The sequence below is a fragment of the Prunus persica genome, chromosome G4 (genome assembly GCF_000346465.2).
Source record: "Prunus persica cultivar Lovell chromosome G4, Prunus_persica_NCBIv2, whole genome shotgun sequence".
NCBI lineage: Eukaryota > Viridiplantae > Streptophyta > Magnoliopsida > Rosales > Rosaceae > Prunus > Prunus persica.
Genome location: NC_034012.1, coordinates 22,737,202 through 22,881,380, shown reverse-complemented (window position 1 = coordinate 22,881,380; position 144,179 = coordinate 22,737,202). Strand labels below are relative to the sequence as shown.

The 144,179-nt window shown below is 37.8% G+C and overlaps 13 protein-coding genes, 1 long non-coding RNA gene and 2 pseudogenes across 15 annotated transcripts; 6 read left to right on the top strand and 10 right to left on the bottom strand.

Annotated features, from left to right (window-relative positions):
• The window catches only part of LOC109948735, a 1,291-nt pseudogene extending 744 nt beyond the window's left edge, over window positions 1–547 (bottom strand).
• Window positions 4,178–4,991, bottom strand: LOC18779988 (zinc finger protein 5). Its single transcript, XM_020562915.1, has one exon. It carries the CDS (start codon window positions 4,933–4,935, stop codon window positions 4,504–4,506), a length of 432 nt encoding a protein of 143 aa, XP_020418504.1. The 5' UTR covers window positions 4,936–4,991; the 3' UTR covers window positions 4,178–4,503.
• LOC109948902 lies at window positions 38,360–39,459 on the top strand. The gene is made up of 3 exons (XR_002271350.1): window positions 38,360–38,671; window positions 39,183–39,250; window positions 39,419–39,459. It is a non-coding gene; the product is annotated as an uncharacterized LOC109948902 (long non-coding RNA).
• On the top strand, window positions 39,905–40,429 carry LOC109948734 (uncharacterized mitochondrial protein AtMg00810-like). Its single transcript, XM_020562439.1, has one exon. It carries the CDS (start codon window positions 39,905–39,907, stop codon window positions 40,427–40,429), a length of 525 nt encoding a protein of 174 aa, XP_020418028.1.
• LOC18780315 (vacuolar protein sorting-associated protein 20 homolog 2) lies at window positions 46,472–51,218 on the bottom strand. Its single transcript, XM_007211972.2, has 6 exons — window positions 50,876–51,218; window positions 50,311–50,463; window positions 49,901–50,053; window positions 48,631–48,714; window positions 46,860–46,998; window positions 46,472–46,776 (listed from the first exon to the last, which is right to left on the bottom strand). The coding sequence occupies exons 1-6, from the start codon at window positions 50,975–50,977 to the stop codon at window positions 46,751–46,753; spliced, it is 657 nt and encodes a 218-aa protein (XP_007212034.1). The 5' UTR covers window positions 50,978–51,218; the 3' UTR covers window positions 46,472–46,750.
• On the bottom strand, window positions 59,611–60,141 carry LOC18779523. Its single transcript, XM_007213505.1, has one exon. The coding sequence runs from the start codon at window positions 60,139–60,141 to the stop codon at window positions 59,611–59,613; it is 531 nt and encodes a 176-aa protein (XP_007213567.1).
• LOC109948733 lies at window positions 60,341–65,663 on the top strand (annotated as a pseudogene).
• LOC18781274 (protein trichome birefringence-like 14) lies at window positions 65,775–73,628 on the bottom strand. 2 transcript variants are annotated; one of them, XM_020562527.1, is made up of 5 exons: window positions 73,242–73,628; window positions 72,353–72,613; window positions 70,535–70,738; window positions 67,374–67,569; window positions 65,775–66,922 (listed from the first exon to the last, which is right to left on the bottom strand). In XM_020562527.1, the coding sequence occupies exons 2-5, from the start codon at window positions 72,507–72,509 to the stop codon at window positions 66,088–66,090; spliced, it is 1,392 nt and encodes a 463-aa protein (XP_020418116.1). In that variant the 5' UTR covers window positions 72,510–72,613; window positions 73,242–73,628; the 3' UTR covers window positions 65,775–66,087. The 2 variants fall into 2 exon arrangements, with proteins under 2 accessions (XP_020418116.1, XP_007211590.1); XM_007211528.2 differs by having other exon boundaries at window positions 73,277–73,628.
• On the top strand, window positions 76,735–77,303 carry LOC109948921. Its single transcript, XM_020562815.1, has 2 exons — window positions 76,735–77,120; window positions 77,204–77,303. Exons 1-2 carry the CDS (start codon window positions 76,810–76,812, stop codon window positions 77,295–77,297), a joined length of 405 nt encoding a protein of 134 aa, XP_020418404.1. The 5' UTR covers window positions 76,735–76,809; the 3' UTR covers window positions 77,298–77,303.
• LOC109948732 lies at window positions 82,913–83,635 on the bottom strand. Its single transcript, XM_020562438.1, has one exon. It carries the CDS (start codon window positions 83,633–83,635, stop codon window positions 82,913–82,915), a length of 723 nt encoding a protein of 240 aa, XP_020418027.1.
• On the bottom strand, window positions 85,712–86,232 carry LOC109949001. Its single transcript, XM_020563166.1, has 2 exons — window positions 86,002–86,232; window positions 85,712–85,906 (listed from the first exon to the last, which is right to left on the bottom strand). Exons 1-2 carry the CDS (start codon window positions 86,223–86,225, stop codon window positions 85,762–85,764), a joined length of 369 nt encoding a protein of 122 aa, XP_020418755.1. The 5' UTR covers window positions 86,226–86,232; the 3' UTR covers window positions 85,712–85,761.
• Window positions 86,488–87,178, bottom strand: LOC109948731. Its single transcript, XM_020562437.1, has 3 exons — window positions 86,850–87,178; window positions 86,680–86,764; window positions 86,488–86,607 (listed from the first exon to the last, which is right to left on the bottom strand). Exons 1-3 carry the CDS (start codon window positions 87,176–87,178, stop codon window positions 86,488–86,490), a joined length of 534 nt encoding a protein of 177 aa, XP_020418026.1.
• Window positions 88,263–89,146, bottom strand: LOC109948730. The gene is made up of 2 exons (XM_020562436.1): window positions 88,381–89,146; window positions 88,263–88,276 (listed from the first exon to the last, which is right to left on the bottom strand). The coding sequence occupies exons 1-2, from the start codon at window positions 89,144–89,146 to the stop codon at window positions 88,263–88,265; spliced, it is 780 nt and encodes a 259-aa protein (XP_020418025.1).
• LOC18781119 (probable methyltransferase PMT26) lies at window positions 100,682–105,903 on the top strand. The gene is made up of 9 exons (XM_007214482.2): window positions 100,682–100,966; window positions 101,332–102,423; window positions 102,508–102,657; window positions 103,113–103,383; window positions 103,845–103,955; window positions 104,048–104,222; window positions 104,582–104,854; window positions 105,119–105,313; window positions 105,416–105,903. Exons 2-9 carry the CDS (start codon window positions 101,368–101,370, stop codon window positions 105,642–105,644), a joined length of 2,460 nt encoding a protein of 819 aa, XP_007214544.1. The 5' UTR covers window positions 100,682–100,966; window positions 101,332–101,367; the 3' UTR covers window positions 105,645–105,903.
• On the top strand, window positions 106,346–107,320 carry LOC18779972 (nuclear transcription factor Y subunit B-7). Its single transcript, XM_007214327.2, has one exon. The coding sequence runs from the start codon at window positions 106,628–106,630 to the stop codon at window positions 107,318–107,320; it is 693 nt and encodes a 230-aa protein (XP_007214389.1). The 5' UTR covers window positions 106,346–106,627.
• On the bottom strand, window positions 140,217–140,927 carry LOC18780761. The gene has a single exon (XM_020562435.1). The coding sequence runs from the start codon at window positions 140,925–140,927 to the stop codon at window positions 140,217–140,219; it is 711 nt and encodes a 236-aa protein (XP_020418024.1).

The following is a 144,179-nucleotide window of genomic DNA, read 5'->3' as shown; positions in this document are numbered from 1 at the left end:
TTTGAAGGAATGTAAAGAATATAAATGCAGGACACCAAAGGACCCAATAGGATGAGTTGAAGGAGTGAAAAAAAATTCTAAAACAGTGATGTGAAATTGAAAACAAATAAAGAGTTAAAGAGCAAAAAATTGAGAAACCACAAAATACGGGTTTGATGAAGAAGTCGAAGATCGACGGCTTGACGAAGAACTTCTCGATCTTCTCCATGCCTATGGCGGTGGTTTTGAAGGTGTTGTTGGATTTGGCCACGTCAACCAACCCCGTGGCATAGCTGGCGGCTGTGGTGGCGTTCATTCTGACGCCACTGTTACGGCGGTAGCGGAGGAGTAGAGGTTGAGGGGATGGGTTGCACGTGGGTTCTAGGTTATGCTGGTTGGGAGATGGGGGGTGGGTTGCAGGTTGGGTTGGGATCTGGGTTTTAAGGGGGTGGGCTAAGGAGGAAGGGGAATGGGCTGCGTGAGAGAGGGGGAAACAGAGAGGGAGAGTTAAGGGAGACAGGGATTTGGATTTGGATTTTTTATTTTTAAGTTTATTTATTTATTTATTTATTTTTTTCAGTTTCTTCAGTTTATCTTTTCAATTTTTAAAATTTAAAATATTTTAATAAAATGGACAGTTTTAGCCCTTAAAGTAATGGCCAAATTGACAGAAGGACTCAAGAGAGAGTTGGATGACCTAATTGCCTCAAAAAATAGTTCGGGGACCCAATTGCAACTCGGGGTAAAGTTTAGGGACCTCTACAGTTAAAAACCCTTATATCTTATATAGGGATTTTAAGAGCAATAGTTCATGAACTTCTTCCGATTTGCATTTGGTCATTGGATTCGGAAAATGGGTGTTGTAGTCCCCCAACTCTATTTTCGTTAGCACCATTATTCATGTTGTCATATCTGTTACATTTTTTAAGAATTTAAGGGCAAAATGGTCATTTTAAATGCATCCCATAGAGGTTTTAGGAGCAAGTCCTGAACATATTTGGTCATCCAACTCGAATATTGGCTCTTGTAGTCCTCCTAGCTAACGTGTACACCTCTTGTCATGAGGATGGGATTTATCCACCGATGGGTCTGGGGAGGATGGCACTACTAACAAAGACGGTCTGGTGAAAACTTTGGTTCAGTCGTCATAATTTGTTACATTTTCTCTTAAAACAAAGCGCAAAATGGTAATTTTATGCAATTTGTATTTCCACCAGCTTTTATCCCAAAATCGTTGCAATCCTCAACAAATTGAACCCTAATGCATCTTCCCATGTCCAATTGTGATTGTGGTTTTAATAATAAGCAGTAAATCACTCTCTTTTCCTTTATTTATATTTCAAAGTAAATCAAGTTTTCCTTCTCATGATTTATCGTTCCAAGTAAAAAATAATTACTCAATAAATTAAGTCTTTATTATGAAAAGAACTAAAAGTTCAAGTTTAGCATATAATTAATTTTTTTTTTCAAATGTATCTTTTTAAAATAAAAATAAATATAAGCGATAGTCTAAACTACAATGGAGAGGAGGGATTTTTCACACATATACTACTAGGGTGTCGTGAGAGTTCAAACCTGAGACAATTACTCTGCTAGTCAATGCTCTTTTTCATTGGGCTAGATCCCTTCGGCATTTCAATAGTATCTTTATATCTTAAAAAAAAAATTTCTCGCTTCTTAGTTTTGTTAATAGTTGTATTTCCTATCATAATTAATTTTTTAATTCATTATTTTCTCCTAAAAGAGTAGAGTTTAGTACATCGATATAATTATAAAGGAGACTTTGGAAAAGCCCAAAGGAGAGAGAAAATTTTTAAAAGAAGCAAAAATGGACAAAATTGCCCTTATTTATTTTTTGATTTCCTAAGAAATCCTTTACATTTGCATGTCTTTGGTTTAAAAGTTGAGAGGTTATTCTGTCTTTTTTTAAAAAGCTTTGGCTTTTTCCAAAAGTGAAAGTTTTTTTATGGGTAAAACCTAAATTTACTTATAATTAATTGTAACTATAACTAAGCCAACATTGCTCACACAATGTTTATTGTTATTCAATACGGTTTTAGGGTTAGAGCTAATTATTTTAGGAGTATCGTCATTTCTTTTGAGCTAAACTGTAAGTGATTAGACGGATCCTAAAAATAAGCTATCTTTGGTTTCTATCACGCAATATTTATAATATTTTTGAAAGGTTTAAGGGTTGATCGTCAATGGGATCTAGTCTAGTGGAAAAAGGGTCTTGACTTCCAGACGAGTGGTCTCGGGTTCAAACCCCATGGAACCTTGGTAGTATGTGTGTGGAGAGAGAAAGCCCCATGTCCTTTTAGTTAGACTATAGCTTGTATTTAAAAAAAAAAAAAAAAAAAAGGTTTATCACATTAGGGCCTATAATCCTTATTTTAGATGTTAAGTTTTAAGTTTTAACTCGTAATAACATATCTCTTTTATTGACTATTTAGATGTGTCTATATTTCTTTAGTAGAATTTAAGGGTTGCTTACTTTTGTGTGTGTAACCTCTAGAGCTTAGGGTTTAGGGTTTAACTCTCATCCTTTGGAGCTGGCCCTTAACCTAATCCTAAACCATAAGAAATTAGCTGAATCCTAAAAACATATAGGTTAGCTTTCGCAACTGTTAAACAATATGTAGAATGAAGTGAGTAATTGCAAGAGGACAATATGCTCCAATTAATATAGTAGTAAGTAGAGTATCATTCTGACAGGGATTTAGTTAATCTATTAAGTACTAGAGTAATTTATTCCTAATTATATTTGAATTAAATAATAAAATGATTATGATGATAGAAATCTAAATAAACAAGCAAATTAAGAATAAGGGGGGTGTATTTAATGGACCCGGATTTTCTCTGCCATGATCTGCTTTACTTTTGTTCTCCGTATGCCACCTCATTAAAATTTAATCTAAGGGATAAAAATTGAACACATCGATTGTAAAATAAAAACCCAATTTACTCCTAATTAAAAATGATTAAAAAATCCTAACTTGACTAACACCTTAACTTAACGTCTCAGGAATTTTTTTTTTCCCTTCTTCCTCCTCCGCACGTCTGCCCCCACCCCCAAAATCTTTAATTTCTCCAATCTTAGAACACAAAAACATTCTTACCAAGAAGAGTATGAACATAACAAGAATCCTATAACACATCGAATAAGAAACTAGCTCCAAGGGCATAGGAAATTAAATCATTAAGTTTACCCAAATAATAGAAAACTTGGAGTGAGAAAGAGCATAAATCATGTAAAGAAAATATAGAAGTAGCAAACTCTACGTTTTCAAATTAAAAGAAGGGAATTTTTGCCCACAAATGATGAAGAGAGACAATTCCACTTTTCGCATTTTGTTCCTCATTCAAATGCCATGTTTGGATGTTGAGAAATTCCATAAGAGAAACTAAAGTTTGGAATTTGAATCTCATCTGGTTTGGGGGTTGTGATTTCTCAGCAAGGAAATGGAGCATGTGCTGCCGATAATTGTACATTTGAGAGAAGTTAATTACATTGGATACAGTCATCATATCCCACATCACCTAATTTGCTGAATTATTTAGCATTTACCAGTGCTGTAATTTGGAATGAATTGATGTGAGTTATGCAAGTTAAAGCTAAAAAGGTATTGGTTTGCTCATGTTGTTTATGAGTTGCAAGATAGCCCAAGCTTTTTTTTTTTCCTTTCAATAATATGTATATGTGTTTAACTTCCACCGATTTTACTTTTTGTAGAAGAAGAACAGAGATGAGCGATAAGATTTTGGGGGTGAGGTGCAGAGGAGGAAGAAGGGGGAAAAAAACTTCCACAGACTTTAAGTTTTAGGTGTTAGTCAAGTTATGATTTTTTAATAATTTTTAATTATGAGTAAATTGGGTTTTTATTTTACAGTCAATGTGTCCAATTTATATTCCTTAGATTAAATTTTAATGAGATGGAATACGGAGAACAAAAGTAAAGCAGATTATGGTAGAAAAAATCAAAACAGAGGATCCAGATCCGTATTTAATTGAGATTTTTTAAAAAATACTTTGGGATAAAAAAAAGTCTAGTGGTATTCTACTAAGACTTTTAAATAATCTAAATAAGTCTTATGGTATTCCATTAAGATTATTAGGATTTTTAAAAGAGGGTGTCAAAATCACATGGTATTCAATCAAGACTTTAAACAAGTAACAAAAAGTCTTATGGTATTTAAAAACTTTCTAATTTCGAAGGTTGTGTGGGACTTTTTAGTGAAAGGTATAAATACCAAACCCTATCTTAAATCCCACCCCAACCCATGAGATTTTTCTCGTGAGATTTTTTTTTCTTTCTAGAATTGTTTTTCCTCTACGGCGATCCCCAGGTATGCTTAGCCCTCTACATAACCATGGCTTATGCTGGCCTTAACTTTACAATTTTTATACTTTACCCTGTGGGCAAGCTCTTAGAGGAATACTGGAGACCAATTCAGTGGGCTGTGCTTTGTTCAATTCCTCTCAGAGGTATACAACAAACCCTTGTGGGATTTTGATATGAACCCTTAAGACTTGTGGTCTGAACTCTTCTTCTTCATCCTCTCCTTCTTGTGCGCATTCTGACAACCTCCCAATGCCTTTGAGTTTGCAAATTCCTTGAAGCCATATTGGCACTCAAACTTCTTGTCATCTGCTTCACTAGTTGAGCTCTTCTTATTGCTGGCAGGTTTATTCATATGAACCTCCCTTCCATACAAAACGGAGTTCGATGAATTTACACTGTCATCTCCTTCTACAGAGCCTTTGATGGAGCTGTCCTCACTCTTGCTTGGGCTCAGCTCAAACCCAAAAAGCCTAAGCTTCTTCTCAACGCAAGATCCAGTAGATAGATGTGGGTTAAACAGTGTCAGACCATCTGTTCGATGAAATGCCTCAAAGAGGCTTTGCTGCAGCAGTTGGGAAATGATAGGGGTTACTAGCAGAATTGCAGTTAGCATTAACAGTTTCAAAAAAAAATAGAACCAAAACTAATTTAGTTGATGTGGTATATTCTAAGCCATTGGATTTTTTTAAACTCATAATCCGTTAAATCCATGTGGTCCTTTCAAATCTTATAAATATTTATATAAATCTTTTAAAATACATAACTAAAAAATCTTGATTATAAAAAATCAATAAAGAAAATCTTATAAGTCATTACATTCTACTTAATCCCACTAGACTTTTTTTTTTTTTAATCACTAAATAGTCTTTTAAAATCCCAATTGAATACATCCCCCTAAGTAAACAATATAACAGATGAAACCAAGGATGATAAAGCACTAGGACACCGATTTCACCAAGCTAATCCCACCTAAATCCTTCTAGCTTGTTAATCCAAATTTATCTAATATGTTGATAGTCGTTTTCCTGTACCTCACCAATACTCTTTTTGATAAGACTTACCTCGAATACCCCCCTTGAAATCTATGACGAACCTTGTTACCCATCCGACTTCTGACTGATGTCGGACCCACTTTACTAAAAAGTACTTTAGCCTTAATTTAAACTGATAAAGGCTTCGACTTCTGCCAAAATTTTGGTAGAGTCTACCTTATAATTGGAACATTTCCCACAAATTTTCAACCTTCGACCAATTTAGTAAAAGTTCTAACCTTTCGGCAGATAACATTGCCTCTAACTCCATTCATACGTTGAATTTCCTGGAACATGGATCAACAATTATACTGAAACATAAGTCTCAAGATTCCCTGTGCTACACTTACACACGACCAGTTCCACCTGAAGAAATGGTCAACACCGAGGTAATAGCCATACTAGTCCTCAATATAGCATAAGTTTCACTTTTTAGTAAAGTAGGTCTGACATCGGTTAGATGCTGAACAGGAAGCAGGGTTTTTCACAGATTCCAAGGGGGAATTTGGGGCGGGTCCTGTCACTTTTCCAATTTATATTAGTTGTGTTCATTACCGTCAACTCACTCTATTCCTAGTTATAGATTTAGATGGCTAAGAACCATTAAGATTTATGGAAAATATTAAAGACTAGACAAACCACAAAATAATTTTCCAAGTCAGTTACGATTACTTGTTACAAGAAGCTATTTATTAGGCCTCCTCTTCCAGTCTCAACCCAATTCTTCCAATCATGCAATTAGTGACCAATTAATTGAAAGCATTAAGAACGGTAACAATCACTCAACATGCATAGATAAATAGAATTAATAATATCAAATAATTTAAGTATTCATAGCTAGGCTACGTCATAACCCTATTAAAAAGAAATTAGTTCATGGGCTATGAGTAAGAGTGTAGGAATTGGATGGTGTTAGATTTTCCTTTTACAATAGTGGCTGAATCCCCCTATATATAGTACTCTTATAAATACTACCTCTCTAAGGTATAATTACAATTATTATAATAGAAAATTCGGTATAAGTCCAATTCTTATGATAAAATTTGGGTGCAATCCACACATTTGTTGTTAGTAATTCAAGTCTTCTGACTTTTGTGCCATGTTGGATTACTTACCTTCTTTTAATTTCTAAGGTTTATATTTTATTTTCTTAATTTTTTAATTTATGTTGTGCTTCCAATTTTGCCCCTAAGATAGAAATCGGATAACCTAAAAGCCAGCAAAATATCAAAAATCGTGTTAAACAATCTTCAGACGCCAAGAATAGAAAGAATCGCAGAAATCGTATCTTCCACAATCAATTATGGCCCTGTCAAGCCGATTTCTACAGATTTCATGCTTCTTAATTGTTGAGGGTTTTGGGTTTCATTTTAGAGTTGAATTTGCCTGTCGTCTTCTTCAATTGTAGCCGGTGGAGTTTGCCGTCGTTTGGGGATTCTCACCTTGCTTCTCCACCAATTGCAGTGCATGTGTTCAAGGTATGTTGTATATTTACCTCTTTTGTAGGTGGAAACCTTTGACGTTAACAAAACCTGCTTCTTGAATGAATTTGTATATGTAACTACTGCTTCCTGAACCAATTTCTTTTTGTTTTTGTTTTCTAATTGAGGACCCCAACTATGTCTTTGACGATAACTAAACCTGCTTCCTGAATGAATTTCTATAGAGTTTAGTCCTCTACCTATACCATAGGAAGAAGATGAAGAAACCAGTTCATCTTGTACTCTGTTCCTTGAGTAGAAATATATGTTTAGGTAAAACTGATACTTTCTATTCATCTCCATAATGAGCTATTTATATGTTTACATAGGGTTTTACAGGTTTAACAAGGAAATAAAATAAACTAGGAAACAAAGTCCTAATTGTATAAGAATTAGTCAACTACACTAATTAGGAAATCATTTTCCTGAACTCACGCACACGCCAACACTCCCCCTCAAGTTGGAGCATAAATGTCACCAAGGTCCAACTTGCTCAGCGTGTCCTGAAATACTTGGCTTGAAACTGCTTTCGTTAAGATATCTGCCAACTGATCTTCTGACTTTACAAACGGGAACTGAAGCGTCTTGTCTTCTAATCTTTCTTTGATGAAATGCCTATCCACTTCAACATGTTTAGTTCGATCATGTTACTGGATTATGAGCAATATTAATGGCCGCAATATTATCGCAATATAATTTCATGGGTTTTTTAGGCTTTAAACCTAACTCCGTTAGAACATGCTTAATCCATAACAACTCACAAACACCATGTGCCATACCTCTATATTCTGCCTCCGCACTTGATCTTGCAACAACATTTTGTTTCTTACTACGCCAAGTAACAAGGTTACCTCCTACAAAAGTAAAGTAACCTGAAGTGGATCATCTGTCTATTTGGGACCCAGCCCAATCCGCATCTATATACCCAATTACATCCAGATGTCCTTGCTTTGAATAGATTAACCCTTTACCAGGAGTTGATTTCAAATATCTCAAGATGCGATTCACTGCATCTCTATGAACTTCACTTGGAGAGTGCATAAACTGGCTTACAACACTCACAGCATATGCAATGTCCGGTCTCGTATGTGACAAATAAATTAACCTCCCAACTAGGCGCTGGTATTGCTCCTTGTTAGTTGGTTTATGATCAATACACTCACCAAGCTTGTGATTTTCCTCCATAGGCGTATTAACTGGTTTACACCCCAGCATCCTTGTTTCAGTTAATAAATTCATAACATATTTTCGTTGAGACAAGAAGATACCTTGCTGTGATCTAGATACTTCTATCCCGAGAAAATACTTAAGTGTACCAAGATCTTTCATCTCAAACTCCTTAGATAAATACTCTTGCAATGCTTTTCTTTCATCAGGATCATCACCTGTTACGATCATATCATCAACATATACTATCAAAGCTGTAATTTTATTTTCCTTATGCTTCAAGAACAAAGTATGATCAAAATTACTTTGTTTATATCCAAATGCCCTCATAGACTTTGTCAACCGCCCAAACCTTGCTCGAGGTGACTGTTTCAAACCATACAAAGACTTCTTTAATTTGCACACATAGTGTTTCGATTCGGAACTCAAGTTACATCCAGGCGGAGAATCCATATAAACTTCTTCTTCTAAATCACCATGTAAAAAAGCATTTTTGACATCGAATTGGTGTAATGGCCAATCCAAGTTTACAGCAAGTGATATCAGGATTCGTACAGTATTGATTTTTGCTACTGGAAACGTCTCCTGATAATCCACTCCATATCTCTGAGTACACCCTTTTGCCACCAATCGAGCTTTGTACCGTTCGATTGATCCATCTACCTTCAACTTAATGGTATAAATCCATCTACAACCTACAGTTCGTTTGCCACTTGGGAGAGGAACAAGTTTCCAAGTGGAATTCTTTTGAGGAGCTTGCATCTCATCATTCATCGCTTGTTTCCAGTTTGGATCCATCAAAGCCTCTTCTACACTGCTTGGTGTAGACAAATAATCTAGTTGTTTGATCAACATGGCATGTGGTGCGGACAATCTATGAGCGGAAACATGGATGCTAATCGGGACTTCACTTTAACTTTGGGATCCGCTTCATATTGAATCTTTGGGATACCATGATTCTTACGAACAGGTAATTGGTATGGTTGTAGATGTATCTCATTAGATGGATCGTCTGAAAACAAATCAGTTAAATATAAATCTTCAACATCAATGTTTTGGGATATTACCTGGGTTGTAGGTTCAGAAGACACCTCAGAAGATAATTGGTTAAATGGTACAGAAACTTCAGAAACGGGCATTAATACATCATTCTTCTCCCCCTGACCGGGTGACTGAGTTGTGGGTGAGGAGACCAACTATCGTGTGTAGTTTCTGGAGTGGTATCTGACGAGTTGGTTAGTGCATCCTGAACTGTCGGATGACATAACGACTCTAAAGTAACGAATCCTTCCAGGTCGAATTGATCACCAACAGTATCTGGACTCGCCTGTGCCTGAACTCCCCCAGAAAAATACATTTCTTCTTCTCGAAAAACCACATCCATAGTGATGTAGAGCTTCTGAGTAGGGGGATGATAGCAGCGATACCCTTTTTGATGTTGGGCATAGCCAATAAACACACACTTGAGTGCTCGAGGCTCCAACTTGTTGCGCTGATGTGTATAAAGATGAACGAAAGTTACACATCCAAAAACTCGTGGCTCCAAATTGGGAGTGGAATGAAGGGCACAAAACTGACGAAGGGCTTGTAATGGTGTTTGGAAGTTCAAGACACTGTAGGGAACCCGATTAATAAGATACGCAGCAGAACACACTGCTTCTCCCCAAAAAGAACGAGGCATTTGAGCATCAAACAATGAAGCTCGAACCACTCCTAACAAATGACGATTTTTGAGCTCTGCTACCCCATTTTGCTGAGGAGTTTATGGACATGTTCGTTGATGTTCAATTCCATGAGCTTCTAAAAACTGACAAAGATCATGATTCACAAATTCACCCCCATTATCAGAACGAAGGATCTTAATTTTTGCATGAAACTGAGTGTCTACCATCTTGTAAAACTGTTGAAATGTGGCACACACCTCCCTCTTGGTTTTTAAGAGAGAAATCCAAGTCATACGTGTGCAATCATCAATAAAGGTAACAAACCAACGAGCACCAGAAGAAGTAGAAATTGGAGCAGGACCCCAAACATCAGAATGAACAATTGCAAAAGGCACCGTACTTTTATTCATACTCAAAGGGAAGGAAACTCGATGGCTCTTTGCCAGTTCACAAACATCACACTTAAAATTAAAATTTGAAAGTTTACTAAACCATGAAGGAAACAACTTTTTAAGATATCCAAAGGAGGCATGACCCAACCGTCTATGCCACAACCAAATAAAATTCTGATTTTTCTCAGTCGAATCTCCACTAGTCTTGAAGGCTTGAGAAATCCGAGTCTCACCACTTGTTGCCAAATCCAGAAAATACAGCGTGCCCTTTCTAGTACCATAACCAATTATCTTCCTTGTGAGGATGTCCTGGAAAATACAACAATTTGGCCAAAACGTTACAATACAAAAAAGAGCATGAGTAATTTGCGCAACAGATAGCAAATTAAAATCCAATGACGGCACAACAAGTACTGAATCCAGGTGTAACGAATTTGTAAGGGATAAAGAACCCTCTCCAACAACAGGAAAGGAACTACCATTTGCATTGGATACTACCGACTGTGAAGATGGAGACAAAGATGTGATTTTATTCGAATCACATGTCATATGATCAGAGGCGCTTGAATCAATAATCCAGACATTACTGGTGGGTGAGGTGGAAGAAACATTCAATGCATAACCAGTTGTACCTGATTTAGCCATGGACGCAGATGCAGAAGTATGTTCATTTGATTTGTTGCCACTTACAGGGGGGTCTCTGGAGTAGCAGAGGCTTGGAGTGCCTTATGACCATTTCTTTTATTCTTAGAATGATCCCACCAAGATGGAAAGCCAACTAATTCATAACAATGTTCAAGAGTGTGCTTTGAACCACCACAATGAGTGCACTTGAAAACTTGTTTGTCCTTCACCCCCTGGGTCGAGGAACTCCCATGAGATGAATGTGGTCATTTGGAATGCTGAGCCACCATGACAGTAGCATCAAGAGAGGCGGCAGCACCAGTAAAATTGGCGCGTTGTTGTGCATCAAGGCGAACATAAGCAAAACTTTGGTCGAGATCCAATTTAGGTTCCTTGCGGAGGATTTCACTACGGACTTGATCAAATTCGGGATCCAATGATCCAGTTCTTGAAAAAGACTCTGAAGCATGCTATAATATTTGGAAACAGGTTGGCCATTCTGTTTGAGGGTGAATGCCTTCCTGTTCAATTCGTAAACTTGTGATTCGTCAGATCCATCATAGAAAACTTTCTTGACAGCAGCCCAAATCTCCTTGGCAGTGCGAAGACGAATAAATCAGCCCATCAACTCAGGGGACATAGAATCAATTAACCAACCTTTCACTCGTAGATTTTCAATGGTCCATGCATCAAAAGTAAGAGCAGATTCGGCTGGCACAGAAATAGAGCCAGTAAGATAGCCCAACTTTCCACGGGTAGCAATTCGAATTTCCATGAGTTGAGACCAAAGAGCATAATTGGTCTCATTGAGAATAACTCCTGTAGGCAACGCAGAATTATCATTCTAGATGGTGACAATCTGTGGAACCGACGAAGTTGGAGGTTGTGCAGCGGAGGTCGAAGAACTATTCGGGAGAACAAGGGAAGCCTTGTTGTCATCGCAGCGGAAATTGATGGTGTGGAAGTATGAACTCAGTATATGTGGAGGATGAATGAAAAAATTATGAAATCAATATAGGTTTGAATTCAATTAGAGGGTTTGGGATAAACAAGAAACCACCAGATCGGTGGCTCTGATACCAAGTAGAAATATATGTTTAGGTAAAACTGATACTTTCTATTCATCTCCATAATGAGCTATTTATATGTTTACATAGGGTTTTACAGGTTTAACAAGGAAATAAAATAAACTAGGAAACAAAGTCCTAATTGTACAAGAATTAGTCAACTACACTAATTAGGAAATCACTTTCCTGAACTCACCCACACGCCAACACCTTGTATTCCACACAACAAATTTCGTTTTCATTCACACCAAATACTAAGATGGGCACGCTGTTGTTGAAGAAATAGTGGTAGTTATCAAGTATAAGATTAGCAATATTGATAAAGTTAGAAGTACAAGCTTATAACAAGCTTCTAAGCCCATGGGTTATTATTTCTGTCCTTTTCCTGTTATTGCTTGTCCTGTTTGATCTGTATTACAGTTCAGTAAGTCAATCTACTTTGATTTATTATTTTGATGCTTTAGCAATTTGATTTATTTATCTGATATACTCTTGGCTCTTTTGTTACATAATTTATTCTATTTCTTTTATTCCACACAACGAATTCGTTTTCTTTTCCTTATTTTTCATTTTCTTGTCCTTTTTTGATTGAGATTGGGAGTTTACTTCATAGTTAATATATGACATAAATTCATTAACAGAATGATTCTAACAAAATTTCGTCCCTGTTTTGATGCTGTAAATAGGAATTTGTTTTGCTATTTTTTGTTCTGAAATTTGTTTTGCTAGCTTAATTGGATGTTCTTTGCCTTTTTAATTGTATATGATCATTTGTAGGTTCTTTATGGCTAGGAAGGAGTATCGCTCCCTCGAATACAGGTCGGACTTGTTGAAGTTTCATCGCGTAATGGAACGAATTAGAGAGAATGTGAGGGAGCCACATATTTTACTAATGCAGAGAACACCTTTTTGGGGGTTGTTTAGATGTTATTGGGATGGTTTTATTATTGAACATGCATGCAGGAAGTCAGATAATGATATTGTTTCTATTTTGCAATGTTTTGACAAAGAGAAAAAGGCTTTTGTTTTTGGGGAAAGAATTGAACGGATAACAAGAAATGATATGTCTTTACTGTTTGCGTTGCCCTGTGTAGGGGAAGAAATCAATTTTCAGCACTATAAGAGAATAGTAGGTAGTGGTTTCACAGAAAGATGGCTTGCTGATTACAAGGATTTGAGCAAAAGGGTTTTGGAGGAACAAATATTTAAGGGTGGTTAAGCTGCATGGTAGTGTGGAGGAGAGTGATTTCGTGCATTTGGTTTGTCTATATTTCTGTGTGACACTATTCTTTTGTAATAGTGGAAACAACTTGATGAAAAAAATGATTGCGTATGTAGACAATTTGAAAATGATGCACACATATGCATGGGCAACTACAGCAACACAATACCTAGAGAACTCTCTTTTGAATATGAACTTTGTGGAAAGTGCGTGTGGTTGCTTAGTTGGCTTGCTGGTAAGACAATCTTCCTTCCTTTAATGGCATGTCATCTCTTATTATAAGATAACAAATTGGTTCTTATTAATGTGTTTGGAATGCTCTCATTTGTGTGTTTTCTTTATTTTTTACAGTTTTGGGTCTATGAACGTACGAAGTTAATTCAGCCCATAGAAGGAAGATAACACATTTCCCCTAAATTCATGAAATGGAATTTGTTGGAGCTATATGCAAGATTGAAATGTGTTCCAATTCATACATTGCAGGTACAAGTATTTATTCACTTTTTTTTTTTGGGTGATACTTCTGTTTTTGTTTCATTGACTCATTACGTTTTATTTTGAATTACGTAGGAGAGGCAAAAGATGAAACCAGTGCCCCAGCAGAAGGTACCCAAATTGTGGAATTATTTTCAAATAGTGGTGGGCAGACAAGCGAGAAACCTATAAAGTTTATCGATGACTTTGATCCTATTAAGGCATTTCAGTTACTACCTACTCAATTGATGGAATGTGGTCAGGAAGAACCTTCAAACAGTAAGGTTGACATTTATGATATGCAAAGAAAACTGCAAGAGGTCACTGCAATGTTGGATGTGGAATGTTCGAAGAACAAGGATCTTTTAATAGAAAATGGAAGGTTGAAGAAGGAAATTGCAAAGCTTCAGAAAGGAAAGGGAAAAGATGAGTCACCAGAACCACGCAGTATGATTGTGAGGATGAGGGCCAGAACAAGACAACCTACGGTTCGGCTGGAGTATGCATATGCAGACAAATTAGGGAAAACAAATTGCAAAAAAATGAAAGTTGATCAAGGGTATACCTGCGAAGCCAAGCCAATAGGTGTGAGAAGATTGAGAGTTGGCAAGTGTCTGTCGCTTCATGAAGCTGACATATTTAAGAAACATGTGCTACTGGTACCACTTTCAATAGGTAACAATTGCTGTAATTAATAGGTAACAATTACTGTCCTACAATCAAACTGTATTCTTGAAATTGGACCCATATCTAAGAGCCCCTTATTATAATAATAAGATTCCTACTAACCTAGGGTCTTCTTGATTTCTTCTTGTTTGACTTGATAAGACTTAAACCATCTTGAATTAGGAAATTTGACAGCATTCCTTGTGACAAAATGAATTATTTGATTCTTACTCTTCTACTTTTCGATAATTTCTCATATTTTCACAAATCCTTCAAAATTCTCACAAACAATTTAAACTAAAGATAACAAGAAGTAAATAGGTAAAAGATGTATAAAATATACGCTTATCAAATACCCCCAAACCTACTTTTGCTAGTCATCGAGAAAAACTAAAAATAAAAAATAATTAAAAACAAACAAACTAAACTAAACCACTTTCACAAGTAATCTCGATGACCATTAGCATGTGCCACAAGCCTTTAAACCTTTAGGTGTCCTTAGTAGGACGAGTTTTATCTCCTGAGGGTTTACCAGTACACAATATGTTAGTATGAAATTTGTATTGTCATTTCCTAAACTGTAGCATAGGTTGGGAATCAGTGTGTGAAGATGTTTTACTGGAAGCTTTGGCGCAACACATTCATTCTGGATCTTTGAAGTATGATGTGATCGATATGAGAAATGAGTTCATGCAAATCATGACATAATCATGCATTCATTATAGGATTCCTAGTTGGAGTTATTTTCAATCAAGTATTTTCATGTTAATCCTATTTTTAATAGGATTAGATTTTGTATCTTGAGATTACTTTCCTAGTTAAACTCTATTTTGATTTAAGTTAAAAGATTATGTTTTCATCATTTTGGTCTTGGAAAGTTTGTTTCAATTAATATTCAATTTGGCTTCGTTGTTTACATGCTAATATATATTGTTTCATTGGATAACAATTGATGGTTGGAAAACCATCTTTTATACTATAGAACATGGCGAAACCATATAGGATTCCAAGACTATCAAATTGAATGCATGGCAAGACTTTGAGTTGGGGCTGTGGGCCTTCACGTGATTGTGAAGATTAGGTTTTGTATAAATCATTGTGTGCATCTCTTTTATGAGAGATAGCTTTCCCATATTTTGTTCGTGTATCAAAAATTCTTAAGAAAGCTACTGTGCATATATTTGAGATAAATCATCAAAGTGTTCTATGTTTACTTGGTGATTTATCGAACACTTTAATCATTCATATTGCATTCATATGCATGTTGGTGACTCATACGGTTGAGGGCACCAAGACCGTGGTGGCGGTTTTCCTCCGGCGAGCTTGAAGTAATCGTGGCCAATATTGCGTTCAACATAAGGAGTGTCGAAGATCATCCCGTGACAGAAGTTGAGTTACGAACAAGTCGGTAAACATTATCTAGAATGAGTCTAGGATAAGTGTGTGAGTAATTCTTGTAATCATCGTTCTATAGTGGATTTGAGTTGGACTGAGAAGTCCCGTGGATTTTCCCCAGAGGTGGGGTTTTACCACGTAAAATAATTCTCTGCGTGTTCTTTTATTTTATGCTCAGCACGTTTCAGGATTGATAAGCCATATCAATCCTGCTACCGAAGTTTATTTTTACTTATTTGATTATAATCTTAAATTGGCCTATTCACCCTCCTCTAGGCATTTTTAGTTATCCTACAGGTATTATCACAATACCTACAAACGCTCCTTGCAAAAAAAATCTGTTAACGCAGTACTTCCAACAAACTAATAATAAGCAATAAATGCTAATCACAATTCTAAAACTAAAGTTATGCCACTACAAATAAAATGCAACATAGTGTAAAGTGTAAGGCCAATACTCCAAGCATTCTAACTTAAAGATGACCACTCTCGGTGTGTGTGTAAATTCACCTCGACTCTAGGCCTCACTAGATAACACTCAGTTTTCATTCAAAACCTACACTCTTACCCCATATGTGAATGAAGTTAGGTAAAGAAATCAACACATATGACACATATGCATCCAAAATGAATACAAGACAATTTCTGGAAATAGATCTTATGGAAAGGAAATCAAATACTAAGAACCATAGATAAAGTATATACCCCCATTTCCAAGCAAGATGTCCCCAAAGATCCGTTAGGTCATGGAAGAAAGGATAGGAAATACTAGAACTTGAGATATACCAAGGCTTTTATCTTGTTACACGGCTTGGCTTTTCAAATTTATCTTGTTAAACAGGATTGTTGATATGCTTCACTTTCTTGACTTAAACTTTGAATGCATCTTTCTCTTCTTTTCCTTTTTTATTTATTTAATTTTATTTAATTTTTAATTTTAATTAAAAAAATATGAACTTGAAGCACATATTTCTTTAGTACATAGAGAAAGAAAAGGCTAAGTGATAGAGCTCAACATTCTTCCTTGTTTTCACTTACCATGGCATCACCCAAGTTATAGGGCATGGCAAAAAATGGTAAGGAATAATGTGGGTAATGAAAGAAAAGGCTAAGTGTTTGGCTTCAAAGGGTTGATGGTACACACAAAAGGTAGGACATAAGGTTTATTTAATGTTTAGAACATACATAGCCTAACATCATCTCGCTAGGTCCATCCAACTCAAATGTGAAAGCAAAGATGATGCCTACAAAAAAAAGATTAATTCTTAATATTTAATTCAAAAGCCTAATTGAAATCAATTTAAATAAGAAAGAAGGAAAAATAGTGAATAAGAATAATCACAAATACTCTCTCAAAGAATGGCAATTTGGCTCAAGCCTCTCATAAGGGTAGTCTCCACTATTTCTCCACAATCATCCAAGTATAGCTACCTTGTCCACCAAAATACTTGAAGCATGAAAATGTGAAGTGTTAAAATTATGATGCATAAACCTTCATGGCAACACTTTAGTAAAAGAATAATGATCAAGCATTACATATACACATCACCATTAGTAAGAGAAAGTAAAAGTTTTGTTAAGTTTTGACAGAGTTCAGTTAGTGGTTCATAACTTGAAAATTACATAACGGATTTTGACAGGATCCTCCCCAGAATTTCCCTAAAACCGGGGCGAATCCCGTCTTTGTTCCGACATCTTCCCGATGCCGGGCCCACTTACTAAAAACCGAGACTCTTTGCCAAAATTTTGGCAGAGTCTCCCCGTGTGAATTGAACAAACCCAACAAAATTCAACCTGCATAAACATAAAATAATCCCAACCAGCAGCATGCTTTAAAGCGAATAAACAGTTTACAACAAAATGACCTCCGGCCTCACAAATCAAACCCTAACAGGGGCGATAACAGAGCATGTCTAAGAACTTCAATTTCAACGAAACAGAGTTCAAAGTGAATAACATGAAGAAAGAGTCCTACGAAGGCTCAAGGCTCAAGGCTCGGAAGTGCACGATCCGGCTCTGCTGCGGAGCTCAGTCAACTACTAGCTAGGGGGCGCAAAATAGAAAATTGTGAGTGGACAAAAATAAATTCAGTTCAGTGTAAACCAACGTAATATAACCCCACCGTTTAGAAAACCATGCAAGAAATTCCATGCATCTCAAAACCATCATACTCAAGTATATATATATAAAATATATATATAAAAACAAATCAATACCAGATGCCAAGTCCGAAATCCATAAAGAACGCTTTACAAAACCCACCATCCAAAACTTATAAATCCCACAACTAAACTCTCGAAAGCGTACCCATTGGCACGACCGGCAAGGAAGTATCCTCACCGAGAAACAAGAATGAATGAATTATATATATAAATATATAATATAAGAGATATATATATATAATATAAATATGACCATCACCTAGTTGTACCGGGGAAACAATCCAACTGGGGGATTGTTTGACTAGTCACCATGGCAGAGTCCTCATGAAGAGTCCTCAATCTACCATGTGACTAGGGAACGAGCCATCCAACTGGGGACCAACTCTCAACCAGCACGTACCGTCGATAGCCTCAAAACCCGTACGTCTGTGACTAGTCCTACGCGCGCAGACTACCCAATCAAGGGTCTACAGCAACATCCCGTCAAGGATGCCCCGGGTTCCGACAATTCCAAGTATCTCAAGTTTCCGTATGCAAGTTCCAAATCCGGGGAGGTACATAGGGTAGTGCTTATAGCACTCCAAACTGACATTCTATACTCACCACTTTCCACAATCTCATCTCAACAACCCAAGTACCCCACACATAGCCAAACATATATAGAAATCCTCAAAATCCATATATTCATACTCAAGAAACTCAAATATGTCAAAACCCAAAATATATTTCCAAAGCCTCATAAAAATATCACTTTCAACAATTGCATAAATAATATATTCAAAATACCATTTAAAACATCATGCATAATATTTCCCAAAATCCATATAAAATATACTTTCAATACCCAACTATGCCAAAGCGCTATACAAACATCAAATTCAACCTATGAATATAATATATTCAATAAATCATTAAAAACATTATGCATAAATCTTTCATCAATAAAACCATGCATAAGATTTGAAAACAAAGTCCACTCACAAGTAGTCCCACGCTGCTTGACCCTGAGAGGGTCCCGCCTACTGCGTATACGTGGTCGGAGTACCTAATTCAGAATACGTATACAAGATTAATACGAAGCGTTTCGAACGAGTACTTTGAATTAAACATCCTAATTTCCCAGGTTTCTAGTAAGTGTACTAGGAATGAAACGTTCTAAGGTCCAACTACCCAATTTGGACGATGGAACAACTTCGGGAGACACTCGGTCAACCGGCGGTCAAACTTCCCAATTCGGGTCAACCGGGCCCACGGGACCCACGACCTCTATTTTACAATCCGAAAGTTCCTAAAGGTTTCACAAGGTCTAAGATACTCGTCTCGCAAGTTTGGTCCGAAACGGACGGTTAGATCGCTTACGATCGGACGGTTATTATAAACCGCAAACTTTAAGTTATTGAATCGGAACATCCGGGGCTCCGATTCACGATCCGTGAAAGTCCTACACGATCCTAGGAATACCTAGAACAACATATTTTAATTGGGAAACGATCTAACGGTCAGAACCTATCGAACCCGGATAACGCACAATATGCAAAAATCCGTTCGATAGTCAAACGATGTCCGAATTGAAATTCGCAAAATCCTACGCACTCGTGACAATCAGGAGATCGCATTAGGACAATAATGCATCACTGCTACAGTGTCCACGCGCCGGCAACGCGTGGGTGTCCAAAGCAATAAAGCTTCACCGGAAAATCTCCAAATTACAAGCCACCCTCCTAGCTACAAGTTCTACTCGACGAGTGGAACACATTATTCAACTGCACCCGTGTCCAATTCGGACGGCAAGTGGCCGAAATCGGGGTCGGAAACTCACGGTTTAACCCGGAACTTCACGGCTTCGATCCGGCGACCACCGTCGCCATTGTCGTCACATAACCTAGGAAATAGCAAAAAGGGGAGGAGAGTTATCTGTTCCAAGCGACGACATAGCTCGCGATGGCCGGAAACGTCTCCGGTGACGTCGGCAGTTTTGGCTGGTTTTTCACATCGTTGCCACCACCGTTTGCCAGGTTTTCGATCGGAGAAAAGGGGTGGGCTGGGTAGAGGAGGAAGAAAGGAAGCTTTTGCAAGAAACGGCACCTGAAATGGAGGTCGGACGACGAAGTTCTTGCCGTCTGAAATTCCGGCAAAAAATAAAATCGGGGAGGGGGGTTTCCGCGGCGGAGAGAGATAGAGAGAGAGAGAGAGAGAAGTCAGATATTTTAAACCCAAATTTCAAAATATTTACGATTTTGCCATTGTCGATGTTTTGATCGTAACTTCCTCGTTACAACTCCGAATTAAGCCTACCGCGTGTCTACGAATTCGTCTCAGTACAATCTTCCTAAAAATACGAGTCACTGGCCCAAACACTTTCCGGGTAAGAAAATAACTAATTTACCCCTACCCCAAGGGTAAATTCGTGAATTCACTTAAATAATTTAAAATATGAATTAAATTTGGAGTCGGGGTGTTACAGATTTTAACAAGCCTGATATGCTTAAAAACTAGACAGAAACACCCAGAACTTTCATTCATAGTAGAATTCGAAAATCAGCTCAGAAAAATTTGAAAATGTTCCAGTATTATGGACCTTGTGCAGAACCCGTAGGCTTGTGACCTATGTGCATTAAAACAGCTCTATCTTTCAAACGCAAAAGCACATTTGAATGGTATTTATTTGGTTGGATTCAAAATGAAAAATTGAAGAAGGCACATAGAAAAATAAAAATAACACTCATTGAAAGGCATCAAGTGAAGGAGAGCGTGGGCTCATGGAAGGAAGGAATAAAATGACGGGCTGACATACAAGTCAAATGTACCTAGGAAGCAACTCTAGGCACCTGTAGGAATCACCCTCTAGAAAGGATAAAGAGCATGCGGTAAATGGGAAAATAAAGGGATGGGGAAGTGAAACCCATCATCAAGTGTGAAAGGCCAGACAGTCGTGCACAAAGAGAGAGAGAGAGAGAGAGAGACAGATTTAAAAGTAAAGGTAACGGAGGGAAAAAAAACCATGTGAGAGTCTCACGGTGAGACAGACAAAAGAAAAGGAGCGTGAGCAAGACAGGCTCTTGAGACAAGTGCAGAGATAAATTACATTTTTTTAAAATAAAATGAATATTATAAAATGAGAGAAAAACCCAGCACGTGGAAAGCATGGAAATATAGAGCTCGAGAGAGAGAGAGAGTTAAGCACAGGGATATCGGTGGTGTATAGAGTAAAAGAAGAAGATTACAAAGATAAAAGTGAAAAAGGTTGAAGAAGGAACAGAGAGAAAAGAGAACTACTTGACATGGAGAGAGAGAGTATCACAAATAAATAGACAAAGATAGCTCAAAACAAAGAAAGTGGAGAGAGATTTTCGTCTCTAATCACAAGACGCCACGTGGATAAGAAGAATGTTCCTTAGGTAAATTAACTGACCCATTTATTTAGCCAATTAATTGATATTAAAAATAGGGATAATGACAAGACACACCCCAAATTCCTCCGAATCCGTGACGGATCTTGTGGTATTTTTGACATCTAACCGATGCTAGCCCACTTGCTAACAATTTAGCCTCTTTTCCAAATCAAGGAAAAGAGGGACGAGACTTTCTGCATAAATTTCGGCAGAATCTCCCTTGAAAAACAGACATTTACCAAATTTGTTTCACCTGTAAGTATTTGCCAGTACACACAATGCAATAACACACAGTTTGTAGAATAGGCTTCTATCCTTCAAATAATTCAAAGCAGAACCACCAACAATCTCTTAAGTCAAATAATACATTAACAATGCAATTAATGGACCCAATTTTTCACCGTGTGATGTTTACCATCCAAACACAATTGCAAGTAGCTTAAAGACTCGGGCCCAAATCGTACATCAATCCAAGACAGGTATCATACCTATCTTAACCACAAACACCTTTCAACAACACCCATTTAGTCAAACGGGAATTTGAATAATCATTTCAATCACGCCTCGGCTTCAATCAAGCTTCAGGAGCACCGACAAAATCAAAACCCAACTCATGAAAAACAAAAGAAGAAAAACTAGATCCAAATGACCAAATTAAAGTTTCAGAAATAAACTCTAGTTCGCGGCTTAGGTAAGACCCCAGGCTACCTACGTACCCCTTTGTGAGGGATCAAGCCACACGTTGTTCTTATTACAAAAATCACGATTCAAATAACATACAATCATTTTCAGTAATACTAATAAGTTAATTCTAGACTTATCTTTTCCCTTTAATTTAAATCACATCATACCAAACATAATCCTTTTTAAACATTAATCTTTTCCCGACATAGTATAATAATCCCTTTTTCCTCTCCTTATTACTTTACTACACGTCGGAGAGTCCAACGTCACGCTTAGTAAAGTAACAGTAACCCAAGTGTACGGATCCTTTACCACACACCGGAAAATCCATCGCCACGTGTGATAAAGTAACCAGTGTCCCAAGGAGCACACAAGCCGAAAAATCCAACGCCATGGGTGCCCCAACCAAACCATGTTCTATGCGCGTAGACTACTTTATCACACGACGGATAATCCAACGCCATGTGTGGGTACCATAACCAAGGGAGGGTACTTAATATGGTGTAATCCCATATTCACATAACTAAACAATAAAGTACCCCATCTTATATTAATCTCTTGCCCAGTTATTTAATCATAGAGTGAATAACAATTCCTCAACACATATAATCCATATTCAAAATAATTATAAGCCTCATTAATTGAAATACACATTACCAAACCTAAGTAAACCATTTCGATTTCATTAGTATTCAAAACACTACTCAAATACTTAGGAATAAACAATCTCTGAAATCCCCTAAGATAAGATAATAAAATCCAAAACACCATATCTTACACAAAGTCACATAATCTTTTATAAATAATATTAATGGCACTAATAATAATAGTAATAATAATAATAATAATAATGATAATAATATTAATAATAACAAAATATAAACGGGAAGTCTCGTGCCACTTGATACAGGTCCAGACTGAACCAATAGCCCGTTTTTGCCCTCGAAATCTGTACCGAACCCTGTTACCTATCCGACATCCAGACGATGCCGGGTCCACTTACTACTTGTACTCTCATCCCCGCACAAAATAAGAAAAGGGGTCAAGACTTCTACCGAAATTTCGACAAAGCCTCCCCTAAAAACTGAACATTTTCCAAATTTACACCTGTATAAAAACACATTTGATTCCCAAATTCAGCACGCACAAGAAATATCACACATAACTATGACATAGGCCTCCGACCTTTAAATGTCACCCTTTAATATACGTACATGCATACATCCATAACAAATTCACCAACTTCCTACATGTAAGATCTACACTCCAACCACCATCAAAAGAAAATCTAAAATGGCTCAGGCTTCATTATACATATATAATTCAAACCTCAAACGGGCTTCGGGCCCACCAAAACAAAAAGAATTCTAAACCTTATTCATAAACCACTTCGAGTTTAAGACTCAGTAACCATTAACAAATTCAATGATAAATTTTGATGCAATTCAAGCACAACTCACACAGTCTACTCCGTGGCTGCACCTAGGTTAACCTAGGTTGTCTACGTACCCTTACTGAGGGATCAAGCCACACGTAGTTCTTTCAATCATGATATTATTCGCATACAATCTAATAACTCAGTTGAAACCAAGTTTCAAATCAAACCTTATTTAAAGATGCTAATGCCTGTTTAGAGTAGTCTCATTGCACATACTCAAGAAAATCCCACCGTAAATAATAATATAAAATTCATACAGACTTTCTCCCACTGTTGTTCCCATTATACCTTTTATCTTTACATATACACATTTCCAGACACACACGACGAAACCCTCGACGCCGTGCGGCTGAAACTAAATCCCCAGACACGCATGATGGAATTCTCAACGCCTGTGCAACTGGAACTAAATCCCCAAACACGCATGACGGAATCCTCAACGCCAGTGCAGCTGGAATTCAAAACCACTACTCAAATCCTAAAACACAAGGTCATATAATTATAATAAAAACTCAACCCACAACCAAATTTCCAATAAACCAATAAACGTTATTCATTTACTTAATAAATATAATAAACTCCGATGAACACGTAAGACATTTATAATAATATCCGATATCTAAATAATCCAATACCAAAATCCAAACATCCTTGGTTCAAATTCCATAAACAAACCCAATATCACCCAAATCCCAAAATCACCAAAGTCCGAGACCTAAATCTATATACTTTAATACTAATAATAATAATAGTAAAATTATTATTATAATGATAATCCCTTGAAAATTACATATTATGTTGTAAAAGCCAAAACTAGCCCGACAATAAAATCTCATAACCTTATTAACCCAAAATAAACCAATTTCCAATCCAATCCTCAGTACTCATGTGGCTAGGGAATAAGCAATCCAGCTAGGGGACTATTGCTCCCCAGACATGCACGGTAGAATCCTCAATATACGTGCGGCTGAATATCACTCATAGGCTCGCAGACTGTTGGTCAAGGCCTTCGGTACACCTAGTCAAGGGTGCCCTGTATCCCAACACACCTCCAAAGAGTTACTGTGTGTCTAATATATTAAGTATCAATAACAGGGGAGGTACATATCATAGTGCATAACATTTACCGGGGAAAATAATCCAACATGGGGATTGTTTTACTAGACCATATGGCAGAATCCTCAATACTCATGTGACTAGGGAATGAGCAGTCCAATCGATGGACTATTGCTCCCCAGACACGCATGGTAGAATCCTCAATATAAGTGCTGCTGAAATAAGTCTTATGCGCACGGAATGCTAGGTAAAGCCTATGGCACACCCCACCAAGGGTGTCCAAGTCATTAACATCTCACACGTCAGAAAATACCTCAACGCACGTGTGGTTATCATCCATATCGAACCAGGGAAAGTACATACGACGGGGCAATTCACAAAACCATATTCCTATATATATATATAGCCTCACTTCCCACTCGACATGCAAGCCTTTATACATAATAATGAAAATGACAATAATAGTAATAATAACAACAACAATAATAATCATAATAATAATACCGAAAATAATAATGACTATATATTCTCTGAAATCCTCATGTCACACTAATCCCATAATTCGATTAGACCATACTTTCCATAATCTAGTAAATAAAAAATAGACTACGTTCTCATTCAAATTCATTTATGCACAACATACTATTCAGAAAATTAGTATTCATAATTCATTGATTTCAAGCCATCGAGCATATAGACATATAATCAGGCATTTAATAAAATAAAATATAACATTCCCAATTCTACACAATTAAACATAATATAACATGCTTGGAAAGTAAAAGCGATTGCATAATAAACATTTAATAAAACTCTCAAAGCATAATACCATTTTAAAAACAGACCTTCAAGTACAATTACAACTACTAAATGGCCTCAACTGAGCCGACATAGCCCAGTATGTAAGTCAACTGGGCTTGTAGGGCCCACAACCTCAATTTGTTATAAGACAATTCCTATCGGTCAAAAACCATAAGCTAAACTCATCCTAGAAGTCTCATCACGATCCAATGGTTGGTTTGACCCCAATCGCAAAATTTGACCAATTGGGCCCGCAGGGCCCACAACCTCCAATTTCCTGTTCGAATGTTCCTATAAGTCCAACAAGGTCTACGTAACACGTCTCAAGAGTTTGGTCTCAATCGAGGGGTCAGATCACTCACGATCGCACAATCAGATGTTGACTTTGTTCTATCCCTAAAATCATATATTCGAAGTATCTGAGACTCCGATTCAGGATCAACGTATTTAAAGTTGGGACTGATCGAACGACCTGAACCTATCGAAACTGAATATTGGGTGCAATATCCGTTCGACTGTCAAACGGTAACCAATTCCAAATCTGAGTATATCGTCGTGCTCAGACTGACAAGGAGGACATTTATGAACGTAATGGGCCGCAATATAGGGGCCCACTCACTGCCAGTAGCGGGTGGACATTTCCGAACGTAATGAGCCTCCACAAGTGGCCCACGCGCCCCACCTGCTGCTAGCAGCGTGTGGGTATCTTGAGAAATTTCCATCACCCTATAGTATCTATACCAACACATTCAGACTAACAAGGGGGCATTTTTGGTTCTTGGACCACGGTCAAAAAGTGGCCCGAGCTAGCCGAATCGAACCTGACCCGTGAGCCCTAAGTGGGTGCTTTGAATGAACTCTAAAACCACAAAATTGATCCTATAGACTTATACCAACAGCTAGAGCACAAGGAGAGGATGAAGATTTGTACCTTGGTCGACGGAAATTGTCCCCAGAATAGCCGAAAACGGCAACTAGAGGTCGGCCCAAAAACCAGTTGATGCTATCGCCTATGGCTGGATTTTTGATCGGAGAAATAGGGTGGGCTGGGTAGAGGGGAGAGAGAGAGAGAGCTACAAAATTGCCATTTGAAACGGCCGATGTTGTGAATAGGAGAGAGAGAAATTGTCGGGTGGAGAGAGAGAGAGCGCACTGGGGAAGAGAGAGAGAGATCTAGGTATTTAGGGTTCTTGAAAGATTTCAAAATTCCCCTTACGTCCTTTCAGTTTTCTGACCTTTACAAGCTCTCGGAATTGAGTGTGCCTCTGTCTACGAACTCGTATCAGCGAGCTCGACGCAATGGTGCCACTCAATTTCCTAAAATTCTTCGAATTAAATAGTGACTAAAATGACCCTACCCCTAAGGGCAAAAGTGTAATTTCACAAATAGAAATAAATTGAATAAAATAATTAAATTGGGTCGGGGTGTTACAAAGTAGACCTCTGTCTTAGGCTCGACCAGTTGACCCAAAGAATGGACGACCAAAACGAGTTGGTGAGACAGCTCCTCAACCAAATAGACAGTCCAAAATCTTGGCCTTGGACAACAGGGCGGAGAGAGAAGGATGGACGAACGAATTGACAGGCAATTCTAGAGGTTCCAATTAGGTTGAGTAGGAGTGCGCAGACAAGGAGAAGGACAAGAATGTGATCAACATGATGGCATGACACAAGCTCTCGCGACCCGACTTTTGCACCCGCCTAGGCCCATAAGGAAATATCCCTAAGAGGCTTGGCCCTCAGGGAGGTCAACCTGACGACCCTCACAATGAGCTTCGTGAGGAAAGGATCTCCGCTATCCATTCTTGAAGATCTAATTCCAGTCTACAAGTCACAGGGAATCCCATGCAAGCGCAGTCCACCAATACACCACCTAGGAAGGACAACCGAAGGGAGTCAGCCCTTGCGAGCCAACGAGGAAGTCAACCAGCGCCACCCAAATCATGAAGGTCACCAATTTGACCGACATGCCATGCGCACAGAAGATGTCGAGAAGTTTGTGAATAACCGGCTTTGAGCTAGTACCCCTTGATCTTGAAAAGCTAGAGAGAAAAGTGTGGATTAGCTCGCGCCTAAGCCAGAAGAGAAGGCAGACCTTGTAGCCTTCCTCTAAAACAACAAAGACGTATTCGCATAGTCGTCATCTGACATGCCAGGCATCGATCCCCAGATCATCTACCATCGCCTTCACGTCAACCTAACCATCAAGCCAGTAGGGCAGAAGAGAAGTTGAGATCGATAAGCTCCTAGCTGCTAGTTTCATTGAAGTGGTCTTCTACACAGAATGGCTGGCGAATGTTGTTCTAGTGGCAAAGAAGAATAAAGGCTTATGGAGAGTTTGCGTCGACTACACTGACTTCAATAAGGCATGCCCTAAAGACAACTTTCCACTGCCAAGAATTGATTAGCTAGTAGATTTAACTTCCGGTAATCAACTGCTACACCTACCTCACTTCACCTCCCTTACTCTCAAAACCTATACCAAGCGAAGATTTGTTTATCTACCTGGAGGTGTCCAACTTAGCTCTTATTCGAGAAGAGTTGGGGGCACAACATCTGATATTCTACACTTCAATAGCCATCCTCGATGTAGAGACTCGTAAATTCAGATTTGCCCAAAGACTTGTACCAATTGCGCTTAGATGGAGCCTCAAATCATAAGGGAGTTGGGGAAAGCGTCGTCATAATCACTCCAAATGGAACTTTGTTGGGACAAGCCATCACACTTGGCTTTTCAACTTCAAATAACGAAGTAGAATATTAGGCATCACTCACCGGATTGCACTTGGAAAGAGAATTGTCAATCAAAAGATTGGCTATCTATGAAGACTCCCAGCTGATAAGAATCAAGCTTCAAGCGAATACATGGAAAAACATTCGAGAATGATCTAGTACCATGACAGAGTCCAAGGACTTTTGAAAGAATTCCCCATTTTCACCATACAACAAGTTCCTCGGGCAGAGAACACTTATGCATATGATTGGCAAGCCTAGGATCAGCGTTGGATACCTAGTTGAAACACTCTATCCCTGTCAAATACCTTGATTGACCAAGCTGGTAAGACCCCATCATCAACTACTTGACGAATAGAAATCTGCCAAAGGATAATTTCGAAACTAAGAAGGTCCAGCAGAAAGTCGCGAGATACTATATATGCAAGACAACAAGCTCATTTGCAGATCATACTTTGGCCTTCATCTCACCTGCATAAAATACCCTCAAACATTTGAGGTCGTCTGCAAAATTCACAATGACGAGTGCGGCAACCATGCACCATGACTCACGGAGTATGTCAAAATATGTGATCGATGCCAACGGTACAAACCAGTTCTTAACCTGCCTACTAAAGTCTATCATCTGCAGAACAGTCCATGGCCATTCATGTAATGGGCCATTGATCTACTGGGTCCTCTATCGCCGACACCTGCCAAGAAAGATATGATGATCGTCGCAACCAATTACTTTACTAAATGGATTGAGGTCGAAGCTCTATCCTCTATTAAAGAAACCGACGTGGAACGATTTGTTTGGTGAAACATTATCTACTGGTTTGGATGCCCACAGTCGCTGGTTACTGACAATGGGTCACAATTCATTGGCAAGTAGATCACCGACTTCTTTGCAAAATATGGCATCAAGCAGCACCTATCTACTCCGAGGTATCCACAGGGCAATGGCCAGGCCGAGGCATCCAAAAAAATTATATTGGACTGCTTAAAGAAGAGACTAGAAGGCGCTGAAGGAAAATGGGTAGATGAGCTCCCCGGAGTACTATAGGCTTATCGAACTACTAAAAAAAGATCAACTGGCGAAACCCCATTTTTCCTCGCCTATGGGACAGAAGCAATCATCCCTCCTCACATCACTGTCCCTTTCATTTGCATTGAGGTGGGCAGTGTTGATCGTAACTTCGAACAAATGAAGCTCAACCTCAACCTACTTGAAGGAGAACGTGAGATAGCCATTGTCCGAGTCGCCTCCTACTAGCAATAGTTGAAGTCTTACCACGATAAGGTCAGACAATTCCAACCTGGAAACCTTATGTAAGACTTTCATTACTGCGCAAAGTCAAGGATCAAAGAAGATGAAACCTAATTGGGAATACCTTACATGATTAGCTAGTCAGAGGGTAGAGGAAGCTATACACTTGATGTAACATCCCACATCGACTAATGGAGATGGGGTGATGTGCCTTATATGTACATGCCCGCCTCCATCAAGCACGAGGCCTTTTGGGAGCTCATTGGCTTCGGAGTCATGGAAACTCCGAAGTTAAGCGAGTTGAGGCTAGATCAATCCCAGGATGGGTGACCTACTGGGAAGTTGTTCGTGAGTTCCCAAAAACAAAACCGTGATGACAGAGAGAGGGGCCCAAAGCGGACAATATCACGGTAGAGCTGATCCCGGGATGTGACACTTGACACCATCGAAGGGAATGAGATTCCAAGATAGTGGAATGCCTACCACCTCTAAAAATATTATCCACGAAGAAGAGAAGCAACTGCTGGAACTTCTAGGTTCTTTATTCAGTTATTTTCATTTCGAATAAAGCAATGTAATCTTATGAACATCAATGCAAGTTCAGTTTCTCATTCCAGAATGTGTCAAAAAAGAAGAAGACAGTTTCTCATAAGAAGCGTCCTAAGGGAGACGCAGGGCGACAACCAAAAGCATCATTCAGGAGACGCAACCCACAAGATCCTTCGAGAGACGTAGGGTGCGTTGAAAATTTTCTAAGGTAGATCCAAGTTCCTATCCATTTCCTAAGGGAGGCAGAATGATCATATAGTTGCCCATAAGCAACGTCCTAAAGGAGACGCAAGGCGACAACCAAAAGGGTCCTTCGGAAGATGCAGCCCACAAGAAGTGTCCTTCAGGAGACGCAGGGTGCACCGAGAATTTCCTAAGGGATATCCAATTTCCTATCTGTTTCCTAAGGGAGGCAGGATTGTCATATAAAAGTGTATTTCGAAGACATGATCCATAAAAAGCTTCCTTCGGGAGACACAGGACGTGTCCAGAGTCCCTCAAAAGGGACCTAAGTTCCTGTCAGTTTCCTAAGGGAGGCATGACAGCCGAAGTATCCTGAAGAAGGAGCAAAAGAGCACCCGTTCAAGCAAGCGGTGAGTAAACATTCAAATATCCTAAGAGAGATGCACAACCAAGACACTAGTCGAGTACTCAAGTAGTAAATAAGGCACAAGGCAAATTGAAGTTAAAGAAATAACTAAAGTTTCCATTAGTAAAGTGACCAATCGACCAAGTTCAACAAAAATAAGATGGTCAAACAAGACCAATTACTTCAAACAAGAAAGCATATTACAACCTTCCAGGGACAGATTGAACCATGAAATTAAGATGGTGAGGGACCCAGGGATCCCCATGAATTTTAACTAACTTTCCATCCCCAATGCGCTAGCGGAGCCCACGAGAGAGTAGCTCCCAACCCCATAAAATCGATTGCCAAGTGAAGGATGGTGCCACATAGCCTGAGCATGTAGAAAATCAGTGTCAGATAAATAGCGAGCCTTCAGACTTATGCCTACTCATAGTCTTCCAATTCTTCCAGTGAATGCCTTTCTCGCTTCCTTTTGACCTCTAATAACGAGCAAAAATGATTTCAATATTAGAACATAGACCAATAGGGAGGTGAAAAACACTCATTGAATAAGTAGGCAGGGCCAGACATACAACCTTGACAAGAACCTCCTTCCATGCTTTGGAAAGATGTTTGCCTTCCCAACCAGAGATTTTCTTCCAAACACGATCCTTGAGAGTACGAAACATGTATTTTTTATTTTTGCCAGCAATAGTAGGGAGACCCAAGTATCACTCACGGAAAGGAACAATAGGTGCTCCAAGCAAGGCTTGAATTTGAGCTTGAACTGGCTCAGGGTGGATAGACTGAAACAAAGAGCAGATTTGTCAAAATTTATTTGTTGTCACGATGCAGCTTCATAAAGACCAAAAATGCATTTCAGCTTCATAATTTGAGAAGACTCTGCATCATAAAATAGGAGATTGTCATCTGCAAAAAATAGGTGATTGATAGACGGGGTAGAAAGGGCAATAGAAATCCCACAAACTCGAGAATCACAATCAACTTTTTGAAGCAGAGTAGAAAAACCTTCAACCACAATTAGAAAAAGATATGAGGAAAGAGGATCGCCTTGACGAAGACCCTAAGAAGGAACAATATGGCCAATCAGTGGCTCCTATAGTAATAAAGAATAAAAAACAGAAGATATGCATCCCATAATCAACTGAATAAAACGGTAGGAAAATCTATTGTACGCATTATGTGTTCTAGAAAAGCCCACTCCACTCTATCATAAGCTTTAGCCACATCAAGTTTTAGAATAATTCTCCGATGCCCCATCTTTCCTCTACGCTTCAAACAATGGATAGCTTCAAAGGCTGCAAGAACGTTGTCCAATATCATACGATTGGGAATAAAAACACTTTGATATTCCGAGATAACATATGGCATAGCTTTTTCAACCTCTTGGCAAGAACTTTGGAGATTATTTTATAAAGAACAATACAAAGACTAATGGGTCGAAATTCTATTACCTGAGAAGGAGAGTTAACTTTCAGAATAAGGGTAATCAAATGATTGAAAACAGCCACTCCACCACTTCCATTCAGAACAGCAAGGCAGAGTTGATAGATATCAAAGCCAATAATATGCCAGTAACATTGGTAAAATAATGCAGACATGCCATCTGGACTAGGTGCTTTGGTCAACCCCATGGCTTTAATGGTATTTTCGACCTCCTCCCGAGTAAAGGCCAGAGACAAAAAATGATGGGTCATTTAGGGAACCCATGTAGTGACTACCTCAAAAATCTCGCTACTCATAGTGACATCAACAGAAGAAAATAACCCATTATAATAATCCAAGAACACTTTACCAATCGGCACACGATCCTTCTGTAGGACATTGTTAGCATCTAAAATCCCTGTCAAAGAATTAGTTTTTGCTCTATGATGTGCAATCTTGTGAAAATAAGAGATATTACAGTCACGAGATTTTAACCAATTGACTTGAGATTGTTGTTGCCAATATAGTTCATCCAGTTCCAGTAACCTATCCAGCTCGTTTTCAACCAGTTTCTTACTTCGTAGAATATTCTTTGTGGGAGCTATGGCTTGAAACTAATTCAAAGAATTGCATAGGGATTGGATTTTGGACTTCATATGGCTGAATTTCTGTTGTTTCCAAGATGATAGACATTGAGCATAACAGGAGAGATTAGCCACATGAGATTCCTAAGATACCACCCCGCCTGAATAATATGTTCACATTCTTCATCTGTGACCCATTGCTCCTCAAAATGAAAACAAGGTGGACCCCTCCTACGCAGAGTAGCATCACCGGGTTGCGTGTCAGGAAGTAACAAAATTGGTTGATGATTTGAGGAGTAGGCCACTAAATGATAAATGGTAAAATTTCCCGACTGTTAACACAAAGATGAATTACCGAAACCCTGGCCTAAATGTGCTAGAACATTGGCAGCGTATTTTCGGTTATTCATCCAAGTAAAAGGATAGTCCCCATGAAATCAAGTGGCAGCAAGTGACAGTCAACAATAGCACATCAGAACTCATAAATTTGGCCAGCCAACTGAATACGAGGTCCACTCTTTTCATCCACATAAAGGATTTCATTGAAATCACCATAGCACATCCAAGGACCAGAGTCCACCTGATCAATTTAAGTAACAATTCCCAAGAATGAGGCCGTTGACTAGGATTCGGATGGCCATAAAACCCAATAAATCTCATAACATATGATTTAGAAAAGTAATCCTAACATCGAGATAACAAAGGGAAGATGAAAGCAATACAACCTGAACTCTAAGTTTCCCAAGAATACAAGGGTCACCGGAAAAACCCTAACGAGGAACATAGACAACTCCACCCATGCCAAGTCTCCTAACCAAACCACCCATTTGAATCACAATCATACAAGTCTCGGCTAGAAAAACAATGTTGGGCTTTTTTTCCTGAAGCAGATTCTTAAGATTGCGGAATGTACAACGGTTGCCAATTCCCTGTATGTTCCAATTTAAAAGAAACGTGGCAGCACACGCTAGATTTTGCCAATGTGATCACAGCCAACAAGGGAACATAATCGCCACAACTTAGAGTAAGAGAATTAACAACATAGCACAGAGACACCTGATTAAAAACTCAAACAACAACAATCCACCAGAGACGCCAGTACCGACTGGAATCCAAAAACTGTGACAACCGAGGGAAGCTGAGAAGACTAGAGAAGAGCCGAACCTGTTAAATTGATGCTAGGGTAAAATCCCAATCGCCAGCTCCCAATTGACCCCCACAAACCAACTCGATAACAAGAACAAGAGAGCGGTATTTTGGTTCTAGGAGAAGCGATTAAGGGCTAAGAGCGGTATTTTGGTTCTAGGAGAAGCGATTAAGGGCTAAGAGAGCCCGAAAGAAAGCAATGGCAAGTGAAGCCACTAGCACCAGCCCCACACATAGTTGAGAGAGCGCGACATTGGAAAGGAAAGGGAGAAAACTAAGACCGAGAAAGAGCGTAGGGGAGAATTAGCGATGGATTGATGACGATGACGCTAGCAATAGGTGGGAAGAAGATGAGAATGATCGATGGCGAGATGTGGAAGGAAACCCTAAAAGGACGCAAGGCTCTCCTCGTTGGTGAGAAAGCGACCAATATCCTAACTTATGAACAATGTTAAAAGAGAGAACACCTGTCCGAAAATCCAAACATATGTGTACTTATGTATGTGTATATATGCACTAGTGAATCCACAGAGGCGCAAGGAGGTGCAGCTGCACCTCCCCTCGCCGGAAACTTCCTTGGGATGTCGGAATTTGCCCCTTTGCTAGTGCCCACAAATTGTTCGACTAAAAGCCTCAAAGATGTTATTTTGTTTGCTGCTGTGTGAGACCCTGAATATTTACCTTAGATTGTTGGTCTCGATCTCACGAGCGTGTAGGAGAAAACGGTTCATCAATCGGAGCTTCACAACCAAAGTTATGAATTTTTGAAATTTTTCTAGAACTAAAGTTGAGTTGCAGAGGCTCTTCGAGGAAGAAGACTGACTCTGCACGCTTCTCACTTTTGATTCTTTTTTAAATGGTCCAATAGCAAGCTGACACATGTCCATTTCTAATTAGTCTAACTTAAAAAATTCATTAAAAACTCATATGTGTGCCAAAAAATTCACTGAAAATTACCCCAAACTTTTAATCATGTGACCTCCAAATCACATGTGCTTTTGGTTAGATTAATTGGTATTGATTTTTGTTAGATTAATTATATAATTGACATGGATTTTGTTCATATTTGATATGAATTTTGGTAAACTAATTGTGTCACTGGCATGGATTTTGTTCATATTAATTGATATTCCATACAGACTATAATCAATTAGTAATATACGTAGAACTCTTATTTGTTTGAATTATGAATGACATTAGTGTTGTTTAAATTCTAAGGGCATTTGGTTGTCTAAATGAATTTTTGAATTTTTAGCCTTTTTTTTAACACACTACAAGGATATTAGACTTGAACCTTGGACCTTGCTTGAGTTCTTTGTGAATTTTTAGTCTTTTAAAAATTGCACCTCCTCTGAAAATTTCCTGGATCCGCCACTATATACATGTATACACAAATTGAGTGTTTTGGGTCATTTGCTTTTCTAGGCGATCTAATTCCCCATGTAGCTTTTAGTTCTTGTTGGCTTTTATGCTTTTGCTTTGGCTTCTCTGCCTTGTAGCTTGTTTTTTTATCGTAATTTTTAATCAGTTATATTTTCAAACACAAAAAAAGTATAGTTCTATATATGTTCAGACTTTTATATAGAAATTTTAAAAAAACACTTCTATGCAAATTAACACAATACAATCTTCAAGTGTTCCGATTTTATACAAATTTTATGATATTTGCACTAAACACTCTTAGATGTTTCCCTTTTTTAACTGATTAGTGCTTGAGCCATTGAATAAAACGAGAAACCTATAATTATTTTCTAAAATTTTGTAAAGGACCCTCTCTAATGTGAAATCATGGTTCTGCCACTGGGGATAACCCTATTTTGCTATCCTTGACCAATAATGTTATGCCACGTGAAAGTGTTATCACGGGTGTCATAGCATTATTGACCAGAAGTAGCAAAATAGTGCTATCTCTATTTCATGAAAGTCTTTCTCCTAACCAACATATGCATAAATAGACCTAGGACTATTAGACGTGGGATATTGTTTTTCTCGTTTTCCTGTTCAGTTGTTTCAATAAGCCTATTTAAACTAGGTCTTTGATTTCATTCAATAACAAGTCAATTTTCACAAGTTGTTTACACTATTGTATTCAAAGCTTAGATATTCAACATCTAGTATCAAACCTCCATCAAGGGGCTTGATTATCAAGGAAGCTACAGGCTTCTCACTTGCAGCAACGAGATCACATGGCGTCAGAGCACAAAAGTTTTTTCCACTAGAAATCCCTGCTTTGATGGTCACTATGACCAATGGAGCATGCTGATGGAGAACTTTCTAGGATCTAAAGAGTACTGGGATCTTATTGAGAATGGGATTGCTAAACCAGTAGAAGGTGTAGTTCTAATTGATGCACAAATGAAGGTGGTAGACGACCAAAAGCTGAAAGATTTGAAGGACAAGACTTATTCTAGGCAATAGATCGTACCATCTTGGAAACCATCCTCAAGAAGGACACAACCAAAGAGATATAGGACTCCATGAAAAAGAAATATCAAGGCATGACAAGGGTCAAACGTGCACAATTTCAAGCTATTCGCAAAGATTTTGAGACTCTTCACCTAAAGGGAGAGGAGTCAGTCAATGATTATTTTACAAGAACACTGTCAATTGCAAACAAGATGCGTATTCATGGCGAGAAAATGGGAGATGTTGCAATCACAGAGAAACTTCTTCGATCAATGACTTCCAAATTTGATTATGTGGTGTGTTGAGTTGCAAAGCTCATTACTGGTACATGAGAAGAGAATGACTAGTCATGCTGTAGAGGAACAAGCCTCGAAAGTTAACATTCATAGAGAAACATCCACTGGGAGAGGCAGATGACGTGGTGGCTTTTAGAGGAAGAGGTAGAGGAGCATTTTTTGACAAGGCAAGTGTGGAATGCTGTCATTGTCATAAGCTTGGCCATTTGCAATATCAATGTCCTGACAAAGAGAAGGAAACAAAGATGAACTTTGCTGAAACTGAAGAAGAGATCCTTTTGATTACATCGACAAAAAGGAGACTAACTCAGGTGATACATGGTACTTAGACTCCGGCTGCAGCAATCACATGAGTGGTAACAAACTCTTCTTCTCTGATTTAGATGAGACTTTTAGGGAGAATGTGAAGCTTGGAAACAATACTAGTATTTGTGTCATGGGGGAGAGTAATATTAAAATTATGATGAATAACAACATGCATACTATTACTAGCATGTTATATGTTCCAGCACTCGGTAACTTGATAAGTCTTGGTCAATTACAAGAGAAGGGTTGTGCTATCATCATTTAAAAGGATTGCTGTCAAATTCATCATCCACATAAAGACCTTATTGCACAGGTTAAGATGATAGGAAATCGGATGTTTCCTTACACACTCAGACTCAACATGCTGATTAGATATGTCACAAATCAACACTACAAGATCCTTCATGGTTATGGCACTATTGATATGGGCATTTGAACTTTAATGGGCTAAAAACCTTGCAACAAAAGAAAATGGTGAAGGGACTTCCACATATTCAATTTCCCTCAAAGGTTTGTGAGGATTGTATCATTGGCAAGCAGCATCGTTACTCATTTCCTAAAGAGAGCACTTGGAGAGCCACGTAACCACTGCAGCTAGTCCATTCAGACATTTATAGGCCAATTAATCCCACACCGAATAGCAACAAAAGGTACTTCATTACATTTACTGATGACTACAATAGAAAAACATGGGTTTATTTTTTGGGGAAAAAGTTTGAGGCTATTGTTGTATTTAAAAGATTTAAAGCTCAAGTTGAAAAAGAAACTGGCCAATCCATAAAGGTTTTTCGTACTGATCATGGAGGTGAATTCACCTCACATGAATTCACTAACTTGTGTGAGATGAATGGCATTCGTAGACAGCTTACTGCAACATACACACCACAGAGCGACAGTGTGGCAGAAAGGAAAAATCGCACAATCCTGAATATGGTGTGAAGCATGATTGCAAGAAAGAACATTCCTAAGACTGTTTGGCCTAAAGCTGTAAACTGGAGCATTCATGTGTTGAATAGAAGTCCTACACTTGCTGTAAAGAACATGACACCACAGGAAGTATGGACTGGTCATAAACCATCAGTTGATCATTTTAGGATATTTGGATGCTTGGCCTATGCACATGTACCTAAAGCAAAGAGAAGCAAACTTGATGACAAAGGAGTGAAATATGTGTTACTTGGTGTCAGTGAAGAATCCAAAGCATACATACTATTTAATCCACTCACTCATAAAGTAATCAACAGTCGTGACATTATGTTTGATGAGGACAACAACTCAAATTGGAGTAGCATAAGAAACGAATCAGTACTTGATTTAGATGCTAATGATGAAAGCGGGACTGAAGAGGAAGAGCAATCCCTTGGGGGTAGGTTGTCAGATGTTCCATCAAATGAGCCAGCTGAAATTGAATCTTCAATTTCAAATGATCAACGTCCAAGAAAAAGACCCTATTGGATGACAGATTATGTAAGTGGGGATGAATTATATGATGATGACAGTCCCGATCTCTTGGACCACAGGAGTCCAAGAAATTTGTGGTCACTCACCGTTGGATGTAAATTCAACGGTTCACTCAATCTTGAATTCTTTTTAAGAAACTTTTTTGAACCATTAGATTAATATCCAACGGTGGGTGACCACAATCTCTTGGACTCCTGTGGTCCAAGAGATCATGACTGATGATGATGAAACTATTGCTTATCTTGTTTTATTTGCCAATAGTGATCCTATAGTATTTAATGATGCTGTTAAGAATTTAAAATGGAGGAAAGCTATGGATGCAAAGATACAAGCAATTAAAAAGAATTAATTGATCTTCCTGAAGGAAAAAAAACCATTGGGGTTAAATGCATCCACAAAACAAAGCTAAATGAGAAAGGAGAAGTTGACAAATTCAAGGCTCGGCTGGTGGCTAAGGGGTATACACAAGAGCAGGGCCGGCCCTTGGTTAGGGCAACTAGGGGCATCGCCCGGGGCCCACAATTGATTGGGGCACACAAAAAATTTTTAGTCCATATATATATGCATATGCAAAAAAATAAAATAAAAACTAAAAGTTGAAGGGCATATGTGATATTAGTTAAGAGTTTTACTTGGTATTGTAAAACAATAATACAAAAAGGATGCCAACAGATCTAGAAGAAAACAAAGTCAACGTCCTTATTGTTTTCCCAAGAAGCAAAGCCTCTCTGTCTGCAGTTTGGCTTGAAATCGATTTTTATTTCTAATTCTCTCTGGAACTAAGTGTGGAAGGAAGGAACAAAGCTATACTTTGAGTTGGAAGCTGATTATTCTCTCCGAAATTGAGAGCACCAACACCAGAGCACAGCATACAGGACCCAAAATACAGGTTTTATTGTTCTTTCTTTGTCTTCATTTAATTAGTTTTACTTTTATTGTTCTTGATTGCTTGTGTGTTTATGATAAATTTTTTAAAATGTTTTCTAAAAAGCAACTTTCTGGAAATCTCAAAAGACAAAAAAAGAAAAAGGAAGAAGAAATTGCTCAAAACCTAAGAGGATCTTTAAATAAATATTTCCTTAAAAATAGTGAGGCACCAAATTTAGCTGAAGAACATAATGAAAATGACATAAATGAAAAGGAGAACGAAAATGAAAATGAAATTGAAACTAATTTGAACCGTGAAGTACCAAATTTAGCTGAAGAACATAATGAAAATGAGAACACAAATGAAAATGAAAATGAAACTAATTTGAACATTTATGATCCAAGAGTCTGGGATAATCTTGATCTAAAAATGAGGGATTTACTTTTAGAAAATGGTCCTATAAGAGAAAATAATCACAAATTCCCTATTGATGAACAATGCAGACATTTTTCTTCACATTTTTATTTTGTAGGTGCATATGAAGGTGAAGCATAGGGACATGCAAGTTAATTTGTTGTTGATTGTAATGTTTTCAATCGGGTACTCTTTTTCCTTCGTTTGAGGTTTTATTCCCATTGCGATTTCCTCAAACAAGGTTTTAATGAGGCCCAAAGTTTTCTATATTATTGGTTGTAAACTCTTATAATTTTAATAAAATTTATTATTTGATAAAAAATTGTAATTATATTTATTTATTTGTTTATAAAGGGCACATTCTTGAACTTTGGCCCTAGGCCTTAAATCACCCAAGGCCGGCCCTGCACAAGAGTATGGCATTGGTTATGCTGAAGTTTTTGCACCAGTTGCAAGACATGACACCATTCATTTAGTGGTTTCATTGGCAGCACAGAACTCTTAGCCCATTTATCAGCTTCATGTAAAATCTGCATTCCTTAATAGTGAGTTGAATGAAGAAGTCTTCATTGACCAACCTCCAGGTTATGTGCATAAAGGGGGTGAGCATAAAGTTTATAGACTGAAAAAAGCTGTATTTGGACTGCAATAAGTCGAGCTTGGTACAATCGTATAGATGCTTACTTCTCAAAGGAAGGCTTCCAAAAATGTCCCTATGAGCATACATTGTATGTCAAATCTAGAGAGGGAGGTAATTTTATGCTTGTTTTTCTATATGTAGATGATTTGATATTCACGGGGAATGATGAAATAATGTTTGTTGAGTTCAAAAAATCTATGATGGATGAGTTTGATATGCCTAATCTAGGAAAGATGCATTACTTTTTTAGTATTGAAGTGGTGCAATCATCAGTTGAAATTTTCATTGGCCAAAGGAAGTATGCTCAAGAAGTTTTAGAAAAGTTTCAAATGAATGATTGCAATTTTGTTCAAAATCCAATTGTTCCATGTTGTAAGCTCACAAAAGATGAAGAAAGAGTAAGAGTTGACAGCACTCTTTACAAACAAATTGTTGGCAGCTTAATGTCTTTATCAGCCACTCGGCCAAACATGATGTTTGTGGTTAGTCTCATCAGCAGATTCATGGAAGCTCCAACTAAACTTCATCTTCAAACTGCAAAAAGAATGCTTCGATTCTTGAAAGGTACTGTTGATTATGGTGTGTTCTACAAGAAAGGAAAAGGAAATCAATTAATTGGTTTTAGTGATAGTGATTATGCAAGAGATTTGGAAGATGGAAAGAGTACATCTGGTCAAGTCTTTATGCTAAGTTTAGGAGCTGTTCCATGGTCCTCGAAGAAGTAGTAGGTTGTTACTTTATCTACAACTAAAGCTGAATTCATAGCAGCAGCTTCTTGTGCTTGCCAAGCTGTTCTGTTAAGAAGAATTCTTAAAGAGATACATTGCAACTAGGTTGGGCGAACATTGATCTATTGTGATAATAGTTCAGCTATTAAACTCTCAAAGAATCCTGTGTTACATGGGAGAAGTAAACATATAGATGTCAGGTTTCATTTTCTTCGCGACCTTACAAAAGAAGAAGTGGTTGAGCTGGTGTATTGTCAGAGTCAAGGGCAAATTGCAAATATATTAACCAAACTGTTGAAGCTGGAAACGTTTGTGAAGCTACGAGGACTGCTTGGAGTCTATTCTATTTCCTCTGTAAACTGATTGTTTGAGTAGCATTCAGTTTAAGGGAGGGTTTGTTAGATATTTAGCTGTTGTTTTGTTGTGTTAATAATCCCTAGGACTATTAGATGCAGGATATTATTTTCTTTGTTTTCCTATTCAGTTGTTTCAATAAGCCTATTTAAACTAGGTCTCTGATTTCATTAAAAAACAAGTCAATTTTCACAAGTTGCTTACACTACTGTATTCAAAGCTTAGATATTCAACATGTTCTTTGGCACAAGTTGTGGTGCAGACTCCAATTGCTGGTCTTGCATTGCATTGCATAATCCCATATGCCCTGTGTCGCTTGTCCACAAGTTTCATGGCAGGTTTCACATTGGATCATCGCTTTGGAGATTGGTAGGTTTGTTTGATTCTAGAGCATCCATCCAAACATAAAGGATGCTCTCAGGCACTAGGTCAAAAGTGAATGGAATAAATGAGGTCCAAAAAGTAATTTTCATACCATTTTATTTCTACTTAAAGTCGCATCGCCAACAAACAGAATCTGGTTGATTCTTGACGTTAACATTTTGAAATTTTACAAACATAATTTTATTAACAAATTGATGGGTATTTATAGAGTTTATGATATGTTGTGGGGTTGCATCTAGCTTAGAATAATATATTTACTTATTTTTACCTTTAGATTTAAATTTCAGCAGTTTGATTTTTTTTCCTGTTGATCTAGCGAAATTTTAATATCAACTAGGGGTGGGCACGGTTCGGTTTGGACCCGTTTTTGCCTCAAATTAGAACCGATCCGGTACTATTCATCCGGTTTGGTTCGGTTTGGTTTTAATAAAAAAAATTTCAAAAACTGTCCGGTTCGGTTTGAACCGGTTTTGGTTCGGTTCCGATTCCGGTTCGGTTTTGAACCGGATTATAAAAATTATTATTTTAAATTATTTTTTAATACAATTCTCAACTGAAATATTATTTTTTTACTTGAAAATTAACAAATTATTCAATTTCATATAAAAAATAAATATTAAAGTGAGAAAAGAGAGATATTTTGACATTGAACTTGGATAAATATTAAGTTTTTTTTAGTGAAATTAAAAATATAGCATTAAATATAAATATATATTGAAATTATATATTTTTTTAGTTTCACCGGTTCGGTTCGGCCCGGTTCGGTTTTTGAAGACATGGAACCGGATCCGGAACCGGTCCAAACCGGTCCGGTTCGGTTTTTGACCGGTTTTTGACTTTTTGGTCAACTCGGTTTTTTTCCGATTTGGTTCGGTGCGGTTCGGCTTGGATTTCCGGTTCGCCGGTTTGAGTGCCCACCCCTAATATCAACCATTGATTTCTAGCCTTTAGGTTTGAAAAAAGATATATTGAAAACAGCTCATTTGAAATGCAGCCATTGAAGTGCAATTTTGAAGTTGCCTAAGCTTTGACATGCGACAGGAACTTGGAGTAGTGGGCAACAGCCCATCATTTGCTTTGAATGAGGCCCCACGTGGCTCTTGTTTACTGCAAATTAGGGCCCACAAAAATTCCGTTGGACTGAAATCTAAGGCCAAATGCCCCATTTTTCAGTCAACCCAAATTTTCACTCCCCCTCCAAAATACATTGGTTGGAGAAGGTTTTGGGCTAAAAATCCTAAATTTTGGGTTTTGCCTCCCATGGTTGGAGATGGCCTAAGGCCCCGTTTGGGATTGCTTTTTTTTGCCAAAAACTTGCTTTACTTTAAAGTTAAGCAGTTTAAGGTGTTTGGTAAAAATAAAATATCCTGATTATTTTAAAAGCAGTGGCATTTTGACACCAGCTTTTAAAAGTAGGCTCTCGGTTGCTTTTCAAAGCTACTTTCAAAAGAAGCAAAGATGTGTTGAAGTTGTTGGAATCTCTAGCTGTTACTGATAAGGTTTACTGCTAGGATTCCTAGTTTTTAGGTTTGTTAATCACGTAGGAGTCCAATAATCCCTATACTTGAGGGACAAGCTTGTATTTCTGTTTTGATGTAGTCTTTACCACGATTATAGGACCTGTAAAATCGTGGGCTGTTGCATTTTCTTTCAGTTCAAGTGTAAGGCTATTTAATAGCCATGTTAGATGTTTTTCATTTAATAACAAGAATTCTCCTTAGCTTATGTAAGTTCTGAATTACAGAAGCTCTTTGCAACTTCCTGATTCTAACATTTGGTATCAGAGCTCTGCTACGGGGCCTGATCAAAAGCTTGCAACCTAGGTGCTAGAGTGAGGAAACAAAAGCATGGCGTCTGAGAATAGTTTTGTGCAACCAGCCATTCCAAGGTTTGATGGACACTACGACCATTGGAGTATGCTAATGGAGAACTTTCTTCGTTCCAAAGAGTATTGGAACCTGGTGGAGATTGGGATCACTGCTGCAGCCACCTCCACCTCCAACTCCACCTCCACCACTACCACAACCACCACCTCCTCCAAAACCTCCACATCCACCACCACCTCCACAACCAACACCACCACCACCACCACCATTGTAACGACCCGGTCCTAAACTAATAATTAAATACAAAATTATTAAAGAAAAATACAATGTTACCCCGGAATATTTTAATAGGTTTACATGTTGACTAGTTGACCGGGGAGACTTTGGTGAAATTGTTACATCCCGGCCCGAAAAACTGTTAAAATATTTAAAGTAAGAGAGAATAAATTTAAAAGAAGAAATAAATTGAAATAAACATTAAAATAAAATGATTTGAATTAATTAAGGTTTTTGAGAAATTAAAATATTATTTAATATTATAAGGGCAAAAAAGTCATTTTAAGTTTGAGAAGGAATTTGGAAATTCTGATTCTACCATTGTGTAGAGCACATCGAAACGAGTCCGCAGGCACATAGTGGGCTCAAATTGGAGTTGTAACGAAAAAGTTACAATTAAAAGAAGTTTAGTGGTATAACCGTAAATATTTCAAAGTTCAGTTTTAAAACCCAGATTTTTTCCTTCCCCTCAGAAGCTTCACGACCAGCCAACTTCTCTCCTCTACCACCGCCACCAAACACCTTCGTTCTTGGCGGCACCAGTCCCATTAGAACCGCCTCACTTCCCTCTTCAATTCCCGACCGGTCCCAGCCTTGATCCGCCGACGTGGTCGCTGGAATCAGCCACGGAACAGGCGGTGTTGGACAGTTTTTTAGTAAACTTTCGGGAGCTCGTTCGGACGCCTCTAGCCACCAAATCTTTCGAATCTGGTATGATTTTCTATCCTTTCAACGTGTTCTAGCTGCTGGTTATGTTATTTTTGAGAAATTTCTGCGTTTAATTGGTTGATTAAGCGATTTAAATTTTGGCCAGTTTTGGCCTTCGATTCCGGCCACTTTTTGGGGTAGGTCCAAGAACAAAAGTGGTTCCAAATAGGGTATTTTACCGAGGATAGGAAGCTGGGTTTCCAGTTTTGAAGATTTCTGGCTGCCGGAATTTGATCAAGCCACCCACACCGGCGTGTGTGACAGCGCGTGGGTAGCATAGTGAAGTCACTTTCGGAACCTAAAATGATCTCTTGGTCCTCAGGAGCGCGTAGGAATTCGTGGATATTAATTTGGACAACATTTGGACCCCGAACGGATCTCGCATATTGTGCGATTTCCGGGTTCAATACGTTTGAACCGTTGGATTGTAGTCAATTTTATTTATGTTGATCTAGACAATTCCAGGATCGTATAGGACTCGATGGATCGAAAAACGGAGACCCGGATACTCCGAAAATGCTAACCCTAGGGTTAGGTTGATAGTAACCGTCCGATCGCGCGATCGTGATCAATCCAACTGTCCAGTTGAGACCAAACTCTCAGGACATGTGTCCTAGGCATATTATGACCTCTAGGAACTCTTGGATCGGAATTTTGAGGTCGTGGACCCCACGAGGTCCCGGGTTGACTTTTTGGGACTTATCGCTTTTTGAGTCCCGAGGCACTCTTAGACCATTCTAATCATTGGAAAGGTTTACATAGGCTTGAGAATGACTTCAAATACAATGCACGCACTTCTAGGAGCCCAGGGCCAGGACTTTGGATTAAATAATGAGGATGAGCTCCATGTGATATGTTTGAGCCTTTAGAAAGCTCATGTGCATGCGAGTGTTCACTTGGTTTAGTTGTAGTTCTAATCTCATGATTTTATGTGATTTCGATATGAGTATTTAATTATCTGTTTATATATGTTCATATGATTAATTGTGTGGTAAGAGTATAAATATAATATTGGAATGGTATGCTAAGCAGTGATCGAGATAGTTAACAAACTAACCAAGTTTTTGGTATATATATATATATATATATATATTCAGTAGTTGAAAAGAATGAATCTTAGCTTTTGGCTTTTATCAGATTGTGGTATATATATATATATATATATATATATTAAGTTTAGTTGAGAACCAATTTATTGAAAGTTTATATAAATGACGAGTTATGGTTTTCAAACCCACTGCGAGGGTAATCCCCAGTTGCCTTGAGACAGTTTGTTATTTTGATGATGCCCCACGAGTTTCGAGGACGCCTGAACCGTGTGGTGCGAGGATTGCGGCTCATATTGAAATGTTATCTCTTAGACCTGCGAGGATTGCGGCTCTGATTGAAGTGTTATCTCTGAGACCTGCGAGGAATGCGGCTCGGTTAACTTTATGGTTCCGAGACCTGCGAGGATGGAATTGACGGACTAACATTGGAATTGACGGATTTTTATTGGAATTGACGGATATATGGAATTGATGGCATATATGGAATTGACGGTATTAAAGGAATTGATGGATCAGAAATGGGGGTATGCCTAGGTGGAGAGAATTTAATTTCTGAGATGCTTTTAAACTAAATTGAGGATTTTATACAGTTACCATTATTTTCTTAAGCGTCACATTTGTTTTACAAGCGATAGATGGATATATATATATATATATATTTATTTATTTATTTATGAACTTTACTTGAGTTCGATACAAGGGTGTTTTTAGCTTATAAATCTTTAACTTATTTTATTTCATTTTATTTTATTTTAGTATGTTTATTTATCTTTATCTTTTATTATTTTATATAGTATTAAATATCTTGAGATTTTCTAGCATATTTAGCCCCACGAGTATTAGAGTTATCCGGATTGTGGGAGCGAGGATTGCGGACCAAGTTGACCAAATGTCTCCTGAGTCCAACAAGGATTACAGGTTAGGACATGTCACCATTGGTGTCACGAGGAATTGATGGTTATGGCTTTCCAAGCATGCTTACTTGATATAAATGTTTTTATTTCTTTGTTTGATTATATATTGCCATGTGAGAAATGCCAGGAAGCTTGGAACAGGAAGTTGAGATGAAAAACGAGAACTACGTGTGGCTTGATCCCTCAATAAGGGTATGTAGGCAGCCTATGGTTACAAGGTGCAGCCACGAGAGCAAGTAATTAAAGGTAGTCCAGCTAAGTTATTATGAAATCTAGCATTGTTCTGATGATGGTTTAAGAAGTTGAATTGAATGTGGTTAGTAGAATGATTTAAAATATTGTTTACCAAACATGGAGCTGCTTTACTTTACAGCTAATTATTTTTAAAGCACAACAAAAGCAACTTTTTAAAAAGTGACAGTAATCCCAAACTGGGCCTAAGAGTAACTTCTAAAAGTTAAAACTTCGGAATAGGAACTAATATATTTGAAATCCCAGCACAACGTAACAATTTCGCAAATGATCTGATTTTCAGATTGGACAAGTTTCATCTCCGAGCACACCTGTTTCTTTTCTTTGTTCATCATGTGAAGAAATATATGATGTGAGAGTTTATTTTCTTTGGCCTGAGTTGAGCAATACATATCTGTACAATCCAATTTGGGGCGAAAGAAACAAGCACACAATCAACGTTCTCCACACACAAATAATTTTTACTTGTACATGCTTGGATGCAGAATGGATGGACAGTTTAAGTTTGTAAACAGCTTTGACAATATGTAAACCTAATTCAACTGCTCAATCCAATCAAGCCACCAATGGTTCTTCCATAACTGCATATTCAAAAATATTGTCAAGCATTTGCAATTGAGAGAGAGAGAGAGAGAGAGAGAGAGAGAGAGAGAGAGAGAGAGACCTTTTTTCTTAGAGGAAACTTCGGTATCATATGTGACTGCATCTGGTGCTTTGGTTGGTACATCGGGAAGGTCTAACTCCTCATCCCTTTGAAGAGACACCACAGAAGCAGGAACTTTAGGCAGATCTTGAACAGTAATCTGAAAAAGGGAGGGGAGTTTCACTTTTAGATTAGACACAATTATTTGCTATGCGGTGGGTGGCAATGGGCCCAACATAGAGAAACCAACAAAACAAAAGACAACCTAAAAAAAGAAAGTACATGCCATAATTTGATATATAAATAGTTCATAAATGATTTAATTGGTAACAGAAAATCTGCAAGATCCACTTTGAACACACATGAAGATCCATTCAGAGACCTCAAACATAGGGCTCAATAACAGTCATTGTAAAACAACAAAATGCCCACACAAGGAGTTCATATTCATCCTGTGTTTCGTTTGAAAGGTAAGAGAGCCACGTGGGTAAGAAATCATAACATATTCTTAATGTCAAAACCCCACCCAAGCATGGATTTGAATTAGACTTTCTTTAGATTTTGGACTAAAAACTAACCTCTTGGGGGATTTCTATAAGAATTTTGCGTCAAGTATACAATAAGTAGTGAAAATCCATGGTTTGGATCATAGGACCACATTGTAGAATGGGTCTCACAAGAAAAGAACGGCATTTTTTTTTAGTTATTGGGACATTACATTGTTGCACAATATATAAGGTGTGTATTTTTATTATTTTATTGAAAAAAACATCATAGACCATGTCCTGTCCATCCTTAGTTCACCCTCCACTCATTCCGACACTTTGCCTCCATACCAGAAGCAACATATGAAGACAAGATTTTAAAAGCCAAAATGCGCAAAGGAAAAACTCCCAATTTTTAAATTTTCATTCTCCAACCTCGCCCCTTTGCCCTTTGCATCTCAGTGTCCCCAAAATAACTATAAACACAACCCAGAAACTTGAAGGGAAAACTAACAAGAACAAGAAGAAGACAAAAGAAAAAATATCAAGGAAAATTTTTAAATTTACGTATCTAATTTGAAAATGATATTTTTAATAGACCCTTTCATACTATTGATTTATGTATCTAAGTTAATGGACCCAGAAACTAAACCCTCATACCACAAGTTTGGTTTCTCAAGAATTTCAACAAGGAGAGAGAAGGAGGAGAACAAAGGAGGGTTTCAAGAGAGTGAAGAGTTAAGTGAAGGAGAAGGAAACTAACTTTACCAATTTTTCGCTGAGAAAACTAACTTCACTGTTAATTAAGGTAATAGAGGGATAAAACACGCCTTGTACATTGCGCAACAATTTAATGTTCCCTATAATTGGAACCGTAATTAGGGCTCTACCCATTTATTCACTCGACCAAATTTTTTTATTTTTTATTTTTATAAATTTTGTTACACGCCAAGAATTCAAACAATTAAAATAACGTTTTGTACGTATTCGGTAAGAATGAAATATTCTCAGAATTATCCATTGATACGACATGCTGCTTTTTCCATTCATTCCTTTCAGGATAAACCTTCAGATGTTTTACATCTAACGGGTTAGGGTTAGAATATATGTTAGACTTGTAAAGGCTTAACATCAGTTACCGAACATCCCAGTTGCAAGTGACAAGCAAGTGGGATATGGCACTGCGCATCTACCTATTCTCTATCTTAGAAGTCCTGCAGTAACACTGCTGGAAAAGGGATGATGAGACACCAAATTGCAATGTTCTTAGGATTGGTGAGAATGTTATTAGAACAGAAATACCATACCTGAGCTTCCAAATTCTCAAATTCTGCCAAAATATCCTCTTCATCTTCTGCTGATAATTTCTCCCCCAAGATTGCATTAATTTCCTATCAAAATTATCATAGAAATGGCAGAAATTATTAAAAAGAACAAATTAAGACAGAGAAGATGCTACACAAAGATGAAGCTAAAGTTTAGATGTCATCATTGATTTATAATAAGCCCATTACAGCAATATGCACAAATGATGTGAAAACCACAGGAGCAGTGATTTTTTTTATGAGATCACAGGAGCAACAAATAAAGTAGGTATCTCTCATCAAACAAAGAGGGGATGGAAGGTACGGCCATTACAAGGTGGCTGACCATAGCTTATAGATATGATCCTTTACATATGGCTTATTTTCAGTTCACCATTCCATGGTTACTTAAACCATAGCATATGTATATGATCCCTTACATGTAATACATTTTTAAGAAAATCAATTCACAATGATCCATATGCAATTTTATTTGGAGACTGAAAACAAGAGCAGTATATAAGGGGTTAAACATAAGTCCTCCACTGCTTGTGGGGACAAGAAGTTCATGAAAACAAAACCAACATAAAGGTAAATATGCACTCACATCTTTCTGTATTTTTTATAAACTAGAATTTGATGACTTTTTTTTGGGGGGTGGGGGGTGGAGGAGGGGGGCGCACTAGGAGATTGGGTGAGCTGAAGGTCATGTCACATTTGAACATATGGCTTATTTTCAATTCACAGCATGCCTATATATCCAGAGCAGAGATATGATCCTTTACATGTTCAACACCCTTTTTAAGAAATTCATGGTGCATTTTTTTTCGGAAACTCAAAACAAGGGCATGATATCCTCCACTTCCTGTCAGGAAAAGAGGAGGGAAACAAACTCAACCTAGAAATAATTCCACAACTCTTCATTTATAATAAAAAACAACAGCATTCCAAGCATTTCGTCTCCCATATCAAAGAAAGAGAAAAAGAAGGAAAACCTCAGATACTAAAGTACCCTTATAAGTGTCTAATACGAGAGAGAGAGAGAGAGAGAGAGAGAGAGAGAGAGAGAGAGAGAGAGAATATGAATTGGCACATAACCAACACCAAATCTTTGTAGAAATTAAAAAAAGCTTCACAAATGGCCAAAAAATGTTTCACAGAGAAGCTCATTCTAAGAATGCAATCCAAGCAAGCTCAGTTGAAATACTAAATTTTGAAGTGCGCAATAAATAAATAAAAACCAACAAAATAAAAGAGAAGAAGTCAAGCTCACATCTTGGTAAGCTTTAGCTTCATCAGTATCATCCATTAGCTTTTGAACATCCTCAAGGTTGATCTCACTTTGTATGGCTTTAATCGCATTATTACCAGCCTTCAAACTCTCAAATACAGCTTGCTGCTTGCTTGTCAGTTCAATATCTAGCAACTGAACCAAAATGTATAGTGGAATGTCAACATGTTTTTTTCTTGAAAAAATATCAACTTCTAAGTAGAGCAGAAACAAACAGAACTAAGTCATTACTTGCTCACATGCAGTAACAAAATCATAGCAATCTAGGCACAAATGTAAAAGTATTCAAAGGGATGAAGTGTTCATAGGCTTAACTCTTACCAATGACCACGAAAGAGCAAACAAAATTGAAACAAACGAAAGAAGTTGCATGGTTGCGTTATATTACTCACCTGTTGCTCAACATTGATAACCCAGGTATCCACTTGCTTCAATAAGTCTTCTTGTGCTTTTTTCTTCTTTAGTGCTAACAAAGCTCTTTCCTTTTTCTTTTCACGAATCAAATCCCTTGCAGCTTGCTTTTCGGCTTCAATTACAGCTTCAAGCTGGAAAAGAGGGATAACAGAAATGGAACCAACATAAGAAATTATAACAAATGCTATCAAAAATCATCTAGATATGTGAACCCAATTATTATCCTTCATCGAAAATTCAAAAGCGTATTCAAATCACATCCTTAATAAAACTAATTTTCTCCACCTATCAAAAACAAACAAAATAAACTTTTAAAACGCAAACTGTGTTGACCATTTTCAACTGTTAATTTCCCGTTGCCCGTTTGAGATCAGAGCCACAGTTTTCCTTCTCTCAATATTACCACTGACCAACGAGAACATAAACCAAAATTTTACACAGAAACCAACAACAGAAATTTTAAAAAAGAAAAATCGCAATTCACAAAACGTGAGAGTATTACGAGATAATTGAACAGAAGAAAAAATATAGTACTAACTGTACCTGTTGTTGGTACTGAGCAAGCTTGCGTCTCTGAGTCTTGAGAGAGAGAATAGCTCGATCGACCTCGGTGATCTTGGGCTTCTTCACGAATAAATTCCCCATCTATTCGTATATCATATCGGGTTTGCCTTAAATATGAAGAATTATTATCGAATTATAACTATATATCTTAGTATCATAAAACACTTTCTTCCAATAAACCAAACCCAAGATTGGGTTTGCTTCGAAACTAGACTTGAAGACGATGAAGAGGCTAATTTAGTCTGAGAGTCCTCCACACAGCAAAGCCAGTTGTGATGTTCGACTTTTGACCATAAAGGCAGAAATTTCTTTTTTTTTTTTTTTTTTTTTTGGGGAAATTCACCTAAACATAGGGAAGCCAGTTGGGAAATTTGCAAAAACACTGCCTAAACTTTTAGGCATGTGTACTATTACACCTGAATTTTTAATTGTTATTTTTAACAACATGAACTTTGTATTGTAATTCATCTCCTATATCTAACTCTTTGACATTTCTGTTAAGTTTAAGGGTATTTTCATCATTTCTTTATAACTAAAAATAAATGTTAAAAACAGAATTTTTTATAGGGTTAATTACAGTTTAGTATCCTATAATTACACTCTTTAAGGCATGTTAATTCCTATTTTTTCAATTTTAAAAATCACATAATCCGGTCTTCTAAATTTGTTACAATGTGGTTCCGCCCTTAGGGTTTCTATCAGATCTCTCTGTTAGTTGCCTACATGACACTGTGGATCCCGTATTTTTCACATGTTTTAATTTTAAATTAATTAAAATATGAATAAAATATTAAAACCAAAAAAATTAAAAATTAAAAAAAATCTCTCTCTCTCTCTCTCTCTTTGTGTGTGCATTCTCCCGATCAAGCCTCTCTCTTCCCTAGCAAACCTCCATCACAACTACAAACACCAATCCCCCACACCCCAATCCATAGCCACCACCTCCATCACAACCTCCGTCACCCTCATCCCCAGCAAACCTCTCTCTCGTCTCTGCCATATATTTGGATGGGCCTTCGATTTGACTCTCTCTCTCTCTCTCTCTCTCTCTCTTCCCCCTCCTCCATGACCTCCACCCGTAAGCTCCAACCTCCAAACTCATCCCACAACCATCCTCCTCCCCAGCCCGCAACCACTCAGACCCCCTCCCCCTCCTTCCTTCCAATTTCTTCCCCCTCCTCATTCCTCCCAATTTCTTCCCCCCTTCAGATACCAACAAAGATCTGATCAAACAACCAGTGTTGAAATCATAGTAGCCGATTTCTTCCCAATTAAAGTGATTTTTTCCTCTGTTTTGATTGTGGCTTGGATGTTGATTTTTTGATGGGGAGAAGAAATTGGAGGGTAGGGGGAGAAGAATCTAGGTGGGGGAAGAAATTCGGGGGGAGGAAGAAATCTGGGTGAGGGAAAGAAATCAGGGTATGGGAAGAATTCGCGAGCCCCAAACCCCAAACTCGACGTTGTGAAAAACTATGAATTCTCTGATTCCCTGTCTCTGAGATCCGCCATGGGTTTCGCAACAGAGCGTGAAAACTTCATCTACCTTGCCAAGCTCTCTAAGCAGGCAGAGCGATACGATCGACGGGTATGAGGGTCCATAAGGCCCATTGAGGATTCAAAAGGTGGAGGTTTAAGCACCAAAATCCAAGCCCACTTTCTTGAGCCCAACACATGGGTAAGTAAGAGAGAAATTCTAGTACCCTTTCCCTTGAGATCAGACTAGCCTTGCCATAATCAAACCGAAACCCTTAAAATCTAGTTTATATAAATATCTAGGCTGATTAAAGAGATAAGCCTCAACCTTTCTGTTTGACCATAACCTTTACCCATCTTTACCTATATGAGCTCACGCAAGAAAAGAGAAAGAAAAGCCAAGCTGGAACGTTCCTGGAAAGGAAGCATCTACAAGGTCCAACTGCAGGAAGGCTTTGGGGCACCAAAATGTTTTGTCTCAATAGCCATGGATTCAACTAATTTTAGGGAGATTTCACTTATTAGGCCATATTGGAGAAAGTGAAGGGAAAGAAAGAAGACTTGGTCAAATGAGAAGAAACCATCTAGGCTTTCTAGGGTAAAGAGGGGTTCCGGCGTCTATAAAAGGAGGCAAGTGGCTACCCAGCAGGGGGGACTCAACTCAACCAGAGCGTTGGAGCGAGCTTATCCTCTAACTGCTAGAAACATCAAGCCCAAGCACCTTTCCTTCCATCTCCTTCTTCTCAATCCTAAAGAACCAACTCAGGCAAAGCGAGCAAGCCTCTCCTCCAATTGCCGGAAACATCAAGCCTAAGCACCATTCCATCTTGTTCTTCTCTCTCTCTCTCTCTCTCTCTCTCTCTCTCTCTCTCTCTCCTCTCTCTCAAAAAGCCTTATTCCAGATCTGAAACATTCATCTTCTCAAGCCAAGCTGAAATTATGGTTATCACCCTCTTGGTAAGAAACCCAAAGCATGAGCAACCCCATTCTCATCACCCAAAATCTCAACCCTTAATGCTTTCCTTCCACCATTTTTCTCTTAGAACACCATGCCAAGCCCTAAACATCACCCCAAGCATTTCTACAAATCACCATCCTAAGATTCAAGCATTAGAATTAACTTTCTTTGTTTCAAGAAATCCGTTCAGGTTGGTGGAAGCAATTCTAGAGCTGCTGGAAGATATAGTCTATACGATTCCAAGCTTTTCCCTTTCCAACTCTCTCTCTCTCTCTCTCTCTCTCTCTCTCTCTCTTGCTAAACTTATTGGCTCTTAGCTGTCATGCCACAAGCCTCTCATGCCAAGCCTAGTTGTATCTTGATTCATCAAAGCAAGCTCTCTCATGCCAAGCCTGTACAACATCAATGCACCATTTCCAACTCTTTTTAGAGCCGCCTAAAGCCTATCCAAAGAAGCAGCAGCTGCCGGAACACCTGTTCCATTGTGTTTTAAACAAAGCCCTTTCAGTGCCTGCTCAACTCTATCATCGAGTAATGTCAGCTATTGTATCCTTCTCATCAAAAATTGCAATGTACTGAAGAGCCATTGAAGAAAACCAAAGTACTCCCTAAGGGTTCAACTTTTTCAGGGTGTTTTGGGGTCTGGTGCTGCAAACTCAGACAGGGGTTAAAGAGAGCTCAGTCTACAAGCTCATTGCATCTCTCGACAAAAAAACCCCTACATAAATGGCGACTTCACTGGGGACTAAGCCGTGATTCGATGGTTCTCTCATATTGATAAGTTCTACGATGCAGTACTTTTGTTGGTGCAGTAAACCATCACAAAACTAAAAGATAAGAAGCTCTTTGTTTCAATGTTGTGTTGGCTATTTATTATTGAGTCAGTAATGGTTTCTAACATCTTTTATGTTGTTTTGCCTTCTTATGGAATATTTGCAATCAATTTGGTTTTGATCTACTGCTGGAAGATCCCGTTGGAGGAGATGAGGCCAATCAAGCTTTGACCAGAGTCAGACGCCAGAAGAAATCTCAACAGCACATAACCATTGCTTATTTAAATTATAAGGGGGCTCCTCTTCAAAAGTTGTCTTTTACTTGGTGCAAGCAAGAAAAGTCTTATTTTTTTGTTGGCGATGAATATTTTTCCTAGTTTTATTTATACATACAGCTCCAACATTTGGAGCACAAGCAAAATCATTTCACAATAGGCTATGGTGAAGCTTATATGCACATTTTGAATAACAAGTTGCCGCAAGAAACAAGCAAAGCATGTTGAGCCAAGCTAAAGCTCTCATCGATGCAAGCTGCAAATTAATCTCGTTATGATCATCAGTGCAAGCAAATAAATGGTTGTACATTTACCATATGCTTCTTAGGCCTACTTGAGTCCTTCAACGAAACCAAAAACGAAAGAAAAAAAATAAAAAATTTGGATCCTTCATTATCTCTAAGGCTGAATTTTTCATGTTCTTTTCATCCTACATGACCTTTCTAGTGGCTATCCCTCCATGTCCATGCACAATCCAACATCTATTATGACATGTTGTCTACAAGTGCATTTTCCTCTTTAGAGCTCAAGCTCATACCTTCTACCTGAAGAAACTGATTTTCCATTATATTATTCATATGATCATTATACAATATATATATATATATAAAGTCTGTAGAGAATAATCTATAGTTACAAGTCATTATCACAAACATAAATATGGAGTTGTGACCTAATAACAACGTAACTGACAACTGATCATTTCCTATCATTAGTAGGATTAACTATTGTAACTGAAATACTATTATAACTCCATAACACTCCCCCGCAAATCGAGCGCGCACAGCATAGCAAGATTTGAATGAAGAAACCACGTGGTGATGGGGATGGTAGTAGCAGTCGTCTGTAGTAGTCTAGTAAGGGAAACCAAAAAAGAAGAACTCCAATCTCCAGAGTTGCAATAGCGACATGAGAGAAACTAAAGTAAACATATCGCCCATTGAAAGTCAGCAGGTGAAGGAGCGCATGGGCTCATGGAAGAAAGGAAAGAGTCTCTCAAATAACCATAGAAAAGATTATCACAAGAGGATAGAGGCCCATATAGATTAAAATAAAGAGGGATGATTGACCCAAAAAAACAATAATAAGAAATAAAGGAGGAAACCAAGTGGGACAAAGAAAGGAAAAAAGAGTGTGGGCAAAACACAAAGAGTTAAAATCCTGTCAAAATAAAGATGGAAAAAGGAGAGAAAGAAAGAGACACCTATCAAAAGTAGTCAAGAGATGGAGAGAGAACAAGATGCAATAGACAACCCATGAAAAGGAAAGGAAACTCAAGAGGCCAGAGACAACCCATGACAGGGAGAGAGACAACACAATGGAAAAGAAGATAAGAGAATAACCCAGTAACATAACAGAATTATAAAGAAAAGAAAACAATACCCTTGTAACAGAGAAGAAGAAAGGATGCGCAAGAGAGCATTGAAGAAGACAGAGACCAACAGTAAAATCAAAGAAAGAGATTGGGCTTAAGAAGGGAGGAGAACACAGGTTGAGCAGAGATAGAGGGCTTGAGTGGCCAATACCAAGTCGACAACACAGAGGAAGAAACAGGGGCTGGACAAAGGGAACACTGGCAGTGTAGCACGGCAGAGAAGGCTCGGCGAGCGTTGACAAGGCTCACGGAGGAAAGAGAGACAGCTCAGCGAGAGAGACGGCGTGAGGAAGTGGATAGAGATTTCAAGAGAAAGAGAGAAACCAACAATAGAGAGATGTGGTCTTTGAGGGAAAACAGAGATATGGCCATCATGCCAAGAGACGAACATGGATAAGGAGTGGGACTAGGTATCTGAGGAGTGGAAGAGGCACTAGGCTATGGAGGAGAAGGAAAAAAAATAACATATTCATCTTTGAGAAGAGGATAGGAAAAAAAAAAGTACTATAGAAACAAATAAAATAAGGGATGAGAATCAACACAAACAATTACTAAAAGAAATAAAATGGGGAATAGAGACAGTGGTGGGAGCAAGCTCCAGAGACAAGTGTTAGATAGGCTCCAAACAAGTACACTCGGATCATGTGGGAAAACAGAGGGGGAGGGGGGAGGGGGTGAGGGGGGACCGAAAAGTGAAAGGAAATTTTTATGGGCTTTTAATAAAAACGAATAAAAAACAAAATAAAGGAAGGAAAGCATTAAGGTGAGGAGCACGAGTGTTTGGGCAGGAGAGAGAGATGAAGCTTAAGGGAATGAAGGGGAAGCATGCGTGTAGAGAAGAGATAGATATTGGAAAAATAGGGGGCTCATGACACCAAAGAGAAAGAGAGAGAGTCTTGATAAAAAAAAAAATTACTGATTATAGAAGGGAGTAGAAGATGGAGAACTATACAGAAACGAACACCCTTTCGGGCAAGGAGAGTCAACGACTCTCAATGTTGGCAAATGAAGGATCGCTAATTGGCGTTAGCCATTAGCTCTGATACCATGTAGAAACTGATTTTCCCTTATATTATTCATATGATCATTATACAATATATATAAAGTCTGTAGAGAATAATCTACAGTTACAAGTCATTATCACAAACATAAATATGGAGTTATGACCTAATAACAACATAACTGACAACTGATCATTTCCTATCATTAGTAGGATTAACTATTGTAACTGAAATCCTATTATAACTCCATAACACTACCCATGCTAACTTTCAAGTGTTGTTGGATTATCTATCCATATCATGCAGCCAGTACACTTGGGGGCCTTCATGCGTACCCATCAAATCCATGCCAAGCAAATGAATTTTCTCTTTTATTTACATTGGCCCAAGCAAACCCTCAAATAATGATCTGCATACCTAGCCATTTTCAAAAAAGTCAATTTTCCGAGTCATTATACCAGTTCCCAAAGCCATAAACCTTATCAAAGTCAATGAAAAACCCACGCTCTACATTTTGAATTACAACCCCAAGCCACGTTTATGCTAGCAAGACCAAATGATCCCTTTGAAAAAAGGGATGAGAGAAGTGAGTATTCAAACTCACTGTCAATTCTATGGTGGTTATCATTCAAACTCGTGCAACTACATGCTATAAGTAATCAAGGAATCTATGCAAAACTATTCAAAGGAAGCGCAATCTCATCAAACTAGCAGCTGCCGAAAAAGGGAAAATTGAGGAAGAAGAAGGTACTACATGCAGTTCGTGCAAACTTACATGATCGACATCTCCCTTGCTCATTGCAGTCGTGCCATGCATGCTAAAATTCTTATTTTAAAAAAAAGAGAAGAAGAGAGCACATCTTATGCAGTCGTGTAGCTGCAAGAATAAAGTAATCCAACAGTAGCCAAGAGGCAACTAGACTGCTGCACTTAAAAGAGGGGTCACTTCAGGCAAATTAAATAAATAAATGGTTAATTATCAATATGCTCCCTGTGCTTTATTGAAAATCCCCACTTTATCCATTGCAATTTAAATTGGGTCATTATGTCCCCTGGACTCACCTTCTGTGTCCCACATTACCCTAATCCGTTAATTTCATAACGAGAGGCGTTGAGTTTGCTTAGGTGGCAGCCACATGGTGTCGCAACTTGGATATATTTGTCATTTGATATTCGTTTACAACTCAAGTGTATATAGGCCACGAAAATTAGAATGATGGTTTAGGTTTCCACCAAATTACCCCCAAATTGATTCCCATATTATAATAGGCAGTGCCCTAGAATCATTTAGGAAAAACATTGAAGTCACATAATCCTAAAATTTTGGTGTTCGTAGCTCAAATTGAAGTCAACATCAAGTGAAGTTGTTGGGTGAATCGAATAAAATGGGCTTTATACAAGAAAACATATTATGATGGATTGCAAGCAATTAAAATGAGTTTTAAGGGGATAAGTCAAATTTTATATTAAAAGAACGCTACGCAAACTGGAAAAAATTCCACCACTACCAACGAATATCCAAAACACATGTCATTATTATTTTTTTTTTTAAAGGCAAAAGCAGACCCAAATTTGATATTTCTAAAAATTTAAAAAAAAAAAGGAAAAAGCTTGCCCAACAAATCCCTAAATCTATGCAAAATTGGAACGCCATTAATGTGCATTGAATTGCAAAATAAATTGTTGGAAAAAAAAAAAAAAAAACCAACACAGTAAATTGAGGCAATAAAAAAGTACTCAAACCAAAAAAACACGATAAAAAGAAATTAAGGTTATTTTAGGCATTTGAAAATATAACATTTAATATGATAAGCTTGATTAGGTAATTTGTTTTGTTGGATTCCTAGTAAGTAAAATACGGAACGGAAAAAGTACAAATAAAATACGTACATGTTTTATTCGGCAAAATTTTAGCAAGATACAACTGAAAAGTTCAGCCACAATATAATAATTTAATATATTTTATTTAAAATTTTTAATATATATTATTTTTATTCAATAATATGTGAAAAATACGTGAATTTTGTATGTATTATTCAAAATTTTGTAAAAAATACGTGTATTAAATGTGAAAAACATGTACATACGTGTATAATATGTGTACTTTACGTTGTTTGTTTTTTTTTTAAACATGTATTTTATCGAGTCTTTAAAACGTGGATGAAAAACGGAAATATTATTAAAAAATACATTCGTACGTATATAATATGAGTACTAAACGGAAAAAATGTTAACTAGGTTGGAGTCATCGGGTTTTGGTCAAGAAAAAATGGGCTTTAGTCAAGAAAAAATAATATGATGGGTTGTAGGTAAGAAAAAACTAGTTTGCTTTTATTCTTGAATATTCTTTCTTTTTCTGAATCAGCATGAAACTTGCTAGTTGCTTTTTCTTTACATGTTGTATGTTGGCTGGGTTTTGGTTAGGTTTTCTGTTTCCTTTTTCTTTTCTTTGTTTTTTCAATCAATAAATGATAAAAGGAATCAAATATTCAAAATATTAATGTGGTTGTCCGTCTCAGCTGCCACATAAAGTGGTATGAGAATGCACTATGAAAATGTGATAAGAGTAACATTATTGAACAAATATTTTTGACAAAGCTGAACATTGAGACCAAAAAAAAAACGCAAACGGCTGAAACTTGAGAATGAATATGAGAAAAGATGTCATTCTTGGGGATGGAAAAATCCCATCTCAGACCCGAAAGAGAAATCTACAACATTTTTTACCCTTGTTTGATAAAGTTCTTCTCTATGGTTGATTAAGTGACCATTGTTTTTGCCCTAGTTAAGGACATCAATGTTGCTCAAAGATGAAGCTCTTGAAGCTCTTGTGCATTGCTTATAATAATTAATTAGATATCAAGATGCCATTGATGTGGCCAGAGGCATTTCACTCTCATGAGAATGATTAGAATGATTAGATACATTAATGCTTGACGAAGTGCGGCTTAACGATGAAACCCTTCGCTTTCCATCCTTGAAACTTCCTAATTCTATCTCTCCAGCTACCATCGCACCGGTTTCACCCCCGGAAGACTTATCAGCGGGTGTAGCCGCATCCGTGCCGGCCCGTACACTCGCACCTGCAGCTGCAGCTGTATTAATATTTTTTGCACCACCAGCTCCTCCGGCATTGCCAACGCCAAACCTAGATCCAGAGCGCCGAGAAATGAGTCTGTATACGAATGTGAGGAACCAGAACACCCATGGAAGGCAAACCAGCGCAACCCCAATAATGGGAAGCCAATAACGACCTCTGGTTTGTGGTTCAGGCAGGATCATGTACATTAGAAGGCACCCGCCTCCGGCCACGATGGATACGAATAAAAAGCAAGAGATGAAACATATGAACGAACCTCCTGGGGCACCTGCATTATTGTATACAGCCATATTGGAAACCAACTCCCAAAAGCATCAAATATATGAAACCTTGATCAATAACATTAACATACGATTCATTTGATCACCACCCTTCAGTTTTTTCATTATATATCTGGATCAAGAGTAATATCGTTTTGTATATGAGAGAGGATGGTGATTTTTTGTTAGCAATGCAAAGAAACAAGGTTATCGTCCTTGCAGGAGAGAGATGGCCTTCTTGCAAATGTTGTTGGCAATGGGGCCAGAGATGGATGCATGCATGCATGGGGTTTTCAGATGGTCTGTGGACATATTCAACAGTTGTTTACGTAAAACGTGGTTTTTGCCAAAACCAACCCGACCGTACACCTACAAAGGATGAGAGGTAAATAGAGAGGGAGAGAGAGAAGCGGGTTCAGTTTCTAGTTTGTACCTTGTTAGGATACATATAAAGGAGGCTTGATGGTTGAATGGTTAATTTGTTTCCTCCTAAACTAGCTCAATCATCAAATCTCACATTGTTTGGGCCTCGAATTTTCAAATAACGAAACTTGGCCTTGTCGTGAGATATTGTCAGCGATGGTAACAAGGTAGTAAATTTCGATGGTCCAAAAATATCGATGGATATTTACAAGTTATCAATGTTGGTTAAAATTGGATAGAAATATAGGAAGTTATTAATGAAACTTTAGAAGATTTTCATTTAGTCAACCATATCTGTTATTTTGACAAGAAAAAACTGAATGAAATTCATTGCATAATGAGTTTGAGTAATTTAAGGCGACTATATTACAAGCTCACAAGCACTATGACTTAAAAAATACATAGTAGTTAATACAAGAATAATAAACACACCATAATCTTTTAATTATAATTATTTAGTACAATAGTTCACAATTTACACATTGCATGGTAAGTTAATTACTTAAGTTACTTGAGTATAAAGTAATTAATTCATAACAAAGAACGTTAATAAACAAAGGATTAAGGATGTTTTAGATTGAATATATCCGGTATCATTATGTTTTTCTATCGTATTATATATCAATAATATCCAATGGCTGAACTAGAATTTCACACTCCAAGGGGCCCTTCAAAAAATTTTAAAAAATAATTAAAGGTTTCTCGTTTTATTCAATGGCTCAAGGGCTAACCAGTTAATTAGCTACATTAACTACTGGTTTTGGCCCACTTCTTCTTTTTTATTTATCAAAACAAGTAAATTTCATTAACCGAATGCGTTGGTTACAATAAGGTCATCAATAATACAATTCATTAACCACACAAGGCCTTCTTCTAACCAATAATAAGGACCTTGTTCGTGTAAAGCAAAACGGGAAATAGCATGAGCCACTTTGTTACACTCCCTAGGTCGAAATTGATTCCTTTAAAGAAAATTGCATGAGCAAGTCTCTCACATCAGCCATAATGTTGCCGACAGTAGCCCAAATAATCTCCCCTGAATTAATTATCATAATAGCCTCATAAGAGTAAGTTTCTATGAAGAGAGGGAAAAACCAGCACCTGCAGCAAATAAAACTCCTCTATAAATCGCTTGTGTTTCTGTAGCTAAAATGGAAATCCTGTGAGGGCTTTGCATGGCTAGGGCACCCATAAAAACTCCATAATCATTTCGAACAACTGCACATATACTACGTAAGCCTGTTGCGTTGTCAATAGCTCCATCAACATTGAGCTTATAGAAACCTTTAGGGGGACAACTCCTTTAGTAAAAATGAGAAACCTTCAGAGGAAATGTTTTTGGTGAATGATTGCATTCAAGAATTAGAAAAAAAGATAGGTGATGGTTTACTCGTGTAAGAACATTTCTCACACCAAGTTACTTTATTCACTAGCCCAAAAGAGGGGAAAAAAATTAATAATATAGTGGAAGCACTTATAACCCAAAAGGCATATCAAGGGAAATTTCTTTAGCATCAGTCAGGGCAGAAATAAACCCATTTATACTATAGTTTTCAAAAAATAAAACAAGTCCTTCTAATTGTCTTATAGCAGCATTAAGACGCATGTCTTCAAATTGTAATTTTATACTAAGTTAATCTTATGCAAAATGTCATGCCAAATAACCAAACTTAATATAAATTCAAAACTTGAAAGCTCTCATGATGCTAAACTTTGAGCATCCCTACTCAATTTGGCATCTTCACTAATTTTTGTTAATTTAAATAAAGTTTTTCTGATTTGGGAAGCTTGAGATTTTATTGCTTTGATACTTTCAATGTGACTTTTCCAACGTGTAGTTGACAATGATTTCAAAGTCAAACCATCTATGTAATCAAGTAACACATTCCATCACTTTATTGAATTAGAGAATGCCTTATATATGCATTGACATGCTCCAAAAAAAGATTTTGCTTTTAACACATGAGTTGGCCATGTTTCAAACTATAAAGTTGAGACAATGAGAACCACATGGCATGTAAAATGCTCTAGGATTATATCAAGTAATCTTTTTTGTACACCTAGATTTTTCCCTTTCTTATTAGAGCCATTATCATAACCTTGTCCTCTCACATCATCAATATTAAGTATAAGGGACTCAATTACATTTTGCAATTTATTAAAAATTCCTAATCCCGATGTATCTTCCACATTTAGAAACTCTAAAAAGTACTCTTCTATATTTATTGGAGTACTTGAAACATCTACACACCTCAATATTAAAGTCATTTGTTCTTTGTGACTTGCATCAGGAGTACAATCAAGAATGATTGAAAATTACTTTTTATTTTTTCAATGATTGCATGTTTAACATTTGATGCTAAAATAGCAATCAACTCATTTTGAATTTTATGGCTAAGATAATGATAATGAATCTTTTTATCTTGAATGAGTCAAAAATGGTGTTGCATTACTATATCAAACTCTGCAATCATTTCAAGTAGGCCTAAAAAGTTACCATTACCATCTTCATAAATTTTTTTCATTTGTTCCACAAAATGCCAAATTATTTATAGCAAGACATTTCACAACAGCGATGATTCTGACAATAACATTTTTCCAGTGTAGTGTATCTTTCTTGATGAGCTCTTGTAATTCTTTATCAATTGTTTGATGAGTTTTCAATCTTGTTTGCAATTCAATACAAGACCTCAAGTTAGTGAGAGTGTTCAATACTGCTTTCATGTTGTTTAAACTTCTCACCAAGATGTTTCCAATCTCTAGTTCCTTCACTCATTAACTGACTTCTAGAATTCATTGTTTTAAACAACTTACAACATAAACAAAACACTTTATCCAACTCCTTTGAATACACTAGCCATTTTCGATCCTTAGTTTCCCCATTTGGTAACATACGAAGATAATAATTTGAGGAAAAATGTCTATTGTATTCGTCCATGGGGAATTGGAGATTAGTTTCTCTTATGGGATCCTTTTCTACAAGTAAATCTCTCATTTTTCATCAAGATTATCCCAAACTCGTGGATCATAAATGTTCAAATCAAATCTTGTTTCGGGACATTCATTTTCTTGGGAAAGTTCATCAATATTTTCATTTTCATCTAGATCACCAATTTCTTCATTCACATCATTCTCATTTTCTGCTAATTCTTCTAATTGAATTGGTTGTTCATATTCATTTGGTAAATCTTCATCTAAATTTTCAAGTGAAGCATTGGTTTGTTTAACAATATATTTATTCAAAGATTAGTGAGCAATTTCTTCTTCTTTTTTCTTTCTTTGTCTCTTGAGATTTCCGGAAAGTTGTTTCTTAGGAAACATTTTTTAATTTTTATAATAAACACAATGCAATCAAAAACAATAAAACTAATTAACAAAGAACAATAAAACTTGGATTTTGATCATATTTTCTTCAACTTGAAACTTCCAATTATAAAGAACAAGAATCCCAGCCAAGTTTTCTATTGAATCAACTAATAAAGAAGAAAAAGTTAATAAAGATATGTATTACAATTTACAAAATTTATACATCTAGATTCTATATGAATCTATTAAAAAAAAATACCTTCAAAGAAAGGCACTAGTCTAGCTTGTGGATGATTTGTTTTCCAACTCTGTGTTGGAGAAGACGAGAATCACCCAAAAAATAATAATAACTTGCTTTATGAACTTCTGAGAAGGTGATACGTTAGTAAGGGTTTTTTCTTCTTCTTTTTGTGGCTAAGAAGCTCTATTTTGATTTTCCCATATTTTGTTTTATATTATATCTATATATATTAAGCAAAAGGTAGAGAATGATGAAACATTCAAAATACCAGAAAATGCCATTGGTTAATACAAATATTAAGAATTCAAATTATTAATTAAATGAGGATAATATGGTAAATTCACACTTTTTCATATTTTAAAAAAATAAAATTAAAAGAAAATGCAGATAATGGATTTTTATGGAATAGAACTACCCATTATCTTTTTTAATTCTAAAATAAATTAAATTTTTTTATTAAAAAATCCTCTTGCAGGCGCGAAAGCGCGTGCGGAGAGAGGCGAGTTGTATAATTAATATGGACTTTCCTTCCTCATTACGTTTCTTGAGATTGAGAATATAATAAGTGATTGATTGGCTTCCTTTTTGGTATACAGGTACAGGCAGTTCGGCATCTGTCTTCTATTTTATATTTTATTTTATTTTTATACATATATACATAGGCTTAAAAAAAAAAAAATTTGGACCGTCCCTCAGCTTTGGGCCCCGGGCTGTAGCTCTGGCCCAAGGCCGCCTCTGAGAGGAACCTCCTGCTTTTATAATTCTAATACAGAAGAAATTTGTCATTACAAAATTTCGTACAGGTACTACCGCAAACCATCATTGGGTGTGGACAGAATGGTGGCCTCTTCCAAGGCGGACGCATCAGGTATCATTGGCCTTGGACGTAGATTGGTGTCCCTTATCTCTCAAATGGGTTCTTCATTTTCAATTGATGGAAAGTTCGATTGCCTCGTGCGTGCTTTTTCGAAACCCAACTCAACAAGCAAAATGAACTTTGGCAGCAAAGATGTGGTTTCTGGCTTTGGCAGCAAAATGAACTCTCAAATGGGTTCTTCATTATTTGTAGGACAACCTAAACTTTCTATTTCCTGAGACTGGAGGCGACGAGTGTGGAACGTAAGAGGTTGCGATGTAACACTTCCTCGTACTCTCCGTTGGCTGCTGCTTCTGCTTCTGCTTCTGCTTCATCAGGAAGAGGCATGGACAATATTATCATCGACTCCGGGACTACATTGACATTTTTACAAGAAGACTTTTACAATAAGCTGGAATCGACTGTGAGTAAGGCCATAAAACTAAAGCACATAAACAAACTCGTTACAACCTAAGGCTTTGCTGCAACACAAAATCGGAGATCAAAGCTCCAATAATCACTGCACATTTCATTGGTGCAAATGTGGAGTTGAAAGCTTTGAATACCTTCATAAGATTGTCAACTGATGTTGTCTGCTTTGCTTTCGGGCCTACTTAATTAGGTATTTCCATCATTGGCAACATGGCAAAAAGGAATTTCTTGTTAGGCTATGACCTCAACAAGGACAATCTTTCCTTTAAGCCTACTGATTGCACTAAATATTAACTAGCCGGTGAGTGCATACGTGCTTGCTTTATATGTTTGAAGAATAAAATTTTAAACATCAACTGCATTTTCAACTAGCTAAGCTATTGCCGACAGTCAAGAACTTGCAAGGAGCCTGAAAAAATACCTCTCATAAAATTAATTAGCGGCAAGCAATGGTACAATAGAGTAGAGTACAACAGGCAGAGACTGCTACCCATTCAGAGTATGAGGGTACAGCTCACTCTCTAGGTGTTAATCAAACACCTGTGTGAACAACTAGCATCCAATTCAATGGAAAATGATTTGGAAATCGGTGCTTTACCTATTTCTATTAACACCGAAATTTACAACAAAAGAATTTCATACCAGAAAACAATTGGCCTTCTTTTCAGACCATGAAGAATAGCAGATTTGATCTACGACGTGGATGTGGTAAAGCCTCCTATATTTGTGCAGCAAGGAGTTCATTCCATGCGTCTGGAATTCCAGGTAGGCACCAGTGCAAGCAATCATTTATACCGGCATTTCCTTTTCCTCTAATGCTGTAGTGCGATATGTGACCCTCATCCCTTAATTGAGAAAGAGCAGTTATGTCCAAAATCTTTATCTTTGTACCTTTCAAAGCACCATCGATTACTGAATCACTTGATCCTTCTTGGACCACTTCACTTCCTCCAGCCAATGGAGTAGTATTATCACAGGTACCCCCAGTATTCCAGTCACCGTTAAAGAAATGCCTCGGTGAGATAGTCCGAAAGAAAGCTTTGAGGCGAGGATGCGATGGAAGTTGTGAATCAACCCACCTGACAACACTGTACACAGTAAAATTCTTGGCATTCCCAATTTCTGCACGCTTCTTATCTTCATTGGGCTTTCCATCTACATACATTACCCACCGGTTTCCATTAATCTTTCCCCTGTTCCAATGATGCCCAGTATTAAGAACAAGCACATCAAAGCGATGAAGAAATTGTCTCATGAAAGCCGGGGGACGATCCAGATGCATTGCAATATCACTGGCTTTGTCCGAGATGTTAAGGGGCACCAGATCGCAGAGGCTTGCTGACCAGTAATATAAGATAGTGGTATTAGTGTCTGGGAATCGATAAGCCCAGCCATCAGGACGGATGGCTCCACGACGTTTGACAAGGCCATATTCCTTTCCGACATTCTGCACTTCTGGGCTGTCCTCACCACCACTTGCCATACACATCAAAGATTGGAATTGCTGTCGACCCAATGAATCTCCTATAAAAGCAATTGTTTTGTCCTGCATTCTGAAAGCAGAGTCACATTTAGAACATTAAAGCACAATAAACAATTTCTGTGTATAGCATGGCATCAAATCTTATACTCAGGAGACCACCTCGTTAAAGGATTCAGAAGGCTATATGAGAAGGATCGTTTACGACTTGAGGATATAATCTAGTGGAAAAGTTTAGGAGTGGTTGAAGTGGGAACCAGGGGAGAAGCATATGCTTTCAGTCTAAAAATAGAAACAAATTGAAAGACAAGTTGAAGCTTTTCACAAGTTAACCAGGCAAGAAGCACTTAATTAGACAATCACAAACTGTACTTGGGAAAAGTTTGTAAAAATAATGGAAGATAAAAAAAAACCAAAAACAACATAATCAGAGCTGTTTCTCATCCAGCGGAAACGTCTTTGAAATGAAGAAGAAGACCATAACTTGCGCAACAAATAAATAAGTTCAAACATAACAGAGTTACCTTCTCAAGAAGGTAGAGCGCTCAAAGTCTGGCATTTCACAATTCATTGGCTTCCATCGGTATCCCTCAAAAGAAAAATCTGTTCGTTGTGTTAGTCTACATGCCCACATTTCTGATAACCACTGCTTACACTTCAACCCAGAATACAATGGCCGCCTGCTGTCTGCAACCCATCTACCCTTGGCATAATTACACGCTGCAGAGATGAAAACTGCATAACCTTAGAAACCATTTAACCATTGCATGACATGATGTGACCATGAATTAAATCTGAACTATGGAAGCCTTTCAACGTAGCAAAGAAACAATGTAAACAGTATTTCAACAGATAGATGAGACTTTCCATCGAAAAACTACACGTATAATGTATTTATATTTCTGTCAACTTCATCATAGTATAATTGAACAGTTCTGCTATTCTTTTATAGAACAATTTAACCATTGAAGATTGACCTAACTTAACCGGAATCAAACTTTACAAGAGTAAAGGACTCAGATTACATAAACAACAAGAGCCAAATTAAGATTAGAAATTACTAGTTTTTTCTAACAACATATATACCTCCAGAATTATATTTCATCAAACTGACAATTTTGATGTTCAATTATAATTATCATCAATAACATGTTTATAAAATGCCTTCCATGCGCGTTCCCTTTTCAGTATTAATATAATCTCTAGTAAACTTTATCTACAGAAACCTCTCTCCTCCCTACTCCCAACCAACCAAAAAGAAAATAAAAAGAAAAGAACACACTCATAATCAGCCAGATCTCATATCGAGCAATCTTACGTTTAATTGTCTACGAGAGTTATTTTACACCCTGCAACTCCTTCACTCTTTTCTACTACGTCATAAATTATTCTTTTTGCTCTATTGTTTTATATTCTTGAGGTGGAGGCTGAAGGTGCCAGATTAGAATTTGGTTGGCAGTGCTTTCACCCAAGTTTTTCTTAGATCCTTCAAACTTTATTTCAAACAAGTTCTTCAATATTCTCTAGAATGCAAACAATTTGATCTGCAACAGGTGTTATGCACTTGATGGGATGACACAACTCGTTTTAAACCATATAATGTGATGTGAACAGCTAAATCATTTTCTTTTTTCTGTGAAAGACACTATTTATTTGTTTTTCTATTTTCCTTTCTAGAATTAGCAACTGCAGCACTTTTTGTCTCTATTCTTGATCTCTCCATGCCCTCCTTCCACCACACCTGATTTGGCCACACACACACACACACACACACACACACATATATATATAAAGAGAGAGAGAGGAAGAGGTTCCCAACAAGACAAAGACGTCCGGGAGAGATTTTAGGGCATCTTTTGAACATGCATCCTTATCTTGCTTTAACCTCTTTGTTTTTATTATCTTTCACATTTTCTGTCATTGTGGATTTGTTTCTATACAAAAGCAAATCTTTTTTTCTGGCTAAAGCCTAGAAAACCAAATAAACAGCACAAAATACCTTCTCACTCCCCCACTTCCCATATCTTCCCCAAGTTCCTCAATATCACTTCCGTCTTCCAAAGCACAATCTACAAGAACCCATCAATCTCACATTCAACCCATCTTTAAATCCTCTCTCTTAAGAACCATCATACCCAACCCAAACTTCTGCAAATTAGAAAAATTTAAGAGATAAATCTTATTGGCATCAATCAATGCAATACTGATGATTCACGGATATTCACCAATTTACTACTGTCTGAAGCTCAACAGGCTGGGACCCTGACATATGGCTTGGGCAGGTGTAATATCAAGGGCAGGCATGTTGCATTGGGTGTGGATGAGGGAAAGTGAAATGGATCAAGGATGTATGAAGAGGCGCTGCAGCTTCCTCGTTCAGTCTCTTTAATTTGTTCTTATTTTATGAAATGAATTAAAGGACAAAACAAAGGATCTTAAATAATTCTAATCAAGATGATATCAGATCAGCAGACATGGCAGTATATGTGGTGTAAAACCGTAAATAGAAATAAAATTCAGCCATGTCATTATTTTCTTAAATCCAAACATGGACACAGTAAAGGCAAAAAGAAAACAAACTTGAACGATGCAACTTTAAGGATGGTGAAAACCCAAGAACAAAATTGTAGTGTATCCACTCTTTATTCTCTCTGTTACTTCACTTGCACCTATTTGTACAAATTTGTCATAAAATGATCAACCAGATGTCTAGTACTTGTACCAATAGGCCAGAAGTTAATAAACTTGGGCCCTCCTTACCAAACCTCAAATCAGATCCCATACCATAATACCATGGGAGCGGGACATCATCAAATTATCAATCTAAATAACAAAACTGTCTTTTCCCAGATCCAACTGTCGTTTGCAACTAATTTAATTTCGAGCTTAAAGCAAGAACTTTTTAATTAACAGTTGCCATCAAACCCAGAAAACTTAACTCGTCACTTCACACAACTTCTTCCTACTCTGCCAGTCATGATCCAACTAAATTTTATTGCATATTTTCCACACACTTGGAAAAGAAACACACACGCACGCACGCACACGCACACAAGAAGAAATGGTTTGGGAATTTCCACTTCACTTTTGATAGACCATCAATCTCTAAAACGGAGTCATGCATTGGTAGGGGAAGGCTTGACATGTAATTGACCAGCGAAACAATCAAACGAGGCAAAGAATAAATTAAAGGACATTGATTGTGGCAGGACCAGATATATAATAGTATGAAATTGTGTAATTACACAAATTAGATCCTGTTGCCTAACCAGTTTCTATAAACACCACCTTGAAGTTCTAATTGTTAACAAACATCAATAAGAATACAATCATGCCACGTCAAATAAGCTAATGGCGTGAAATGATCATGGTACACTGACAACAATCGATCCCCTAATAAAAAATTTCTTTTTATGGCCATCTTGGCCACCCCTGTTATATGTAATAAAATACAGTTTCTTTCTTCAAATACTAAATACTAAAAACAATTCGCAGAGGCAGATTGAACGCATTATATTTATGAGGCATGTCATTTTAACCGTCTCTACTCATTAAAATTAAATAATAAAAAAAGAGAGCATTCAGATCTCAACACAAGTTCAGTTCACTAAACCAAGAAGATAACTGTAATTCAGGGCAAACGGTATAATGATGAGGCTTACAGCCCAGTGAAAAGGAACTGTACCTTCAGTCTGGAAAGAAGATTGCATGTTCCCATCACTTTCTTGCATTCCAGGAGAGAATGCGGCTATAGAATCTATTGGTGCAGTGCCAAAATTTTCTACCACTTTTGTATCTTCATTTGTGATCAAATGTGAATCCTTCCCTTGAACACTTTCATTTTTCTTCATAGGTTTTGAGGAATTATTTGCAGAGTCTCCAAGAAAATCTAAATCACAACAGACAATTCATCAGTAGGCAGACAAATTGAAGCAGGTTTGAAATGATTCGTGATATCAATAATATCTCCAGAACTTTATAGGTCAGCCCTTTTAGTATTGCCTAATTAAGCAGGAAAAACTAGTTATAAGTAGCTGAGACTGAAGCTTGCAATGACTTAGCACATTTCAGCATGCACCATATTCTAATTTCTACAGCATGTGAATCTGATGAGGTCAGCTAGAGATCCTTAGATCCTAATTACCTGGACAGATACATAAGTTCCCATTCACTATTTAGCTCTTTTGAGAGCCAAGCAAGCAACTAACCACAAATCATGTCATTCTCCTATCTTCATTAGCAGGCAAAACTTTCTTTCATCTCACCCTAATTGTCTACAACACTGATTTTTTTTTTTTTTTTTTTTCACGCAAGCATTGTTATCCACATATCCTACATCACCACCCAAGTTCAACCATCATCATATGCATATTCGGATTTTTCTTGTATAGTAAGCAAGTTGTCGATCTGTTATCATATCCTTATTTTGATTTTTCTTGTACAGTGAACAAATTTTTATTTATTTATAAGGAAACGAAATAATATTGAAAGTAAGGGAGGGAAACAAAAGTGGTCAAGATGACCACAAGAGGAAAAAAAAGAAAAGAGCCATTAGGGCACTATAAATATCATGTTCAATGCCCTCCATCCATTCATTATTACACAGTTTTACAAATAAAAATTATTATTATTGCTTTTTTTTAAACAGCACCAAGGTAGTCCATGGCCATCAGGTTTTCTGTATACCCAGTTCTTGTAGTGTGCTCTATGTAGCTTACAGAATCAAGTAATAATTGAAATATAAAAGATGGTAGTCTGTGGAGTCACATAAATTGTCAAATAAACAACATAGATTCGATAATTTTTTGGTACAGTTTCCTTCTCATTTCTTATAACTATTTGTTATGCTTTCAGCAAAAAAGAAATCTTGCTCAAATGTGTTTTAAAGGTAGGGTATTATTTAAATGTGATCACTGCAAATCATCATTCAGATGAGCAACTACTTTTTCACTGCCTTCTAACATTGTCCGGAAAGTGTGGGCTATGAAGGACAAAGCAAAGCAGATTCAGTTCTTGAGAGTGGCTACGTCAAAATGCCACAAGATACCATTTCACTCCTAGCAATCCAATATGGAAATACCAAAAATTAAGTCATAAGTTTCTATGCCACTGTGGTTTGCAAAGAGGCTGTGGCAGGCACTTCAAAACATATAGCAGGCACAACATGAAAGGGTTTTTTTGGGTCCGAATATAAAAGGTATTAACAAAATATGTCAAGCAAGTGTGTCACAAACATTAACCCAAATAATAGTCAAACAAAAAGTTCTGGGGTAATATATGACTCAAACTATTTAAAAATTCCAAGAAATGGTTGGGCACTTTCTTTAAGGCGTTCTTAATTTAGTTTTCATGCACATTTTAATTATTGCATAAATATAAAAATAATGCAGCAAGTTTCATTGAGAACAAAAACAAAAAAAACAAAAACAAACAAAAAAACAAAACAAAAAAAAGAGAAAAGATACACATGTAGCTGAACACACGTATGGATCAGCAAACAAACCTATTGAAGGCACTGTAAAATGCTCCCGGGCCAGTAGTAGAGTATCAGCAAAAGGATTTTTCTCCCAAGCCCAAAATAATATGGTTGTACAAACCAAGGCAGCCAGAGTGAGAGAGATTGGTTTTCCCATCAATCTAAAGTTATATCCTCCTTTCATCTCCCAAGCAAAAGGCAATTGCTCAAACGCACCTCAACTTTTTGATAGTGGAATACGTTCAGCAAAACTCCATCATATAACCTTCACTGGTGATTGTTGCCACACTGGAGGGTGGAAATCAAAGTCATTGGAAGAGAAATAAAAACCCAGAAAAGGAAGTAATCTTAAATTTAATTAACGAAATATTGATGGACATATATTTGGTAACAAAAAAAAAAAACATTTATAAATAGGAACGCTCACTCAGTCTTTAAAAAGAAACGATATATGCACGCATTACTCATTCATACAAAAAAAATTTGCATTTTCCCAATTGTGCAGACAGATACATTGAACTGGCACTTTTGCGTATAACGGGAAATGACAAAAACTATTATCCCCCACACGTAAGGACATGGCTATACCTTTGTAAGAAGACCCTAAAACAAGAATGAAAGCTTTGTGTACCGGCTAAATATGGCCGAAATCAACCTATTGGATGGAAATATCAGATGAAAAGAAGGAAGTTTCCAAATTAAAAATTCAACAGATTTCAACTGAAAATCCACCGAAATTGAAGATGGAAGGAGGAAAGATAAGAAATCCCTAAAATCCAATCCTAATTAGAGCTGTAAATTCCTCATTAAGCCAAATCTAACCATCAATTACCCAAATGAAGCTGACGATCCACTATCCCAGCAAATTAACACCAAAGAATCAAAAAAAATGTTCAAAACATGACAGAGCACTCACTACTCAGTAGAAGAAAAAAAGCAGAGCTGGGTCACCTCTTTCAGTTTCTTCAGGCCTTTTTGCAGACAATGCGAGCCCGTGAAGCATCTCTGGCGACCACCATTCGACACAGATCGGCACCCCACACCACCAACCTCTCTATAAATGAGAGGCCTTCGTTCCTCTGACGATTAGCACCGCAACACACCAAGAGCTTCGTCTTCTTCTTCTTCCGCTAACCCAGAAACCTTGGATCTCTCTCTCTCTTCGAAAGGGGTGGGAATATGGAAGAGCAAAAGCATGAAGCAACTTGGTGTGGAAAGCAGAACTAAACGCAGAGAGATTTTTCGCAAAGAAACAGAATTTTTTTATTTATTTAAAATATTAAAATGAGAAATAAGCTGAACTATTTGTCCAGATGGCGATCTCTTAGGTGTTTGTTAGATGATGACAACACATCAGCTTCTATATCAGTTGGAACTCAGAGTTTCTCCTTTTCTATCTAGCTTTCGATTTTCTTAGAAAAACGATAAGGCCAATGACTAGTGGAAAAGGACATCGTGAAAAAAGGCCTTGATTTGTAGATCAGATATCTCATGTTCAAACTTTTATGGCATCATTTGTGTATGTGAGAAATTCGCTTCCTCTATAATTTACACTAGAGTATATATCATTTGGGGGAGCTTCTATAGTGAGTGGGAAGTTATAAGGGGTGTTTTTGAGGGGTATGTAAGAGCCGTTGGATTTCATCCAACGGTGAGTTTTTAAAAGAGGGTGCATGTAGAATCAGGTTGAAATCTAACCCGTTAGAAACCCAACTTCAGTTGTTCCCCTCTTTCCCTCTCTGTGAAAAACTGAAGAACACAATCCTTTCTTTTTGAATGTAAAGCAAACCCACAATTAGAAGGATCCAAATCTCCCAAACCTTATAGTCACTCCACTGTCATTAGCTCGTTGGGAGGCCTGCGATCTATGGTATCCTGGGTATTACGAAGAATGGCTCTTACCTAGCTGTTGCCCTGTTTTGATTCTATGCCTCAAGTGAAAACCCCTTCTCTTTTTCATTCAGCTGACAAGATTCCAGATGAAAGCAAAGTAGCATATCTGTTTTTGTAGCTAGAAGCCGCAGCAGCAGTTGTTCCTCGATTTTGGTAGAGATGGAGTCTCAAATACCAAAGAGTCTTCTCTAATGTCCACCACATTGTTTCAAGCTGACTGACTTCAGAGCTCCCGATTGATTTTGAGAGGTAAGTTCACTTGCTGGAATGATTTTATTGGGTTAGGTTTATTTTTTGTGAGGGTGGGAAATTCGTCATTTGTGGCATCAATAATGTGTCATTTCCTTATGAATATTCAATATACTTAGTTCATTGTTGTTGGTCGGGGTGGAAAATTATGAAATGTAGGTAAAAGAACCTAAACTTAGGCTTAATGACATTAGGAGTAAGCAGTTGGAGAGGGTATTGGGTGAAGTTCTGTAATTGGTGGTTTGAATTACATTTGTGTTCTTAGTTGAACATGTTGGTTCTAATGTTATTTTGACCAGATTATTTCATAAGAGATGACGTAACTTTTATGAAATTTTGCTTGTGTTTTGTGTAATCGGAAGTTAGGCTATGCGTATTTTGTGTCAATTTGGGCAATGTTTTGTGTAAGTGGAATGCATTGATATGTTGTGATGCAGTAATGACTGATTAATGAATGAATAATTGCTATGCAGTAATATAGAAGTGGATCAATAATATACGTAGATAAAATGTCTGGGAGCTCAGAGAGTGATGAATGTGCAACAGCTAATGGGAGGGTTTATATTCCTGAAGTAAGAAATGAGGAAACACCAGCAGTTGGGATGAAGTTTGACTCGCTTGACCTCGTTTACAATTTCTATAATAGATATGCATTCTTGGCTGGCTTTGGTATTCGACTTCATTCTAGCTTTTGGGGGAAAAATAAGAAAGAGATTTTGAGGAAAGAATTTGTATGTTGCAAACAAGGTGCATACAGGAAGGATGAAACTCGGGAGAGAAAAAGACAACGGGGAATAAGTAGATGCAATTGCAAAGCAAAGATTGTGGTTGTGAAGACAAATGGGAGCAAGAAGTATACCATTTCTCTTTTTGCAGAGGGACACAATCATAAGATGACACTCTCAGAAAGAATGCATTTATTGAGATCACACCGTCATATTTCAGATTCTACAAAAGTACTCACAAAACAGTTGGGTTCAGTTAATATTCCCATTCATCAGAAGGTAAGTATTTTCGAGGTGCAATCCGGAGGAATGGATAAAATTGGTTTTATCAAAAAAGATATCTACAATCTTGAATGTAGTGTGAATGGGAAGCTGAGGAACCACGATGTTGAACTAGTGACCGAGTATTTTATGGCTGAACAGAAAAAAAATGAGGCTTTTTATTTCAAGATTGAGGGAGATGGGCATGACAGGTTTAGTCGATGTTTTTGGGCAGATGCAACTTCTAGACGGGCGTATGGGTTTTTTGGAGATGTTGTTGTATTCGATACCACATTCAACACGAATCGATACGACTTGACATTTGCACCAATGTTGGGAGTTAATAACCATGGTCAGACAATTGTCTTAGCATGCGCATTTTTGAGCAAGGAAACGACTGAGTCGTTTGTTTGGATGTTTGAGGAGTTTAAGAAAGCCATGCCAGGTGGGGAACCTAAAACGATCATTACAGATCAAGATGCGGCAATGGCCATAGCGATTTCAATAGCCTTCCCGAGTACATTTCATCGACTTTGCATATGGCACATCACATCAAAGTTCTCTGTTAAGTTACCACGTGACGCTTATAAGGAGTATTGGCCTGAATTTCAGAAAGCCATATGGGATACTGACAATAAGGATGAGTTTGATGCAAAATGGAATATTGTGGTTACAAAGGCTGGTTTGACTGACCATCCATGGCTAAGTTCAATGTTTGATTTAAGGGAATCTTGGGTTCCAGCCTACGCACGACAATTTTTTGCCGCTGGAATGTCAAGCAGCCAAAGAGCGGAAGGTTCTCATGGTTTTTTCAAGCAATACATATCAAGGAGAAATTCGTTGATGGATTTCATAATACGATTTGAGAGGGCACTTTCTCATCAACGTGAAAAAGAGTTAGTTGCTGATCACGTAGATGCATTTGAAGTGGCTCAATGTCTTCTACCGATGCCAATGAACAAACAAATGGCTACCTTGTACACAAGGACAATGTTTCAAAAGTTTGAGCAAGAACTAATACAAAGTACAGCATGTTTCCTAGAGCTCAAAACAGAGGATGCTTGTAAAGTTGTGTTCAACGTGAGCGAAAGGAAAAATTGGGAAACAAGGGTGGCAGAAGTCGTATATGTCAAAGATTCTGACCACGCATCGTGTAGCTGTAAAAGATTTGAATTTGTTGGAATTATTTGCAAGCACATCCTAGCATTGTTCAGAAGGGACCAGATTGAATATATGCCCGATAAATATATTTTGAACAGGTGGAAGAAAACTGCGAAATGTGGATTGGTGTCAGATGCAAATGGCAACGAAATTAAAGACTGTGCAGATCCTGGCCTTCTAATAAAGCGGAGTACAATGTCTCGACTTGCTTCAGATGTGGTTGAGGATGCATTAATGAGTGAAGAAGGATGTGAGCTACTGTCAGAGACTCTAAAAAGTTTGCAGGTGAAGTTGAAGTTGCTGAAGGATGGACCAAGTAATAACGAAGTTGGAGGGTCCAGCTCTCAAACACAATATATGAAAGACCCTAAGAGAGTGAGGTGCAAAGGAAGGTCGAAAGGAGTAACGGGAGCAAAGGAAAAGGCAATGAAGCGAGGGATTAGACACTGTCGGGAGTGTGGACACATTGGTCATGATAGAAGACAATGCCCAGCCTTGAACACACCGTAAGATGCTAACACTATTTGTAATAACATCTAAAATATGAAAAGGTAAAATTTTTATGTGCTTGTGTTTGATGTTTATGCAGGACATCACCGTCGAACAATGACGAATCAACTCCAATACATCGTAGTGACCCATTATTCGACGATTTTGACAGGATGCACAGACCAACTGAATGATTGATATTTGTATTAGACGAAATGTGGTTGTTATGAAGATTAATGATCAAGCGAAGTTTTATAGATTCAGTTTTTGAATGTTATTGTGTTTTTGTTCATGTCCACCGATGAGCTCTTACTATGTCCACTGGTAATTGAAATGAAAATTTGCTTGGTTTCATTCTTCCAAGACATTTGGAGACATGTTCATTTTACGTCTTCTCCCTATTTATAAATTTTCATAGACATTTGATCAAGTATGAAATTTGTAGTTATGTGAAGAAGCAATGACTCTTACCATGTAAAATGGGCAGTTTAGGGTGATATTTGTTTTAACAGAGATTCATTTTTCAAATCCTCAGGGTAATGCAGCAATTACAGCAGCCAGCTGTTGTTTCCATTACCAGTAATCATTTCCAGCAGCAGCCACTTTTTCCGACTGGTTATTAGGGGCACGATTTTGTACACTTTTGTAAGTGAAGGATACTTGAAGCACTTTGTTGGAACAGAGCAAATAGAAACCAGCGAGTAAAAAAAAAAAACATAACATTGCAGCTAATTACATTTCGATACATAGGTGAAAAATATTAAAGGGTACACTAACTTACATAAATACTCATAATTCCACACACAAAAGAACATTTGATTGCAAAACATATTATGTGCTTCCTCATAGCAATACCACGATCTCCCCAACCAACTGAACAACGGTAGCCATAATCACTGGGTCGTACTCGTCAGCTTCTTCTTAGCAGGTCTCACATGCTTATGGCCACTCATATCCCTAGTGATATACACGAAATAAATCTTCAGCAATATTTGGAATTTTATTATATATAAATAAACCATAAACCATTCAGTAAACAATGTATAGCACATGTTATGTAACTTATGACTCACGTGTCAGTTTTTTTTTTAACACATTAGTACTCCAGCTCTTTAATGTAAATGGACATGATAAGGAGCATTTACTGATTCCCGGCTTTCTGTGATATTGACTGCTTCTTGAATAATATTTCCATATTTGCAAAATATAATGTTAGACATTATAACACATGATGACTTGCAATACATAGTCCCAATAATTATATATGAAGCAAATGAAACTGATATTTGTGTTATTTTAAGTTAGATAATGACATTAAGGGAGTATATGTGCAATACCATGGTGACCCTCAACCAACTGAACAGCGGTAGCCGCAATCACTTAGTCGTATCGGTCGGCTTCTTCCGAGCAGCTTTGACGTGCTTATGCTCATTCATGTCACCCCCATCGTCTAGTATCTCTCTCACAGCATCAGGGGACACATAGTTCCAATCATAACTTGTATGAGTAGTTGCCGCAAATGCTCGGAATTTGTCGAATCCTTCGTTGAATGCCAACTCCAGTTCAGTATGGTGCTCTTCGCATCGCATATGGTTCATCAAACAACCTTTCATTTCATCATTCATTACTGTATCCAACTCCTCAGCTTTCAGCTTCCTGCTATGACTCAGCTTCAAGTACTTGTTCTTTTGGGATAACGCTTTGTTCACCCTAATGTTAAGATCAGCCAAAATTGCCTCGTCTTCAACACATTTCTCGTGCCATGAATTGATCAGTCTGGAATTATAATCCAGCTTGCCACTGACTGCATGTATTGCCTCTAATGGATCATCGGAGTCCCCCTCACTCCCAAATGATGTTGAAAAAGGAAGGGGTCGGCGAGTACAATGTGGAAATAGAACCTGCGACTCCAATTTGTCATCTTCGATTATGTTGTTGGCGCCTGAAGAGGTTGACATGCTTGAATAATCCTCTTTGTTTTGGGAGGATGAGGATTGCATATGCAATTTCGTTTGAGAAAGGGAACATAGGTTTATAGACCAACATACCAAAGCTTGTGTGTACTCAACATATGTACTTTTTGGCGGGAATTTTTTAAAAATAGGTGTCAGGTTTTGCTTTTCAAGCATGTCAACCTCACACTCTCCTGACACCACTGATAGTGGTTGAAACAAACTCAATGGAAGTGACATCTACTTAGTTAACTCAACCAAACTAGTTAGGATTCAACTTAGATTGTATCAGACCAAAAATTAATTTATACATTCTCAACCAAATATTTTTTGGCGGGAACCCTTTTCTTGGTATTACTATCACCCCTTTCATATAAATTCTCGTTCCACACAAAACTCACTCCTCCACCTCCATCTACTGATACTCTCTCAAGCAAACAAACTCATTCCCCCCAAAGAATGAGCATAAGCACAACCAAGTTTGATGTGAGCATAATAAACACCCCTCCAAACAAAGACCGGCTTCGACACGCAAGTGAGTCACCAGACAAGCAATGTCACATTCCTAGACAGAATGACCATTTTGTTGGAAGTTTTGAGTCTGAAAGAGTTGTTGCTTTTTGGAAGGAGAGGCATCTTCAACTTGGTGATGAAATCCAAAGGGCAAGGGCACGGTTGGAATTTGTGGAAGGCCAAATTGAAGATGACAAAAGGCAGGCCAATCTGGATAGGGTGAAGTTGCAGCGCATGAAGCGTAGACACAAACGACTTCGGAGTGTAGCTCTTCAAAAATACAAGAACTCATCTAATGCAGTGGAGTCAAAGAAGCGTGTGATGCAAGCTGGATTCGACTACTTCCGATCCTATGCAAAACTCGTCGTACCCGGGTTTGATTGGTCATCTATTACCGTTTCCGACGTCACCAAATATACTCAGCAAGGGAAGTAACCATTTTGGTTCTCGTGTTTGAGCAGAGGCAAATCAGTGGAATTGGAATGTTCGTTACACTCTGCTTCAAAGCTATTTTGATGCTAACTACTATGGAAGATTTAAACCTTAATATTTTGATGTCTTTAATTACGAAAACAGAAGATGCAAAGAGCCCATCTACTTAAGTCATATGTTGCTGCCATGTCCATTTGTTTTTGATCACGTATCAGATTTGGACATGGTTGCATCATATGCAATGTTGCCTTTATTTATTATATGTTAGGACAAGGTTTATGGAAAAGCTTTTGTGAGTGCGAATGTGACAAGGTTATGGAATTATTATGTACACTTTATATATTGTTTTTTGTACTGGTTCATTTCCTACTATTTCTTGCTTTCTTTATATTTTATGTTTGTGGAATCCCTCTCAAAGTTAACATATACTGTGAAAAAAATATTATGCAACTGATTATATAATCACTCATATAGACTAGGACAAATATTCACTAAGGGTTTTAAAATTGCTTCACTTGTGTGAGGTTATTGAGAAAAAGTATGGCATTATTTATGTGATTGACATGATTGAAAATATATTACTGATTCCCAATGAGGCGTCATATGGACAACTTATTGAATACCTGTAACGTGTTAATAACTCTAGGTGCAGTTGCATGTGGACAACTTATTGAATACCTCTGACGTGTTGAAAACTGTAGGTGCAGTTGCATGTGGACAACTTATTGAATACGAACTGACGTCTTGAAAGCTATAGGCGTAGTTGCAATGATGGCTTCAAAGCATGTGCAATTATTATTTATGTACATTATTATAACAAAACATATTATTGTATATAGTGAAACTAAATATTGTATTATTACAAATTATATATCGAATATTATCCGAAATATACGTGTTAACGTGAATTTGGGTTAAGGGGAAAGTGAGTTATGTACAAATAATTTTCATTTTCTCATTTTCCGGGCATTTTTTGGATTTTCGTAGAATTTATTACCTATGTCCACAGATTGTTGCACTAAAAAAGCCAAAATAATTGCAAGACGACACCTGGCGCGATCTCAGCCCGTCACTGATGACTACTTGCACAAGTGTACGTCAGTCAACATGGCCACACCCTCCCATTTTACCCTAAATTATTATTTTATTACTTTTCCTTACAAAAATCAGAACTAATTACACAAAAAAAAAATAAATTATCCGAAAATTGCTACGAACTCATTGACACTCCATCTCCGTTGCTGAATTCTCCGATTCATTGTTACGCATTTTTAAAATTAATTCCGAACATTAACGGGGGATGCTTGTTGAAGTAGGTTATTCAAGTTGAAGTTAACAAACATCAATACTTAGGGTTAAGAGGAAAGTGAGTTATGTAACACAATTTGGATTATTTCATTGCGAGACGGATGATTTATAGGTTCTCCTCGTTTTATGACGTCACAAGTAGGCCGGAGTAATTTTGGGGGCATTTTTAGGATTTTCCTACTATTTATTACCTAGTTTCAAAGATTTTTGAACAAAAGAATCCAAAATTTATAAGAAGATGACACCTGGCGCGATCTCAGCCCGTCACTGATGACTACTTGCACAAGTGTACGTCAGTCAACATGGCCACACCCTCCCATTTTACCCTAAATTATTATTTTATTACTTTTCCTTACAAAAATCAGAACTAATTACACACAAAAGAAATAAATTATCCGAAAATTGCTACGAACTCATTGACACTCCATCTCCGTTGCTGAATTCTCCGATTCATTGTTACGCATTTTTAAAATTAATTCCGAACATTAACGGGAGATGCTTGTTGAAGTAGGTTATTCAAGTTGAAGTTAACAAACATCAATACTTAGGGTTAAGAGGAAAGTGAGTTATGTAACACAATTTGGATTATTTCATTGCGAGACGGATGATTTATAGGTTCTCCTCGTGTTATGACGTCACAAGGAGGCCCGGGTCATTTTCCCAACCTATAATAGGAATTTCCTACTATTTTTTACCTAATTTCAAGGATTTTTCCACTAAAATAGCCAACCCTAATTGCAAGAAGACACCTGCCGCGATCTCAGGCCGTCACCTTTCACCACTTCCACAAGTGTACGTCAGTCAACATGGCCACATCCTCCCATTTTACCCTAAATTATTATTTTATTACTTTTTTTCTTGGAAAATTCACAACTAAATACACAAAAATTATAAAAAAGATCCTAACATTTCAACGAACTTATTGAGATTTCATCTTCCTACTTAAATCCCTGTTTCATGGTTATGCTACATTAGTATTTTATTATTATTAATCCACAATTATTATAATTATTATGATATTACTTTTTAGGCTGTCCATTTGTTAATTATATTTAGTCCAACTTGTTTAAAACAATTATATTTTCCGTGCGAATAGGCCATTTGTAGTGCTCATCGGTTTCTCTGTTCTTCAATTTGTTAATTTATTTATTTTTTAGGTTGAAGGGATGTTTACAAACATAATATGGAAATATACAAGTCATCCATTGTACTCCTTCCACACAAACAAATTATTCAACGTCATTCACTGTTCAACTTTTGCTTAAGAAATGTGTAACCAAAGCCTGTCGGATATGCTAAGTGGGAAAATGTCATTCCCAAGCATTGGCGAAAAGACACCTATTTACTCCATGCATGACTTTTCGTTTACCAAATATGAATATTGGGGTGGGTGAGCAAAATATCTGTGTCAGTAAAATGTCATTCGTAGCCGTCTATGATGTAAGTAATAATTCCGCTATATAATAAATATTATACATTTATATATAAAACGGTTTATGACAAAATACCAACATTTAAACAACATTCGTACAACGTAGCCAGCCAACCTACACGTAAAGAGAAGCAAGTCCACAATGCATCAAAACCGTAAATTCGTACTAAAACTAATGCAAAAATACGTGATTCCCTCGCACAACATACTCACGCATCAGTTTGCACCAAAAAATACTCTCACGGTGCCATTTGCATCGATTGCAACAAGTCCACAACGCAGGATTTAACTTGTCTTCACTAGGCCAGCCTGGAATAACAAAATACCATTCATTGTTGTTACAAGCGCTGCAGCGATTGAACTGAATCTTCCCATAGTCAAACATATCTACGATATGTCTTGCAACTCTTGATGTGGTTAATCTTCGTGTCAAAGCATCCCTGGTTCCTTTCATATCAATGTTGTTACGTTGATTCAAAGAACACAAGAATTGTAATGCATCCTCTTTTGACTGACCAATTCCGGACATACCAAGTAGTCCAACTACATATGCCGCTTCCATATGGCCTGCCGTGGCTGCAATGCGCATCCCATACAACGCTTCCACCTTACCGGCCGTGAAAAAAATACCGAATGCTTCTCTAAATATCGACTCAGGGTTATCGCAAGCCCTGCATTGTTGCAAGAAATGCTGGACCGCAGGTCTGGCAGCGTACCAGCTAGGATGGTGTGGGTACTTTGCCATTGAAATGGTGTTCCACACTTGTGGACTGTTTGCCAAAGTTTGGAACAATGGGCACACAGATGCCATACGGAAGAGATCTTCCGATGATTCGGTTGCCACGTATAACATCACTTGAAACCAAGCGGACTCCGGGATGAAGGCTTGGGGCATATCGAAATGGAGATGCTTCCTTCTCTTTCCTCCGACTGTAGTGAAGTGTTTCGAATTCATTGAAAAGTTTTTGGAATGGAACGATTTGAGGAGTGGCAGAGGGGATAAATGAGAATATTTGGGGTACACGTTTTGTTTTAGCCTCTGTTTATAGTGTTTTGAAAAGGTGTTTGCAGTTGGGGTTTTTCCAAGTTGACCCTTTTTCAAGAAACTGAACCCAAGTGAATTAAAACTGAAGACAAAAGAAGGGAAAACGTCATAACGGTGCATACAGAGTCAGACAGTCAAAAAGTTCATTAAATGGCTATTTGCATAGCCATTTGTGGGATTATCCCAGTATAAAATTCATTGATACAAATGTGATGGATTACTGAGTAGTGACAGAAGGTCCCATCATATACTTTTTCATTTTCCCACACCCAACTACCCCTAGTAATGTTATTGAAATGGAACCAATAATGACGGATTCTTATCCAACTAGTTGCCTTAATGAAATATATATAAAATAATAAATTTGAAGCAGTGTCCCCTCATATTTCCGAAAATATATTTGGTAGTGAAGTAGTTTATATTGCTTTTCGGGCTAAAAGATGTCGCAATCCCGACGGTACAGGTGTCGACATCGTGACCAACCCACCAAATGATCCCAAGAAAAAGAAATATAACTCGATTTGGGCAGAGATGAGAGAGAGCTGAGCGACAAGTTTAGGGTTATGAGTGAAGGGGTATGAATGACAACTATGAGTGAGAAGGTATGAGTCCGAAGAGGTTTCAGTGAGAAGATCTGAGTGAGAAGAGGTACAACTGAGAAGATTCAACATGTCTTCGTCTTCATCTCCCGCTCAAACAAAGAGGTGTCAGTATTGTGGAGCTACAATGGTGCTTCGGGTTTCAAAATCTGACAAAAATCGAGGGAAGCCATTCTGGAAGTGTCTAACCTCCTATGTAAGTTTTAATTTCAATAATATGTATGTGGGTCAAAATAAACCCATGTCTAACTCTGACAGAATTATATTCCATATATGATGCCTGCAATTAGGGAGCCACCAGTTGCAATGGATTCGAATGGGTTGATGTAACCTCCGCTGAAGCAGAACATCAAGATGACACGTATGATGCTAGAGTGCTGAACATGCTGAAGTCCATTAAGGACTTGGTATTAGTTTTATTAGTTGTATCAATTGTCATTTTATTTGTTCTTTTCAGGATCATTTAACTGCACGGTTTCAAAGATTGTGAAAGTTCTCCCGCACAAGACATGTTGCACGCACCACCAATGAGACCCTAAACCCATTTTGTAATATTTGTTAACTGCATGTATTTCGCCTGTTATAGAACCGATATTGAATGTTTATTGAAGGTTTATTGATAGTTTGCTGCATGTATATGGAATATCATTGCCCCAAAATTGGATGTTTATTGGGGCCACAAGTATCACTCAAGTAAGAATTAAGGGGGGAAACGGACCTTATTCTTTCTTTGAGTAGGAAGAACAACTGTTAGTTTAATATCCTATTCAATGCGACTTCCCTATGGTTGGTGTACTTGGGGACTGAAGTATATTGCATCATTATTGTGGGCAAGGGCATGTCTATGGTGTGTGTTAAGGGAGTATTGTGTGTATATTGCATGTCGATTGTGTGTATATTGCATGTCTACTGTGTGTATATTGCATGTCTATTCTCTGTATATGGTAGGCCAATTTTGTGTATATTGTTTCTCTGTTGTGTGTGTATTGCTTGTCGGTGCGTTTGTGAATTGTTGTTCATTTTGTGTATATTGTCTTTGTTTCTACTTTTATGCTACTGAGCTGCGGAAAACCTTTCGCATGTTTAGACACCTATTATGATGCAACACATTGCGATTAATGGTGGCTTGCATCAACAATGACATATCACTTTGCAATGATGTAATACACTTAAAAAGCCATCCTGAAATCCCAATTCACATATGCAGTCTTCAAATTCCAATTCAATGCAGTTTGGTTAACAAACATGTAAATGTCATGAAGGAGTTAGCGGTAGAATTCGATAAGGACCCATACGTCTCTATGCTGTATTTACATTAGTTTGAGAATGGACATTCCCAAAACCTTCTCATGTACCATTTGTCATCTTCAACCAATATCATGGGAAGTAAGCATCTCCCCTTGTTATCTCCGCAGCCAATTTCAACCGAAAAAAAGGCATGTTGTGCGAGGTGCAAGTAGCTAACGGAAGCTCAGCGCTGAAAAGCTCAATGTACTTTAACACAAACATGCCACAATCGCCTCTGAAGCAAAACAAGAACTCGATCAATTCAACTAATGACATTCTAACGTAATTGACAATTGAAAGTAATAAAATTAAATTGCAAGTTGTGCTTACTCATTAGACTGTTGTGGAACATCCACACGCTCTATTGGCCACGGACACCACCAATCTCGGCTGCAATTGTTTGCATAAACACCTTCTTCATAAAAGTCGATGGTGTTGAGAAGATTTGGAAGCGTAATTGATAGCGGGCCGAGTTCTTCCTTTACGATGTCATCTGGAATTAGTGAAACCTTTGAATCGTACACTTTGATTTCACACAATACCAGATCAATCATTACAGCCACCCAATGGTTGTACTTCGTCAACATAAATGGGGTATACACCTTATAGACGGTCTGCCAATCCAACCCACACGGAGGAACCTTCCCATTTACAATGTTTAGTAAACTTTTTCTGATTTTCCACCCAAGCTGCTGTTTTTTTCTTTTATTATCCGCAAAGCAAGTACGAATGTGATTCTGTGAAATACAAAACAATCAATGGTTAAACACCTCCACTAGTGTGTATGGAAAATGTGTAATTATTAACGGCACTTGGTCAAGGCCGATGACATACCATAAAAAAAACATCGGTCGTTGTCCAGTCCGGTACTTCTACCGAATCTGTCTCCAATTGTTGTTGTCGCTTCCGGATGAGATACAACCCCAAATCAATGTGCTGCAACATGTTTTTCTTGTCAATCTCATAATGTATGTACATTAAAACAAATGCATAATCAATTACACTTACATCTCCTTTCAGCCAACCATCAGCTTTCACGAGGGAAGCGAAGAATTCAATCTCAGCTTCCACGTTGCCAAATTGCATCACCAAACTATGAATATAAAACAGTTTTAGAACACTGTATATAAAAAATTATATACAGTCATGCTTCTATCTTATAATTGCAAGGGACTTACTTTGGGTCCTGGCGCCATTCCCAACAAAGTTTCAGCAATTTCACCAGATCATCATGCGGAATCGCCTTCATTGGGTCTAACATCTTCAGTCCGGTTGTCTGTGCCCCAGTTTTTGGAACCAATTCACTGCCTTCAACGATCTTCCACAAAGGAATGATCCTCTTCCTTTTCCGTAATTGGACCCCTTGTGCCAGAGCTTTACCTTTATCATTCAACCACACGTTCAACTGAGATAGCACAGCTGTAGGTTCATCCAAATCAATGTCCCCGACAGTAAACTCAAGCAGTGTCCCCTCCGTGCTCTCGCTAATGTCATCCCCAAGCAACATAACATCATTATCTTCTTTCTCACATTGGTTTCTTTGCACTTCCTTTTCCTCACTTCTTTGTGTTTTCACTTCCTTGCCATCCCTTTTTTTCCTTTGCAGTTTCTCTCCCTTACTGCTTTTTCTTTTCACTTCCTCTCCCTCACTGATCTGTCTTTGGCCTTCCTCTCCTTTGCTACTTTTTACTTGCACTTGCTCTCCTTCACTTCTTTTCCTTTGCCCTTCCTCTACCTCACTTGGTATTCGTTGCACTTCACCCCCTTCAATCCGCTCCTCTTCCTTTTCCTCTCCCTCATCTCTATTGCTTGGCCCTTCACCCCCTTCAATCCCCTCCTCTTCCTTTTCCTCTCCCTCATTTCTATTACTTGGCCCTTCACCCCCTTCAATCCCCTCCTCTTCCTTTTCCTCTCCCTCATTTCTATTACTTGGCCCTTCACCCCCTTCAATCCCTTCATCTTCCTTTTCCTCTCCCTCATTTCTGTTACTTGGCCCTTCATCCCATTGAATGTCATCCAATTCCCGATATCCCCTAAATAGATGTGAGACGACACAACGCTTCGTCCTCTGTTTCAGTAAAGCTAGGTCCCTCCTTACTTCCTGCTCAAACTGAGGACCTAAACATTGGTCCAACAGTTTTTCCATCCGTATGACCTTTAAGTGCAGAACGTCTTTTTCCCGCTTTACTTGAAACAACTCGGACCTCAACAAGCTTACCACCTTGTTCAACTGATCAAGATCACCACATGAAGAAGGAATTGACTCTGCCGAGACAACAGCAGGGCGATCCTGTGGCCAACTCCAATATGGCTGTCTCATTTCCTCTTCACTCGGACATAGCGCCCGCAACTGAACTGACTGTTTCAGAATACAAACCACAGTCATATTAAATCATTCTACTTCAAAATTTCATTCAATCTTATCAATAGTTCCAAGGGCTGCAAAACAAACCTCTTTGCTCTGGAAAAAATAATTGTTCAACTTTCTCATCTCTGGAACAGACGTAGTAGTTCTCCATCGCAAAATACGCGGGACAGCGGTCGGATCAACAACCTTGCAGTAATTCAGGTCCACCATTCTAGGAATTAATTCATATACCCAAATCTACACAATTCACAGGACAAAAGTCATTATTTATGTTTTAAATAAAAACAAAACATAACTCACATGAACATTATTACCATGTACCTGGAAAGCATACGTGAAACCTTTAAAACTCCAGCCACTCCTTTGCGCTTCACCATGCTTATCCTTCCTGCCCTTCTCATTTCTCCGGCTTGTTCCCGTTACCTTACTTTTCCCCTTCCCTCTTCCCTCTTCATTTTGCAAGCTTTTCACATACTTTGTTGGTGCAGAAAATAGACTATCTTGGGTTTTGTCAAAGGACACCGAACCCCACGGATACCTGTTGAACGCATCCAAGTCCTCTACAAGGGTCAGGTAATTTAGATTGATGTTCAAATGTTTGTCCCTTCCCAAAACCACTAACTCAGCAAAGTAAACAAGAGCTAGCTTGTAGATGTCATCTTCCTCTGTGCACCTCATAAATGCTTCTTCTAAAGCATTGCATGTAATTCCTTCGTCTATAAAATATCTTTTCTGAAGTCTGCTTACATCACTCCCTCCACTGGAAACTTCAGGCACTTCCCCAAAACGAAGCCCTGTGATCAAACAGAAATCCTGACGACTGAACTGAGCAACGTCACACCCTAATAAGAAACTCAGTCCATCCAAGTCTTTCACACCCTGCCCCGCTACTCTACGCAACACAGCCCCATGCACAATCTGCCCGCTAAACTGAATCTTATCTATATTCAGAAGATGGCCAAAGCATGATGTCTTGAATTGTTCTAATTGTTCCGCACTCAACTTCAGTCGAATTGCAGCTAGAGATGAATTTGCATGTGAGCAGTTGTTCACCCGTGACGAATATGCCTCTGCCTCTGGCCATACCAGCTCCACGTTGGATCCCATATCCTGAAATACAATGTGAAATAACGTGAACACATATACTACCACGTATTTGCACAATCACAACTAGTCAACCAGGCACATTACAAATTTTACAAACTACATGAGCATACGGATTACTGATCACAAGCTTTAACATCATCAAAGCAATATGACAAAATTTGTGCAAATACCTGTTAATGCAATGATTATGTGAATTACAAACAATTTCACGTGTTTTATTTATGGATCCATACTCGTGTGAGTGCAATGTAGGCAAGTTCTGCACTTCACACACATGACAATTATTGTCATTTCATACACAACACAAAATAAATAAATAAGAAATATAGTGGAAGGAAGCAAAGCAAAGCATCTACTCTGCTATCTGCTTGCTAAGCAATTGCCACATCCTTCTTTCTTTCTATCTTTTTCTTCAGTCACCCACAATCGTCATAGATCAACCTTCATTTCAAATGCTTTGCACTTTTATTCATGAGTTTATTATTATCTGTTCTCATTTCTCATAGGCAAATTTAGTAACAAATGAAATCATATTTATTTCACAAAATATATAAATTCTAGTGCCAGAGCGGTACTGTTCACTCTGCACTGCTTCAAATGTGGAAGGTTTTGAGCGCCTCCTCCAATTTAACACCATTATCTTATTCATATCATTACTGACATGTTATTGACATGTTATTGAGATGTTATTGATATGTGATTGACTCTATTTTCATTCGTTTTTTAACATATACCCAAGCAAAAATTAACATGCAATTGAAGCACAAATAAGAGATGCCAAATCCAACAACATTGATGGTACACATTGGGGAAAACCATTACTCTAACCCTAAACTCAAATTCCTTAAATTACTCATCAATTGCTTTGCACTTCTATTCGTGAGTTTATTATTATCTGTTCAAATGTTTGTCAGGCAAATTTAGTAACAAACGAAATCATATTTACTTCATAAAATATATATATATATATATTCTACCGCCTCTTCTTCATCTGCACTATGCACTGCTCCAAATGTGGAAGGTTTTGAGGGCCTCCTCCAATTCAAAACCATTATCTTATTCATATCATTATTGACATGTTATTCACTTGTTATTGACTTGATTTTCATTCTTTTTTTAACATATACCTAAGCAAAAATTAACATGCAACTCAAGCACAACGAAGAGATGCCAAATCCAACAAAATTTATGCTACAAATTGGGGAAAACCATTACTCTAACCCTAAACTCAAATTCCATAAATTACTCACCAAATGCTGGTTATTGCAAGGTGTCTGTGTCGGGTCTTTCTGTTTCTTTGCTCCACAAATGGAACCTACCACTTCCAACGATTACAGCTTCTCCCCTTCCCCTTCCACTGCTTCGCCCCTTCACTGATTTGGAATCCACACCTTTGCCCCTTCTACTCCAAATAAATACTTTTTCAGGGTCTGGAGAACGGAATGGCGAATCGTTGCCTTCAACTGTCGTTAGCCGTTGCCTTCATTGGGTATCTCAGACCTCTGGGTTTTAGAGAGATGAGTTCTTTCTGTTCAAACTTCGAACTTGCCTCTTATTCTTCTTTTTCGGACGTGTTTCCCTCTTCTTCTTCTTTTTGGACGTGCTGGATATTCAATTCGGGTGTGGGTTCCTCACCTACCCAACTGTGAAACTTTATCTCAATTCTCCCCAGCCCTTGGATTGATCTGATGGCTATAAAGTGAACCCCTTATAACTTACCCCTTATAAGTTTCCACTCATTATAGTCAAGGCGATCATTTGGCCCCTTTGTTTGGGCCTAAATTCCTCGCGCCAACCCAATTGACATTGGTTCATATCAAAAAACAGAAGTTTGGGCTTTATTTGAAATCAAAAAGCAGCCCAAGTGGTTTTAGAGGTCCAGATCTTTGTGAAACAATTAGCAAAAGATTAAAATTGCAGACTAAAGATTAATTGCCACTAAATGGTGACTTAATCTGAACAAATCAAAGCTTCTAATTAATTTCAGGATTAGGTCCAGCTTCTAAAAAACTCTCATCGTTGATCTCAATCCCAGAGTGTAAGTCAGCAGACTTTTTGGGAAGATCTTTTCTCAAAAAAAGAACCCACATGACTTTCTGACTTTGAAAAGTCAAAATTTTCCACTAAGGTAGAGGAAGTGATGGGGAGTTAATGAAAACAGGTTAATTAGAAAACGCTCTCTATTTAAAATGCCAGGAAAAGAAGACCAGGTTCCCTTTCTATATGCAGAAAGGCTTTGCATCATAGCAGGTTATGTTTTCAAGAGATAAACAGGGAGCAGGAGAGTTGTTCGTCAGAAAAAGAAAACGGACCATCATGGCAGGTTATGTTTTTGCAATAAACAAACAGAGAACAAGAGAATCGGTTTTTCAGAAAAAGCAAATGGACCATCACAGAAACTGACTATTGATGGTTCTTTTTTGCAAGATTAATAAATTCCCCCTTCTCTGCATTAGAAAGAGAAAATCTTTTCAAAAGATCTGCCCCTAGATATTAAATAATAAAAAAACAAAGCCTTATTCAAGTTCTCTATAAATATAATAGGAGGTGAACAAGGTTACGGCAGCCAAAAATTCAATCAAAACAAAAACTCTCAAAATCACACTGTCAAATTTAAAACAAGGTCAGTTGATCTTAAAAAGTCTTCAGACTCTAAAGCAATCAAACCCTTTGATTCACAAAAGACAGATCAGCCAGAACTCAGGTTTCTAATTTTAGAAAAGAAAAAAAAAACAGTTTACAAAGAAAACGAGATTTCTCTCGTTACAAATTTGGTTCAGCACATGCCAAATCAAGCAGAATTCAGATTTCTCATAGCATGAAAACCTGAACAAATTTACAGAGATGTCCTGAGCTCTCAGAATCCCTAGAATAGCTTTTGGATGATTCATCATCAAGCCAAACAAGTGCGGCAATATAGCTCCAGGTCAATAATCATCAACTCAGCCACTCACAACCCCGTCCAGACTAAACAAGTCTCAATTATGTCCATCCTGCAAGCCTCCCCATGGCTAGAATACATTAAGAGCTCTGTCAATCCCGACATTGGTATCGATTTCCAGCTGAGCCCCATCAGTTGAAGGTGCTGACGTTTGAATCCAGCACAATTATTGAAGGACCCGACCCAAATTTTACTTTGGAATTTGAGTCAAATCCTGTGCGTGTCCGACACCTAGCAAATGCTAGGCACAAATTGTAAGATCCCACATCAACCAACGGAGAGAGGGTGATGTGCCTTATATGTGCACACCCGCATCCATCTAGCACGAGGCCTTTTGGGAGCTCACTGGCTTCGGAGTCATGGGAACTCCGAAGTTAAGCGAGTTGGGGGCCAGAGTAATCCCAGGATGGGTGACCCACTGAGAAGTTGCTCGTGAGCTCCCAGAAACAAAACCGCGCCGGCAGTGAGGGGGGCCCAAAGCGGACAATATCGTGCTACGGCGGAGCCGATTCCGGGATGTGACACAAATGACCAAACTGCCATTCTAACTAAAAACCCAGTTTTCTAGTAGCTAGACTTCTGCCTAAAAATTGGCAGAGTCTCCCCTCTAAATAGAACATTTCCCCAAAAGTCTCCACCTGTCAACAAACATTTACATATGTATCTCAATCATTCAGCATGCATTTAAATATATTCAAGCAATCAAACATCATAATATACTGGTCTTAGGCCTCAATAAATCAAATAAAGCACTTTGCTAACAACATTCAATTCAACATTAGAATATCAATAATACAATAACAATCTCAAAGACTCCAACTTGTGGCTGCACCTTTAATACTAGGCTACCTACGTACTCTTGCTGAGGGATCAAGCCACACGTAGTTCTTTCCTATACTCATATCAGTCATATACTGAATAAAAATGCTCCATACACTGAATTCCATTTAGTATAGTTTAAGAATATCCTAGAATTGAAATTTTCTACTCCTAGGCATACCCTCATTCCTGATCCATCAATCCCATCCTCGCAGGCCTCGAAGACACCACTTCTATCCGAGCCGCAATCCTTGCAGGCCTCGGTTATACCCCTTCTATCCGAGCCGCAATTCCCCTTCGCAGGTCTCGGAGATACGCCTTCTATCCGAGCCGCAATTCCCCTTCGCAGGTCTCGGAGATACCCCTTCTATCCGAGCTGCAATCCCCCTTCGCATGTCTCAGAGATACCCCTTTCATCCGAGCCGCAATCCCCCTTCGCAGGTCTCGGAGATACCCTTTCCATCCGAGCCGCAATCCCCCTTCACAGTTCTCGGAGATACCCCTTCTATTTGAGCCGCAATCCCCGCTTGCAAGTCTTGGAGATACCCCTTCTATCCTCGCCGCAATCCTCGCTCGCAAGTCTCGAAGATACCCCTTCTATCCGAGCCGCAATCCGCCCTCGCAGGTCTCGAAGATACCCCTTCAATCCGAGCCACAACCCCCGCTCGCAGGTATGGAAGTCCCTAAAGGTTCTAATATGCCTAGGAAACATGTCTTGTGAGTTGGCCTCTATCAGACGGTCGGATTAATCACGATCGCACAATCGGACAGTTAATATAAACCTAGCCCAAGGGTTGGCATTTTTGGAGTATCCGGGACTTCGTTTTATGATCCGTCGAATTCTATTCGATCGTGGAATTACCTAGATTAACATACATGAACTCAGGTTCGATCCAACGGTCCGAGCCTATTGAACCCGGAAATCGCACAATAGGCGAAATCCGTTCGACGTTCAAACAGTATCCAAATTGGAATCCAAGTACACCTACGCACTCGTGACAACTAGGAGATCAATTTAGGGCAAAATGTGGCTCAACCACTTTGCCCACGCGCCGCCACACGACCCAGCAACGCGTGGGTACCCAAAGCGATACCACTCGCCAGAAAATCTCAAAATCAAGGGCCAAGCTTCCTACCCTAGGTTCAGGACATCAATTGGAGCCACTTTTGTTCTTGGACATACCTCGAAAAATGGCCGGAAGTGGCCGGAATTTCAACCCGAAATCCTGCCAAACTCTGAGTTATAAATTGAACAACCTGGGCTAGAAATCAATCAAATCCTACCCAACCATCAGCTATGGCTCGAAGAGTAGGTGAGAAACCATACATCACTCGTCAGAATTGGTGGCCGGAGGATGGAGAACGAAGTCGGGAAGTTTCTGTCAAACTGGCGCGATCCCTAGCTGTTTCCGGTGGATTCTAGTGGCGGCTAGTGACGGTGCTGGTTGGGAAGTGACGGGGAGGGGATGGCGGTTCAGGCCGGTCCTGTTTGGAGCTCACCGGCTTCGATGGCAGTGGTTGTGCCAAATTGATCCGAGAGGGGGAAAGGGCTGCGTTCCCGGGGAGAGGGAGAGAGAAAGAGAGAGAGAGAGAGAGATCTGGTTTTTAAAACCAATTCCAAAAAATTACTATTTTGCCCCTCTTTGAAATTTGATCGTATCTCTCTCGTTACAACTCGGATTTGAGCCCACTACGTGTCTACGGACTCAACTCGATGTGCTCTACACAACAATACAACTGAAATTCTCAAATTCCTTCCTGAATAAAAAGTCAACTTTAAACCTAATAAAATATTCCGTGGGTATTCTAGTCATTTCCTTGAATAAAATAGTAATTAAGAATTAATTAAGGATCAGGTTGTTACAGTTATACCCAGTTCAGCGTGAGTCATAGGTAATAATCCAAGCAGAAATTGAAGCCCAATGTTCTGTTCTCCCTGCAGACATAGGAGTTCCTTTTTATCTTAAAAATTCTGTAACAGGTAGTTCTTCTTGAAAAAAAATAATTTGATTTGTTTTCAATATTCATTTTGGCCAGAACTACCAGTTTACTGTGATAAATTGTGAAGTCCTTATCAGTCTGAGGCAAAAAAATAACTTACTTGGGAGATATTCCTCGACCAAATTCACAATCACTTGTTAAAGTCAGTAACTTGGGGCTCAAGTTATCTATTTTTTCATAAGTCTATTAGGGTTTTTAATTGCTAATAGTGGCACACTCGCACCACCAAAGAAAGTTGACTTGTTGACCACCAATGGTTTTCAAGCCAATGGGGAACTTTACCCTACCATCACAGGATTAAATCAAAACAGATTAATACCTTTTTTTTTTATGTCCCTCCTCTATCTCCTACTCAAAATTTTGACATATATCCATGTCCTATCATTTAAAACCAAAAAACCAAGCAAAGGACTCACTAGTGTAGTGGTTTTGAGTATTTACTCTCTTAGGCAAGGTCCTGAGTTCAAGTCCTAGCATCCGTGTTGTGTGTGTGAGTTTAATATGTTATTGCCCCTTTCAATAGGAAAGGTCCTAAAAAAAATAAAATAAAAATAAAAACCAAAACTTAACAATGTTTAACTTTTAAACTAACTTTGTTATATCCAAATAAAATAATAATAAAATGAAATGTTATCAAATGCTTCATCTTCTCTATCAATATTATCGAACTTTTCTTCTTCGCACCAGTTTCTTCCTCACCAACCAATGGTTCACCCATCAGTTCATTAGTAATAAAATTTATTTTTATAACATTTTCATCTCTTCTTTGTCCCTGAAACTTTGGCCAAATCTCACTTTTCTCATCAAAGTTAAAGTGGCCCACTTAACCCCCTTGACTGTGATAGTGTGTTCCACTTTATCCCCCATCGTTATCTCCATTAATAACTCTGTCAATTTTGATGACGTGGCAATGCTATTTTAGTCTTTTTACCACAAGTGATGATGTGTCATGTGAATGACCCACTTTTTTTTATGTTTAAATTGAATTAAATATAAAATAATGTAATTACTTATTTAATTAAAATATATATATATAAAAAAGGGAAAATTAATACACAAACCCCCCAAATTAAATTTTATCCACATTGGAATCAAAGGGTCTTCTTTTTTTTAAGAGATTGTAATTAAGAGACATAATGTCTTGAATGGGTCATACCTAAATTAATAAAACTCAAGTCTGTCAGGGATGAGAGCGAAATTGTGTTGGGTGGAGGTTCATACGAATTACTTGTACAATTTTTGCCTAACAAAAACCATATGCACTGTGAGATCTCTGGAACCTGGTACATACCAAGAGTTAGACTCAACTACACAAAAGATTCTTTCCTATACCCTCTTTTCCATAATTACTTTCTCAACCCAAGAACTCTAATCATCACCTCATAACATGAGGAACTTCTCAAATAATTCCCCATTTAATTAGTCACCTGAACCAATCATAAATAATCATATTCCAAAAGTAATTTCATATCCAAGCGTTTATAAACATTCGAGAGAAACAATATTATACAAGAATCATAATTTTCCAAATTCAATTTCTCGAAGATCCTTAATAAATCATCAAAAAATACTTAAGGGCATTTTCATCCAAATTACTTTTAAGCACTCTTAACTCTAATATTTTCCAACCAGAAAATTAAATGCTATTTTCTAAGCACCTCAAAATATTCAAAGGCTCACATTCTTCTTTCAAGAAGTGATTCTGCCCAATCAAGAATCACTCCCAAACGTGCATTTACAGAGAAACTAATCAAGTTGATGATCTTCTAGTTAAGAGAGGTCAGAATCATTCTCATCCATGTATTTGGTTTAAATTCCTTTCATCAAACATTAGATGGTTTGTTAAATGTGATTTGTATGGTGTTAAGATTCGTCATGAATCTTTGTTGTAATTTTCTTTATATTAAAAAAAAAAACTTGAGCAAAGGACTCACTAGTGTAGTTATTTAGAGCAATTGCTTCCTTAGAAAAGGTCTTGGGTTTGAGTCATAACATCCGTGTAGTGTGTGTGAGTTTAATATATTGTCACCCATCTCAATGAGAAAGATCTTTTAAAAAAAAACTTGAGAAATGAGCGAGTATGGCATGCTTGTAAAAATGGTGTATAATCTATATATATAAAGCAAAAGGCAGAAAATGGTAAAACATTCAAAATACTAGAAAATACCATTGGTTAGCAAACATTAAGAATTGAAATTATTAATTAAATGAGGATAATATGGTAAATTCACACTTTTCATATTAAAAAATTAAAATTAAAAGAAAAATCAGATAATGAATCCTACTTTTATGGAACACAACTACCTATTATCTTTTTTAATTCTAAATTAAATTTAAAATTAAAAACCGCGCTTGCAAAGAGGCTAATATTATTTTGTGGGTCATAAATATATATATATAAAGCAAAAGGCAGAGAAGGTGAAACATTCAAAATGCCAGAAAATGCCTATGGTTTTTTTTTTTTTTTTTTGGTTGAGAAACACCTATGGTTAATGCAAATATTAAGAATTAAAATTATTAATTAAATGAGGATAATATGGTAAATTCATACTTTTTCATATTAAAAGAAAAATCAGATAATGAATTCTATTTTAATGAAACACAACTACTCATTATTTTTTTTAATTCGAAAATAAATTTAAAAATTTTGTAAAAAAATTTCTCACAGGCACAAAAGCGCGTGCAGAGAGACTAGTAATTCAAAAAGGGAATCTATATATATAAAGCAAAAGACAGAGAATGGTGAAACATTCAAAATACCAGAAAATGCCCTTAGTTAATCCAAGCATTAAGAATTAAAATTATTAATTAAATGAGGAGAATATGATAAATTCACACTTTTTCATATTAAAAAAATTTTTAAATTAAAAGAAAAATCAATAATGAATCCTATTTTTATGAAACACAACTACCCATTATCTTTTTCAATTTTAAAATAAATTAAAATTTTTTTTAAAAAAAAAAAAAGCTTTTCGCAGGTGCGAAAGCACGTGCGAAGAGGCTAGTGCAAATAAAGTCTCCTCTTCATGAAAAAGAATAGTAAGAATATTTTTTATTATATTGTATTAGTCGGTGATGGTTTTCCATTTAGGCACATGGCACGTCGTGCCGCGCGCTCTTCTCTTCTCCTCTCTATGATTTTTTCTTCTTATTTTCTTTTACATCCACCGACATACAAAACAGGAAGGCCACTTCTCTTATTAGTAATAATGGAAATGCACCTGACACACTTTGACCAATCAAACGAGAGAGAAAGAGGAAAATCATTAAAAAAATCATTTTCTGTCTCCCCAGTCAAATATTCCTCCGTCGATTTGTTTGGTAAAAAACCCAATATGTGAGTGTATCCAACAAAATAAAATAAAATTGTGAGTGTAATTCTAACTTAATTCATATTGGGTAAATTCCACTTCCACGATCCTATTACTTTTGTTATTTTAATTGCAATCTTATTTCCAAATTAATTTAATAAAACAAAAAATATTTCAGTAAAAAACTGGACTGCGAATCCAAATTTTTTTCATTAATGTATTTTTTTTTTCATTAAATGGATTATAATATTATCCTCGCTCAGTCTTGAACACCATATATGAAACTTTCTCCAAACCCAACTCCGTATCCTTTTTGATATCGTTCATACATCTTCTATATATATAAAGCAAAAGCCAGATAATGGTAAAACATTTAAAATACCAAAAAATGTCCTTAGTTAATGCAAACATTAAGAATTGAAATTATTGATTAAATGAGGATAATATGGTAAATTAACACTTTTTCATATTAAAAAAAAAAAAAAAATCAGATAATGAATCCTATTTTTATAGAACACAACTACCCATTATCTTTTTAATTCTAAAATAAATTAAATTTTTTAAAAAAAAGTCTCTCGCAAACACGAAAGGACGTGCGGAAAGACTAATCTATATATATATAAAGCAAAAGGCAGAGAATGGTGAAACATTCAAAATACCAAAAAATGCCCTTGGTTAATGCAAACATTAAGAATTGAAATTATTAATTAAATGAGGATAATATGGTAAATTCACAATTTTTCGTATTAAAAAAATTAAAATTAAAAGAAAATTCAGATAATGGATCCTATTTTTATGGAACACAAATATCCATTATCTTTTTTAATTCTAAAATAAATTTAAATTTTTTAAAAAAAAAACCTCTTGCATGCCCAGAAGCGCGTGCAGAGAGGCTAGTGATTTATTAAGAGCAAAGCTCCACGAGACCTTAACTTGGGAGGAAATTAATTGCCAAAGATTACTATGAGTAGATGGTTTATTTATTTAGGAGATATGTATAACAATGCACATACAAAAGCTGTAAGCCAAAAAGTTAGGTTAGGGAGGTATTTTCTTTTGTGCTTTTGTTTTGTTTTTAGTTTGTGTCGTTTTGTTTTGTTTTCCTGCAACAGTCAACGGTCAATGATATCACATTTGCAGCATAAGCATTTATTGAATCATTACGTTACGGGATGCCAAAGATATGAATTTTCATTATAACCGCTTTTACTAGAAAGGTTGGTTGCTGGTTAGTCTGTCGGCCAAATCCTCATGTGTAATTTTGGTAGCCTAATTCTCTAGAGCGGTGCCTATCACCCCTTAAGTCAAGGTTCTAATAATAAATTATCGCTTCTAATCAAAAGAAAAAGGGAAAAAACTAATGTTCATTTTGACTAATCCTTCCATTGACCATGATAAGCTACCAACCATGCAGTACTCTAGTGCATAAATTAAGCAGTACGTTGAGTAAACCCCAAACCTCATTCAATTTACATCTCAAATTTAATCATTTCAATTAAAGCTCCCTAGGTTAGATCTCAAGCATAATCACCCCAAAAATAAAATAAAATAAAATCACCGAAATACACCCATTTTCGTGATAACGATGAATCTATTGTTGCCAATTTGATTTGTTCATTTTTTTCTCGAGGGAATTGGCAATTTGAATTTTGAAATAGGGTTAATCTTTTTATTAGTTCCTGAATTTAGACCCGATTTGCATTTGAATGCCTCAATTTTCAAAATGGTTTCCGTGGTCCTTTAATTTTAGTTTCGTTAGGACAAATGGTCCTGCCGTCAATTTTGTTAATTTTTTATGTTAAATGCATGGGCAAAATGACATTTTTGTATAAAAATTGATTAAAATATGAATACAAAATTAAAAAAATTAAAATTAAACTCTCTCTCTCCCTCTATCCCGATTTCTACTCCCACCAAACTTGATTTTTTTTAGTTGGTTTTTTAATATTTTCTTTTATTGTTATTTTAAAGATATAATTTTTTATTCATTTTTTTGTTTGAATAAAAATACCATTTTGTCCTTACATTTAACAGAAAAAATTAACAAAATTGACAGCATGACCATTTGTTTAAACGAAACTAAAGTTAAAGGACCACATGAATCATTTTGAAAATTGAGGTACTCAAATACAAATTGGGTCAAAATTCAGGAACTAATAAAACGATTAAACCTTTTGAAATATATATTTGATCCTTATTTTAATTTTCTAAATTACGGAAAAGGAAAAGAATTTAATGGACAAAATTAAAAATATTTACGAAACTACCCTTTCCGCAATACGCGGAGTGCCGGATTTACAGTAGCTTATCCTCTTTCACGGCTTTCCTGTTTGTGGCCGTCTCTCTCTCTCTCTCTCTCTAGGAATGACGCGTAAATAAACTGGAAGTTCTTCGTACTGTGCAATTCATAGGAAAATAATAAAAATAATAATTATTCGATAAAGAAAGAAAGTTCTCTCTCTCTCTCTCTCTCTCCCCCCTAACTCTTTGCTATTAAATCTCTTCCGCGTCCTCTACCCTTTTGCCAACTACACTTCACTCTCTCTCTCTCTCTCTCTCTCTCTCAAGCAACCATCAAAATCAAATACCTCTCTTTCTTTTTCTATTCTTTTCTTTTTCTATTCTTTTCTTTTCTTTTCTCTGGCGATGAACATGGAGGGATAACCCTCGCAGCTTTTGCTCTCTCTCTCTCTCTCTCTCTCTCTCACGCAGAGATCAGATCTGCTTCACATTGTTATCGCAAACAAGGTACCTCCAAAAGATTTCAAAATTTTCAGCTCAGATTTCTTCATATTCGATGCAGATCTGTTAATTTGTTTCTTTCATTCCATGGTTGTTACTTTGTTTTTCTTAGCTAAATTTAGATTCTTGGGAGACTCTGACTCGTTTTCCTGTGTTTCATAGTGGTCAATTGGTTGTGGTTGTTGTATTTAGTAATCTTTGCCTTTCAATTTGCGTTGCCAATTTCCCTTTTTGGCAACTTCATAACTTTATATTCATATTTTCGTTTTCTGATATTGCTAGATCTAGGCAATCTTGTTGGATCTGTTGAATTGCATTGAATTACGTTGTTGCGTAATTTGTTTTTGTATTTATGTTGTTTCAATTTTCAGGTGTAGATTATTACGGAACACTTGTGCTGGGAAAACATGGCGACAGGGAAATATACTAGAGTAGACAATAGGAGGTCTTCGGCGAGTAGTTACTGCTCGACCGTGACCATTGTGGTGTTTGTAGCTTTGTGCTTGGTCGGGGTTTGGATGATGACCTCGTCGTCTGTAGTTCCTGTTCAAAATGTAGATGTACCTCAGGAGAAAAAGAGCGAGCTCAACGAGCAAGACAACAATAAGGTTGATGTGAAGGAACAAGTGAGTGACACCAATGAGGGCACTACCAGGCAATTTGAAGATAACCCAGGTGATTTACCTGAGGATGCAACCAAAGGAGACAGCAGTGATGGTGCTACTCAAGTTGAAGAGAAGGTCGAAGGGAAGTCAGAGGAGAAGACTGAGGAGAAATTTGTTGAAAAGACTGAAGACACGCCTGAGGAGAAAACTGAAGAGAAGAATGAGGAGAAATCTGAAGATGGGTCAAAAACTGAAACAGAGAACGGAGGAAGTAAAACGGAGGATTTAGATTCTAAGGTGGAAAATGGTGAGTCGAATCAAGAAGATGGAGAGAAGAAGAGTGATGGTACTGAAAATGATAATGAGAAGAAGTCTGATTCCAGTGACGATGACAAGAAATCGGATGAAACTAAGGATACTGAAAACGTGAATGGTCAGATAGAGGAGAAAGTGGACCTAACTGACACTAAGGAGTCAGATGGTGAGAAAAAGGAAAATGGGCAGGCCAAAAACCAGAGTAGTAATGAGGTTTTTCCTTCTGTTGCTCAGTCAGAGCTGTTGAACGAGACTGCAACTCAAAATGGGTCATGGTCAACTCAATCGGCAGAGTCAAAAAATGAGAAGGAGGCTCAACTTTCTTCAAATCAGCAAACTAGTTACAACTGGAAACTCTGCAATTCCACTGCTGGGCCTGATTTCATCCCATGCCTTGACAATTTGCAAGCCATTAAAAGTCTTCATAGTACCAAGCATTACGAACATCGTGAGAGGCACTGTCCCGAAGAGGCCCCCACCTGCCTTCTTCCTGTGCCGGAAGGATATAGACGCTCAATTGAATGGCCAAAGAGCAGGGAAAAGGTATATAACTGAATTAAAATGCCAATTTATTTCCACATTAACTCTCTCCTTTCTGAGATAAATTGATAAGGTGCATTGTTGCAGATATGGTACTACAATGTTCCCCATACCAAGCTTGCTCAAGTTAAGGGACATCAGAATTGGGTCAAAGTTACTGGTGAATATCTTACTTTTCCTGGTGGTGGAACTCAATTCAAGCGTGGTGCTCTTCATTATATAGATTTCATACAAGAGGTGAATGCTTTTATTCATCTGATCCTTTTCACATCCAGTCCACTTGTATTACTTTGCATGCCAGTTTAGTTTCTTTCTGTAAATCTGCATGCACATTTACTGCATTGTCACAATGTGTGCATTCAATCCTTGGATTTTCCCCCCTAATATTTTAATCAACTCATGCCTTGAGGAATATTCTTTGTATAGTCAACAATGTGTTGCATCCAATCTTTGTAGTTCTGGGATGTTAGACTTGAGACCTATTTATGCTAAAAGCGTTCCAGGGCTCACTTTTATAAACTCTCTATTATAAGATCAACGTAGTAGTAATTTCATCATTTTAACTTGATGGTCTTTGGGAAATAAATAACTGTTTTCAAATAATTAGTTTGCACTTAGTCTACTAGTAACTGTTCTTCTTAGTGCTAATCAAAATTACATTTTGCTTAGCTTTAATTGTCTTTATCTTGCAGTCTGTTCCTGATATTGCATGGGGGAAACGATCACGTGTCATATTGGATGTTGGATGTGGGGTTGCAAGCTTTGGAGGCTATCTCTTTGACAGAGATGTCCTTGCAATGTCATTTGCCCCAAAAGATGAGCATGAAGCTCAAGTGCAGTTTGCACTTGAAAGAGGAATTCCTGCTATATCTGCCGTAATGGGCACGAAAAGGCTTCCTTTCCCCAGCAAAGTTTTTGATGTTGTCCACTGTGCCCGCTGCAGGGTTCCTTGGCATATAGAAGGTATTCCAATTACTTTATTTAATTTGTGACGACTAAATGAAATCAAGATCATCTGGGTTTAGATTGTTGTTTAAATTTCTGTTTCCATATGTGAGAAGTAAGGGCCCTGTTCAGCTGAGTTTTCCAGAACTGTTATAAATGATGTTGAAAAGCAACAATAAGTCTTCTGATTTGAAAACTTGAAAGAGATTTTGAAAACATTGTTTTGATGCCTTTTGTTTTCAAGCTTGTTTTCTGAAACTTCTTCTGGAAGAAGTTTTCAAATCTTGTTTGGTTGCATCTTAAATACTGTTTTCTACTTCCATGATTTTTATGATAGAAAAGTGTTGGTGAACAAAAACCGAAGAGGCTTCTACATTTGGAAGATGTTTAGCCAGCCTTTTCTGCTGTAGTAATAGTTAGAGGGGGCTTTTTTGGTCAATTCTTTTGTTTTGGACATTCACATTAAGTATGATATGCAGGTGGTAAGCTTCTATTGGAGCTGAATCGTGTATTGAGACCTGGTGGTTTCTTTGTCTGGTCTGCTACTCCAGTTTATCAGAAGCTGGCTGAAGATGTTCAAATATGGAATTGTAAATTATTTAAAACCTTGTATCTTTAGAATTTTTTATTTGGACTTGGTTGGTGAATTCTAATGAGGCAATTTTGTGGGGAACATTTACAGCCATGAAGGAACTAACGAAATCGCTATGCTGGGAACTTGTGTCAATTAATAAGGATACAATAAATGGAGTTGGTGCAGCCATATACAGAAAGCCCACTTCAAATGAGTGCTATGAGAAAAGATCACAGAGCAATCCTCCTCTCTGTGGTAACTCCGATGATCCAAATGCAGCCTGGTACTTGTTATCTTTAACTTCGTTTTTTCTTTCATATATTTGTATATTTTTTAAATTCAATGAAGAAATTGGAACATTAAATTTCCGGACATTTGATTTAGTTGTCAAGAATCTTTCTGGATCAAATCACAAAGTTCTATTTATGGCGTAATGAGCCTGCTTAACTTCTATTGTGTTGGTGAATGGATATTTTCTCATTGATTCTTAAATCATGTGAAAGAATACTATGATGCATTTGGAAGAACACAACTGTTCTCTCCATAGAATTGGAAATGGTGTTACTGGTTGCAAACCTGAAGACAACTATAATTTTCAAGCTCTATAGCTGCCCTCATCCATGGTTGATTTGTTGTACACAGGAATGTGCCACTACAAGCATGCATGCACAAAGTGCCTGTAGATGCAAAAGAGCGTGGGTCTGAATGGCCTGAACAGTGGCCATCGAGGTTGGACAAGACACCTTACTGGTTGTTAAGTTCCCAAGTTGGTGTTTATGGGAAACCTGCCCCCGAGGATTTCACTGCAGACTATGAGCACTGGAAACGCGTGGTGACCAAATCATATCTAAATGGAATGGGGATTAACTGGTCATCTGTTAGGAATGTTATGGACATGCGAGCTGTGTATGGAGGGTAAGTGAAATGGTTCCTTGGTGTTATAATGTTATCTTCAATAGTGTGTTTTGATGGGTTTTGCTTGATGCATGTAAAAATCGACAAACTTTATAGTTTCTACTGTATCATTTATCTTTCTTGTTCTTGAGCTTGCCAAAGAATATGTACAAGTGGGATATTGAGTTAGAGGTGGTGGTTTCTTAATTATATGTGTGATGTAGCTTATTGTATCTAGTCCTTTTGTCTGTTTCCATTGGTGCTGACTTCTGGTTGTGCTTGCAGATTTGCTGCTGCTTTGAAAGATTTGAAAATTTGGGTCATGAACGTGGTCTCTGTAGACTCTCCAGATACACTACCCATAATTTACGAACGAGGTTTGTTTGGTATATATCATGATTGGTGTGAATCATTTAGCACCTACCCCAGGTCCTACGACCTTCTCCATGCAGATCATCTGTTTTCCAAGCTTAAAAAAAGGTATGCACTATATACCATTTCTCATTTTCGCAGCAGCAAAGCATTCATTTCATTAACCAATTCTTTTTGCCGTCTAACTTTGGAATGGTTTATGAATGACAGGTGCAATTTAGCGGCTGTAGTTGCAGAGGTTGATCGGATCCTTCGACCAGAGGGAAAGCTTATCGTGAGAGATGATGTTGAGACTATTAATGAGCTGGAGAACATGGTGAAGTCAATGCAGTGGGAGGTTCGCATGACCTATTCCAAAGACAAGGAGGGATTGCTTTGCGTCCAAAAGTCCTTGTGGCGGCCAAAGGAGTCGGAGACACTCAAGTATGCCATTGCGTAAGCATGCCCTGGAGTGGCTGGCTGCTAAGAGGATATAGTTACACATTCTTTTTTGTACTGGTTGTTAATTGAAAATTCATGGTAATTGTACTTTATATTAGCCATTGTATCATTCTAGTTAGGCCTTGTAGTAGGGTCTCTTGATTTTTTGTTACATTTTTTTCTTTCTTTTTAAAATTTGATGTTTGGAGTTCCATTGTAACACTACCTTGCTGGTTATTGATGGAAAAAGAAAATGAGAACATTCTTGCAAGTGTAAACCCTTATTTATTTATTTATTTTATAATATCCGAGGTTTGTTTTTTTGGTCGAATAATATATGAGAATTTGGATTGTCCCTTTCGAAATGCCTACCTAGACTGGTAAATTGATGTGATGTGAGGAAAATGGTTCAAGATCTAGGCCATATTTGGTACCCCTGTTATGGACACTCACCAGGTTTTCAAAATCAGAAGAAAATAAAACAAAGAATGTTTTTAACACCTGACGGGGATAAAAGTTGTTAAAGTCGAGCCTTACCCGAATACGTAGTAGTATGAGGGCATGCTTAGAGTAGCTTGTAGTGTTTTCTTCTCAATGTTGGAAATGAGGGCATGCTCAGAGTAGCTTGTAGTGTTCTCTTCTCAATGTTGGAAATGAATCCGAAGTTTAATTTCTCGAAAACTTGTTCGGGAGACTTGAAAAAGAGTAAATTGCAAGAAAGGAAAAGGAAAGGTTTACTGGATCAATGGGGGGTATGCCACGTAATTAAGAAGTGATTTTTATGTTGGAAAAGAAAGTTGCTTAGATTAGGTGACGACAGTTCCTGAGTGGTGAGAGAGAGAGAGAGAGAGCGAGTCCCTGGGGAGTTTAATTGGTGAAAATGAACCTCTTCAGCTGCCTATTTTTATGGTTTTTGTTTCTGTGTAATTTTAGGCTATACATATACCAAAATCCTTAAACACTCACCACCAATTTTCCTTTTAACAAAAGAAAAGAGAAAAAATGGAAGATGAGAGGCTAAATGGGCCAAGTGGAGGGAGCCCAGAAAACCCATGTGGTGTAAAGAGCAGTGCAAGTAGCAATAACAACAACGGCAATAGCACTTACAATAACAATAACAATAGCAATAAAGAACAAGATAGATTCCTCCCCATAGCAAATGTTGGTCGCATTATGAAGAAAGTGATCCCAGGCAATGGAAAAATCTCAAAAGATGCAAAGGAGACTGTTCAAGAATGTGTCTCTGAGTTCATAAGCTTTGTCACAGGAGAAGCTTCTGATAAATGCCAGAGAGAAAAGAGGAAGACCATCAACGGTGAAGATATCATCTGGGCCATCACAACCCTCGGATTTGAGGACTATGTACATCCATTAAAGCTCTACCTCCAGAAATATAGAGAACTTGAAGGGGAAAAGCTAAATGTTCCAAAGCAACAAAGATTGGAACAAAGGCAGCTGCAGCAACACCAACAAAACCACCACCACCAGCAACCAGAACAACAAGAACAACAAACTTTAGTATCTGCTTACGATAATAGTGTATATTCTTCCACCAATCTCCTTTCTCAGCCATCTTTCATAGCCGCTGCCGCTGCGGATCATCATCAGACAGCCTTCTCTTTGCCCTTCTCCCCAACTTCAATTCAAAAACAATTGCACCCACAAGATCATATTGATTCAGTGGGGCATTGGTAATGGTAAGAAGAAAAGAGTAACTCAACAAAGAGAAGAGATGGTTGTTTTCTTTTTCTTCCCTTATATCATGCTATACAAATGTAAATGTTGATATATACTTATACTTGGCTCAATCTTTAGGAGGTGTATTTGGAAAGAGCTTGTATGTATAACATGCTTAAATTGCAAAATGAAATGTGATGATGAAGCTTTATCATGAATTCTTGCAATTATGAGTGCTACTGTTTGTTGCTATGCATTTATGATTAGCTTTGTGGAGTCCAAGAACGTAATACGTTAAGTAGCTACACTATTTATTTTAACTACTAATTTTTTTTGGGATAAATAATGTTTTACTATTTAATTTATTTGGGTGAACGAAAAGCCATTTATGATGATAGTTCAACTACAATTTGCTTTAAATGTGGTTTATTTAGTGGGGAAGCATTATCAAGAGATATGTGATAATTTGACCACTGCTATGAAGTTTGGAATCGGGGCTATGGGACAAATATTAAGGGCAATGGGTTGAATGAAGGTGTTCATCCTATGGTGTAAGTGTTATTCTGTTGTCTTGCTCACATCGTTGTTACGTTCATGTTCGGGTAACTGAGTTCCTAGTTATACAACAACTTATTACAATGTGTAGTACAAACCAGAGGTGTCAAACAGGACGGGTCGGCCCAGCACGGCATGAGCTCAGCCTGTTTAAATGAGACACGACACGACACGAGCACGAATATTAATAGGCCGTGCTCGGCACGGAACGAAAACTTGGGTTGGGCGAGGATCAAAAAAAGAGGTCCAATGGACCAAGTCGGCCCATGGCCCGAGCCTGCTTCAAGCACGGCACAAGCCCAAGCCCGCTTCAAGCATGGCCCAAGCCCAGCCTACTTAACATTTTTTCCTTTCTCAAAAGTCAAAATGCAAATATTTTGACATCTAATGTCATTGTTTATATGGTTTTATTTTTATTTTTATTTTTATTATTTTTTATAATCATAAACATATATTTGATGTCTTTCATTTTAGGGAAATTATTTGGGTCCTTAATTAATTAAACAACATTGGACTTGATATCTAATCAGTACATATGACATATACGCTTCTCTTATAGTCAAAGCAAGATATTTCTTCACATATAAAATAATAAGTTGTTTAAAGATGAAAAGTTGAAGTGGACTTTGTGGAGTTGGACACTTTTTGCCCTCCGCCCTTTCATATTGTTTGGATGTTTGATTGATTAAGGTTTTCAAATAGTTCATCATTTCTTGCATCTAATTATATTTTTAATGTTTATAATTTGAATTATGTAGTGAAAAAAAAATCAAGTGAAAAAAATTCAAATTAAATGGTTGGTTCTTGGGCCTGAGTATGGCACAAGTACGAGCACGAGCACGAGCATGGCACGAGCTCGGCCCAACTCGTTTCAATGTGGACATGGAATTTGGACCGGGCCGGGATAAATGATTTTACTAAATGGGCCGGCATGGCAAGGCCCTGTTCACCCGTTTTTGATTTGTTCCTGTGATGGTAGGGTAAAGTTCCCTATTGTCCTGAAAACTATTTGTGGTTAACAAGTCAACTTTCTTTTGTGTATGAGCGTGCCACTGCTAGCAATAAAAACCCTAGCAGACTTCTTTAAAAATGGATAACTTGCGCCCCAAGTCACTGATTTCTAAACAAGCGATTGTGAATTTGGATGAGGAATATCTCCCAAGTAAGTTCTTTTCTTGCCTTAGACTAGTGAGGACTTCACAATTTTCACAGTACAAAACTAGTAGTTCTGGCCAGAATAAATAACAAGAAAGTAAACTGTTTCAGACAGAACTACCTTTTACAAGACTCAGAAAGGGAAAGACTAACTCTAAAAAAGACAAAAGAGCATTGGACTTCAATTTCTGCTTGGATAGCTACTTTTGATTCGGATTGAATTGGACCATCAACACCTTCAACTGTCAAGTTTCAGCTATAAATCGATACCAACGTTCGAGTCTGGCAGAGCTTTAATCTATTTCAAGCCCTGGAAGGCTTTTTGAACGGGCAGAATTGGAACCTCTTCAGTCTGGAAGGGGCAGAAGTGGCTGGATTTGATGAATACTGAGCTGGAACTGTGCTGTAGTACTTGTTTTGCTTGATCAGGGCTCTCTATAAATTTGTTGAGGTTTTCATATTTGCAAAACCCAAACTTTGCTTGTTTTGACTTATGCTGAACCAAATTTGTAACGAGAGAAATCTCGCTTTGTATGACTATTTCTCTGAAACTGAACTGAATTTAGAGACTCTGAATTCTAGCTTGACTTGGTTGCAATGAGCTTTGATTGCTTCAGTGTTTTGAAGGTTTTTTGAGATCAAGTGATCATTTTGAGCTTTTGTTTTTGATTTATTTTTTGGCTGTCCTTTGATCTGTTCACCTTCTCTCATATTTATAGAACGCTAGAGTGTGATTTTTTTTAATCTTTTAATAATGGGCGGTAGATTTTCTAAAAACAAGATCTTTTATTTTAAATGTCAAAGAAAAGGGGATTTTTATCTATTCTGGCAAACAAACCATCAACAGTCAGTTCTTTATGGTGATCACGTCTCTGTTTTTTGAAAGAAAAACCTAATCCCTTTTTAACCTTTAATTGCTTTTTGTAAAAATTCAATCTGCCGTGATGGTTAGTTTGCTTATCCCTTGGAAATGATGCCTGTCCTGATGCAGAATTATATAGAAAGAGATTTTGATCTTCTTTTGACTGAAAAGATTGGAGATATCTTCCTGTTTGAGACCTGCCTTCATTAACTCCTTATCAGCTCTTATGACTAGTTGAAATTGCTGACTTTTCAAAGTCAGGTAGTCACGTGGGCTTGCTTCGATTTTGGGCTTTTCTCTTTTTCATTTGATCACGCCAAGCCCAGGTTGTGTTTTGGGACTGTGGGCTGATTTCTTTTCTCTGTTTTCCAAAGCCCAAGTTTATTCTCGTGGGTTGATAGATCCTGGGCTGGGCTCTTGATTCCAATTTAAATGGAAAAGTCCAAACTGCCTGGATTCTGAGATTGCTTTGTCGTTTTGGGCCTCTAGCGTTGGGCTAGTTGTGCAGAATTTTGGCCCAAACAATGCCCCCTTGAATCTGAACTGTTTTTGGAAAACGGTTTCCAATTTTTAACGGTTTAGATTTGAATCAATTGGCCATCAATGTTGCGCGCCACTCTTTTCCGCTTTAATCAACCCACGTTTGCCACGTCTTGTCTACTGAACTAGACTTCGTGGGAAACTGGGCAGCCATTGGCTAGTTTACTAGCTAGCCATCATCAGATGATGCCTTGCCTTCTTCTTTCCACGATTTTGAGTTAAAAAAAAAAAAAAAAAAATTCAAACCCTCAACTCTTGTTCATTCGAAAAACCTAACTCTTTCAAACTCTGATTTCTTTCAGAATCCTTTGTTCCTTCCTGCAATCAAACTTCGATTTCCCCTCTTTTGCTCGTATTTTGAAAAATGTCATCTCCAGAAACTCGTGCCAAGGCTTCCCCCTCTCTTCCTCCTACTTCTATCTCTGGTGTTGATAACCATGCAATAGAGGTTCGAAGCAAGCTCCATCCATTTGCCCAGAAGAATCTGGACGAATATGTCCTTCACCTGTTTGAAAACACCTTAGTTCTAGGCCCTCATTGGTTTGGCCCTGTTCCTGCTGAAATGGCAGAACTGTTCAAGAGTCACGCTGAAGCTCCTTTGTGTCTTTAGAGTTCTTCTGCCCTGGCTTCTCATACCTGGGTTAGTAAGAATTTGAGTCGCTCTTATCTTTCCAGTGAAGTGAGGAGCAGCACGATGAAGTGGGTGGATTGGATCGACAAGGTTCTTCCAAGATATGGAGCTCATTGGAAGAGGGTTGGAATCTATGATGTCATCCTTCTTTCCAAGCAATCCATTAACAGGGATAAGAATCTTTTGGCCGCTGCTCTGTGTTTCTGGAATTCTGTCAGTAACACCTTTGACTTCCGCCTGGGCTTAATGACTTCTACCTTGCTGGACATGGCTCAGATTTTCAGGTTCAGACCCCCTGGAAGACCTGTGGATGCAGTTGGTGATTACCACAGAAGGAAGAATCAAGAAACACTAGCCAAGCCATTCACTATCTCTTCTGCTACGATCAACCAGAACTGCTCGTTCTCAAATTATCTGAAGAAGTTCAGCACAGAGAAAGATCGAGATCAGCAGAACATGTTATTCCTCTTGTATTGGCTGAACAAGTTTATCTTTCCCAATTACTCATCAGCAGTTCTGCTCGAGTAAGACATCTAGTGGAAGTTTTGCATAATCATAATGATGTGGGGCTTGGTCCAACAGTTCTGGCCCATTTATTCAAGATTCTGCATACTGCTACTCTGGAGAATCCCCTGAACCTGTTTGCTCTTGGTGCATTCTGGATGGTTCAGATCTGGCTACAAGTGTACTTCCCAGAGCTGAGGTTTCCGGATGTAGTTCTGCCTGATGATCAAGTTATGGCGCTTCCTTTGATGATGGCAGAAGTGCCCAAACGCTCAATTGAAGAATACTGGATGTTCTTCAGGCACTGCACCAAGAGGTCTGCTGCTCAATGGTAGGTGGTACTCAGAAGGACCTATCCTTGGTTTCAGCCTAGATACAGGCTGTTTGAGAAGGAACCTGAAGGAGAAGAAGCCAGAAATCGAGTTCAGGAAGAAATTCCTGAGTGCGATGCTGCCTAGGGATCTACCCTTTGGGGGTGGGAAGCCTCCAAACTATCATCTAAGGGCAGAAGTGTATCATCCCAACTTCTGTATACAGCAACTTGGCTGTCCTCAGCTTATTCCACTCAAATCGTATAGAAGCTGTAATCGGCCATTTCTTGGAGAGACTCAGGTGATCTGGAAGTGCAGAAGGATTGCAGGTGCTCTGTGAACAAGATCAACAATAGTGTGGATGCTCTTTATCCATCCTGGGAGCCTAATTCCTACAGTTATGCCGATTTCGATGCTTGGTGGAGAGCTAGATTCCAAGGTCTGCCTGCCTCAAGTACTGCCCTCAAAGTGCTCTTTGATGGCTGGGATTCCTGGGCCATTTATGCAGGGCTAGAGGCCAAGAATTTCAAAGTGCAGACCATCAAAGACATCAATGCTCAAGTCATAGAAGGTAGGTTCTCCATTATGTCTGTATTTTACTCATTTTGCCTCTGTGTTGATGTCTAACAATTTGTTCTGTCTGTAACAGATCCCTCCCTGACGAAGAACATATGTGGACAAGCTATCCAGGCTGTAGAAGTGATTAGTAAGCTTTCAACACTCCATTCCTTTTATTATTTTCCTGCTGGATTGACTTCTGACTTGTTTGTTTCTTGTGCAGTCACTTCTGTCATAGCTGCTGGAGACTTGGGAGTTTCCTTTCAGAGATGAGGAGGATGAAATTCTGGCAGAACAACCAGCTATTGAGGCGACTCCTTCTGGCAGAAAGAATAAGAGAAAAGAGATTGCTCCAGCCCATGATAGTGCTGTCTAGCCTGAGACTTTAGGTAAACCTTTTCAGCTTTCCTGATTCTGTTCTGCCCTGTTTAATTCAATTCAGCTTGTGTTCTAATCATTTATTATGTGTCCTTTGCAGCTGAAAGTCCTCCTCCCCTTCCTACTAAGTTAAAAAGGCTTAGGAAGAGAGCAGTGGCAGAATGCTTAGCCACATAATCTGCAGCAGCTCCTACAACTACTTCTGGACAGATGAAGAGCTGAGAGAGGCTTTCGAGGCTGTGGCGCAAGAAAAAGAAGCAGATGCCTCGACAGGGGATAAAAAAAAGGCAAAGATGCTGAAGAAGAGGTGAGACCTTAATCTTGTTGTATGGAATATGACTATTTTGCATCTGTACTTTTTCTTACTTTGACTTTTGTTCGTCTGTAGGAGGAGATCCCTGCTGAGGTGATAGCAGAGAGTATTGCTTTGGCGAAGAAACAGCAGGAAACTCAAATGGCAGAACTGACAAGCTCAGAGTTGGCCCTTTTTGAAGATGCAAAGGCAGAACACTCCACTGTAGTTCCAGTACCTGCGGAGCAGTCAGAGCAATCTGCATCAGAGCTTGTGGCACAGGTAGAACTTCCTGTTGCAGCTCCAAAACTTGAAGTGGAGGTAGAATACCCTGTTGCTGTTCCTGAACTTGAGGTAATTTTTGTTATGTCTTTGACTATCTAGTTTCTTAGTTCTGTTCTGTCTTGCTTCTAATGCCTTTGTCCTTTTCAGGCGGAAAAAGAGAGAACTGCTGGGGTTCTGACTGTAGAATTAGTCCCCTCAAGCCTCCTATTGTGGCTGTAAGTATCACTGTGCCTTTAGCTCTCCTCCTATTCAATTTAACATGGAACTAACTGAAATCACTTCTTTGCAGATGCTTATCCATTCTGTCCTTAGTTCACCAGCCACGGCCTCATTTGCTGATCCAGAACTGGCAGAATTTGAAGCCATGGATCTGGATGCTCAGCTGGACAGGCTAGAGAAGCTCAGCTCCACTCCTGGCAAGGCTAAGTCCAAAGTAGTGGATGAGGCAGTGGACAGAGTAAAAATATGGTAGACAAATGAGCTGAACTTGGATGAGAATAGAGAAGCTGTTGACCAGCTGATGAAGGATCTGGACCTGCTGCATAGGGAGAACATGACTCCCAGACCTATCCTTGAGCTCAGCTTAGGCCTGGCAAGAGATGTGCTTAATCTCTACACTTGCTATGAAGATCTTAAGCCCTCCTTCAGTGCCTCTGAATTTTGCAAGGCTACTCATGAAGCCAACTTGGCCGATTATGCAAAACAGAAGGCAGAAATGGACCAGATGGTTGTGGGCTATAAGGAGGCCAAGACCGCTGTTGACAAGCTGGAAAGACAAATTGAAGAACTTCAAAAGCAGCTGGCTGGGCTGAGGGAGAGGCAGAACAAACTTGGGGCTGGACTGGGCACCAAGACCAAGGCCACTTTTCTTTTGCAAAACATGGTTGTAGCTTCTAGGCTAGCATTGGAGATTGCAAAGGCCTCTCTTCATCAAGGGATGCTTCTCCAGCAAGAAATTTCTACCAAGAAAGCTAGATTGCAAGAAACCCTTAGGAAGCTAGGGTTTAATTTTAAATTTTGAATGTAATAAAACTTAGTCATGAAAAATGACTATATTTAATAAATGCTATTTATTTTTGTGGAACTTTTGCTTTTTGATTTCTTTTGCCTAAATAAAACGAAAGAAGGCAGAAATGAAATATACTGAAGTAAAATTAAAGCACAAGTTTGAGCAAGAATTTAAACAACAGTTCCATCCTTTTCTTTTTGAATCCTAGGATCGGTTTGCACTGCCTGTGAATCCCACATAGTTGGGTAGAACTTCTTTAACCATTTGCCATTGATTGGTGCTACATGGATGTCTCCATCTCAATCCTGTAATATGTATGCCCCTAATCCAAGGACTTGCTTAATTATGAAAGGACCCTCCCATGTGGGTGACCATTTTCCATAACCAGCTACGTGTGTTCCAAGGGGCAAAACTGCTTTCCATACTATTTCTCCAAGGGAATACTAAACCTTTGTATAATCTGTTCTTCTATGAAGGTGATGATCTCTTGAGATGTTGTGGATTTAACAGGTTTGGCTTTTACCCACTTGGTGAAATAGTGTGTAGCTACAATGATAAAACAGTGTTGTTTGCTACTGGCTAGATAGATTTTGCCAATGAGATCCATTGTCCATCCTCTGAATGGCTATGGCTTGACCACTGGATTCATGGGAATTGAAGGAGCCTGCTGGATTGGTCCATGCCTCTGACAAGCTTCATATCCTTTGGAATATTTAATGCAGTCTTTCATCATAGTTGGCCAGAAGTAGCCATACCTTCTAATTAACCAGCACATCTTCCTTCCACCTTGATGAGCTCCACAAATCCCTTCATGGGGTTTCTCCCATGACCTTCATGTATTATTTTTTCCCTAAGCACCTCAAAAGTAACTAATCTTTGCTCTTTCGGACCAAATCTCCATTCCACATGAGGTAGTTTAAGGCTATGATTCTAATCCTTTTTTCAGAGGGAAGGGTTGGATACTGCAGATAATTGATTATAGGCAATCTCCAATCTTCTTCAGTCATTATGGCAGCATTGATATCTATTTGCATTTTCCTCTAGTTAGGGCATATGGTAGACTTTTGTTTCTTACATTGATGATTCTTTGCACGTAGTTTTCAGGAATTTGTACCCCTGTTGCTATCTGAGCCATTTCATCAGCTACCAAGTTTTCTTCTCTTGGAATATGTTCCCAAGTGGCTTCCCTGAATTCTGCCAAGAGATTTCTGGCTGCTACCAGATAGGTGGCTAGAGAGGGGCTCAAACACTTGTATTCTCCAGCAATCTGTTTTAGCACAAGCATGGAATCTCCTAGAATTTTGACAGATTGGATTCCTAGTTCCACCAGCATTTCTAGTCCTATAATTAAAGCCTCATATCCTACCCTGTTATTGGTGCACTGGAAATCTAGCTGGAATGAATAACAATGTTTGATTTCTAGTGGATCTTCTAAAACAATCCCTACCCCAGAGGCTGAGTCTGTTTTAGATCCATCAAAGTATAGCTTCCAGGGGGTGAGATGGACTGAATTAATAGGATTATTGAGGCAGGTGTGAGCTCTGGTCAATAGATCTGCATTGGCTATGTCCATAGAATCCATATTCTCAATTTCTTCTCCTGGATGATCTGCTAAGAAATCTGCAACAGCTTGTCCCTTGATGGACTTCTGAGGAACATATCTAAAGGCAAATTCTTACAGGGCCAGAGTCCATTTACCAATTCTCCCTCTCAACATTGGCCTTGTTAGCATGTACTTGATCAAATCTGTCTTAGAAATGATGTAGGTGGTGAAAGGTAGCATGTAATGCCTAAGTTTTATAGCAGTAAAGTACAAGGCCAAACAAAGTCTTTCAATTGCGGAATATTTCCTTTCTACTTCTGTCAGAGTTCTACTCAGGTAATAGATTGCCTGTTCCTTCCCTTCCTTGTTATCTTGAACCAACAGACTTCCAATGGATACTTCTGATGCAGAAACATACAACCTGAGAGTCTGCCTCTCTTTGGTGGGGACAGAACTGGTGGATTTGAGAGGTAATGTTTGATTTCCTCAAAGCCTTCTGATGCTGTTCTTCCCACTTAAATGTATGTTCCTGCTTCAATCTCAACAAGGAGGAGAAATGCTGGATTTTTCCCGCAGAATTGGATATGAATCTTCTTAAAAAGTTAATCTTTCCTAGGAGACTATGCAATTCTTTCTTGTTCCGAGGTGGCAAAGCTTCCATGATAGATTTTGCTTTGTTCTTGTCAATTTCTATTCCTCTCTGGTGGACCAAGAAACCTAAGAAATTGCCAGCTTGAACTCCAAAAACGTATTTCTTGGGATTCATTTTCAACTTGTGTTGTCTCATCCTTAGGAATGCCTTTTTTAGATTTGATCTCTTTTTTCTGGGGATTTAATCACCACATCATCTATATAAACCTTTAGAGAATGACCTTTCATGTCATGGAAAACAGAATTCATTGCTCTTTGATAAATGGCTTCTGCATTCCTCAGGCCAAAAGGAATTACAGTGTATTCAAAAGCACCTATATGTCCTGGACACATGAAGGTTGTCTTGTGGATGTCTTCTTCTGCCACCATTATTTGATTGTATCCTGCATTGCCATCCATGAATGACAGCATTTAGTTATGAGCAGCTTTGTCTTCCAACATGTTTGCCATAGGCATTGGATACTCGTCTTTGGGAGATGCTTCATTCAGATTTCTGTAGTCCACACATATTCTGACTGCCCTTGTTTTTCTCTTAAGTACTGGTACAATATTGTACAACCAATCAACATAAATGGTTGGCTTGATAAAACCCGCTTTAACTAGCCTCTCCACTTCTTCTTTGACTTTCAGTTCTGTCTCCATGGACATCCTTCTTCTGGCTTGCTTGACTGGTAAGTAACCCTCTTTTATTGGCAACTTGTGCTCCACTAGTCCTCTATCCAGCCTAGGCATTTCATGGTAATGCCATGCAAAATAGTCTTTGAAATCATGCAGAAGAGCAATGATCTCATTCTTTACTGGCTCTTCTTGTAATGTGCTGATGAAAGTAGGTATGGGCCCTCTTCTGTCCCCAGGTTTATTTATTGTAAAGGATCCTCTACTTCTGGCAGGGAATCATCTAGTGTTGTTGGTGCAAATTCCAATTCTTCCTCTTGCAGATTTCCTTTCTGTTCTTCCATACTCTCATGCATGAATTCTGCCATGTTAATGGCTGGATTATGCATAGATTGCTTTCTTTCTTCCCAATATACCAACAATCTATTTGTAATGGATTGGATTGTTGCAGCTCGATCCTTTTCTTGTTGGTTTGTGCTAAACATCAGAACTGTGGAGGTTGAGAATGCAAGGTCTATTCCAGTCCTCTAGAGGACTAGCCAGACCTTCTTTAATAAGTTTCTGGGCCGTGACACCATAGGGACGGCCGTTTTGGTTAACTCCGAAGAAAGTGAAAGGACCAAAGTCATCATGTTAATACCTGGCCTCAAAACATAATGCAGATGGCAGAAAGGGCCGTGGGTCGCCCTCCACAATTTCCATAAAACCCTATTCATGCAAGAGGGCCAACTGCTAGTGTAGAGTGGAAGGAACACATAGACTCTGGTGGATCCAGTCTTTGCCAAGCAGTGCATTGTAAGTGGTAGAAGTGGTGTCTACCACAAAAAATGCAATTTTCACCTTCTTGGTTCCTACTATGACGTCCACATCTAGTATTCCATGAGTCTTGGTGATGCCCCCAGCGAAGTTGGTGACTGTTAAGCGTGTTGGAATTAGATCCTTCTTTGTTCTGCCCATCTTGATTAGCAACATGTGAGGTAGAAGATTAATGGCTGCACCTCCATCTACCATTATTTTGGGAATAGGAACACCCCCAAAGTTTGCTGTTATGAACAAAGGTCTGAGATGATTGGCTATTTCTTTGGTAGGTTCGGAAAAGCACAGCTGTTCTACGGCTAATTTCATGGCAGTTCTATCTGCTTTAGCAGTAGGTGTTTGCTGTTCTGGCGCCTCCTCCACTTCTGCCAATTTGCACTCAAAAGTTTCCTGGGAGCACATCTCCTTCCAAAGTGATTTCTTGTCCCTCTGTTGCCTTGAACTTTTCTGGCAGGATAAACACCATGTTAATGCCTAGATCACCTTGTAATAGGCTCTCTAATTCTGCACCGAAAGCCTCAGTTTCTTCATCTAGTTCTCCTTCGTATTCCATTTGTTCTTCTCCATATTCTTCTGTCCAATCTTCTTGCTCACCTGTTTCAAGGAGTCCGATCTGGTCGTCTGCAGATAGTTTCGTAATCCAATTGCTCCTCTTCATATTCTCCAGTCCAATCTTCTTGTCCTTCTACTGCAATAGGTCCGGATTAAGCTTGTGACTGTGAAGGTTCAAGCTGATTGACTGAGGATGAGGCAGGATGGATGAAAGGTTTGCTTGGAGGTTTTATCTTTGTTAGCTCTTCTGGTTGACATGTTGTCTGTTCTGCCTGAGGAACTGGTCTCTGGAAGTACCTGTGTGTCATCCTTACTCTTGAGGAAGGTGCAGTATTGCCTTTGAACTCTCCTCTTCTGTGTTCTAGTTAGTTCCAAAGTTGGTCTACCGCTTTTTCCAATAGAATACCATCTGCCTTCTATGATAGTTGCCAAGGGCTTGTCATTTTCGAGCATCTTAACTGGTATTTCCTTCCTTGGCTGCTCTGTTATTCTTCTGTTGCGTTGGGCGGACCTTTGATAGGCCTTCTGCCTAGCTATGTCTTTAGGTGGAGCCAAAACTGGGCCCTGTTGGTATGATGTTCCGATCCTGTCAAAAACACTAGCGGTGGGCTGACTTTGTCCATCTAGGGTTATCTCCAACTCACTTTCACATTTACACATGCTGCACAGAAATATCCCATCTGAAATGGTTGCTTTTGGTCTCTGATTAGCCTCTCTTGTGAGTCTTCTGCCTATGCTGGGGCTAGCTTCTGCTGTTAGTTTGCCTATCTTTTGTTCTAGCTAATTTAAGTTGACCATGTTGACTTGAGGTTGGGGAAAAGGGTCTGTTATTACTGAGGGAAATTTCTTAGCCAGTTTCAACCTTCCTGTTGTTATCCCTTCTTGTATGACGTCCCTGAAAACAACACAACTATTGGTGGAATGGTTCCAAGAGTTGTGCCATCTGCAATATTGTCTGCCCCTTGAGTTCCTCTGGCTTGGGCAACCTGTGGGATGTCTCTATTGCCTTATGTAGCAGCATCTCATCGAACAGGGCATCAACCTTGGTTAAATCGAAGGAATAGACTTTGTTATGTGCTGGTTTGTTTAGAACAAACCCTCCTATGAACGGTGGTGGCTTTTGGTCCTTTGGTGGCTTGGTCAAAGCCTTGCAGCTGATGGGATGTTTTAGTTTTGCCATTTCTGCTACTGTAACTTCCCTTTCCTCCAAGCTTTCTGTGCCTTCTTCCAATTCTACCTCAACCAGATGCACTGAAGAAGATGGGGTTTTGTAGTATGTGCCTTTTGAGGAGTTCCTTCTCTATTGTTCTTCCTTGAGTAGCTCCTCATATTTAGATGATTTGTCTGCTAGTTCTGCCAGGTCTCCAAACAGCATCCCGTCAAATCTCTTCCTCAGAAAGATTTTAAGGGCAGCTTGAGGCATTTGAATGAAGTGCCTCTCCTCTATAGGGATTCGGCATTTCATTTTGAGCTTTCTGAACCTGGTTATGAAGTCTTGGGCAGGCTCATCTTCACTCTGTTTAAGGGTGGCAAGATCACTGATGGTAACTTTTGGCTGAATCCTAAAATAGTAGTCATGGAAGACATTTTCCATATGTTCCCAGGTTTGAACAGAATTGGTTAGTAAGCTAGGATACTAGGTGAAGGCTTGTCCAGAGAGAGAATTTCCAAAAAGCCTTAGTTTTAACAGAGGGTTATTTTCTATGGCTATGCACTGGACAGAGAATCTGCCTATATGCTCAACTGATGAAGCATTGGTGTCCTCCCCGTTGAACAAGGTGAAGTTTGGCACCTTAAAGCCTGGAGATAGAGGTATTTGATCAATATAAGCAGGATATGGCTTCCTGTAGGTGGGCCTTTCTCCCCTTCTGGCCTCAGGTTCCATCATCTCTCTAATCATTCTTTGAAGTGCCCCAATGTCATTTAAATCATTCACATGATGCGGATTTTGTCCATGTTCTGGCTGGTTGTGTTCAATCCTCTGTTCCATTCTGTATGGCCTGTGCAGAACTTCCTCCCTGTGTTCTTCCTCTTCTTCGAAATTTGAATGGTTCCTCCAGTTTGCCCCCGGTCTGTTCCTGTCATTGTTTGCAATGGGGTTGATTCCTCCTCTACCTCTCCTGCCTCTTGCTAGTGGAGGGCATGGATTGGGGTCCATCTTTCTAGGTCTATAGGGCAACACAGCTAGTTGCTCAGGCAGAAGTGCCAAGGGCTGAGTACGTGGGGCCACTGGTTGTGGAATAGGTGGAGGTTCTGGCTAGTTCTGGGGGGCCTGAACTGGTGCAGGGCATTCTGGACGAACTGGAGTCTCGTGTTCTTGAATGGGAAGGGCTTCTCCCCTCTGTCCAGCTTGGATTTCTCCATGTCCTGGTATTCCAGCTATCTGTGCAATGAGAGGGTTCTCTTGGTATGGCCATGCCATTCTTGGTGGAGGTCCATAACGGAGATCTAGCTGCTGGACCACCATATCTGGGTTTGGAATTCTGGCAATAGCAGCCTCACAGTCCTTCCTGAACTGCATGTTGACTTGCCATTGCATCATGGCTGTCATGTTATTTAGAGTATCTTGGCTCCTTTGTGCTATGGCATCTTGCCGCAACACAGCCTCCTGTATCTGGTTTAACATTCTGGATCCAGATCTTGAACGTCTACTCCTGGTACTGCCATGGGCTGATTGCCTAGCATCACTTTCTTCTGACTCAAGTCCTTCCCGGAGAGCTGCTTGATCTCTTTCCATGGCACATCGTGGATTCTGGCTAGAACTTCCAATATTCATATACTAGAAGATTTTTCTAGGAGTATGTATACTGAGAGGTCCCACTGGGCGTGCCAAATTGTTCACCCATTTTTGATTTGTTCCTGTGATGGTAGGGTAAAGTTCCCCATTGTCCTGAAAATCATTTGTGGTTAACAAGTCAACTTTCTTTTGTGTATGAGCGTGCCATTGCTAGCAATAAAAACCTTAGCAGACTTCTTTAAAAATGGATAACTTGCGCCCCAAGTCACTGATTTCTAAATAAGCGATTGTGAATTTGGGTGAGGAATATCTCCCAAGTAAGTTCTTTTCTTGTCTCAGACTGGTGAGGACTTCACAATTTTCACAGCACTGTTTGGGCCAAAAAGAAATCCACTCGCAAGCCCATCTTCGCAAAGAAAGGCCCACAAAACTAAAAAAACAAAGGACTGGGCTTTCCCATGTCCTTTACGAAAATGGCAGAGTTGTAAAAACGTCAAAATTAAATGACAATCGACCACTGAAGCAGATCAATAAAGAAATTGAAAGAAGAATTGGATTAGGCCCAGCTTCTGAATGCTCACCATTGATCTCAAAACCCAGAGTACAAAGTCAGCAAATCTTTTTGGAAAGCCTATTCTCAGAACCCATGTGACTACCTGACTTTGAAAAGTCAACAATTTCAACTATCACAAGAGAGTTGATTGGGAATTAATGAAAGCAGGTCATTAGCAGAAAGACTTCTCTGAAACTCTGTGGCTAAAAGATCAGAATCCTTTTGTATATAATTCTGCATTAGAGCAAGTGATCTTTCCAAGAGATAAGCAAACTACAATCTCAAGAGATAAGTGAGGAGCAAGGGAGTTGTTCAAACAAGAAAAGCAAATTGATCATCACTTCAGATTGTGTTCTTTCTCTTTACCAAGAACAAACAGAGAACAAAGAAGAGTTGGTCTTTCATTCAGAAAAGCAAGGAAAAGACATCCATGAAAATTGATTATTGATGGTTCTTCTCTACCAGAACAGATAACTTCCCTTTTTCTTTGCATTTAAAATAAAAGATCTTTCTCTTGGAAAATTTTGCCGCCCATTAATAAAAGATTAGAAGCCCCACTCCAGCATTTTCTATAAATATGAGAAGAGGTGAGCAGATCGAGCATAGCCAAAAAATTAGTCAAAAATAAAAACTCAAAATGGTCACTTGATCTCAAAAGCCTTCGAAACACTGAAGCAACCAAAAGCTCATTGAGCCACAAGAAACAAGTCAGCTATAATCCAGAATCTCTAACTTCAGTTCAGTTTCAGAGAAATAGTAATTCAAAGCGAGATTTCTCTGGTTACAAATTTGGTTCAGCATAAGCCAAATCAAGTAGAGTTTGGGTTTTACAAATATGAAAACCTCAACAAATTTATGGAGAGCCCTGATCAAGCAGAATAGGTACTACAGTGCAGTTCCAGCTCAGTAATCATCAAATCCAGCCACTTCTGCCCCTTCCAGACTGAAGAGGTTCCAATTCTGCCCATTCAAAAAGCCCTCCAGGGCTTGAAATAGATTAAAGCTCTGCCAAACTTGAATGTTGGTATCGATTCACAGCTAAAACTTGACAGTTGAAGGTGTTGATAGTCCAATCCAGCACAGACATACCCAGTCCAACCTGGATAAGAAACATCTATCCAGGCAGAAATGGAAGTTCAGCCCTCTTTAAGTCTTTCTAGAGTTGGTTTTCCCTTTTTGAGCTTTGTAAAAGGCAATTTTGCCTAAAAACAGTTCACCAATCTGAGGCAAGAAAAGAACTTACTTGGGAGATATTCCTCACCCAAATTCACAATTGCTTGTTTAGAAATCAGTAACTTGGGGCGCAAGTTATCTATTTTTAAGAAGTCTGTTAGGATTTTCATTGCTAGCAGTGGCACGCTCGCACACAAAAGAAAGTTGGCTTGTTGACCAGTCAATGGTTTTCGAGACAATGGGGAACTTTACCCTACCGTCATAGGAACGAATCTAAAATGGGTGAACAAGTACAAAATTGGTAGTTCTGGCCAGAATAAATAACAAGAAAGTAAACTGTTTCAGGCAGAACTGCCTTTTACAAGACTCAGAAAAGGAAAGACCAACTCTAAAAAAGACAAAAGAGCATTGGACTTCAATTCCTGCATGGATAGCTACTTTTGATTCGGACTGGATTAGACCGTCAACACCTTCAACTATCAAGTTTAAGATATAAATCGATACCAACGTTCGAGTCTGGCAGAGCTTTAATCTATTTCAAGCCCTAGAAGGCTTTTTGAACGGGCATAATTGGAACCTCTTCAGTGTGGAAGGGGCAGAAGTGGCTGGATTTGATGATTACTGAGCTGGAACTTCGTTGTAGTACCTGTTCTGCTTGATCAGGGCTCTTTATAAATTTGTTGAGGTTTTCATATTTGCAAAACCTGAACTTTGATTGTTTTGGCTTATGCTGAACCAAATTTGTAACGAGAGAAATCTCGCTTTGTATGACTATTTCTCTGAAACTGAACTGAATTTAGAGACTTTGAATTCTAGCTTGACTTGCTTGTTGTGGCTCAATGAGCTATGGTTGCTTAAGTGTTCTGAAGGTTTTTTGAGATTAAGTGATCATTTTGAGTTTTTGTTTTTGATTGATTTTTTGGTTGTCCTTTGATCTGTTAACCTTTTCTCATATTTATAGAAAACGCTGGAGTGGGATATTTTAATCTTTTAATAATGGTTGGCAGATTTTCGAAAAACAAGATCTTTTATTTTAAATGTCAAAGAAAAGGGGATTTTTATCTATTTTGGCAAACAAACCATCAACAGTCAGTTCTTTATGGTGATCACTTCTTTGTTTTTTGAAAGAAAAACCTAATCCCTTTTTAACCTTTAACTGCTTTTTGTAAGAATTCAATCTGCCGTGATGGTTAGTTTGCTTTTCGTGATGAACAACTCCTCGCTCCCTACTTATCTCTTTCGAAAATGTAGTTTGCTTATCCCTTGGAAATGATGCCTGTCCTGATGCAGAATTATATATAAAGGGGTTTTGATCTTCTTTTGACTGAAAAGACTAGAGATATCTTCCTGTTTAAGACCTGCCTTCATTAACTCCCTATCAGCTCTTGTGGCTAGTTGAAATTGCTTGCTTTTGAAAGTCAGGTAGTCACGTGGGTTTACTTCAATTTTGGGCTTTTCTCTTTTTTATTTGATCAGGCTAAGCCCAGATTAAGTTTTGGGACTGTGGGCTGATTTCTTTTCTCTGTTTTTCAAAGCCCAAGTTTCGTCGGTTGACAGATCCTAGGCTGGGCTCTCTCGATTTTGGGTTCTTGATTCCAATTTAAATGGAAAAGTCCAAACTTCTTGGATTCTGAGATTACTTTGTCATTCTGGGCCTCCAGCGCTGGGCTGGGTGTGCAGAATTTTGGCCCAAACAATGCCCCCTTGAATTTGAACTGTTTTTGGAAAACGGTTTCCAATTTTTAACGATTCAAAGTTGAATCAATTGGCCATCAATGTTGCGCGCCACTCTCTTCCGCTTTAATCAACCCACGTTTGCCACGTGTTGTCTACTGAACTAGACTTCGTGGGAAACTGGGTAGTCATTGGCTAGTTTACTAGCTAACCATCATCAGATGACGCCTTGCCTTCTTCTTTCCACGATTCCGAGCTTTTTAACTGTTTAGATTTAAATATCTCAGCTGCCTGGACTTTTAACGTTCTCATTGTGCATATGATTTTGTGCGTTTGAAACCCAGGTTGAGAATCAGTTTTGGGCTTACTTGTGATGATGAAATGAAATCTTGGTTGATGGGGGTCAGACCAAATGAAGCAAGAAGAAACCAAACGCCCAAGCTATGCAGGGAAGAGAACCAAACGCCCAAGCTGGAGAGGAAGACCCACCATTGTGAAATTTCTATCTGAAACAGGTATGGGTATCCCTTGTTGCGATTGTTTCAAAATTTCTTTTTGGTTCTTCGATTTGGGGGTTCTATGTTGAAGTTTGGTCTAGGTTCTAATAGGTAATTCTTTATATGGGTTGTGATTAGAGGTGTCAAATGGGCCGTGCCGGGCCGGCCCGTCCCATTTAAACCCGTGCTTTTATAGTTTTCGTGCCATGCCAGGCCGGCCCATTTAATTTATTGGGATGTGCCGTGCTGGCCCATTTAGTAAAATCATTGATCCCCGCCCGACCCAAAGCCCATGTCCATATTGAAACGGGCTGGGCCGGGCTCGTGCCATACTCGGGCCCAATAACCAATCCATTTAATTTTAATTTTTTTCACTTGATTTTTTTTTTCCACTGGATAATTCAATTTATAAACATTAAAAATATAATTAAAAGCAAGAAATGATGAACTATTTGAAAACATTAATTAATCAAACATCCAAACAATATGAAAGGGTGGAGGGCAAAAAGTGTCCAACTCCACAAAGTCCACTTCAACTTTTCATCTTTAAATAACTTATTATTTTATATGTGAAGAAATGTCTTGCTTTGATTATAAGAGAAACGTATATGTCATATGTACTGATTAGATATCAAGTCCAATGTTGTTTAATTAATTTGTAGTTGATATGTTTAATTAATTAAGGACCCAAGTAATTCCCCTAAAATGAAAGACATCAAATATATGTATATGAGTATAAAAAAAAAAAACCATATAAACAATGACATTAGATGTCAAATTAGTACATTTTGACTTTTGAGAAAGAAGAAAATGTTAAGTGGGCCGGGCTTGGGCCATGCTTGAAGCGGGCTTGGGCTCTTGCCGTGCTTGAAGCAAGCTCGGGCCAAGGGCCGGCCCAATCCATTGGAAAAAAAAATGTCTGAATGAATTATCTGTAGAAATTCTTGGGAACAAAAAGAAGAAAAAGAATTATTTGTAGAAATTTAAGAAGAAATCTTAGCATGGTTGCCTAGCCCTACTTATTTCCTATAAACCCTAGCTAGGCATCATGCATCATGCTCTTATATTAGCGGCATAGTTTCATTGTTTTATTATGAGCACCAAGGATGTATGAGATCCATGTCTGTAGGCATGAATTTCTTTCTCAGTCTTAGTACCTTCCACCAAAGTCACTCTCAAGCATATGTGAATAAACAAGCAAACAAAAAATTGGGCTTCTCATTTAATGAACCATTTGTGTGTGTACATAAAGAATACCCCTAATCTCCCAACATGGCACGAGTCCAGCCTGTTTAAATGAGGCACGGCACGACACGAGCATGAATATTAATGGGCCGTGCTCGGCATGGTACGAAAACTTGGGCCGGGCCGGAATCAAAAAATGAGGTCCAATGGACCGGGCCAGCCCATGGCCCGGTTTAGCCCGAGCCTGCTTCAAGCACGACACGAGCCCAAGTCCGCTTCAAGCACGGCCCAAGCCCGGCCCACTTAACATTTTTTTCTTTCTCAAAAGTCAAAATGCAATAATTTGACATATAATGTCATTGTTTATATGGTTTTTTTATTTTATTTAAAAATTTATAATCATAAACATATATTTGATGTATTTCATTTTAGGGAAATTACTTGTGTCCTTAATTAATTAAACATATCAACTACAAATTAATTAAACAACATTGGACTTGATATCTAATCAGTACATATTACATATACGCTTCTCTTATAATCAAAGCAAGACATTTCTTCACATATAAAATAATAAGTTGTTTAAAGATGAAAAGTTGAAGTGGACTTTGTGTGGTTGGACACTTTTTGCCCTCCGCCCTTTCATATTGTTTGGATGTTTGATTGATTAATGTTGAAATAGTTCATCATTTCTTGCCTCTAATTAAATTTTTAATGTTTATAATTTGAATTATCTAGTGAAAAAAAAAAATCAAGTGAAAAAAATCCAAATTAAATGGGTTGGTTCTTGGGCCCGAGTATGGCACGAGCACGAGCACGAGCACGAGCACGACACGAGCCTGGCCCGGCCTGTGTCAATTACTAAATGGGCCAGCACGACACGGCCCTATAAATTAAATGGGCCGGCCTGGCACATCACGAAAACGTTAAAAGCAGGAGTTTAAATGGGATGGGCGGCACGGCACGGCCCGTTTGACACCTCTAGTAGCCCACTACTATAAAAATTGAAATAGACTACGGGAATCCACCGTCGTCTAGAAGGTTTTCAAACCGTCGTGAAATCGACTGCCATTTTTTGATACATAAAACAACGACGGCAAATAACCGACGTCGTTAAGACATTCAACGTCATACAAAAATAAGAACCGACGTCTAATTAGTATATAAATAGCATAAAAGGAAAACTTCGACAACATTAGACGACGGTTTTTAAAAGAATGAGACATCTAAAGAATGTTACATAAACACCGATGTAAAAAGTGTTATCCACGTCTCCATTTGAAGGAATACTGTCGTGTATAACATAGAAACCGTCATGGTTAACATATACTACGCTCACTAAATAAAAAAATTAACGTCTAAAATATATAAAAACGCAAAAAAAAGAAAACTTCGACAAACTTAGATGACGCTTACAGAAAAGTACAGACGTCTAAAGTATATTACATGTCAAAAATCATACCATAACTGATGTAAAATGTATTAATCACGTCATAAGGGAAGAAAAAACCGCCTTGTTAAATATATTCCACGTATGTTTCTTGCGAGAACCTACGTTTAAATGGTAAAAAAAAGACCATTGGACAAAGTTAGACGACGTTTTTTTAAAACATTGACATCTGAAATATTTAACATAGCACACCTTTATTGAAAACCAACGTAACAATTCGTAATCACGACTACTGTGGTAACCCACAGACTTTAAAAATGATTTTAACTTCGTGAACAGGAAAAGAAACGCCGTGGATTATGTTCTCCACTACGTCTCAAGCATCCAATTTGTCGACGTTGTTAGGTCACTTACCATGTCGGTTTTTGTATAGGCCTTGAAGTGGTTGGCCTTTTAAAAGTCGCTTTTATAACCCTATTTGACGTGTGTATGCTCTGAGATGTCAATTGTTTTAGCCTAACCGACGTGCAAAAGAGCTGTTACGACAGTTAATGGAACTGAGTTGCCTTTATTTCTATCTTTAGATGACGGTAATTATTAAGCGGTGGAAGTAGTGTTTCCCAAAATTCGTCGGTTGGTGCATTTTTTCGTTGTGGTATTCTTAAATTGACGACGTCCATTATTTTCATAACTATCGTTGTTGGTAATATCTATTAGACGCGTGTAATTTAATTTTAATTAACTGACATGTTTTCTTTTTCAAATGGCGGTTTTTATTTCTTTACGGTCTTTTGCACTGTCATTCCATGTCGTTTGTAAAAATACGACGTTGGTTATGTTTTAGATGTTTGTTTTTGAGATTTTTTTAACTGGACGGTCGTATTTTACACCTTGAACCCAGTATTTTAATTTATCGTGTACCAAAGCCTACATAATGAAAATGTGATCAGAATTAAAACGATATATAGAGCTATTAATTAATGTCATACAATTAACTGTATAACTAATGTCATACATTACAATTAATCCATATATCTTCACACCCATCTCTAATATTTTCACTCCCAAACTCACCCACTAGGTCATCAAATGTGTCAACATTTGGTATCCCTCTAGTAAATGGCTCACACTCAATTCTAATATCACCTAGCACCTCAGCACCAATAACATCATTATATTCTCTATTCGGCATTGATAACACTACTGACCAACCACGATGCATTGGGTCGTCAACAAAAATTACTTTTTTGACTTGAGAAGCCATAACAAATTGGTCATTCCTATGTCCAATTTTACTTAGATCTACAAGGGTAAATCCAAGTTCGTCGACTACAAGGCCCAAAATGTTATCTATCCAATCACACCTCAAGACTGGGATTCTAAACTTTTGGAAGTCAAGGTCCTAAATTTCTTGAGTGACACCATAAAAACCCATATTGGAGACAATAGGGTTTTTATCCTTGTCACTAGCAACTTGCATAGTATGTGCAAGTAAATAAACTCCACTATTTTGAACAGTTTGCACATCATCTTGTGCCTCGGTGTTAAATTTAACACCATGAATAAGATAGCTCCTATATGATGGCACTGCCATGCTTGGACCAGCTGCTAGCCACCTCAAATTTTTTGATACGCCATTATTCTCTTCCCCAAGTTCACTTTGACCTGCAAATTAATCATATATCTTAATTCAATCTAACATAGAACATATACCTTAAAGTGTAGCCATTGAATGAAAGTGCTATTGTGCTTATCTTGCAGCCACTTTGTTCTCTTTCTAAACTTTAGATAAGTGGTCTTGATAAACATCATATGTTCCCTACATTGACACGAAAAAAATCAAGCATTAGAGTCCCTTGTATATAAGATAAACATAAGGAATAATATTTAAAATGGCTACTTAAAGAATAAAACTCATACTCGATATAAGGTAAGACTTCCTCCGTATTCTCCAAGACATATAAATGTGCCTGGTTCAACAGGTCCCGATCAACTAAGCTCACTGTGCAACCTGATAATGGCTTTGAAACTCCCATCTTCTGGTTTGATGGCACTCCAACTGTACTAACATTAGATAAATGCTCGGTGCAAAACTCTACAGCTTCTTCAGCTATATACCGCTCAGCAATGCAACCTTCGGGACGAGTACGGTTCTGAACATACCCCTTTAGCACTTTCATATATCTTTCAAATGGATACATCCATCTAAAATAAACTGGCCCACATAGACGAACTTCTCTGACAATTTGTACTATTAGATGAACCATGATATCAAAGAATGAAGGGGAAAGTATTTCTCAAGCAAAGACAAAGTAACTACTACATCTTCTTCCAACTTATCTAGCTTGGAAACATCTACCGTCTTTGCACATATAGCATTGAAGAATAAGCACAATCAAGTTATTGCATACCTTATAGGCTTCTCCAAAACAGAATGAATTGTCACAGGGAGCAATTGTTGCATCAAGGTATGGCAATCAAGAGATTTAAGGCCAAGAAGTCTTGAATCTTTTAAAGATACAAGATTTTTTTATATTTGAACAATAACCTTCAGGGGCCTTCATACCATATAAAGAATTGCAAACCGCTCTCTTCTCTGCTCTTGAAAAATTCCAAGGCCCTGGAGGCAAGCGAGTACGTCTTTCTCCATACTCGGGTTAGTTTTAACCCCTATGTTTAATAAATCTAACCGAGCAACAATTCCATCTTTATTTTTTCAGGGTTCGCTAGCAATGTACCAATGATACTATCGCAAACAGTCTTCTCAATGTGCATAACATCTAGGACATGCCTCACAGGAAGGTATTTTCAATACTCGAGATCAAATAATTTTGATTTCTTCTTCCCACAAACTCTATCACCATCATTCTCACCAACACTTCCCCCATTTTTCGAGCCCCATTTGTAATTAATACCTTCAACCATTTGCAACACTTCTTCTCTGATTAATGGCTCGAGAGGCGTGCCATATTCAAGTTTCCCATTAAAAGCTGCACGCTGCCTCCGATATGGATGATTGATTGGTAACCATTTTCTATGCCCGATGTAACAAATTTTGTAGCCATTTTTCAACCTGTGACTAGGTGTATCATCACTGCATATTGGACAAGCTTTATATCCTTTAACAACACAACCAGATAAGTTCCCACAGGCAGGAAAATCATTAATTGTCCATAGTAATAAACCTCTGAGTGTAAAGTATTCTCCCATGTGTGCATCATACACTCTTCTAATCCCATCCCATAGAGATTTTAAATCATCGATCAAAGGCTCTAAGTAGACGTCTATATCATGAACTTCCGTTTCATGCATAGCCATGGTGGGAGATTATATGTAACTAAGATAACTGGCCAACAACTGTATCTGCTACTTAAAGAACTGTGGGGATTGAATCCATCAGATGAGAGAGCCAATCTCAAGTTTCTCGGCTCTTTACCAAACTCGGGCCATTTATCATCAACAAGTTTGGTGGAAAATATCACACCACCTACGTTGGCCCACCCTCTTTCAAGATTGAATCTCTGCTTTCCTTCCACATTGAGATACCACAAGTAGTTCAATTAGTTGAATCTTCATAATTTTTCCTATACAAGATGCAGTCATTGGGGCATGCATGGATTATCTCATAACTCATCCCCAAAGCAAACAAAGTCTTTTTTGCCTCGTACATAGAGGAAGGTAGTGTATTTCGTTCTGGAAGCAAATCTCCTTGAAGTATCAATAATTCTGTAAAACAAACATCACTCATCCCATGTTTTGCTTTCAAATTATATAACTTCACCAAAGCCGACAACTTCGTGTAGTTACTGCAACCAGGGTACAAGGGTTGATCTCCATCCCCAATCACATTGGCAAACTCATAAGGATAAGATCCAATATCACCTAAATCATTATCATCCTTCCCTAATTCTTCAGAAACAAAACTGAACCTACTTTGCTCATCTTCTTCCACATTTCTACTTGCATTAGTAGTCCATTCCCAAGGTTCTCTGTGCCATGTCCAAATCTTATAGCTTTGGTCAATTCCATTAAAGTATAAGTGGTCCCTTATAATTCCAACCCCAAACAATTGAATATTCCCACATTTAACACATGGACAATGAATATGAGTTGTATTTCCAAGATTTTCTATAGCAAAATTCAAAAATCCTTCCATCCCTAATCATATGCCTTCGATCTTCTATCCGCATGCATCCATGACTTATCCATCTCACACACTAAAATCATATATATAATAAATTCAAAAAATCAGCAATAAAACACCACTATATTCACATAGCAGAGAATAAATTGAAAAAAAAGAAAAAGAATAAGACGATAGTATTTACAAAATAATCGTCATGTTACAGCAATTCAGACAATGACATATCGAATTACCGTCGTCTTTGGGCTACTCAAACCTAGAAATTTGTATTTCTTTTTTGAAGAACAATGTTCTGGGTTCATGTAGATTAAGACGACGGTTATTGGAGATACTGTCGTCTTTAGGCAACCTAAATCCAGAATTTAATGAACAAGTTCTGGTTAGGTAGCATAAAGACGACGGTTAGTGTAGAAACAGTCATCTTTAGGCTACGAAATACAAAAAAAGTTCAGACGACGGGAGTAAATGAACAACCGACTTATAATGAAAATTTAGACGACGATTTGGTCCATCAATCGTTGTCGTAGGTTACAAATACCTACAGCCTAAATCTCCAATTCCCAATGGTTTTCCAAGAACCCATAGCCAAACAAACATATAAGAACCCATAACAGAGAGTTATTATGACAAGCATGCAAACACCAAAATATATATTAAGAACCCGTAGCTCCCAAAACATATATTAAGAACCCATAGCTCCCAAAACATATATTAAGCACCCATAGCTCCCAAAACATATATTAAGCACCCATAGCTACCAAAACCAACGAAATCATTTATTAATTTAAGAAGCCGTGCAATATCATTAAATAAACCCTAAACTTACATGGATATTGAGCGAGTGCTCAGAGAATATAACCAATGCTTTGAGAGAGAGCGAAAACTTTAAGACAAATTTTTGGGTTAAGGGGAATTCTGAAAATTTTAGATTGCGGTGAAAAATTTCAAAGGACTGCGTTTTTTAAAGACGATGGAAAATACATACATGATGACGTTTGATAAAGGCCTATGACGACGGTTTATTAAATTTAATGACGTTGTAAATATTTACTACGTCGGTATCTTTAGGGAAATGCCGTAGTAAATTGTTTTCACGTTGCTTCTTGAAAAAACCAACGTCTTAAATATTAAATAATTAGGTGTGCTTTGGGTTTCCTAGGATTCGAACGCGTGTAATTGACCAAAAACAGTGGAGGGAAAATCGGCGTCGTTTTAATATACCCTAAACCCTAAATTTTACAAGAATTATAAAAAAAATACACAAGTATGAGAAAATAAATCGAAAATTGCTACGGACTCCTTGCAACAATGCCTTCTATATTAGTAGGCTAAAATTAGGATTTCATTTATTTGTATTTTTGGCCACCAATGGATCACATAAACCTTAGGGTTATGTTATGAAAGTATAAGGACTATTGTGCTGTCTCTAAATTTTTTGACTTTCATTATCACTTGTAATTTTGAAAACTAAAATTTCAGGTTTCAAACCTTTAGGGGGAAGACATTGTCTGTTTATTTTTTGGATTTTTTTTTTAATTTATTATGAATATTAGGAATTAAATACAATAATTTTTTATTTATAAAATTACATTTTTAAAAGCTCTAGGGGAAAGACAATCTTTCAATGAGTGCATGGTAGTTATCGGTTTATTTTTTGGGATTTTTTATGAATTTATTATGAATATCAGGAATTAAATACAATATAAAAGTCATATTAATATGAAATGACACGTGTATATAACCGATATTGCATGCATTTACAAGTTCATTTAGATGTCAGCAATTTAAGCACCGACGTTTTTTATGATTTACAACTTCGCTTCTTATGAACTAACCGTCATCTTTAATACTTAAAACGTCTATATGTTTTGAATAACCGACGTCGGTTATTTTAACAACGTCATCTTTCACGTAGTTACCGACGTTGTTTAAAGCCTACAATGTCCTCCGTTGAAAATTTACCGCCGTTGTAGGTTATTTAAGACGTTTATCTGTTGTTTTTAACGGTCGTGGTATTTCGGTACAAAATATTTTAGTATTTTTAAACTGGATTATTGCTTTCCCTAAAAATATATTGTAGACTTCAGTTTTATAAATAAACCGACGTGTTTTTTCAGGTACATGTCATTTTTAAAATTTGCTGTCGATGTTTTATTTCCATCTATCATAAGACGACGGTGAATTGTAATAATGAGACGTCAGTTTTTAGTGTAAGAACCCGATCATAAATTAATTTTTAGTTATTAATTTATTCTGAGAAAAGATAATTTTGCCCCTATAATAAATTATTAGAGAAAATGGTGACTTGTTGACCGGGGAGACTTTGGTAAAATTGTTACATCTCGGTCCGAAAAAGTGTTAAAATAATTAAAATAAGAATAAATTTAAATGAGGAATAAATTGAAATAAACATTAAAATAAATTTGAATTAATTAAGGTTTTTGAGAAATTAAAATATTATTTAATATTAAGAAGGGGCAAAAAGGTCATTTTAAGTTCGGGAATGAATTTAGAAATTTCGATTGGACCATTGCGTAGAGCACATCGAAACGAGTCCGTAGACACGTAGTGGACTCGAATCGGGATTGTAACGAAGAAATGACGATTAAAAGAAGTTCAGTGGCATAACCATAAATAATTCGAAGTTCAGTTTTTTAAAAACCCAGATTTTCTGCAGTTTGGGAGCTCGACCAGCTGACTTCCAAAGGTGATATCTCTTAACTCCGGCCACCAATCGAAGGAAAACCAGTCCTGTTAGAACCACCACACGTCCCTCTTGTATTCCCAGCCCATATCAGCCTCGATCCGCCTTATTGGTCGCCGGAAACCGCCATGAAACAGGGCGGTTTGGACAGTTTTTGACGGAATTTCGTGGAGCTCGTTCGGACACCTCCGGCCACCATTGTCTTCGAATTTGGTATGTTTTTGCATCCTTTTGATGTGTTCTAGCTGATGGTTGGGTAGAATTTGATCAATTTCTAGTGTAGGCAACTCGATTTATAACCCAAAATTTGGCCGGATTTCGGGATGAGATTCCGGCCACTTCTGGTCATTTTTCGAGGTAGGTCCAAGAACAAAAGTGGTTCCAAATAGGGTGTTATACCCAGGATAGGAGTTTGGGCTGGCGGTTTGGAGTATTTCCGGCTGCCGAAAATTGATCAAGGCACCCATGCGCTGCCAGCGCGTGCGGCGGCACGTGGGCCACATAGTGAGGTAACTCTCAGTCTTAGAATGATCCTCGTGTTGTCACGAGCGCGTAGGGATTCATGGATCTCAATTTGGACAACGTTTGAGCCCCGATCGGATCTCACATATTGTGCGATTTCCGAGTTTGATACATTTGAACCATTGGATCGTAGTTATTCTTGTATATGTCAAGCTAGAAAATTCCCGAATCGTGTAGGATTCAACGGATCGGAAATTGGAGTCTTGGATACTCCGAAAAAGCCAACCCTAGGGCTAGGTTTACAGTAACCGTCCGATCGTGCAATCGTGAGTAGTCTGACCGTCCGATCGAGACCAAACTCTCGAGACATGTGTCCTTAGCATGGTAAGACCTCTAGGAACTCTTGGATCGAAATTTTGAGGTCGTGGACCCCACGGGGTCCCTGGTTGACTTTTTGGGACTTATCGCTTTTTGAGTCCCGAGGCACTCCTAGACCGTTCTAATCATTGGAAATGCTTACATAGGCTTGAGAATGACTTCAAATACAATGCACGCACTTCTAGGAGCCCAAGGCCAGGACTTTGGATTAAATAATGAGGATGAGCTCCATAGGATATGGTTGAGCTTTTAGAAAGCTCATGTGTGTGCGAGTGTTCATTTGGTTTAGTTATGGTTTTAACTTCATGATTTTATGTGATTTCAAGATGAGTATTTAATTATCTGTTTATTTATCACCTGTTTATATATGTTCATATGGTTAATTGTGTGGTAGGAGTATAAATATAATATTGGAATGGTATTCTAAGCAGAGATCGAGATAGTTAACAAATTAGCCAAGTGTTTAGTATATGTATATATATATATTTTAAGTTTAGTTGAGAACCAATCTATTTATCTTTGAGACCTGCGAGGATTGCGGCTCAGATTGAAGTGTTATATCTGAGACCTGCGAGGAATGCGGCTCGGTTAACTTTATGGTTCCGAGACCTGCAAGGATGAAATTGACGGACTAACATTGGAATTTACGGACTAACATTGGAATTGACGGATTATTATTGGAATTGACGGATATGTGGAATTGATGGCATATATGGAATTGACGGTATTAAAGGAATTGGCGAATCAGAAATGGGGGTACGCCTAGGTGGAGAGAATTTATAGGTGGATCAGATTAGTATTGCTCTGCAATTTCCTTAGGGTTTTCTGTAAGGCCTGAGGCCATAAAGATTTGTTGTTGGTTGTGTGTGTTCTAACATTGTGCATGCTGAACGGTTGTGGATATTTGAATTGCATGTTGTACAGGTGAAATGTTTTGGGAAACAAGCTTTATACAGGGGAGACTCTACCGAATTTTTGGCATAAGTCAAACTTGAAAAAGATTGTCGAGTCTTAGTTAGAAGGTCAATTTGGTCAAGTGTGCCTGGCACTTGCCAGGTGTCGAACACGCATAGAGTTCGGCTCAAATTTCAGAGTGAAATTTGGGTCAGGTCCTGTCATCAAATGAGTTTTTTAATTTTAAAGAAAGAGAAATATAAAATGAAAATTGGATTTTTAGGTTTACCTCATGTATATTGCAATCATAGTCTAAAATATCAACGAAATATCGAGGATATTATCGTTTTTTCGAGTCACGGATATTTCGGAACGTATCCATACACATATCGTATAAATATCGATAATATCGACAATAATATCAGAAAATATCAATGTCGATAATTTTGCTCACACTTCAGCAATATTTTGTCAAAATATCACTATAATATCGATGTAATGAAAAACAACACAAAGCGCACACACAAAGGGGATTCAAACCCCTAGCATTTCACTTCTCCAACACCTTAACCATCATGTTACTTATGTTTTTGTGATAATATGCTAAAATATGTACATTTATATTGTTTTCTTTCCTTGCAAGAATTAGATTTTCACATGAGAATGTGAGTCTTTGACCTTTCCTTTTGAGATAGAATCGAGCAGCTCATGGAAAGAATCCGAGACTCAATCTTCAAATGATTTTCCTTATGGACAACGTCAACCAACTCAGATCCATATGGGTGGCATGTTAACAATTACATGCAAAACTATTTTGGGGATTTATCATTTGATGACTACTCTTCATAATACACTTACTCTACACATAAAGATGATGAGGATAGTGAAAAATTTAAACCTCATAAGAACTCTATGTGGTACTAAGTCACTCATGTATCTTACCATGCAATGTATAAAGTGTAAAATATTGTGGTAAATCATTATATATAATTACTACACATTATGGTGTATTTAATATTCTTTCCTTAATTACTACACATTTTCTACACTCACATTGTTTGTCAGCTCGCTATATAATCAACTTCAATCAGTTAAACCCATCATGCAATGCATTTCATTCCAATTTTTTTTGTGATAAACTAATAGATAATTGACTAAATAAACATCCTCCAAAGTTTCAATAAAAATTTCCAAGTTTTTCTTACAATTTCCAAGGTTTTTATTCAATTTTTATCCATATCGATAATATCCCGATATTTCCATCGAAATTTTCGTGTTTTTGGACTACCGATATTTCCGATACCATCGATATTTTAGACCTTGACTACAATCACTGTGGCTCCGATCTCAACCATGGATGCAAGCTGAAAAAATATATTCATGCAAGATGAAGGTATCACGCTCACACCTAAACACTTTGGCTGGAATTTTAATTCTCAAGGTTTCGTTCAAAGCCTCCAACTTTGTCTCGTCATATTGGCATAGGGCTAAGAGAGGAGGTGGCAAGTCTAGCTTTGAGAAATCCTGTTTCAATAAATAAAGAAAGAAATATAAGATAGCTTGTACAAAAGTAAAACAAAGGACACTAACTTAACCATCCAAACCGTCGTGTTCCTTTGAAAAAACCGATGTAGTAAAGAATGGAGATGACGGTAAATAAAAACCGTTGTTGTGTACAAGTTCTAATGTCACAAAACTATAAAATGATCGTCTAAATAAAATGCAAAATGCAGTGAAGATGGCTCGTAAAACAGGTAAAAAAAATCGCAGTAATTAAACCATACAAACTGCCGTGGTATTTAACTCCAAACGATGGTTCCTTGAAAAACCGACATAGTAAAGAACGAAGACGATGGTAAACAGAAACCGTCGTTATGTAAAGTTCTAACGTCACATAGAAAAAAAGTCTAAATAAAATGCAAAATGCAGGGAAGATAGTTTTAAAACAAGTAAAAGCGTCGTGGTATTTCACTCACAATGTCGGTTCTTTAACAAAACAGACGTATTATGAGATTTCAAACAGCGGTAAATATATACCGTCCTTGTTTGAAATTTCTAATGTCAGAGATGAAAAATAGCGACGTCTAATTAAAATTTAAAAAGCAGAAAAATGCAAGTATCAGAGAATTTACCGTTTCATCTTGTTGTTGTTCAGCAGCATCAGCATCATGCTTAGGATTTTCTTCCTCCAAAATAAGGGGTCTCACATTAGTGGCACCCGAGTAGGTCGCTTTGTCAGACATTGGATTTTTGGGGCTTTGCTTTTGAGGCAATAAAGGAATTGGGGTAATTGGAGTTTTGAGCATGTTGGGATCAAAATTAGTTATTAGTTGACTAAATTGTTTCAACATATATTCACTCTCTGCTCTGACTGCCTCCAAAACACTTTCCTTTGTCCTAGCCTCCATCCTCAAGGTCTCTTCTCTGTCTGTCTCCATAACACTTTCCTTCAATTTGTCGGCAAATTTTACTCTATGTTGTCTCGGCAAATTGAAGAATTGACTTGGGGCTTTCCCACCATGCTTGGGGGTTCCCAAAGCCAAAGTCAAAACATCATTGCTCCAAGAGATAGTCAGAGTGCCCTTGGAGACTTGTTTTTTTAAATCATCCTAAAAAAGAGAAAGAGAGAGAGAGAGAGAGAGAGAGAGAGAGAGAGAGAGAGAGAGAGAGAGAGAGAGAGAGAATGTTAGTGAGTGAATAGATTGTAAAACATATAAAATAAAACAACTAACTCAAAAATATAAACCGTCGTGGAATTTCAGTGAAGACAACGATTTCTTGATAAAATTGACGTCGTATATAAAATCAAACGGCGGTGATTAATACTGTCGTTGTATAGAAATTATAACTTCAGCATGAGAAAAAACAGTCGTATAATTCAAATGCACAATAAAAAAAGTTCACAGAAAATCAGAAGCCTTTACCTGAAGTAAAGTTAAAAACAATTGCATAGAGAGAGAGAGAGAGAGAGAGAGAGAGAGAGAGAGAGAGAGAGAGTGTGTGTGTGTGTGTGTGTGTGTGTGCGTGTGAAGTAAATGAAGATAAAATAAAATGTCCCTAAATAAAAAATCTAAACCGTCGTGGTATTTACTAAAGGAGAATTGACGCAGTATTGCATTTCAAACAGCGGTAAACAAATATCGTCGTTGTGTAAAAATTCTAATGTCGGTTGGAAAAAAATTCGTCCTATAATTCAAAAGTTGTGTGTGAGTAAATGAAAGTTGTTCAAAATAAAAAATAAAAACCACCCTAAATCAAAAACCTACACCGTTGTGGTATTTCAATGAATGAGACAGATTCTTGAAAAAACCGACGTAGTACGTCTTTTCAAAAGGCAGTAAACAATTTCCGTCGTTTGGTAGACGAAAAAACCGTCGTATAATTCAAATGTAGAGATAAAAAAAATTAACAAAAAGAAGTATGTTTTACCAGAAATAGAGTAAAAACCAATTGTAGAGAGAGAGAGAGAGAGAGAGAGAGAGAGTGTGTGTGTGTGTGTGTGTGTGTGAGTAAATGAAGATTGTTGTAAAACTTTAAAATAAAACGACTAACTCAGAAATATAAACCGTCGTGGTAATTCAATCCAGACGTCGATTTCTTGAAAAAAACTGACATCCTATATTGTTTGAAACGACGGTAAATATAAACCATCATTGTGTGTCTTTTCTAACGACGTTTAGAAAAAAATACGATGTCTAAATGAAATTGAAAATCTTTGTTTTTCAAATTTAGAACAGAGTGAGTGAGACTTAAGATGAATTTTACTTTCTCTGCAACCTTTGGATCGAGGATGTTTCCCTCTTTAACTTCTCTTGCCTTGCTTCATAACAAAGAACAATTGATTTCTTCACCAGGCATGGTTTCTTCTAATTGGTCCTCCAAACCAACATACCCTTTTCGAGACAACCTATGGTTGTACTCGCATTTTTCCCTTCTCTGTGACTGCTCAGAATGCACAGCCTCAAATTCTGGGGATAACCTTGAAGTACAAAGGCATCCCATTGCGATTTCTTTATGAAGTTATATAGCTTAGGGGGTTCTTTTAACTTGTCCTTGTCATTTGTGAATGGAAGGATAAACTTCTTAGTTAAGGTAGACTTGAAATCCTTCCATTTTTTGGCGGCAGACAATAGCACCATCTTCTTGCCCCCTTGCCCAACAACATAAGCCATTTCAACAGCTTCCCAAATCTGCTCCTTTATATCCTTGGGCAATTGAGTCCATTTATTGTCCACAAGAGGGACTTTGGTGCGTGCCAAAACACCAATGTAAGAATGCATCTCAACAGCAGCCTTGCCATGTGGTTTGCCCCTTTTATTATACTCAACTACAGGTTTAATCTTCTGGATTTTCCTTTTCACAACACGGCTCATTGTGTTGATACCACGAGAAGATTTTGACTCCTCATCAAATGTTGTTGAGCTAGGGTTTTTCTCAGAGGTTGAAGTAAGTCTCATCTTCTTCGAGGAATTGCTTTGAAGTGCTTTGGCTTCATTCATTTGAGCCTTTGAAATTGCAAGGTCCTTGCTTTGACCTTTTGATACTTGAGCCTCCTTACTTTGAGATTTCGAAACCATGTTTAGAGAGGAATAAAACCTGCAAGTGAAAAAACGATGGTTAATTAAAAAGAGCGACGTAATATTAGACAGAAGACTTTGGTAGAAAAACACAACCGTCGTGCTATTTCTTTTAGCACGACGATTGTAAACCACCGTTGTGGTATGATTAATTAAACGACGTAAACAAGAAAAAACAGTCATCTTATTAAGAGTGAATACAGAAAAAAAAACTTCTCAGATCTCTCTCTCCCACGATCGTTTCTGTAGTCTCATAATAAGATGACAGTTTTATCTTGTTTACATTGTATTAATTATCACACCACAACGATGATTAACTACAGTCGTGCTATTTGCAATAGCACGGAGTTAATTAAAATGACATAAACAAGACAAAACTGTCATCTTAACACGACGTGAGAGTGAGAGATTAGTGAAATTATTCAAACCAATGAAAGATTTCGTCATTTTAAAACCGGAGTCTTGTTTCTAGACTCTTTCTTTCATGGTATCAAAATTAGATAAACCTTTGCCAAAAAAACTTGAAATGATTTTGACAACAAAAAAAAGAAAAAAAAAGAGAGAGACAAAACCTTTGGCGTGCAAAGAAAGTTCGCTTTCGACGTAAACTTAAGAGATTTGGAGACTAAGACGAGGAAGATGACGAGATTCAAACTTGCCGCTGCTTTTGGGAACTGAGAGGAAACTGAAATGTTTTATCTGTTAGAGAGAACGTAAAAATTTAGGTTAGATGACGAAAAAGTCTATATACAACCGTAAAGTTCAATAACACGACGGTTTTGTTAAAACTGCCCTAGTATGTTGTTAAAACGACGCAAAACAGTAGAAACCGACGTGGTTAATAATAAAGCCAAACGACTTTTAGAATTTCGAAACCGACGTGGTTATTTACAGTTTTACACGACAAAAGTTTACTTTTGCTGACGTGATATTATGAGTTAATACGTCGCTTGTTTATTATAAACCGACGTGGTTGACAATAAAGTCAAATGACTTTGAGTATTACGAAACCGACGTGGTTATTTAGAATTTTACATGACAAAAGTTTACTTTTACTAATGTGGTATTTTTAGTTAAGACATCGTCTGTTTAAAATGAATCGTCGTGGTTATTTACAATTTTACACGACAAAGGAGTATTTTGGTTGATGTGACTCTATTTACGAATACACTGTCATGGTTAATATGAATAACACCGCTCTATTTACGTATAAACCCCTGGATGTAAAGATAAATTGGGGCTTTTCTTCACTTTTACTTTTCTATTAGGGTTCCAACTCTAACTCAAGCCACATATGGCCTTGGCTCTCTCTAAATCTTTGAAGTTACGGATTTGAGTGGGAGGCAATAGTTTGGAAGTTGATGTGTGCGTGTGTCTCTCTCTCACCTCTTTGAAGGTCCAAAATATTGATGGCACACACATCATCTACTTCCAAAATATTGTCTTTCTCATGTTGGTGGTTCGATTGTGATGAGGAACATAGCTCCCACTGGTAAGATTTCATATCTCTTGGATTTACATTTCTCTCAAGATTTAATTTAATAAAATGCCTAAAATTATAACACATATCGTCGTGGTTTTACTCTGTACTTGTCATTTTGTTGATCTACCATCATAGGCTACTAAAATCCAGAAATTAAATCTAAAAAAAATACAAATTTAAGACGACGGTATTCAGAAAGGACAGTCGTATAAAAAAAAGACGACGGTATATCTCACTTAATGACATGGGAATATAATTTTAACGACGCTATAACTAAAGAAATTGACATGGTTAGTAGAAACAACCTGACGCTATATTCTAAATAACTACCCTAGTATGTCTTTAAAATGATGCTAGGATAGTAGAAACCGACATGGTTGATTATGATTGTACACGACAAAAGTTTCCTTTTACTGCCGTGGTATATTAGGTTAATACTGTGCTTAATAAAAAATAAGCGCCGTGGATTTTTTAATATTAGACAACGCAATTTATAAAAGGACTGCCGTGGTTAGTAAAGATATTATTTGTATAAATTGGGGCTTTTCACGCTTTCTTTCACTTTCAATTTTCACTTAGGGTTCCAACTTGAAATTAAGTAGCATTCTTCTGCCCCTTGGTGGCCAAATTTTCAGTTCAGACCCTTGCCTGCCGTCCTCACAGACACCAAAACACACACATCGTTAACTTTAAAAAAATTGCCTTTCTCAAATTGTCTTTCTCAAAGCTTGCCGTCGTCAGTTTAGGGGGTTTGGTTTAGAGGCAAATAGTCAGGATTTTGATGCGTATGTGCCTTTGTGTATCTCAAAGACACAAAGACACATACGTCATCAACATCTAAAATATTTCCTTTCTCACATTGGTGGTTCAATTATGATGAGGAACAAAGCTCCCACTGGTAAGATTTCATACCTCTTGGGATCTCATTTTAATTTCTTTGTGACGACGGTTTTCTATATAAATCGTCGTGGTTTTTCTCCATTCTTGTAATTTTGTTGATCTACCATCGTAGGCTACCAAAATCCAAGAAAAAAAATCTTCAAAAGCAATAAAAATGAAGACGACGGTTTACAGATAAGGGCAGTTGTATAAATTGAATGAATATGACGGTACTTTTCACTTAACGACTTGGTAAAATAATATACGACGCTCATTAAACAAACTGACGTGGTTAGTACTAACTTATACAGACCATCGTCGTGTACTAACTTAATACGTCTTGATATAGTAAAAATACGACGTGGATATTTTTGAATTTAGACGTTGTTATCTACTCTTCTAGTGTCGTGGTTCTCTACTACTCTATACGATAATAGTGTTATACATATCGTCGTAGTACATTGGGGTGTAATATGTCGATAAATTTATCTTTACCGTCGTGGTACATGGCTTTAATATAGTGCTGATTTGTAATATACCGATGCTGCTTCCATTAAAATTATACAACGCTGATTAAGAACAGTTGGTCGTGTTTATCTAGGAGTTAACACAGCGGCTATTGTGGTAAATCGTCGTCTTTACTTTCTACGTCGGTGGCTTCATACATGCTATCGTTGTTTTTGGGTTAGAGTTTAAGTCTGAAGAAAACCTGTTAAATAAGAGGACACTTTTAAAGTTTGGTGCGTCGTGTTTTAGAAATACCCAAGCGGATCTCGATTTTTTAGGTGTTTAAGTTACTTATCCACGACGGTTTTCTGTTACTGTCATATTTCTAAACACAACGACGGTATTTTGTTCTACCGTCATTGTTTTCTGGTCGTCATTTTCAA

Bases quoted from the DNA above. Each gene is read 5' to 3' on its own strand.
- LOC18779988 (XM_020562915.1), bottom strand. From the start codon at position 4,935: ATGCTAACTGCAATTCTGCTAGTAACCCCTATCATTTCCCAACTGCTG.
- LOC109948734 (XM_020562439.1), top strand. From the start codon at position 39,905: ATGGATGAGTTTGATATGCCTAATCTAGGAAAGATGCATTACTTTTTT.
- LOC18780315 (XM_007211972.2), bottom strand. From the start codon at position 50,977: ATGGGGAATTTATTCGTGAAGAAGCCCAAGATCACCGAGGTCGATCGA. The intron at 50,464-50,875 runs GTACAGTTAGTA...CCTCTTTTCCAG, and splicing joins TTGCTCAGTACCAACAACAG to CTTGAAGCTGTAATTGAAGC. The intron at 50,054-50,310 runs GTGAGTAATATA...ATTTTGGTTCAG, and splicing joins TTATCAATGTTGAGCAACAG to TTGCTAGATATTGAACTGAC.
- LOC18779523 (XM_007213505.1), bottom strand. From the start codon at position 60,141: ATGGCTGTATACAATAATGCAGGTGCCCCAGGAGGTTCGTTCATATGT.
- LOC18781274 (XM_020562527.1), bottom strand. From the start codon at position 72,509: ATGAAAGGAGGATATAACTTTAGATTGATGGGAAAACCAATCTCTCTC. The intron at 70,739-72,352 runs GTTTGTTTGCTG...GTTGTGATTTAG, and splicing joins TTTTACAGTGCCTTCAATAG to ATTTTCTTGGAGACTCTGCA. The intron at 67,570-70,534 runs GTACAGTTCCTT...TCATCTCTGCAG, and splicing joins ATCTTCTTTCCAGACTGAAG to CGTGTAATTATGCCAAGGGT.
- LOC109948921 (XM_020562815.1), top strand. From the start codon at position 76,810: ATGTCTCGACTTGCTTCAGATGTGGTTGAGGATGCATTAATGAGTGAA. The intron at 77,121-77,203 runs GTAAGATGCTAA...ATGTTTATGCAG, and splicing joins TGCCCAGCCTTGAACACACC to GACATCACCGTCGAACAATG.
- LOC109948732 (XM_020562438.1), bottom strand. From the start codon at position 83,635: ATGCCCCAAGCCTTCATCCCGGAGTCCGCTTGGTTTCAAGTGATGTTA.
- LOC109949001 (XM_020563166.1), bottom strand. From the start codon at position 86,225: ATGATTGATCTGGTATTGTGTGAAATCAAAGTGTACGATTCAAAGGTT. The intron at 85,907-86,001 runs GTAAGCACAACT...GTTTTGCTTCAG, and splicing joins GTTCCACAACAGTCTAATGA to AGGCGATTGTGGCATGTTTG.
- LOC109948731 (XM_020562437.1), bottom strand. From the start codon at position 87,178: ATGTTGCTTGGGGATGACATTAGCGAGAGCACGGAGGGGACACTGCTT. The intron at 86,765-86,849 runs GTAAGTCCCTTG...TTATATTCATAG, and splicing joins GAATGGCGCCAGGACCCAAA to TTTGGTGATGCAATTTGGCA. The intron at 86,608-86,679 runs GTAAGTGTAATT...AACATGTTGCAG, and splicing joins ATGGTTGGCTGAAAGGAGAT to CACATTGATTTGGGGTTGTA.
- LOC109948730 (XM_020562436.1), bottom strand. From the start codon at position 89,146: ATGGGATCCAACGTGGAGCTGGTATGGCCAGAGGCAGAGGCATATTCG.
- LOC18781119 (XM_007214482.2), top strand. From the start codon at position 101,368: ATGGCGACAGGGAAATATACTAGAGTAGACAATAGGAGGTCTTCGGCG. The intron at 104,223-104,581 runs GTACTTGTTATC...TGTTGTACACAG, and splicing joins GATGATCCAAATGCAGCCTG to GAATGTGCCACTACAAGCAT. The intron at 105,314-105,415 runs GTATGCACTATA...TATGAATGACAG, and splicing joins TTTTCCAAGCTTAAAAAAAG to GTGCAATTTAGCGGCTGTAG.
- LOC18779972 (XM_007214327.2), top strand. From the start codon at position 106,628: ATGGAAGATGAGAGGCTAAATGGGCCAAGTGGAGGGAGCCCAGAAAAC.
- LOC18780761 (XM_020562435.1), bottom strand. From the start codon at position 140,927: ATGGTTTCGAAATCTCAAAGTAAGGAGGCTCAAGTATCAAAAGGTCAA.